This window comes from Taudactylus pleione, unplaced genomic scaffold (genome assembly GCF_031769625.1).
Source record: "Taudactylus pleione unplaced genomic scaffold, aTauple2 ptg000214l, whole genome shotgun sequence".
Classification (NCBI taxonomy): domain Eukaryota; kingdom Metazoa; phylum Chordata; class Amphibia; order Anura; family Myobatrachidae; genus Taudactylus; species Taudactylus pleione.
The window spans coordinates 15,693,103-15,835,992 of record NW_028284616.1 but is presented as its reverse complement, the minus strand read 5'-3'; the positions used below and the strand labels follow the sequence as shown (position 1 = coordinate 15,835,992).

General features: G+C 46.5%; 1 protein-coding gene across 2 annotated transcripts; it reads left to right on the top strand.

The window, feature by feature from the left end:
- Positions 1 to 48,180: 48,180 nt before the first annotated feature.
- Positions 48,181 to 137,008, top strand: NWD1 (NACHT and WD repeat domain containing 1). 2 transcript variants are annotated; one of them, XR_015879279.1, is made up of 22 exons: positions 48,196 to 48,259; positions 51,756 to 51,841; positions 52,019 to 52,135; positions 68,973 to 69,327; positions 70,528 to 70,877; positions 73,843 to 74,163; positions 74,251 to 74,849; positions 78,728 to 78,931; positions 83,988 to 84,147; positions 84,933 to 85,050; positions 90,903 to 91,067; positions 91,901 to 92,098; positions 92,932 to 93,054; positions 94,822 to 95,015; positions 104,107 to 104,385; positions 112,417 to 112,507; positions 114,711 to 114,865; positions 115,741 to 116,017; positions 117,550 to 118,100; positions 119,924 to 120,029; positions 128,619 to 129,130; positions 136,941 to 137,008. XR_015879279.1 is itself a non-coding variant. In XM_088478566.1 (21 exons), exons 2-21 carry the CDS (start codon positions 51,758 to 51,760, stop codon positions 128,915 to 128,917), a joined length of 4,746 nt encoding a protein of 1,581 aa, XP_088334692.1. In that variant the 5' UTR covers positions 48,181 to 48,259; positions 51,756 to 51,757; the 3' UTR covers positions 128,918 to 129,561. The 2 variants fall into 2 exon arrangements, 1 of the variants encoding a protein (XP_088334692.1); XM_088478566.1 differs by lacking the exon at positions 136,941 to 137,008 and having other exon boundaries at positions 48,181 to 48,259; positions 128,619 to 129,561.
- Positions 137,009 to 142,890: the final 5,882 nt, after the last annotated feature.

Sequence of the window (142,890 nt, the reverse complement as noted above, 5' to 3'; positions counted from 1 at the left end):
ACCCATCCCCAACACCTCCCACCTGCTTCTCCTCCCCAGGCTTCTCCTGGTTAAGAAAACTCCTATGTCGGCAGGTTTGGCTTACAATCTGTATTCCCTATCACATGGGCTCACAGTTTATAACAATACAGGTTGAGTCTCCCATATCCAAATATTCCGAAATGCAGATTTTTTTTTTGCATGACTGAGATAGTAAAAACTTTGTTTTTTGATGGATCAATGTACACAAACTTTGTATAAAGCACAACATTGTTAAAAATATTGTATAAAATTACCTTTAGGCTGTGTGTATACGGTGTATATGAAACATAAATTTCATGTATGTACACAAACTTTGTTTGAGCCTTAAAATTATTGAACATATTGTATAAAATGACCTGCAGGCTGTGTGTATAAGGTGTATATAAATCATAAATGCTTTCTGTGTATAGATTTGGGTCCAACTCCCAAGATATTTCATTATGGTGTGCAATTATTCCAAAATACGGAATATTCCGATATCCAAAATACCCCTGGTCCCAAGCATTTTGGATATGTGAGACAGCCTGTACCAAATAGTTATTGACAAGATAAACACAAAACACACAGGTGCAGTAGTCAGCCATGGACGTGTCACTTCTCATACATACTATTATTCCTACTGGGATACAATCTGTCACTTTCCTCATTGTCCTACACTGTGTCTTACAATTTGCATACTGTATCCAGTCTCATGGTCTCTCTATATACCTTTTATAAGCCAGGGATATCATGGTCTTAACTTGGGCGCGTATTCAATTTGAGGCGAAAAGAACGGATCCGCGATACTTTTTCGCCGATGACGTCATTTTTGCCTGTTTGGCTTTTACCCCGTATTCAATTTGAAAGACTTTCTGCCTAGGCGGAAAGGCAATGCAATGTAAGAGGCGGAAAAGTTTTGTCTATGAATGGGAGGCGGAAAAAAGTGCAGAATTGGGGTTTTGGGGTGCAACTTTGCGGGAACCCCCGTGCAGTCTTCAGACAGTCCCCCAAAGGTAATATGTGCCAACATTTAAAAAAAAAAAACACTTGACACCCCAAAATAAAATCACTTTCATTTTGGGGGTGAAAAATAAAAATGTTGGGGGACAAAGTTAAAAACTAGCGAAATTGACTCTGGGGGGGTCCCCAAGTGTTTTTTTGATTGCAGGGGCTTGCGGCAGGTGGTTTTTTCACGATTTTTTCAACTTCACTTTAGCAACTTATAAATATGCTAACCCCCATTTTCAAGTTCCCCCAATTTGATGGGATAACTTAATTTCTGGAAAAAATATTACTGAATACTCTTCTGCATCACATATAGAAAAACACAATTTAGCAGCTATTGAGTCCGTTTAAAAACACCAAATACCTTCAGCAAGCCAAATCGGGGGGTACCATAGGGAACCCCTATGTCATTGCATCTTTTGCGGGGTGTCAGGCTGATTTCCCCAAATCTGACAGTACTTTCCGCCTGTTTAAGTTTCACTGGGTCCCGTTTTCGCGTACTTTCAAATTGAATACGGGGTAAAGCAGGCACGTGCGCGATACTTTTCCGCCTACAAAACAGGCGAAGTACGCGGAAAGTCCGGGCCGCGAAAAAGTATTGCGGCTTGTCTCAACTTGAATACAGTTCTTAGCTGGATGTAATATTACTAGTACAACTGATAAATTGCTACTAGTGATGAGCTAAGCTATTGCAAATTAGGTCCTTAAGAGTTTTGTTTCAATAAAAAAAAAATTGCCATAAAATACTGAAAAATTACTTTTTCAGGTGATAATTACACAGAAGCAGGGGCGGGGGCAGGAGGCCAGGTGCCCCCCAGGCCGCACCATCACCTAGAGTCCTGGGCTGCCTTCTCTGCAGTAAGCGCCCTGGTGGTCAAGTGGTTGATATAGCCGTGATCCACCTGTCGGATCTTACTACATCTTTCTGTTACTGCAGAGTGACAGAAGCCATGTAGACTATAAGTTAGTAACAGAACAGGCTGTGATACTGGCGGCCGTATTACAGGGGAGACTAATTGTGTGTAGCTGTGGCTGTGCTCCGTGAGTCACAGATGACAGCCTGAGACACAACAAGCAGGGCCAGGAGTGTGACCATATTAGTGACATGGCTGTACTGCAGCTAGCGGCTGTGTCACCCAGGACCCTCCTCAGACTTCAGGTGCCCCCACACCCAGATAACATAATAAATATATAATAAATGGGAGCGTCATTCTTAATAGAAGGCTCCCATAATTATTAATATTAAAATATATTCAACTGACTCATATGAATATATAACCCTATATGTAGGAGACTCCCATATAGGCAGGCGGGCCCGGCAAAAGAAATCTTGGGGCCCAGAACACTCATGTTTTTGGGGCCCCCCCATCCCTTAATAGCAAAAAATGCTCATTTCATTATTTCCATTTCAGGATGGGGATAACAAGAGACAGTGAATGAAGAAATGATTTACTTAAATAAAGCTTTTTTTCTATATGTAATTTTATTAAGATATTTTAAATCCAAATATTTAAATATTGAAGTTTTAGTCAGAGTTTGGGGTACGTAAATCATGAAGGTGGACTACACATAGTGTCTGGTTTTTAATCTACTATAACAAGTTTAAGGCATAAAAACACTGTATAAACATTTCCTAAATTTTATTTCAAAATAGACATTTTAAACAATGACCATAAAATGTATGATTATTATTATTACCAGTTATTTATATAGCACATACATATTCCGCAGCACTTTACAGAGAATAGTTGACCATTCACATCAGTCCCTGCCCCAGTGGAGCTTACAGTCTATGGCCCTCATTCAGAGCCGCACGTTAACAACAGTACGCTCGTTGCGTTCCGATGTTGACTAACCGCGCATGCGTCGGTGTTACACTGCGCATGTGCGTACGGCAGATTGCGAGTTTTTTTTCTCTCGTTCCTAAAATAGCGTACAGGAAGTGACATGTCAAATGTGATTGACAGAACAGGGCGTTTTTGGGTGTTGACGGGGGTGGAGATGAAAAAACGCAGGCGTGGCGAGGCGTTTTTGGGGCGTACATACATTAGCAGATGCGAACGTCAAATGTGTTCGGACCGTCTCATACGTCACTGGAACATCCGCTTTCCCTTCAAAATGCTCGCACAGCTTAGGGTCAGGATTACTCGACCACATTGGCGATGGCCTTCTCCTCCGTCCCTGGACTCAAGGATGGTGCTGCGATTAATCGCGGCTGGTCAGTAAAGTAATTAGTGTTGGATTGAAAACCGGCTTGGTATGTGTTTGGAAAGCAGTTTATTGGGATAGCACAAAAGCGTACGCAGGTGGAAATCAGAGCTGCTAATGTCATGATTACACAATCAATTAGCGTACATTTTTGGTGTTTTATTTTGGCCACAATTTGTTGGTTATGGCCTATTGTAACAATAATGTCATCATGTTTTAATTAGCTCCCCTTTTTTTTGGTTTACTGTGGAATTTGCATCGCTATGTGATTTTTTAAACGTTCCTTAAAGAGGCCTTTTTTTTTTTTTAAGAGGGTCAGTTTTTGCCTTTAGGGCCAGGATTAAATGTAACCCATTTGTACAATAATGTCACAATACAATGTCAGTTTTTTGTTTTAAATTTATTGTTTAAACACAAACAAATTGGCCTAATATTTTGTTGCCTTTTTTTTGTGGCAAAGATATGTGTTAAAAAAAAAAAAAAAGCCTTAACTGGTAACATAAACGTAAATACCAAATTTAAAAATATTTCACAAGAAAGGAGAGGGAAGTTTTGACCAGAAAGGAATATGAGCCAAGCACAGAAGGAGTGTGGGAAAAGTCGCCATTGCTGTCACCGTTTTCTCGCCCGTTTGGCTGGGTGAGGGTGGGCGCCAGACCGGGTCCGGGATGCCATCGGGCTGGCCTGTCCAGAGGCAGATGTTGTGGCCTCTGGACTAGGCACAGGGCTAGGCACATTTGGAGGATTGGCTGATGTTGTGCCAGAGGTGGAGGATCCGGATGTTCCGGCAGGAAGGGAGGTCGGCTCCACCATGTGCTGGCGAACGAGCTGCTCCAGGGCATCGGTAATGCGGATGTTGGCCCTGGTATTTTCCGCCAGGGCCTGAGCAATGGTCACGTTGGCCGCAGCATTTTGCTCCAGGGCCTCAGCCACCCGTATCAGACTGGCGTGCATCCTCTGCAGAATCTCCGTATGGAAATCCGATTTAAAATTGAGTTCTGTGAGGAGGCCCACTGCCTGCGAGGGGGCACGCCCTGGACTGGCTTCTGCAGGGTCCTCAGCCGGATGTACTGGTTCCTCCCCTGCAGAGCCAGCAGAAATTCTGCGACCAAGGCTCCCCTCTGGAGCAGACTCATCCGCCTCTGTCTCTGTTAGGAAAAATGCAAAAAGACTCACATTAGAATCTACATATTGGCACAATAGCATTTCATAGTTGGTGACATCACAAGACTTACCTTGGCCAACATGAGGAGCCGCAAAGTCTGGCATGTCCGTATCCATGTTGGACACGCCAAACACCTCCACAGCCTGCACACACCCCTGTGCCAGCTCTTCTAAGTCTGTCAACTCCAATGACACAGGGGTGGGACCCCCACCTGTCCCCCTTGCATGCCTAGCCCTGTCGGCAAGTTTTTGCTTGAGACGATATTTGAAGTCTGCCCATCTGTGGAATGAAATTGGAACCATTATCCTTTTTTTTACAATGGGGTTTGTTTATAGGATGGGAAAGTGTTTACTTACCGCCGTTTGACATCCCGGGCTAGACGGACATAATCACCCACCCTATTGACAGCAACGGCGACCTCCTCCCACATTCTCCACTTCTGGCTTTGGCTCATATTCCTGGCTGCCTGGGGCAGGATGTCAACGCACTTCTGGATCAAAACCTCCATCTCCTTGCTTGTGAAATGTGGCTGCCTTTTTTTTTTGGCAGCTTTGGCGGGTTGACTGGGGCCAGCAGTCTCTTCCATGTCATCCTCCTCACCTATTTGGGTAAATATGCAGATTTAGCCACTTCACAACTTGCACAATATTATGTTTTAAAAGAATCATTGAGACAAAATGCATGAAGGCCTTACCGCCGGATTTTTGGCCATTGTTTCCCTGGTCTGAAGCCATGTCTCTGCTTCCAGAATGCAATCAACCAGAAATTAAATGTGATTTCGTGACGTATTTATACATGCGTCCTTAGTTTGCGGCCGCATCATTGATTGTGCGTCCCTATGATTCATCCTTAATTTGTGCGGGAAAATAAACACTATTTATGGCTTGGTGTGTGTGGAGTCGAGGTTGCGTTGTTGGATTGTTGGCGGTTAAGTTGGTTGGATTTGGTTGTTTGCGGTTGGAGGATTTGGCGGTGTTTGTATTTTTTTTGTTTTGCTACAGTTGTTTTGGTTTTCCGTTCGCATTTTTTTGGTTTATTTTTTGCTATCGTTTCCTGATTTGGTAAGTTTTGTGCAGTCTAATTTGTGGCCAATTGGTGTCTACTTCTGGTTTTTTGTTTTATATATTTTTTTTAACACTAATTTCATCTATTTTAGTTTGTTTTGGCTTTCGGACCCAAAGACCTTTTTGTTGGAAATCTTATATATTCGATTTTGGTAAGTCCATTATTTTTCTTGCATTTGCGAACTAATTAACGCATTTTTGACTGTTGGTGTAGTGACTTGCATTTGCGAACTAATTAACGCATTTTTGACTGTTAGTGTAGTGACTTGCATTTGCGAACTAATTAACGCATTTTTGACTGTTGGTGTAGTGACTTGCATTTGCGAACTAATTAACGCATTTTTCGAGGCTTATTCATCATGTAAACCAGTTTTGCTTTTCCCTTTTCCATTTTTGGGGTCCATTTGACCCCTATTTGACGTACGGTGTGCAATGTCGTTTTCATCAATGGCCAAATGTGTGTTTCGCCTATTTTATGTGTTGGCTTGCACCAATTTGACAAACATAAAATCACCCTCTAAATTTTTGATGTCTCATTTTTGGCTTTTTTACAGTTTATACGTATCATGACAATACCCCGGCATGTAAGCAGCTATGGATGGTATCATAAAGCTAAGTTGTTTTATGTTACTTTTGGGGTGGCTCAAAAGCCTTACATTGTAAACTTTGAATTTCAGGTAGATCTGGGGCGAATTGTTCTGGCCCTGCTCCCGGAAGACGACCAACCTCAAACTCGTCCCAGGCGTAGGCATCGTAGGCATGCAAGGCCCCAGATATTTCGAACACGTGTCACCCTTTTTGGAATGCCCGATGATGAGGTTTTAAGACGCTACCGTCTACCTCCCAAAATCATCATAGACACTCTCTCATTAATAGAAAGTGATCTTGAGCGGCAAATTGACAGTCCAACAGCAATACCACCACTGACGCAATTTATGGCGGTGTTACATTTCTGTGCCTCAGGATCATTTCAAACAACGGTGGGAATAGTGGCGGGCATCTCCCAATCCTCCTTTTCCCGGATCCTGAGGGCAGTGATGGAGGCACTTTTCAAGCACCTCCATCATTTTATTAAAATGCCTTTGGATATGGGTGCCCTTAGTGTGGCCAAGGCCAATTTTTACCAAATAGCTGGCTTCCCACACATCATAGGGGTTGTGGATGGTACTCACATACCACTTCAGCCTCCAGCACGGCTGGAGGCAATATTTAGAAACAGGAAACACTATCACTCCCTGAATGTAATGGTGGTATGTGATGCCTCCCTCCAGATCCTGTCCCTGAATGCTAAATTACCAGGAAGTGCTCATGACTCCTTCGTCATCCGGCAATCAGGGATATGGCAGAAATTAACCAACCTACAAGCTGGTGATGCGTGGCTTCTGGGTAAGTGGAGACCTTTAGTACATAACAATGTTAAGCTTGATACACAGTGTTCCTGATGTTGTCTATTTTTTTTCACAGGAGACAGTGGATACCCTTGCATGTCCTGGCTGCTCACTCCTTATTTGGCTCCCACACCAGGGCCACAAAGTGCGTATAATTCCGCACTTACAGCCACCAGGCAAGTGGTGGAGCGCTGTATCGGCCTTTTAAAAGGCCGATTCAGATGCCTCCACCGCTCTGGTGGCGAGCTCATGTATGTGCCGGATATGGTGTCTAAAATTGTGGTCCTGTGTGGGATATTTCACAACATTGCCATAAGGAGTGGTGTCCCAATGCAGCCAGAGGATGCCTTACCTGAGGATGGCCCCCCCGAGGTTGGTCGGAGGTCAGTATGTGGGGGGGCCATACGCGATGATGTGGTGGCCAGATTTTTTAGGTAAGTTGTAACAAAACTACAGTGTTTATACCTAATGTGTTTGTGTTTGTTTGCGAACATCTAATTTTGTGTTTTTTTTCTCACCATCTTCTGTTTGTTCACATAATCTTTGGCACTCCAACGCTCACTACTTCCTGCTACCCTTACCAAACCTGGATCTGGTCCTTTTGGGCATATATTCTGGAACCCATATTGCAACGCCATGTTTGTGGAATCATGTTGGCATGGTCCTTCGTCAACCAGTTCTTGATTTTTTGTTTTTATTTAATTATTTCTTGGTATGTGTTGTATTTGAATTTATCACTGTGTTCTTTTTTTGGGAGTGACCACTTTGTTTTCTCTGTTATGTTGTGAATAAATGTTTGGAGAGTGAAATGGTCTTCCTTTTTTGGGACGTTAACAGCAAGTGTAACCAGGTTAACACAAGTTACATTTGACTAAGGGGTAATCCAGTACTGACGCCAGTTGAGCTAAACTGAAATATGTTTTCAGCTTCCCAACCCACACCAAAAGGAAGCCTGGCCCAACCTTGGGATTTGTAAGATTGGCCTAAGCAGCTTGCGCACCAACTAGGAACCTGTAAAATGTAGAAATATGTAATTGACACTACACCCAAAAACGGAAATGACATTGTTACTGTTATGTGTTTCTTGTGTCTGTTTGACATACAAAGACAAAACACAATCTAACTTTTAAAAAAGGGAAATCCTTGCAGGAACAGTCTACTTATGTCATGCTAAACTATCTTGGTTTTGGATTTAAAAAATGAGCCAGAACGTATATTTGTCAGAATAAATTTATTTTGAAACGTTAACAAAAAAAAAAAAACTACTGGCGAAGGAGGCCAGACAGCCGGTCGAGGGCCACCAGAATGCCAATTACATGTTGGCGCATCTGGCCAACACAATCCGCCACCTCTTGCCGACGCCTCTGTTCCTCTGTGGGTGAGAAAAGTGTGTGGGTTAATACAACAATAGGGAATCCACATTAAAAAAACAAAAACACAACGAAATCACTCCTAAACCTAAAAAAAAAAAAAAAAAGGGGGTGCTGCCAAAAATACAAGGCCTATGTACAAATTCCCACAGGTGTGATATGTGTATGTTGAAATCACCAGGAAGAGGTAAAGGCAAACTGCAAAATCACCAAAAGTCAAGCCACAAAAACACGAAGAAAGGCACGACACATGATTACATACAAACAGTTTGTGCTTTAAAAAAATAAAAAATAAAAACATACCGGGAGCCAAAACGGGAGCTCCGGAAATGCCTCCATGATCCTCCTCGGAGGATCCGTCATTCCCCAAAGAATGGGGAGGAGTTATGATGGACTCCGGGGAGGGGGTAATTGGAAGAGGGGTGGGTGGAGGAGAGGGGGAAGTGGGACGGAGGGGAAGGAGGCCCGACATTTCCGGGAGAGGGTCTGGGAAGGATGGGGAGGAGTGAGGAATAGGGGAAATATTTGGGGTGGAGTGTTGGCTGGGGGTTGGGGATAGTGGCCGGGAACGCCGTCTGGACGGACGGTGACGGCGGAGTCTTGGCTGTCCCCCTAAAATATGTCAAAGAAATTGCGGTTAGTTTATGGACAAATCCGGGGACCAAAACTAAAAAAAAAAAACAACCCAAAAAATAAGCCAAATAGGAGGAGAATGAAAAAAACAGAAATAGAGGGAAAACATGCACACGCAGATATGAGTACAAATAATAAATAGGACAGACAGGAAAACATGCACACGCAGATATGAGTACAAATAATAAATAGGACAGACAGGAAAACATGCACACGCAGATATGAGTACAAATAATAAATAGGACAGACAGGAAAACATGCACACGCAGATATGAGTACAAATAATAAATAGGACAGACAGGAAAACATGCACACGCAGATATGAGTACAAATAATAAATAGGACAGACAGGAAAACATGCACACGCAGATATGAGTACAAATAATAAATAGGACAGACAGGAAAACATGCACACGCAGATATGAGTACAAATAATAAATAGGACAGACAGGAAAACATGCACACGCAGTTTGCCCCACAAACACAAACATTAAAACCACAATACATAACACTTACTTTCCAGGATCTGCATGCGAAAGCATGCCAGCAAGCGGGGCGTTCGCCGTTGCAGGTCGGACCACCTGCGCTCCAGCTGCCCGATGTTGCGGCGTGAGCCGAAGGACCGCAGGCGGGACCGTGCCTCCGCATACGTGGAGCGCTTCTGCCGGTTGGTGATGGGTTGAGGTTGGCTGGTGATCCGGCGATCCATGACCTCCGTAAGCACCAGCAGCTCGCGCCTGGTGAATGCGGAGGCTCTCATGATGGCAATGGTGTTTTTCTTAAAAATCATTTTTGATAAAGTGTGTAAAAATTTTCTGATTGGCTAATGTATTTTGGAAATTAACAGGAGCAATTTTATTGGTTAGTGTATGAGTCATGTGTTCGACAGGGCCAGAAATCTCTGGAGAGTTATGATAGGCTTGATGCAGTGACATGCGTAAGCAAATTTAAATAAAGAAATGAACCCAGGGAAATATGCGGGGATCCACAGCAATAGTACAATTGTTTAATTGTGGTTCACATGTTTTTTGAACAATAAAAGCGAATGTTTCATCCGTACGTATTCTGCGGGTAAACACAAACACGGACAAGAGTAAAATTTCTTGCATTGTGTTGAAAAAAACAAACAATTAAGCTAATTGATACATTGATTGGCATGATACGATTGATGGAGGTAGGCAGAATAAAGGAGCAGGTAATCGACATCTGACAAGGCCACTTCCTGTTTATACTTGTGCGTGCGTTCCTTTCAAGCCATTTCGGGGATGTACGCTCGCTATTTCGTACGCTCGTTAGTTAGAGGAGGGGTCGTCAGAGTTTAGGGAGGAATTTTAGATGCGAACGAAAATACGAGCGAGCCATTGAATTTAAATATTTTTGTACGTACGCCTAACGTACGTGCGCCCGCTTGCGAGTGGGTCTGAATGAGGGCCTATATTCCCTATCACATGCTCACACACATACACACTAGGGTCAATTTTTTTTTTATGTTTGGAGCCATTTAACCTACCAGTATATTTTTGGAGTGTGGGAGGAAACTGGAGTACCCGAAGGAAACCCACACAAGCAGAGGGAGAATATACAAACTCCACACAGTTAGGGCCGTGGTGGGAATCGAACCCACGACCTCCTTGCTGTGAGGCAGTAATGCTAACCATTACACCATCTGTGCTTCCCCCAAATATGATATATAGTATGTATAGTATGATATAGGATTTCATACTTGTGATGAGCAGTGTTGTTCTCAGTGGCATAACAATGGTCCCCGCAGACATTGCAGTGGCTTGGGGGTGCTGGAGGTCAAATTAGGGGCCGGTCGCAGGGGCAGGGTGTTGATATGAGAGTCGCACTGGCAGCCAGCATCCCGCAGCAACCATTGAGACCATAGACACAGCGCCGCCATTTTCTAATGTGGCACCGGTCAAAAACCTATCAGAGCTCGCGGACCAGCAGCCAATTAGCAGCTCCGATTTGCTCGCATCTGGCACCAGAATGACAGCGGTGTTGTGTATCTAGTCTCAAGGGTTGCTGCCAGTGCGACTCTAAATCAAACCTGACACTTTCTGTGATCCACTGTTACATGAGGACACAGCATTACTCTGCGTGACCATCGGCCATTTCAGGAACCCTCCGGTTACACAGTATGATCGGTGTTTTCACGCAGCAGAAGCCAGTGGTTTAAACACACCCAGATAATGGGGCTGACCACTCCCCCCTCTGTTCTCTTAGAGGCTGCCTGACACTTCGCCTGCTCTGCTCCCAATCAGGTTGCGGTGCCCGGACACTGAGGGCCTGATTGAGATCCGCATGCAAATGACATCGCAGCTGCCATATCTCACGGATCACAACTGCGAAAATGTGCTAATGTCTCCAAAACTTACCCCAGCATATGGATGCCCACTGCTACCTTCTCATACCCATCCGACAACGTGCAACAGCGCGTGACCATCGGTAACATCGATGCAGATCTGGCAGCCACGCAGCTTCTCAGTATGTCTAGGCTGCTGCAGACACAGCGGGTCTCCAGACACACAGAGGGCTCTCCTGCTGTGAGCAAGAACGCAGTGGCTAATTTATGTACGCCCAGAAAACAGTTATTAAATGGACCTAACATGCCTACATTTCTCTAGCCACCCCTGTTACCTCCCACAATCGCTGATAACCTGTCTCTCACTTTCCATATGAATCCTCTGTGTGAGAGAGGAATCGCAATATGGTCGCTGCACATGCACAGTGCGGCTTACACACTTGGGTAATGGCTAGCAATCGCTCAATCTACAGTATATGAACATCGACATTTGCATGCAAATTAGAATCAGGATGACAGTGAAGTCGTAGAAGGAGACCCACACAATACATAACTACATGTGCGCAGATCTGCAGACATCTGAGTTGTACATAAACCATTGGGTAAATCAGCCCCATGAGATAATTATTATGTATTTATTGGTCACACAGCTGAAACAGCATGGCGCTCACAGCCACCTCTATTGTGGTGTTTTATTCTGGTAGTATTTCAGGCTGATTCCAAACCCACTGCTGGATAAATGTGATGGCTAGTCTCTATAGGGTGTATAATAAACCCACTGCTGGATAAATGTGATGGCTAGTCTCTATGGGGTGTATAAAACCCACTGCTGGATAAATGTGATGGCTAGTCTCTATGGGCTGTATAAAACCCACTGCTGAATAAATGTGGTGTCTAGTCTCTATGAGGTGTATAAACCCACTGATGGATAAATGTGGTGGCTAGTCTCTATGGGGTGTATAAAACCACTCCTGGATAAATGTGGTGGCTAGTCTCTAAGGGGTATATAAACCCACTGCTGGATAAATGTGGTGGCTAGTGTCTATGGGGTGTATAAACCCACTGCTGGATAAATCTGGTGGCTAGTCTCTATGGGGTGTATAAAACCCACTGCTGGATAAATGTGGTGGCTAGTCTCTATAAGGTGTATAAACCCACTGCTGGATAAATGTGGTGGCTAGTCTCTATGGGCTGTATAAAACCCACTGCTGAATAAATGTGGTGTCTAGTCTCTATGAGGTGTATAAACCCATTGCTGGATAAATGTGATGGCTAGTCTCTATGGGGTGTATAAATCCAATGCTGGATAAATTGATGGCTAGTCTCAATGGGGTGTATAAACCCAATGCTGGATAAATGTGATGGCTAGTCTCTATGGGGTGTATAAACCCACTGCTGGATAAATCTGATGGATAGTCTCTATGGGGTGTATAAAACCCACTGCTGGATAAATGTGGCTAATCTCTACGGGGTGTATAAAACCCACTGCTGGATCAATGTGATGGCTAGTCTCTATGGTGTATATAAACCCACTGCTGGATAAATATGGTGGCTACTCTCTATGGGGTGTATAAACCCAAGCTGGATAAATGTGGTGGCTGGTCTCTATGGTATGTATAAACCCACTGCTGGATAAATGTGGTGGCTAGTCTATGGGGTGTATAAACCCACTGCTGGATAAATATGGTGGCTACTCTCTATGGGATGTATAAACTCACTGCTGGATAAATGTGGTGGCTAGTCTCTATGGGGTGTATAAACCCACTGCTGGATAAATGTGGTGGCTAGTCTCTATGGGGTGTATAAAACCCACTGCTGCATAAATGTGGTGGCTTGTCTCTATGGGGTGTATAAAACCACTGCTGGATAAATGTGGTGGCTAGTCTCTATGGGGTATATAAACCCACTGCTGGATAAATGTGGTGGCTAGTCTCTATGGGGTGTATAAACCCACTGCTGGATAAATATGATGGCTACTCTCTATGGAGTGTATAAACCCACTGCTGGATAAATGTGATGGCTAGTCTCTATGGGGTGTATAAACCCACTGCTGGATAAATGTGGTGGCTAGTCTTTATGGGGTGTATAAACCCACTGCTGGATAAATGTGATGGCTAGTCTCTATGGGGTGTATAAACCCACTGCTGTATAAATGTGGTGGCTAGTCTCTATGGGGTGTATAAAACCCACTGCTGGATAAATGTGGTGGCTAGTCTTTATGGGGTGTATAAACCCACTGCTGGATAAATGTGATGGCTAGTCTCTATGGGGTGTATAAATCCACTGCTGGATAAATGTGGTGGCTAGTCTCTATGGGGTGTATAAACCCAATGCTGGATAAATGTGGTGGCTAGTCTCTATGGGGTGTATAAACCCACTGCTGGATAAATGTGATGGCTAGTCTCTATGGGGTGTATAAAACCCACTGCTGGATAAATGTGATGGATAGTCTCTATGGAGTGTATAAAACCACCGCTGGATAAATGTAGTGGCTAGTCTCTATGGGGTGTATAAAACCCACTGCTGGATAAATTTGGTGGCTACACTCTATGGGGTGTATCAACCCACTGCTGGATAAATATGGTGGCTAGTCTCTATGGGGTGTATAAAACCCACTGCTGGATAATTATGGTGGCTAGTCTCTATGGGGTGTATAAACCCACTGCTGGATAAATGTGGTGGCTAGTGTCTATGGGGTGTTTAAAACCCACTGCTGGATAAATGTGATGGCTAGTCTCTATGAGGTGTATAAACACACTGCTGGATAAATGTGGTGGCTAGTCTCTATGGGGTGTATAAAACCCACTGCTGGATAAATGTGGTGGCTAGTCTCTATGGGGTGTATAAAACCCACTGCTGGATAAATGTGGTGGCTAGTCTCTATGAGGTGTATAAACACACTGCTGGATAAATGTGATGGCTAGTCTCTATGGGGTGTATAAACCCACTGCTGGATAAATGTGATGGCTAGTCTCTATGGGGTGTATAAAACCACTGCTGGATAAATGTGATGGCTAGTCTCTATGGGGTGTATAAACCCACTGTTGGATAAATGTGGTGGCTAGTCTCTATGGGGTGTATAAACCCAATGCTGGATAAATGTGGTGGCTAGTCTCTATGGGGTGTATAAACCCACTGCTGGATAAATGTGGTGGCTAGTCTCTATGGGGTGTATAAAACCCACTGCTGGATAAATGTGATGGATAGTCTCTATGGAGTGTATAAAACCACCGCTGGATAAATGTAGTGGCTAGTCTCTATGGGGTGTATAAAACCCACTGCTGGATAAATTTGGTGGCTACACTCTATGGGGTTTATCAACCCACTGCTGGATAAATATGGTTGCTAGTCTCTATGGGGTGTATAAAACCCACTGCTGGATAAATTTGGTGGCTTCACTCTATGGGGTGTATCAACCCACTGCTGGATAAATATGGTGGCTAGTCTCTATGGGGTGTATAAACCCACTGCTGGATAAATGTGGTGGCTAGTCTCTATGGGGTGTATAAACCCACTGCTGGATAAATGTGGTGGCTAGTGTCTATGGGGTGTTTAAAACCCACTGCTGGATAAATGTGATGGCTAGTCTCTATGAGGTGTATAAACACACTGCTGGATAAATGTGGTGGCTAGTCTCTATGGGGTGTATAAACCCACTGCTGGATAAATGTGATGGCTAGTCTCTATGGGGTGTATAAACCCACTGCTGGATAAATGTGATGGCTAGTCTCTATGGGGTGTATAAACCCACTGCTGGATAAATGTGGTGGCTAGTCTCTATGGGGTGTATAAACCCAATGCTGGATAAATGTGGTGGCTAGTCTCTATGGGGTGTATAAATCCACTGCTGGATAAATGTGGTGGTCTAGTGTCTATGGGGTGTATAAACCCACTGCTGGATAAATGTGATGGATAGTCTCTATGGAGTGTATAAAACCACCGCTGGATAAATGTAGTGGCTAGTCTCTATGGGGTGTATAAAACCCACTGCTGGATAAATTTGGTGGCTACACTCTATGGGGTGTATCAACCCACTGCTGGATAAATATGGTGGCTAGTCTCTATGGGGTGTATAAAACCCACTGCTGGATAAATTTGGTGGCTACACTCTATGGGGTGTATCAACCCACTGCTGGATAAATATGGTGGCTAGTCTCTATGGGGTGTATAAACCCACTGCTGGATAAATGTGGTGGCTAGTCTCTATGGGGTGTATAAACCCACTGCTGGATAAATGTGGTGGCTAGTGTCTATGGGGTGTTTAAAACCCACTGCTGGATAAATGTGATGGCTAGTCTCTATGAGGTGTATAAACACACTGCTGGATAAATGTGGTGGCTAGTCTCTATGGGGTGTATAAACCCACTGCTGGATAAATGTGATGGCTAGTCTCTATGGGGTGTGTAAACCCAATGCTGGATAAATGTGATGGCTAGTCTCTATGGGGTGTATAAAACCCACTGCTGGATAAATGTGGTGGCTAGTCTCTATGGGGTGTATAAAACCCACTGCTGGATAAATGTGGTGGCTAGTCTCTATGAGGTGTATAAACACACTGCTGGATAAATGTGATGGCTAGTCTCTATGGGGTGTATAAACCCACTGCTGGATAAATGTGATGGCTAGTCTCTATGGGGTGTATAAAACCACTGCTGGATAAATTTGGTGGCTAATCTCTATGGGGTGTATAAACCCACTGCTGGATAAATGTGATGGCTAGTCTCTATGGTGTGTCCAGCTGCCTCTCTGCTATCTACTGTTAGATGTCCCAACAATGGTCCTGATTCAGAGGTGCAGGTAATGTCACAGCCGTATGCAAGTGACTAATGTTTCCAGTCTACATTCATTTTTGGCCATACAGTACTTACCTACACTCCTGGAAGTCACGCGAGCCCCCCGCACCCCCAGAAGTGTAGGCAGATCTCCTGCATCCTTCCCACTTCCTAGTGAAGCGGGCAGGATGGGAAGATTTAAAGTGGAATTTGTGGGTCCATAAGGAGGGGGCGGGGCTAAATGGTATGATTTGCGTTATTTATCCTCACCCCCTCAACGTGGATCCGCAAAGCGCAAACTTTTCCGACTAAGGGGCAGGGCCTAATTATGTCACCAGTCCGGGCCTTACCCCTGAGCCAGCCTTCTGCTCCTGGAAAGGATGTATGCAAAGTCGATAAGTGTGTTTTTGGCACTATTCGTAATGCATACAAGTAATCTAAGAGCATATAAATCTTCCTCATTTATACTCATTTGATGGGCTGCAATAAAATGTAACTTAATTAAACATGTTATATTCAATTTACTAGTGGTAATAGAAATGTCTTTTGCAGGTATGCCATACCTCTCAACATTGTTCTAAAGCAGGGGTGGGGAACCTTTTTTCTGCCGAGGGCCATTTTGATATATAAAACATTGGGCCTGATTCAGAGCCGGACGCAATTAGCGCTCGCTCGTCCTGAAAATAGGGGTGGCTATTCAAATGAACCGTTCGCTGTTTGCGGTCTGTTCACGCCTCTAGGTCTGCACGAGCGAACAGAACTTGTGGACGTTTTTTGGGAAACTACGCCCCCTGGCCGCTCGCATCCTACGTCATGTCCGCTATTTATTAATCGAGTACATCGAACAGGGTATGAGCTGCTCGCTATTCTTGTGGATGGTTTTTGCTACCACAATTTTGCGAGCAGTTCTGGCTTAAAAAAATCCCAGTGACCTGGTCAATGACGCTGCTGTTTTAAATATGCACACCCATAAAACGCCCGTTTTGACCTTTAAGCACGCCTGCGATCGGATCTCCACTCCCCGTTTTCAAGCACCTTCCCCTGTTACCACCCACATACGCCTCATCCTGTCACTCAAATTAGCAGGCATTCGCTATTTTGCGAGCACATGAATTTCGGCCACACTGACTGGTTCGCGCATGCGTATAACGATCCGTACGCATGCACAGTTGGGCAAACATCGCTCGGAGCGAACGAGCTGCCGCTTACGAGTGGCTCTGAATCAGGCCCATTATTCGCAGGCCTGGTGCAGGTTTATAAAAGGTAGATTAATAACTTCCTGCGATCCAAATACTAAAAAATGCAGCTGGTATAAATCTGGTGACCTACACACGTCACCCGGTATACAATATGGAAAACAAAGGAAAATGCCAGCGCTCCCTTTAGGAGATATATATCCGGGAGCTGTAAGGGCAGCGGTGTGACAGTCTGAAGCGGCACTGCTACATAGAGTTTGGCTGCAGGGCGCTATTCTAAGAACCCTGCTAGCCAGATGGGACTAGCAGAAAGAAGCTCAGAGGGCCAAACCAAATGAATCTGGGGGCCTTATACGGCCCCCAGGGCTGAGGTTCCCCATCCCTGTTCTAAAGCCTATCACAAAAAAAGAAGAAAGTGGGGTGTTGTGTGTGGAGGCACAATGAGAATCCCTGATTGTAATAATTATTTGGTAATATTATTTTAAATAAAAAATGAATACATCTTTATTGGTATTCCTTAAAATATATTGTTCAGGACATTTAGGGCAAAATGTTTGTTAAAATTATAGAATTCCTATGTGCAAAAAGATATGAAAAGTGTAGTAAAAAGAAAGTTCCATATACCGCTGATCTGTTATATGTATTATTATTCTCTTCAAATGTGTCAATTTGTTAATGCTCCCAACATTTCAAATAATAGTGATTTAGTTACAAGTATATCTATCTTATTATTACTGTATCATGAATATCCTGTCACTAAACCCAGATGAATCCCAGGTGGCCACCTAACCTGTGCACTGCTTAATATAGTGAATAAGTCAGTGTTGTTCAAGCCTGATGCAGTTTCAATATATAAATGTTACCAAATACACAGTAGCTTTCAGTAGATTTGTATCAGTGTCTCAACCTGATGTATTGTAGATTACACAAATATCCACACGTATTCTCCAATATGATTATTCAATAATGGGATTATTCCTGCACGTTAGATAAAACCTGTATTTTGGTAATTACAGCTGTGACTTTGTCTATAGCTGTGTCAGAAATTGTTATAATAACTTGTAACAAATGCAATATATCTTGCTACATCACAGGTTACACTTTGGCTGTAATCTTATACATTAGATAACTTTCCATGCTGTTATCTTATGCACCGCTCTCCCCTCTAATAACATTGTCTGCGCCAGCATGGAGAGCCGTGTTATCAGTCATTGTATTAGTGCTGCTGTGCGTGGCTTCACGTATAAGCTAAACCACTATTACTTTCATTATAATTGTCGGTGCATTGTAATGTACATAGTCCTGTTAAGTCCGTTATAGTTTTAGACACATTGAGGCGGGTAGTATGATCGTGATCAGCGGTACTATTGGAAACGCCAATGTGCGTTTCGCCTGCAGCTTTTTTAAGGCTATCCATCTATTGTTCTAAAGCCCCGTGGGAACAGATGTGTATGGCTACATGCAATAGGAGCCATGCCCCTCCACTGCATCACATTTCTCCGCACTCACTTCTCCCTTACTTACTCCCCCCAACTGTAGTAACACATTTGTCCTTTGCACCTGCAGTAACAATTCAAAGGCCAGAACCTCTGTAGTAATAAATCTCCCCCAGCCCCAGCACCCCTACATTTTATCTTTGCAGTAACACATTGTCCCTACCTCTCACCCCTTCTTGGTAACCTATTCTCCTCACCTCCACCTCTTTATTAACTCATTACCCTCAATCAGCTCTGCAGTTGCACATACCTGTTAAAAATGATGTGTGTGCAGGTGGTGATATTACAGAGTTATATAGGCACACACCAGTGGATGGCTCAGACTATGAACAGCCCAGTTACTTAACCAGTGGTGATGGTTTATTTGGCTATAGCAGGAACAGCTGTACTCACTGTGGTATACACACTGGTGATAGAGTAAAGCTTGAGCAATGCGGCGTTTCATACAGCTCACCACTCGTATGCTGCTTTAAGGTAGCAGTGCAGGATGCTGGAACAGCATAATAGCAGGTAATAACCAGGTCTCTTGTTAGGAGCTAAGTAGGAGACATCTCTCTCCCACCATGTCATTCTACACATTGGCAAGATGGTATGCGCAGCATGAAGTCTGGCAGCCATCTTGGTACAGGTAATGAAGCCTCCCTGGAGGGACAGTAAGATAGAGTCTGTCGAGTGGCGCACTCCACCTTCAACAATAACCCCTTCATCTTTTTAGTAACATATTTCCCTTCATCAGCTGTGCAGTAACACATTCTCCTCCATTCTCCATGAGTTAAACTGCCGGTAAGCTCGCAATGCCACTTTCATTACAAGGTGCATATTATACAGAAGCCTTCACAGATCAATGAGACCCGGGAAGGCTTCTGTGTGAAAAAAACCCTGAAAAGTGTAAAAAAAAAAGACGTGGGGTCCCCCCTGAAAGCACAACCAGCACCAGTCCTTTCTGACCAAGTCCTTGTAAAATACAGGGGAAAAAATGTAGGGTTCCCCCGTATTTTCATCAACCAGCACCAGGCTCAGTGAGCCAGTCCTGGTTGTGAAAGTATTGGGGACAAAATGAGTAGGGGATCCCACATATTATCCACAACTGGCACCAGACTCTTTCTAGCGGGGGGGGGAGTAGGGGTCCCCCATATTATCCACAACTAGCATCGGACTATTTCTATCAAGGTCTCCCGGCCAAAGTATTCATCACCCCATGCTAGTCAGCCTAGGCCGAGGATCCCTGGGGAGGTAGGGACCGGCCAAATGGGATCCCCCTTTCCAGGGTACCCCAGGCCCAGGATGACAACCCAGAGCTATTACCTACACCCCTGGTGATAAATAAATGCTTTGATAAATAGTTTGACTATTGTCTTTAACATGGGGACTACAAATCCCAAGGCTGCCCCGTTTGCTTATACTTGTAGAACCACAAGCACCAGCACAGCCAGGCATTATAGGTCCACTGTTACTTGTAGTCCTTCTATTAAATAAATAGTCCAAAATAACCCACAAGACACACACGCGGTGTTAGTATTCACTTTATTAAGCGTGGATTATAGATTTTAATTCCATGTATGGATTTGTTATTTTCACTAAACTTTATTACTATTACACCCAAAAGTATAATATATATATATATATATATATATTATATATATATATATATATCAGTGGCAAATGCAGGATTTCTAGAGGGGGGTTTACCTTGGGTATAGGTGTGACGTCAGTCGCTGGGCACCATAGAGTTAAGCTTTTCAGCCTCCCAGGATGCACTAGGGTCCCCCTCCTACACCCCGCCCCCGAGCCAAGGCACCTCAGTTTAGTTTGGTGCCCGGCCGGCGTCGGGTGCACCTGTCGGAGTGGGGGCTAGAAGAGCCCCTGAAGCTTTCTTCAGTGCAGCTGTGGCTGCACATCTGGATGTACAGCATGGACAGTCAGTCCTGACGTCCATGCTGTCTTCCCTACACCCCCGCCGGTACCAGAACGCCGGTACCGATCCGGGGATGCTGGTGAGCATCTGGGGTCACAGCTAGCGGTGACCCCAGATGTTCCGGACCATGGCCGGATCCAAGGGGGACAAAGGTAAGCAGCGGGGTCCCGCGGTGGGTCCCCGCTGGTCACATGGTCCTAAGTCCCCAGGCAGGGGGCTCCCTGGGGACTGGCTGCAGCGTGGAGCCAGGCGACCAACCTGCACTTTCCACTACCCCCTGGGACAGCGGACCGCAGCAGAGCGGTAGCGCTGCGGCGTCCCAGGGGTTAAATGCATGCCAGGGGAGCGCGCCTTCCCTGTCTCACAGCCGGCACCTCCCCCGCTGCACACAGCCCTCTCTGCATGCTGCCGACTGGTCCTGTGGCAGCGCTCCTCCCCCAGGCCAGCCTCCTCTCTGCTTCTCGGCGGCCATCTTCTCCAGAACGCATGGTGAACGCTGCTGGAAGCGCTGGACGGAAGCATCGTGGTCTGGGTCCCCCCGCATACCTCTCCTCCGCTGTGGCTCAGGTCTGTGTATGCAGCGCTGTGTCCTACCAGGCCCTCTGTCTGTGTAGTTGAGTGATCAGCGCTGTTAGTGCAGGAATTGTTATTTCTCTGCATTGTATGTGACTGTGCTAGCGCTGCCTGTAACTTTTCTTCTCTAAACTGTCAGCTTTATTACTGTCCCTGTTCTTTCTGCTAAAGCCCTTGCGGTGCGGTGCTGCAGGGTGGTCTCTCGCCTATTTAATACTTAATTGGTGAGAGAGGTCACATACGTGGTGCCATCATGTCTGAAAGTGATTTTCCCCTCCGGCTACAGTGTACCACGTGCAAAGTACCGTTAGCGGAGGGGGAGGGTAGCGCGGAGGGCCTTTGCCGGCAGTGTTTGTCCATGGCGCGGCCTATTACGGTTACAGCACCGGTACAGGAGCCGCCCTGGGCTTGTTTCGCTCAGGCGTTAACAGCTTTAGTGGGTCAGTTAGCTCCGCAGCCCGCGTTTACTCCGATGGGTTTGTCCCAGCAGTCTGTGGTGTCGTCACCCATGCAGGGGTTCCCACGACAATTGGTGGTACCCCACAGTCTCCCTATTTCCCCGCTCCCGGTTTCTCAGGAGCCAGCGTGGGTTAACTCCCTGACGAGTTCTGTACAGCACTTGTCAGATGTGTTGCAAGGGGAGTCTGTGATGCGGCCTCATAAAAGGCCGGTGGCGTCTCTGTCCGCTCCTTATGAGGATGACGAAGGGACGTCTGATGATGGGGAGATTCTGGATCCTTACGATCAGGAACCTCTCCATACTAAGGACGCTGATGCTAAGTCCAAAGTATATATTCCTGGACTTATTCGGGCGGTCCGCACAGCCTTGGTGATTGAGGACGAAGTTCCCCCAGCGGGGGCGATGTGAAGGGCGATGCCACAGTCTTTCCTCTTTCGGGTCAGTTGGTGGACCATTTAGAGGAGGCGTGGAAACAACCTGGCAAAAGATACCAGCCGCAGAGACGCCTGGCGGTGGCTTATCCGTTCGCGGATAATTATTTTGCTAAGTGGGAATCCCCTCCACAGGTGGATTCTCACGTGACCCGTCTTGTCCGTAGTGCCACATTGCCGATGCCATCCATGTCCTCCCTTAAGGATGCTACGGACCGCAAGGTAGAAATCTGCCTGAAGTCCGCTTATTCTCTTGCAGGGGGGGCAGCACGGCCGGCTATGGCCATTTGCTGGGTTGCCAGAGCGATGGAGCGCTGGGCAGATTCATTAGAGGCTTCTTTTGAATCCGACTGTCCGGCCGAACAGGCGGAGTTGATTGGCAATCTCCGTGATTCGGCCACCTACATCAACGAGGCGGCTCTAGACATTAGTACTCTGGTGTCTAGAATTTCTTCAGCAGCGGTAGCTGCTCGTCGCACCTTGTGGCTGCAATCCTGGAAGGCGGACGCAGATTCCAAGAAAGGTCTGGAAGCGTTGCCGTTTACCGGAGAAGTTCTCTTCGGTCCGGATCTGGATAAGATTGTGGCCACGCTGGCGGCAGCCAAATCTGCTTGTCTCCCGTCGGCCGCTGCTCCTTCTGGTTCTGGACCATCGTCCTTTCGGTCATCTAGGGCCCAGGGCAGGCCCAAACCACAGTCGTTTCCTCGACAGGCTGGCCCTAAGAAATCGGTCAAGCCCCGGAAGCAGGCATGGAGTACCAGACGTCCGGCCCCCAAGCCAGATGACAAGCCTGCGGCCTGACGGTCCGGGCCTCCCTTTGGGGGATCCCAGGGTGGGAGGCCGCCTGCTACAGTTCGCCCAGTGTTGGTCGACCACTACGACAGACACTTGGGTTCGGGAGGTGGTTTCCCACGGATACGCCCTCTCCTTCCGGCACAGACCCCCGGCTCGATTCTTCACCACGGGTCTACCATCAGACCAGAACAAGGCTACGGAGCTGCGGAAGGTATTGCACACTATGCTCCAGGCTGGAGTTATAGTGCCTGTTCCATTCTCCCAGAGGGGCCAGGGTTTCTATTCAAATCTATTTTTGGTACAGAAACCCAATGGGTCATATCGTCCGATTCTCAACCTCAAAGCACTCAACAAGTCTTTGCGGGTCCTGAAGTTTCGGATGGAGACCCTACGGTCCATCATTCTAGCGCTGGAACCTGGGGACTACATGGTGTCATTGGACATACAGGACGCTTACCTGCATGTCCCTATTCTTTTGCGCCATCAACAGTTCCTCAGGTTTGCAATCCGCAGCGACCACTTCCAGTTTCGGGCGTTACCTTTTGGCCTGGCAACAGCACCACGTGTTTTCACCAAGGTGATGGCGGTCATGGCGGCTTCTCTGCGGCTGCAGGGAGTCCGCATGTTGCCGTATTTGGACGACCTGTTATTGGTGGCAGGATCTCCAGAGCTCCTGTTACGCCACTTGGACCTGACCATTGCACTGCTGCAACGGCACGGCTGGCTAATCAACTGGCAGAAGTCCACTCTAATCCCGTCTCGGAGGATTCTGCATCTTGGAGCCTTATTGGACTCGGGACAGCAAAGGATCTTCGTGACGGAGGACAAGATCTCTGCTTTACAGTCAAGGGTGCGCAGTTGTCTGCACAGCCGCCGGGTGTCCTTACACTCGGCGATGAGGTTACTGGGCTCCATGGTGTCGGTGTTCGACATGGTGGAATACGCCCAGTTTCACTCCAGACCTCTGCAGCACCTGATCCTGTCCAAGTGGAACGGGCTGCCTCAGTCTCTGAAGTCCCGGACGATTGTGCTCACCCCGGAGGTTCGCCTGTCCCTTGCGTGGTGGTTACAGACGACCCACCTCAACAAGGGACGTCCGTTCTGGGTTCCAAATTGGGTCCTGTTGACAACGGACGCCAGTCTTCGGGGCTGGGGAGCAGTTTCGGGTCCACAGTTGTTCCAGGGCAGGTGGACGCCGACAGAAGCGGAGCTTCCAATAAATATCTTGGAACTCCGTGCGGTCTTCAATGCTCTCCAGCAGGCACAGCGGTTTCTCCAGGGTCGCCCGGTGCAGGTCCAGTCGGACAACGCTACCACCGTGGCCTACATAAACAGGCAAGGAGGAACTCGCAGTCGGGCGGCTCTCGTAGAGGTCTCTCGGATCCTGGTTTGGGCGGAGCGCAATCTTCCGGCCATATCAGCGGTCTTCATCCCGGGAGTGCTAAATTGGGAGGCGGACTTTCTAAGTCGCCAGGACGTTCATCCGGGGGTATGGTCCCTGCACCCGGACATTTTTCAACTACTGGTGGACAGGTGGGGTCTTCCAGAAATCGACCTCATGGTGTCCCGGCACAACAACAAGTTGCTGGTGTACGGGTCTCGCACAAGAGACGAAGGGGCGTCTCTGGTGGATGCTCTGTCCGTCCGGTGGACGTTCCGGTTTGCATACCTGTTCCCTCCGGTCTCCCTTCTTCCACGGGTAATCCGGAAATTCAAACAGGAAGGAGGGACGCTCCTGTTGATAGCTCCCGCGTGGCCCAGACGGCACTGGTTCTCAGACCTTCAGGGTCTGTCCGTGGACAGTCCTCTGCAGTTGCCGCTACGACCGGACCTTCTGTCTCAGGGTCCTTGCCTTCACCCGGACCTGACTCGGCTGTCTTTGACGGCGTGGCTGTTGAGACGGCCATGCTGAGGTCCCGGGGGTTTTCCAGCTCTGTGGTGCGTACCATGTTACGAGCTCGGAAACCGTCTTCCGCGAGGATATACCATCGCGTGTGGCATACGTTCTTCCAGTGGTGTCGACCGAGAGGTTATGCACCGCGGGAGTTTCGTCTGTCTCGGATTCTCGCCTTCCTGCAAGCGGGACTAGATCATGGGCTTCGCCTTGCTTCTTTGAAGGTACAGGTTTCGGCCCTATCTGTCTGGTTTCACCGTAGGATTGCTACAATCCTGGATGTGCGCACCTTTATGCAGGGTGTTCTCCGCATTCAGCCGCCCTTTGTTCCACCTGTGGCGCCTTGGGATTTGGCTGTGGTCCTGAGGGCTCTCCAAGGACCGCCGTTTGAACCACTGGGCTCAGTGGATCTTAAATGGCTAACAGCTAAGACTGTTTTCCTTCTGGCCATTGCTTCGGCCAGACGTGTTTCTGAGTTAGGGGCTCTTTCTTGTAGACCCCCTTTCTTGGTTTTTCATGAGAACAGGGCAGTGCTCCGCACTCGGCCCGAGTTTCTTCCCAAAGTTGTTTCCCAGTTTCATGTTAACGAGGAAATCGTTGTTCCGGCCTTTAACTCACCGGGTCTTTCCGTGGGTGAGGCCTCTTTGGATGTTGTGCGGGCCTTAAGGACTTATGTGGACCGCACTTCTTCGTTTAGGAAGTCGGACGCTTTGTTTGTCCTCTATGGCTTCCGTAAAAAGGGTTGGCCTGCTTCAAAGCAAACTTTGGCAGCCTGGATCCGTATGGCTATTTCTGAAGCTTATCTTCATGAAGGCCTACCGGTCCCTCCTTCTCTGAAGGCTCATTCCACTAGGTCTGTGGGTCCTTCGTGGGTAGCTCGACGTGGTGCCTCGGCAGTTCAGATCTGCAAGGCTGCTACGTGGTCCTCTGTCCATACCTTCGTGAGGTATTACAGGTTTGACACCTTCGCCTCTCAGGATGCTTCCTTCGGGCGGCGGATTCTCCTTTCTGCACAGGAGCGTCCCCACCCTTAAAGGATACTGCTTTGGGACATCCCCAAGGTATCCTGTGGATACCCTATGGACCCTGAAGTAGAAAATATGAGATATGGTAAGAACTTACCCTTGTTATCTCTATTTCTACGAAGTCCATAGGGTTCCACAGGACTCCCGCCCTGTCGCCCCTGTGCTGCAGATGGGCTTTGCTCTGGTCACCGGTTTTCCGTCTCCCTCTGGTGAGAATGTGATTCTTGTATGTGTCCAGATCTTTTTTCTCTCTCTTCCTTCTCCTCCTCCGGCCTATGGCTTGATAACTAACTGAGGTGCCTTGGCTCGGGGGCGGGGTATAGGAGGGGGACCCTAGTGCATCCTGGGAGGCTGAAAAGCTTAACTCTATGGTGCCCAGCGACTGACGTCACACCTATACCCAAGGTATCCTGTGGAACCCTATGGACTTCGTAGAAATAGAGATAACAAGGGTAAGTTCTTACCATATCTTATATTATTTCTATTGTGGTCATGGTGTGTGCTGGAGAGGGGGTTTCCAGGCAGACGGAAACCCCCCCCCTGCGTTTGCCTATGTATGTATATATATATATTTCTACTTCAGGGTCCATAGGGTATCCACAGGATACCTTGGGGTTTACCTTGGGGTATAGGTGTGACGTCAGTCGCAGGGCACCAAAGAGTTAAGCTTTCAGCCTCCCAGGATGCACTAGGTCCCCCTCCTATACCCCGCCCCCAGGCCAAGGCACCTCAGTTTAGTTTGGTGCCCGGCCGGAGTCGGGTGCACCTGTTGGAGTGGGGGCTAGAAGAGCCCCTGAAGCTTATTCTTCATGCAGCTGTGGCTGCACAACTGGATGAACAGCATGGACAGTCAGTCCTGACGTCCATGCTGTCTTCCCTACACCCCGCCGGTACCAGAACGCCGGTACTGATCCGGGGATGCTGGTGGGCGTCTGGGGTCACAGCTAGCGGTGACCCCAGATGCTCCGGACCATGGCCGGATTCAAGGGGGACAGAGGTAAGCAGCGGGGTCCCGCGGTGGGTCCCCGCTGATCACATGGTCCTAAGTCCCCAGGCAGGGGGCTCCCTGGGGACTGGCTGCAGCGTGGAGCCAGGCGACCAACCTGCGCTTCCACTACCCCCTGGGACAGCGGACCGCAGCAGAGCGGTAGCACTGCGGCGTCCCAGGGGTTAAATGCATGCCAGGGGAGCGCGCCTTCCCTGTCTCACAGCCGGCGCCTCCCCCGCTGCACACAGCCCTCTCTGCACTGTGCTGACTGGTCCTGTGTCAGCGCTCCTCCCCCAGGCCAGCTTCTCTCTGCTCCTCGGCGGCCATCTTCTCTGCAACGCATGGTGAACGCTGCTGGAAGTCTGGAAGGAAGCATCGTGGTCTGGGTCCCCCCGCATACCTCTCCTCCGCTGTGGCTCAGGTCTGTGTATGCAGCGCTGTGTCCTACCAGGCCCTGTGTCTGTGTAGTTGAGTGATCAGCGCTGTTAGTGCAGGAATTGTTATTTCTCTGCATTGTATGTGACTGTGCTAGCGCTGCCTGTAACTATTCTTCACTAAACTGTCAGCTTTATTACTGTCCCTGTTCTTTCTGCTAAAGCCCTTGCGGTGCGGTGCTGCAGGGTGGTCTCTCGCCTATTTAATACTTAATTGGTGAGAGAGGTCACATACGTGGTGCCATCATGTCTGAAAGTGATTTTCCCCTCCGGCTACAGTGTACCACGTGCAAAGTACCGTTAGCGGAGGGGGAGGGTAGCGCGGAGGGCCTTTGCCGGCAGTGTTGTCCATGGCGCGGCCTATTACGGTTACAGCACCGGTACAGGAGCCGCCCTGGGCTTGTTTCGCTCAGGCGTTAACAGCTTTAGTGGGCCAGTTAGCTCCGCAGCCCGCGTTTACTCCGATGGGTTTGTCCCAGCAGTCTGTGGTGTCGTCACCCATGCAGGGGTTCCCACGACAATTGGTGGTACCCCACAGTCTCCCTATTTCCCCGCTCCCGGGTTCTCAGGAGCCAGCGTGGGTTAACTCCCTGACGAGTTCTTTACAGCACTTGTCGGATGTATTGCAAGGGGAGTCTGTGATGCGGCCTCATAAAAGGCCGGTGGCGTCTCTGTCCGCTCCTTATGAGGATGACGAAGGGACGTCTGATGATGGGGAGATTCTGGATCCTTACGATCAGGAACCTTTCCATACTAAGGACGCTGATGCTAAGTCCAAAGTATATATTCCTGGACTTATTCGGGCGGTCCGCACAGCCTTGGTGATTGAGGACGAAGTTCCCCCAGCGGCTAAATCTAAGTATGCCTTTTTCAAAGATGTGAAGGGCGATGCCACAGTCTTTCCTCTTTCGGGTCAGTTGGTGGACCATTTAGAGGAGGCGTGGAAACAACCTGGCAAAAGATACCAGCCGCAGAGACGCCTGGCGGTGGCTTATCCGTTCGCGGATAATTATTTTGCTAAGTGTGAATCCCCTCCACAGGTGGATTCTCACGTGACCCGTCTTGTCCGTAGTGCCACATTGCCGATGCCATCCATGTCCTCCCTTAAGGATGCTACGGACCGCAAGGTAGAAATCTGCCTGAAGTCCGCTTATTCCCTTGCAGGGGGGGCAGCACGGCCGGCTATGGCCATTTGCTGGGTTGCCAGAGCGATGGAGCGCTGGGCGGATTCATTAGAGGCTTCTTTTGAATCCGACTGTCCGGCCGAACAAGCGGAGTTGATTGGCAATCTCCGTGATTCGGCCACCTACATCAACGAGGCGGCTCTAGACATTAGTACTCTGGTGTCTAGAATTTCTTCAGCAGCGGTAGCTGCTCGTCGCACCTTGTGGCTGCGATCCTGGAAGGCGGACGCAGATCCAAGAAAGGTCTGGAAGCGTTGCCGTTTACCGGAGAAGTTCTCTTCGGTCCGGATCTGGATAAGATTGTGGCCACGCTGGCGGCAGCCAAATCTGCTTGTCTCCCGTCGGCCGCTGCTCCTTCTGGTTCTGGACCATCGTCCTTTCGGTCATCTAGGGCCCAGGGCAGGCCCAAACCACAGTCGTTTCCTCGACAGGCTGGCCCTAAGAAATCGGGCAAGCCCCGGAAACAGGCATGGAGTACCAGACGTCCGGCCCCCAAGCCAGATGACAAGCCTGCGGCCTGACGGTCCGGGTCTCCCCTTGGGGGATCCCAGGGTGGGAGGCCGCCTGCTGCAGTTCTCCCGGTGTTGGTCGTTCACTACGACAGACACTTGGGTTCTGGAGGTGGTCTCTCACGGGTACGCCCTCTCCTTCCGGCACAGACCCCCGGCTCGATTCTTCACCACGGGTCTACCATCAGACCGGAACAAGGCTACGGAGCTGCGGAAGGTATTGCACACTATGCTCCAGGCTGGAGTTATAGTGCCTGTTCCATTCTCCCAGAGGGGCCAGGGTTTCTATTCAAATCTATTTTTGGTACAGAAACCCAATGGGTCATATCGTCCGATTCTCAACCTCAAAGCACTCAACAAGTCTTTGCGGGTCCCGAAGTTTCGGATGGAGACCCTACGGTCCATCATTCTGGCGCTGGAACCTGGGGACTACATGGTGTCATTGGACATACAGGACGCTATGGCGGTCATGGCGGCTTCTCTGCGGCTGCAAGGAGTCCGCATGTTGCCGTACTTGGACGACCTGTTATTGGTGGCAGGATCTCCAGAGCTCCTGTTACACCACTTGGACCTGACCATTGCACTGCTGCAACGGCACGGCTGGCTAATTAACTGGCAGAAGTCCACTCTAATCCCGTCTCGGAGGATTCTGCATCTTGGAGCCTTATTGGACTCGGGACAGCAAAGGATCTTCGTGACGGAGGACAAGATCTCTGCTTTACAGTCAAGGGTGCGCAGTTGTCTGCACAGCCGCCGGGTGTCCTTACACTCGGCGATGAGGTTACTGGGCTCCATGGTGTCGGTGTTCGACATGGTGGAATACGCCCAGTTTCACTCTAGACCTCTGCAGCACCTGATCCTGTCCAAGTGGAACGGGCTGCCTCAGTCTCTGAAGTTCCAGACGATTGTGCTCACCCCGGAGGTTCGCCTGTCCCTTGCGTGGTGGTTAAAGATGACCCACCTCAACAAGGGACGTCCGTTCTGGGTTCCAAATTGGGTCCTGTTGACAACGGACGCCAGTCTTCGGGGCTGGGGAGCAGTTTCGGGTCCACACTTGTTCCAGGGCAGGTGGACACCGACAGAAGCGGAGCTTCCAATAAATATCTTGGAACTCCGTGCGGTCTTCAATGCTCTCCTGCAGGCACAGCGGTTTCTCCAGGGTCACCCGGTGCAGGTCCAGTCGGACAATGCTACCACCGTGGCCTACATAAACAGGCAAGGAGGAACTCGCAGTCGGGCGGCTCTCGTAGAGGTCTCTCGGATCCTGGTTTGGGCGGAGCGCAATCTTCCGGCCATATCAGCGGTCTTCATCCCGGGAGTGCTAAATTGGGAGGCGGACTTTCTAAGTCGCCAGGACGTTCATCCAGGGGAATGGTCCCTGCACCCGGACGTTTTTCAACTACTGGTGGACAGGTGGGGTCTTCCAGAAATCGACCTCATGGCGTCCCGGCACAACAACAAGTTGCCGGTGTACGGGTCTCGCACAAGAGACGAAGGGGCGTCTCTGGTGGATGCTCTGTCCGTCCGGTGGACGTTCAGGTTCGCATACCTGTTCCCTCCGGTCTCCCTTCTTCCACGGGTAATCCGGAAATTCAAACAGGAAGGAGGGACGCTCCTGTTGATAGCTCCCGCGTGGCCCAGACGGCACTGGTTCTCAGACCTTCAGGGTCTGTCCGTGGACAGTCCTCTGCGGTTGCCGCTACGACCGGACCTTCTGTCTCAGGGTCCTTGTCTTCACCCGGACCTGACTCGGCTGTCTTTGGCGGCGTGGCTGTTGAGACGGCCATGCTGAGGTCCTGGGGGTTTGCCAGCTCTATGCTGTGTACCATGTTACGAGCTCGGAAACCGTCTTCCGCGAGGATATACCATCGCGTGTGGCATACGTTCTTCCAGTGGTGTCGACCGAGAGGTTATGCACCGCGGGAGTTTCGTCTGTCTCGGATTCTCGCCTTCCTGCAAGCGGGACTAGATCATGGGCTTCGCCTTGCTTCTTTGAAGGTACAGGTTTCGGCCCTATCTGTCTGGTTTCACCGTAGGATTGCTACAATCCCGGATGTGCGCACCTTTATGCAAGGTGTTCTCCGTATTCAGCCGCCCTTTGTTCCACCTGTGGCGCCTTGGGATTTGGCTGTGGTCCTGAGGACTCTCCAAGGACCGCCGTTTGAACCACTGGGCTCAGTGGATATTAAATGGCTAACAGCTAAGACTGTTTTCCTTCTGGCCGTTGCTTCAGCCAGACGTGTTTCTGAGTTAGGGGCTCTTTCTTGTAGACCCCCTTTCTTGGTTTTTTTCATGGGAACAGGGCAGTGCTCCGCACTCGGCCCGAGTTTCTCCCCAAAGTTGTTTCCCAGTTTCAGGTTAACGAGGAAATAGTTGTTCCGGCCTTTAACTCACCGGGTCTTTCCGTGGGTGAGGCCTCTTTGGATGTTGTGCGGGCCTTAAGGACTTATGTGGACCGCACTTCTTTGTTTAGGAAGTCGGACGCTTTGTTGTCCTCTATGGCTTCTGTAAAAAGGGTTGGCCTGCTTCAAAGCAAACTTTGGCAGCCTGGATCCGTATGGCTATTTCTGAAGCTTATCTTCATGAAGGCCTACCGGTCCCTCCTTCTCTGAAGGCTCATTCCACTAGGTCTGTGGGTCCTTCGTGGGCAGCTTGACGTGGTGCCTCGGCAGTTCAGATCTGCAAGGCTGCTACGTGGTCTTCTGTCCATACCTTCGTGAGGTATTACAGGTTTGACACCTTCGCCTCTCAGGATGCTTCCTTCGGGCGGCGGATTCTCCTTTCTGCACAGGAGCGTCCCCACCCTTAAAGGATACTGCTTTGGGACATCCCCAAGGTATCCTGTGGATACCCTATGGACCCTGAAGTAGAAAATATGAGATATGGTAAGAACTTACCCTTGTTATCTCTATTTCTACGAAGTCCATAGGGTTCCACAGGACTCCCGCCCTGTCGCACCTGTGCTGCAGATGGGCTTTGCTCTGGTCACCGGTTTTCCGTCTCCCTCTGGTGAGAATGTGATTCTTGTATGTGTCCAGATCTTTGTTCTCTCTCTTCCTTCTCCTCCTCCGGCCTATGGCTTGGTAACTAACTGAGGTGCCTTGGCCTGGGGGCGGGGTATAGGAGGGGGACCTAGTGCATCCTGGGAGGCTGAAAGCTTAACTCTTTGGTGCCCTGCGACTGACGTCACACCTATACCCCAAGGTAAACCCCAAGGTATCCTGTGGAACCCTATGGACTTCGTAGAAATAGAGATAACAAGGGTAAGTTCTTACCATATCTCATATTATATATATATATATATATATATATATATATGGGATGCGCTTAAGGAAGTTACACACACACATATTTTGTTTTCAGAGATTAGACGGCTTGTAGTACCTCTAAACTTCCTGAACAGCATTAATTGCTCCCTAAGATTATATGAGTGCAGCCTAAACGCGTTATATTATCAATTGTTTTGTCCTGTTTTATCTTGTGATACTGTTTACATTTTATTTAAAATAATTTTTTGTTTGTTTTTCAGCAATTATTGGCCCTCATTCAGAGCCGTACGCTCTGAGCAGAGCGCACGCTCTGAATGAGGGCCGCCCTCCATAATTATGGAGCGTCCTCCTGGACGCTCGTATAGCTGTGGGTCACCACCCACAGCCTATACGAGCGTGCAGTTTGATGGCCGCGATGGTCTTGACCATCCCGACCATCGCCACTGCGAGCCGGAGCCTGCGGTTGAGTTTTTCAACCGCAAGGCCCGGAGTGATTTTGGCTCTATCAGAGCTCCCGCCGTCGTGCGCATGCGCAGTGCACAACATCGACCCACTTGCGAGCGGACAGCCTCTTGCGAGTGGGTCTGAATCAGGCCCATTATGTGCACTAAAGACAAACGTAATGTAATTAGTTTATCCAGTACAGTAGTTGTATTTTTTTATTCTATTAATTCATAAAAATTTACTAGTTATTTACATTTACACCTGGTCAGTCTCTTTTGGTAATTCCTCCTTTATAATATAGTTCACAGTGTGGGTAAATGGTTCATCATTATACGGATTAAAGCTGAGAAAATTATTGGCAAACGCAGGATTTCTAGAGGGGGGTTTCCAATGCTTGATTTTAGAGGGAGTGTGGCCAGTCCATGAATATTACATACTTAGCACTAATCCAGCTGTAATATGCATCATACAAAGAGTATTGTGCATCATAATTCCAGCATATACAGGACCAGTGATAACAGTAAGACAATAAATGCGTCAGTAGGGCCATCCTGCCTGAGCTGAATGTTTTTATTTCAGATGTTGGGCAGCACAGACGGTGTAGGGCAGCACAGACGGTGTAATGGTTAGCGTTACAGCCTCACAGCACTGAGGTCGTGGGTTCAATTCCCACTACGGCCCTAACTGTGTGGAGTTTGTATATTCTCCCTGTGCTTGCGTGGGTTTCCTCCGGGAACTCCGGTTTCCTCCCACACTCCAAAAATATACTGGTAGGTTAATTGGTTCCCTACAAAATTGACCATAGTGTGTATGTGTGTGAGCATGTGGTAGGGAACATAGATTGTAAGCTCCACTGGGGCAGGGACGGATGTGAATGGCCAAAATATTCTCTGTAAAGCGCTGCGGAATATGTGTGCGCTATATAAATAACTGGTAATAAAGTAATAAAGATGTGGGCTCCATTCCAGAGTATTGAAGCAATTCCGGGAGTCTGGGAGAGTAGCAGAAGAACTTAGCACTACCCTGGACATATACTGTATGTACATATTGGTCTTGTCATGCACTGGATAGTGCTGGATATTGTGTTAATAATTAACCTTATTGATGGACTATAGCAGTGCACCCCTTACAGTGCATGTTTTCCAGATCTCCTAGTTGGTGCACAGGTGTATTTATTATAGGCTGACACATGTTTAAAGCATACATGCCAACATTCAGCTCCCTCCTTTTGGGAGTGAGCTGAATGCCAGCATACAGCGGGGGGCGTGGCCGGGCTATGACACCGGTTTCGGGGGGGGGCAGGGCGTGACCGCACGAACACGTCATCACGGCCCCACCCCCTCTTCACAATGCCGAAAATAAAGGCATTGTGAAGCGGGGGGCGGAGCCACGATGACGCGTAGTTCAGGGGGCAGGCTGAAGCTGAGAGGGTCGGGATATTCGGGAGGCTCCCGACCAAATCGGGAGGGTAGGCAAGCCTGGTTTAAAGATCCACAGGTGGTGCTATTGATTTTATTTGTGATACTGAGAAGTACATGCAGCACTAGTAAAATTCTATTACTATATCTATCGAGGGCATGGTGCCGGTTGGGAAGGGAGTTTTCCAAGCAACCGGAACCCCCCCATCCCCTGCTTTTGCCTATGGGTTAGACACTGTATAGCTCTCATTTTAGGGGAGAGTAAGGGACAGTCTAGTAACAGTACTGTGTCACAGATACATTTTATCAGGTTATACTTATAACCAAGATTGTTGCTATACACTCCTCCAGCGCCGGAGATATTCATCTTTTTTCCTGCTATTCTATGAGGTTGGATGGGAATCCCTTTTCTCTACTTGGGCTGCAGGAGTAAGGGTATGTTATTGGGTGCTGCCCAGACATCCTCCTTTATCTAAATGCATACAGTAACGTTTGAAAGAAATAGGTACAGTATTGCGTGTACAGAACAGCCAGTTTTGATGTGTATTTTGGCCATTAGTAAACTGCACAGTTTAATTAAAACCACAGATCAGAGCATGTCAAACTGCACCGTAGTAAATCTCCCTTTTGAGTTTTTAATCTAACTCCATAGAAAGCTGAATATACACAGAATACAGTAGCCACGAGGTGGGAGTGTTGCTAACAGCTTGCGTTGCTGTGTTGTTCCTAGGACAAGTTGGACCTGTGACATGCAGCCATTCTCTGGCAGGCATACTCAGGCTGTTGTTTGCTCCGTGCTCCAGAAGTTAACATCTGCTGTGCGTGCCCAATCATGCGCAGAAAGCAACAATCGGCCGATTGCGTGCATATTAGCAACTGCAATTCTTGCTGAATCAGGCCCACTATCTGTCATTTTATATTAGAATATTGGTATATTCACATAAATTTTCTCCATTCATCTGCCTTCTGTTTCTGAGAGTCTGTTAAGAACTAGAAATAATTTGGTTTCACAGCACATTAATTATGAGCAGGGGTTGACTTTTTGCCTGCTTAGATCATATATAGCTGTACGCCACCCTCCACTTTTCATAACAGCTCATAACAATATTTTCTGCAAGGTTTTGCAGGACTGCAGCCCAGATGTAAATGTACATGGTGGAAAAAGAAAAACGTCACTTCAAAGTCGTACCTACTACTCACCTTCGTCATGAATTAAATCATGGGATACAGGGGACATTGGAGTTATTTCTTATTTTGCAGAAGTATATACAGTAATTTCAGCTCTGCTTGGTGTATAAAAGAGGAAAGTTGTAGAGGAAAGGGCCTTAGGAAGAAGTAGAGCGGGCAAATCATATATCACGATTCCCATGCAGGGCCATAACTAGGGGTGGATGAGTAGTCCCTGGGGGTGGCACCATATCTGCCCCATGGCACCTGTTTGGCTTGCAGTTTGCCTGGATCTGCAGCCAGTCCTTTGGATGCTGTGGGCATGTATCCTGTAGAGCTGGCTGAAGTACCCTCAGGATGCTCCAATCAGTGCTCTACTAGATAGTGCTGCAGCTCCGCCCCCTCAGCATTACATAATGACATCACCTGTTGGGGTGGCTGGGCTGGACCAGGGCCGCACAGTGGGCCTGATTCAGACCCGCTCGCAAGCGCTATGCGCTCGCAAGCGGGTCGATGGTGGCCCAGTGCGCACGCGCAAACCGGAGCGAGCGCAAAAGCATTCGCTCCGGCACTCACGTCCAAAAGGGGCAGCTGTCGATGTTGATTGACAGCTGCCCCGTTTGGAAGGCGGGGCGGGGGGGTGGCTGAGCAAATGGAGGCGTTCCTGCAGGAATGCCTCCGTTTCTGGGCGGCCCTACTGACATCACTAGTGATGTCAGTAGGTGGACTTCCTGCTCTAATAGTGCAGGAAGTCCACTGGGGCTTGCGGCAACGAGACCCTACCGCAAGGGTCTCGTCGCAAGCCCGATGGTCGCGTTGGTCTTAACCATCGCGACCATCATCATGGCCGCTCGCATAAGCTGTGGGTGGTAACCCACAGCTATGCGAGCGGCCAAGAGGCCGCAACAAAAAAAAAAAAAAACACGCCCTGATTCGCTTTTTGCGAGCGGCTCTGAATCAGGCCCAGAGCGCTGCTCCAGCACTGTTCCCACACTTGCAAGCTGATGAAAGATCATAAGTACTTATTTTATTATGTTATTTTAATGTAGTTTTGTGGGTATGAATGGTTAACTTTATTGGCGATGCAATATGTAATAATATTGAAATTAATTATTGTTATTTTCATATAACAAATAAATATGTTATTTGTCTAAATTAAGTGTTAACATATTCTTATAACTGCCGTATTGGGTGTGAAATAGTAACAAAATTCTGAATTAATCATTTTTAATATGTCCATATTTTAGGTTTTATTTTCTATATTCTTATATTTGTGCAAAATAAGTGGTTCCTTCATATTAAATATTTAAAAGCCGCATCTAAGCACATTTAAAAATCAAGTCCTTATCATATACCCAATAACACTGAAAGGCCCCGGTAATGGCACTTTCTCTACCCTTCGATCTTACATACCTTCTAGAAAATAAAATCTAGTTTTAGGCTACAGGCAAAATTAGAGATTAGCATGAGTACATTTATCCCGTATTTCACTAGCCCTCATATGCACAGTTTCTCCCTAACTTCTGCATACCCCATAGATGCCAACATCTCATACTTACCTACTTTTGAAAAAACGTTTCAGGGAGATAGTGAAAGCAGCACCTATGAGCGTGCGGTAAAGTGGACTATACTGCTACATCTGAGAGGTGTGCCAAAAAATTGCCTTACATCCAAATGAGAACAAGCCCAAAAGCAGATAAATAAGATCTATTTGTTGATGAAAACAAACTAATACTTTTCAGAAAATGTCTGTAGCCATAGGGATCATTGGGCCTGATTCAGAGCCGGACGCTCTTTCAGAGCGCTCACTCTGAATCAGGGCGGCATTTTTTTTTTTTTTAACTGGCCGCTCGCTAAGCTGTGGATGACCACCCACAGCTTTTGCAAGCGGCCAGGTGATGGTCGCGACCATCGGGCTTGCAACGAGACCCTTGTGGCAGGGTCTTGTCCATCGCAAGCCCCAGTGAGCTTCCGGCTCTAATAGAGCCGAGAGCTCTCTACTGAGGCCGCCCCCAAACGGCAGGTGTTCCTTCAGGAACGCCTCCGTTTGGGCAGCCACCCCCCCTGCCCGCCTCCAAATGGGGCGAGCTGTCAATCACAATCGACAGCCGCCCCATTTTGGTGCAAGACCCGTAGCGACGGAGCGACCGTCGCTGGCTGGGTCTCGCTCACGCTGGAGCCAGCTCCGGCGTTTGAACACGCAGTGGGGGACCATCGACCCGCTTGCGAGCGCGTCTCAATCAGGGCTATTGTGCCTTATAACCAATGCAGGGAAATTATACTAATGATTCCAATTGAATGTATATATCTCTGTTTTTTTAATATAACAACTTCATAATGGGGGTAAGGTACAATCAGGGAGATTGTCGGGCTCTTCAGGGAGACAGGGTGATTGATACTATTTCAGGGAGTTTCCCTGACAATGAGGGAGAGTTGGCAAGTATGCAACATCTTGATGTGTAGATCAATGTGCTTTCTATATAAACAGGGCCGGATTAAGTCTTGTGGGGGCCCCAGGGCAACTAAATTGTGGGGGCCCCTTCCAGCCACACGGAGCTTCACCCCCTCCCCCTAAGGCTTCTACCCTCCCACCCCCAAAGCCTCCGCCGCTGACTTACCTTAGAGCCGGCATGCGGGCGTGACCTCCTCCCGGCAAAACTGCTCGGGAGACGCTCTGCACTGTATGCAGCGGCACTGACTGTGCAGCTGTATACATTAATAGCGAATCGCGGCAATGAGCCTCAATCCGGGAACAGGTGTCACTAGACACCTGTTCTCGGCAGGGTCACACTGCCCTGTGTGGGGGCCCCTCCGGGTGTGGGGACCCCTCCGGGTGTGGGGGCCCAGGGACGATCGCCCCTGTCACCCCCCCTTAATCCGGCCCTGTATATAAACTATGCATTTGTGACACAATAGGCACAGGACATCACAAAATGTAATTTCCACTAAGAGCTTGTGACCTTTTTTATGTTCCTATGACATATTTCTCCAACATTCCAGGCCTAGTGTCTCCCATGTGCGCTGTTACTGACTACAGGTGCTCACTGTTGTTATTTCCCTGTTACAGTATGTCCCCAGCTCTCCCTGTGCTAATTGTATATGGCATTGGGCCTGTAGTGTTCTCCAACTCCACAAACATAACAAAGAATCAGTTGCACAGAGGCCTCAGGAGGATGTTCTGCACATATTACTGAGGCGTTGCTTCTGCAGATCCTCATGCTGTGACCAGGCTCTGACGTAACTGTGTGTGGAGAGTAAAATCCTATTCACAGTGAGTTCATGGTTCACATGTCTTGAAGGCATCAATATATATTCTTGACGATCTTGAAGTTTGGGACAGTTGCACTTGTCAGATACTCAAATATATTCACGGTGCATAAGGGGAAACTTGTTCTTATATACGTGCTTCACCTGTATGTCATAGCGCATCTCCTGTCCCATTATCCTCCTCCCCCAAATCTTTCCACGGATCACTGCACAGAGAGGGATGAGCAAAAATGATTTTATTATCTTATAAATGATTTTATTGTAACTAAAATGCATTTTGCATGGAGTTAGAAAGTAATCTGCTTAAATGTACTTTACCTCTTACAATACATGCTACCTGTACAGCACACTGATGTTATTGTGAGTTTCAGGATGCATGTATATATATTATTCAATATTCATATATATTACATGTATAAATACTGCATAAGCTATGGATATTGTTACAACATTAGCTTTAGTTCTGTTAGTGAATACTGTGGTCCCCATTTAAGGGAGTAATTTAATTATCCAAGATGTGTGATTGAGATGATATAATATGTGAAGAGATTTTGTGCCTGCTATGTGCCACTGTTATGGGCCATACTTACCTACTCTCCCAAACATGGGAGGAGGCTCTAGAATTTTCAGGGAGTCCCCCGCACCCCTGGAAGATTATCCGGATCTGCCGCATCTAGCCCTCTTCCTAGTGAAGTGGACAGGGTGGGGAGATAATTGCCGGGAATCGCGGCTCCGTATGGAGGAAGTGGGGCTAAATGATGTGAAACCGTCACATGGGAACCCGGTCCTGCCCCTAAAAGTGTCTGCTCTCCCGCGGAGCACATAAGAAAAGTCAGTAAGTATGGTTATGGGCACTGCCATGCCGTACCGATCATCCAAGATTTGGATAACTTCTTTCAATACAGTTAGATGAATCTAAATCCTAATTTGCATGTGATTTTAGTGTTTTAGTGCCTCCTGCCTAGTTACAGGGCTGGTTCTAGAGTTTGCGGAGTTCAGGGTGAGAGTTTCCTTTGCTGCCCTGCACTCAAGGGAGTGACCATGGGTGACCAAAAAAAGCATATAGAAAATAGTAATTGTTCTGCACGGGTGGAAGCGCCATTTACCAGGGTGGGAGCCATTTGCCTAAGACTTACCTTGTGAAGGCAGACATGTCCCTCCTCCTTGCTCCTCTGTCTTCTCTGTCCAGCGGCCGCTTCCAGAATGCCATACGCGACGACAGTGTCATTCTGGGAGACTGGGACTCCCAGTGGTATGGCGTTATGGCCATTTGTAAAAATGGTGGTGCCACGGTCGCCATAACTTATAAATGGAGGCAGGCGGGTGCCGTCAGATTAGACGGCTCCAAGGGAGTCATTCAGACTCGGTCATTAGCGCCGATGCGCTCGGACCGGGTCGATGGCCCCCCCGCAGAGCATGCGAATGACGGCGCCGTCGTGCGCATGCGTGAGACCCGCTACGACCGACAGCGCCGGTCGTAGCGGGTCTCGATCCAAAGGGGGCGAGCTGTCGATGTTGATTGACAGCTCGCCCCGTTTGGAAGGCTCTGTGCGACCGGCTCTGAATGAGGTCCTGACTGTGGCCGCGCCATCAGGTCACAGCACCCCGGGCGATAATTCTGCTTGCCCGCCCCTAGAACCGCCACTGGATATTTGTAATATGCCAAATAGGGTTAATTTATTGCCAGTTATTTATATAGCACACACATATTCCGCAGTAGAGCTTACAATATATGTTTCCTATCACATGCACACTCACATACACACTAGGGTTAATTTTGTTGGGAGCCAGTTAACCAGTATATTTGTGGATTGTGGGAGGCAACCGGAGTGCCTGGAGGAAACCCAGGCAAGCACAGGGAGAATATACAAGCACACAGAGAGTTATATGTGCAGAATGATAAACTGTGACATAGAAATGTATGTCTCTGATGTTCATAAATGTGCTTCTGAGTGCGGCCTATATATTAAGCCTAGCTTCACATAAGGTAAACTATTGGCCTGATTCACTACCGATTGCAACTGCGATTTTGCACGCAATCAGCCGATTGTTGCGTTCTGAGCATGCTTATGCATCACGGTGCGCATACGCGAGCCGGGGCAGTGACTAAGTAGACACATCGCAGAGTGAATGACAGGAACTGCTGTTTGTGGGAGGTGACGGGGGGTGTTCGGGGAAACACAGACGTGCCAGTCCATTTGAACGCCGTTGCATGGGCATGCATAAATTATCCACTGTGATGGCCTATGCAGCCTGAGGACTCATAGCGTGTGATGAAGTTAGCAATTTCTGAGTAAGGTCAGAGCTTGTGCAACTGTGCGTGAGGCTGCGATGGTACTGGATTGTACCGATGGTTCTGCAGCCTTGCTAAACATTACGTATGTATGTATGGTAAAGTGGGCGTCCTTATGTTATGCTGCGATGGCATAGTGACCGCAATGGATTAGCATACTATCGTAGTTGAATTGCTTGCGTAATCACTATTGCAATCGCAGTTACGATCAGTAGTGAATCAGGTCCTATATCCGAAGATTATTTCCTTTTATATAAAATACTACTGTGGGAAATCAAACTGTTTGATGGCTATTGACATTTTTCTCTCCAGAAATAATGGGCCAATTTAGTTTTGAGACTTGGGTCTATTTTTAATATTCAACCATTTTTTCAGTTTTATGGATTCCATTTTTTAATCCCTATTGTATCCTGAATAGACGTATCCGCTCCCATTTTTCTGTTTCCATCATACACCTCCACCGTCCGTCTACCCCAATTTCTCATTTCCCCAGCACAATACTTTGTCCCCGCCTATATCCCACACTGTCTCTTATATCAGCCCCTTACAGGGGTGTATCTATAATGGGTGCAGGGTGTGCGGGGCACACGGGCCCTTGGGTCCAGGGTGGCCCCGCACCGCACACCCTGCACCCATTGTATTACTTACCTCTCCGGAGTCCCACGTCGGCGAGGGGGTTTAGCGCTGTAAAAACGACTGGAAAATGGCAGCCGCGGCCATTTTCCTGTCGTTTGCGCATGCGCAGTACAGACTCTGGGCGCACTCTAGTGCTCAGAGCCTATAACTCTGGTGCTGTCCGTGCACAGCTCAGTGCGCTTCCTGACGCCGGACAGAGAGGAGGGGGCCTGTGTCGGAGATTGCACATGGGCCCCCTCCTCTCTAGAAACGTCCCTGGCCCATATACTCTTTAAATCTCACACAATACAGATTGTTTCTTTTTGATAATCTCTGCCCAGGCTGCAGTTCTTTTTTACCCTCCAGAGATGACTTTCCAGTATAGTCTTAAATCAAGAACTTTTAGGACTAATTTGAGCATTTTCAAAAAGTTTTTGTGATGGACACTTTGAATTTAATGCAAAAAGTCGGATATGAATCTCTAGGTTTAATACAAAAGTCCAAGAAAACTGCTCTCTACTTAAAGTATGTGCAAAAATAAGATAAAAATGTTTGAAGTATTTAATCCAATTCTTCAGTTTCACCGTATTCCCAGTCCAAATAAAATAAGATCAATATAAATTATTATTTCCATTTGTATATATAGAACTAAAAATTGATTGGACCAAACAAAGAAATCCCAATAGCCCCTGAGAGCATTTGCCAAACTTGGAAGTTGGAACCACTGAAGTCCCTAAATAGCAGAGGGATTTTGAAGGAACAAATTAGTTCCTTTATTTTTGTACAATCAGTCCCCACTACCAGCACCCACTAATTATAACACAGAGCCTAAAGCTGGCCGTACACCAGACCAACTTACCTCCAATGTATGGTATGGGAGCAAATGACAATCAGCAATTTTCTCCCAAACACCACGAAAAAGGTCGTTCAGGCAAGTTGGTTAAATCTGTTTGATTTAAACAACTTGTCTTAATGATAGCTTTCATCCGTTTTCCAGTGTTTGGGAGCAAATGGCTGATTGTCATTTACTCCCATCAGAGCCGAATTTAGACCACATGGGGCCCTAGGCAATATACCGGTTTGCCCAACCCCCCCCCCAAAAAATAAAAAAATAAAAATAAATATATATATATATATATATATATATATATATATGTAAGCTCTCACAAGCAGGGCCCTCTTCCCTCATGTGCTTTTCCTTCATTTACTTATACTATCATATATGCCATACCCCCTTGGTCTCTGCTGCCCTGATGCAGAACATTTATAAAGTTTGTCCTTGTCCTGCTAAGTCTTATGTCGTACTGTGAGTCACGGCTTTCTTGTATTGCTTATTTGTTTATATACTGTCGAACCCTGGTGTTTAAGGGCTTCTGTAGTTTGTACACGGACCGGGGGGCCAAGGGCAGCGGGTGATAGGAAATGGGAAGGCAATACATAAGTCCTCTTCATATGTCTCTTCCAGGTGTTGGCGAGACCTACCCCAAGGCACAGAGTCTAGTCCACCTGATGATCTTCACCATTGACCCCTCCAATCAGGATGTGGGTTTCACTGCACCAGGTGAACAGGTCGCGGCCCCTGGGATAGGTACCTGGAGAAAACATGGAGATAGACATGGGAGGATTATACAGGCACTGATAATGTTGGAAGAATAGTTATAATAGATCCCGAAACCAGTGAGTGGAGAAAGGTACTTTGGAAATCGATGTGCTAGTAGTGAGGATAACCAGTACTTCATATGAGATGCTGAATAGCGATGGTAGGTTGTACTTGATATGAGATGTAGATTAGCGATGGTAAACTTCACTTGATGTGAGACGCTGAGTAGCGGTAATAACCGGCACTTGATATGACACGTGAAGTAGGGGTTGAATACCAGCACTTGATAAATTTATATGATAAGTAGTATTCCATATATCCTGTTATTCTATACCATAATATACTATTATGTTCAAATTTACACACTTGCTCATTGTATGCTATATTTTTTTCCATATTTAATCCTTATTAATTGCTGTATATTCTGTTTTTGTTCTGTATGTATGTTAAAAAATTTCAATAAAAAATTATTGAATTAAAAAAAAATTACCAGCACTTGATGTGAGATGCTGAGTAGCAGTAATAACCAGCCCTTGATATGACATGCGGAGTAGCAGTGTATACCAGCACTTGATGTGTGATGCTGAGTAGCAGTAATAACCAGCCCTTGATATGACATGCGGAGTAGCAGTGTATACCAGCACTTGATGTGTGATGCTGAGTAACGATGATGACAGCATACACGAGAGAGTACACAGGAAAAGGTACACTGCACACCCGGGAGATCGAACAACGATATCGTTATCGTTGTCGATCGTTCCTTGTGTACACACCTTAAGTCACTGATCATATGTAATGTATTGAAGCAGTTTTATTTTTTTACTCTAATCTTCTGTGGTAATATCTCCTTTTCAGTGGCATTGATTAAAATTGTATTCGGTCACAACTATTTTAAATGACTGCTGTTTGCAACATCTTGGAATCATTACAGAACTCTCTAAAGAAACCTGTCTGCCAGTTTGGCAAATCTCCCTATGGGCTTCTGGGAGAAATTTTTACAGCAATCCTTTTAGTGATTATATATACAAATGTAAATTTAAACTGGGAATATGGTGGAACTGGAGAATTTTCTCAAGTACTCCAATTATTTTACTCTTATTTTTATGCATACTGCTAGCCAGACCTCAAACGTTTTTTTTGGACCTACATATTAAAGGGTCAATACTATTCCGTGCAGTGATCTTGCCAGTGCGAGTCATCACGACAGTGGCCGCACTTTACAGCAGCCCGGATTCGCCAAACATTGCGCGTAGCCCCATAGGGCAGCGAGCAAAGTTTGGCAAATTTAGGGTCGAGTCGGGCTGCAAAGGGTGCAATGTGCCGTTGCAACGACGTTAAAATGCCGTCAACGGACCGGCACATCACACCCTTCGCACGGAATAGGATTGACCCCTAAACCTCCTGGTTTATATTTTACTCTTTGCACCAACTTCAAAAAACGCATTCATAAGTACTCATTTAAATGCTCTAAGGGGGTCATTCAGACCCGCTCGTGAGCGTCAGTACGCTCGCAAGCGGGTCGATGTTCCCCACTGCGCATGCGCACGACGGAGGGAGCTCCGTCGTGCGCATGCGCGAGACCCGGGGAGCGACGGGCTTTCCATCGCTCCGGGTCTCGCACCAAAGGGGCGTGCTGTCGATGTTGATTGACAGCACGCCCCCTTTGGTGGGCGTGCCGGGGGCGTGCCTGCCAGATGGAGGCGTTCCCATGGGAACGCCGACCGTCTGAAGCCGGCCCCACTGACATCACTAGTGATGTCAGTGGGAGTGATTTTGGCTCTGATAGAGCCAAAATCACTCCAGGGCTTGCGGCAGGGAGACCCTACCGCAGGGTCTCCGTCGCAAGTCCGATGGTCAAGACCATCGTGACCATCTTTTTGGCCGCTCGCATATGCTGTGGGTGGTCACCCACAGTTATACGAGCGGCCGGGATGCCGCTCCATTTTCATGGAGGAGGGCCCTGATTCAGAGCGAGAGCTCTGGTCAGAGCGTTCAGCTCTGAATCAGGCCCTAAGTGGCCTTAAAATTTATTGTCTTAAAATTCAGACTCTTGGGGAAAAAAATACACCCTGAGGAAAGATTATGACAATGAACTATGGGCTTCATTCAGACCCGCTCGCAAGCGGGTCGATGGTTGTGCATTGGGCACGCACGGCTTGCGCAATGCGCGTGCTCAAGCCCCGTAGCGAGTGAGAACTTCACTCGCTTCGGGGCTCGCTACAAACGGGGCGGCTGTCGATGTTGATCGACAGCTCACCACGTTTTGTAGGCGGGGCGGGGGGGTAGCTGGACAAACTGAGGCGTTCCTGAAGGAAAACCTGCAGTTTGTGGGCGGCCCTACTGACATCACTCGTGATGTCAGTAGTGAGCTTCCTGCTCTATTAGAGCAGGAAGCTCACAGGCTTGCGGAAGACGAGACCCTACCACAAGAATCTCGTTGCAAGCGCGATGGTCGCGACCATCGCGACCATCACCTGGCCGCTCGCAAAAGCTGTGGCACGAGGCCGACTTTAAAAAAAAAAAAGTGGCCGCCCTCATTCAGAGTGAGTGCTCACTTTTTGCGAGCGGCTCAGAATGAGGTCCTATGACTTATTATTCAGAGATTTGAAAAGGATATGATGCATCTCTATTATTTAACATAGGGAAGGAGAGTGACAAAATAGATGGTCATTATTAAAAATGCCAGAAAAAAGTTAATTCTCAATATGCACTTAGCTTTGTTTCTGGACTCATTCGGGAACCATAGAAAAATGGTGTCCATAATACAGAAAAATTGATGATTGGCCCATTATTTGAACTTCTGTTAATGAAAATGCCACATCTCATATATAAAATGTTTGTTTGTTTTATATCTGTTTGTTTGCCTGTCTGGTTATACATTCGGACACCCCTGCACCGTTTGGGATGAAACAAGCGAGAAGTGGTCCAGTTGGCCAGGTTTTAGGGGGGTTGAGGTCCCAGTCGGACCTCCCGTTGGTGTACACTTTGACCTGGGGAGCCTGTTCTGGGCCTTACACTGGATGGATTTGGACGAAAACTTCACAGAGTGGTAACATTGGATTCCAGAAGACATACTAGGGGGGTCGAGGTCTCATGGATTCTGTGTGGGGCTGGAGGAATCCAACCACACAGAGTAGAAAAACTAAGTTTGACCACACCTAGAGGCTGTCTTGTGGACAGAGCCCAGGTGTCGGCTGATGAGAAGGTAGACCAGTCAGGCTGCCAGTGGAGACAGTCTAAGTGGGACTGTGGCAGCCAGAGTTTGGCAGCGCTGTGACATATATATTTATATATATATATATTATATATATATATATATAATCCTTTAATCACTGTAATTATTATTGTATTCTTTCTTTTTGAAGACACCCCTTAGTAATTATATACATAAATTAATGGGGAGTTTCTGAGTTTGTGGACAGTGAGTAAGTGTAACAAGCTGTTGCTTTGGTAATAAGATAACTGTATTCACAGAGTGGCCCAGACCATAACTGGTCCAACCTGCCCCTCTCACAAAGAACGGGAGCTTTGAGCTATGTGTGCAAAGCCATGTGAACAGAGATCAACAGGTTCCCCGGCTCCCAGAAGACTCATTTATATTGTCCCTGGGAGAAAACATTTGTTGTTATAGAGATAGGATATTGTCACACACATTACATGTCTCTCATACTGACTGTACTCACCTGTACACAACAACAGTCCACATTTTTATGGCAACTGTACCTTCAACATGCCAAACTTACGACTGTAAGAAAAGTAATTTTTTTTGCATGTATTGTTTTTTACATTGAAATCCATTTATCCCTGGGAAAGCATATACATTGCAGATGGGCAGCTGAGTATGAAGATGAAGTGTGGTTTTTGAAATATTTAAATACGTTGTTTTCTTACACTGAACTGTTTCTAAGAAGAAAACAGATCTCTCAGGTAACTAAGTGATGATGTAAACCATTTCTACGTGTGTGCAGTTATTATTTAGTCTAACTATGACTCTGTTGCTAAATGGGTTTCTAAGAACAGACTGCTAACAATAACTGAGACGTATAGCCCTTCGACTGCAACGTAGCTGTAGTCATTCTTCTTATACTGTGCATGATGCAAAGATTTCATGCTGTAGGATGATATATTTAATGGAGCATAAAGGCAGGATATTAGGCATTTAGGGTTACATTCTGGTTGTAGTGGGTGGCCACACAGAGCATTTTGATGTTTACACATCCTCTGGGGTGGCAGTGATTTCCTATAGAAATGCATTGGCTGAGTGTTCATTGGCTGATAGAGGCGAGCCTCCGCCTCTCTCAGCCAATGAACGGTTCCCTCCATTGACTTCAATAGTGGGAACCGCTACCACTACTTCTACCACTGCCTGTACCCCTCTGATGGTGGCCCTGGGTATGTGCATCTTGGAAGCGGTATGTAATACCGCTGGCCGCATGGCCAGCAGTTCGATTCCCGGCAGCGTCAGGCAGACAGATGAAGAGATCCCGGCAGCGGCAGCCCGACAGTGCTGGAAATCCCGATTGTCCCCAGGTAAGTATGAACTAACCTACCCCCCTAACCCTTACCCTCCCTTATTGGTGCCTAACCCTAACCTCCCCCCCAAGGGCCTAACCCTAACCCCCCTCTAAGTGCCTAAACCTAACCCCCCCTTCCCCGGTGCCTAAACCTAAGTCCCCCGGTGGGGGTGCCTAACCCTAACTTCCCCCCGGGGGTGCCTAACCCTAACCTCCCCTTCCCCTAGCCTAATCCTAACCCTCCCAGGGGGGTGCCTAACCCTAAGTCCCCCCCCTGGGAGCCCTAAACCTAACCCTCCCCCCCCTCGCGGCTGTCCGCTCACGGTGCCCGGCATCCCTTCGATCGGGATGCCGGGCGCCAGTCTCCCAGCGTCGGTGAAATGAGCGGCGTCTACATCTAGACGCGGGACATTTCACCCTCGCCGGGATATGACAGTCGGGAAGCCGGCTGTCGGTATAATGTCAGCCGGCTTCCCGATTGCATCCCTGCATTTTACACTACACTTCTTGACTCTAGAACACTGCGTAGATTGAGTTTTATGCAGTGCACTTGTGTTTAGCTAGATAAAATATACTTAATTTATTCTATAAAAGCCCACCTGAAAGGCATGAATGGTTAGAAAAAATGGTCATACATGCTGGGAAAAGGTACTTCTTTTTGCCAGTGCATTGGTTAGTCATTGTGAGAAAACTACCAATATCATGATAACAAAGTATCTATATTTCTATTCATATAAACATGTTCTATGCAGCAAAATGGACCCAGGGACCATAAAGGACATACTCCAAGGAAAATCTGTAATTCTTCCCACCGAGCGATCCAACATTGTGCGTCTATTCATAAGCTCCACTTTTTCAGGTAAGAGCAATTGAGATCAAGTAAATGAGATGCACTGATCACAATCTACTGGGAGTTATGGTCGTTATACATTAACAATCATCTGCAGTGCTGTCCTATACCAGTTTGCAGTCTTAGATATTCACCCATTCTAAGGCTTAGGGCCTGATTCAGAGAGGAACACAATGACGATTACATATGCAGATCGAGCGATTGTTTGCCATCATGCATGTTTATAAGCCGCACTGCGTGTGCGCAGCGTTTGCAGTACGATTATGGATGCACATATAAATCCATTGCAAAGTGAGTGACAGGAGGATGCCGTTTGGAGATGGTAATGGAGGTGAACAGCAAAATGCAGGTGTGTCTTTGCGTTTAAACGCTGTTACATGGGCGTGCATAACTTAGCCCTTGTAATCTCCTACGTAGCATGAGAGCCCTCTGCGTGAGAGGAGTGCTGCCAAGTCTGCGGCTGGTCAGACCTACTGCAAGGGCAAGATGGCCGCTCGATCTGCATCAATGTTACCGATATTTATGCACATATGCGTCGTCGCATGCAGGTAAGAAGGCAGCAGTGGGCGTATTTATGCTTAGGTGATCTTTGCAGACAGTACCATATTTTCGCAGCTGAGTTGTGGACGAAAACGCAGCTGTGATCGCATTAGTGTCCATCTCTGAATCAGGCCCTTAGTGCACATGGGCACCACTAACCACATATGTACAGAGCGGCTGTTCTTATTGTTATTAGTTATGGAAAACTGACTTTCTCACCATCTCTCTATCAGTGAATCTCTGTTAAGGCCCACATAACGACATAATGGGTACACCATACTTGCCTACCTTTTTTTCTCTCTTCCTGTAAGAAACCCGTATAACAGAAGCAGGAGGGTGGCGTTAGGGGGGCGTGGCCTGATGATTCATGTCATTAAGTCCCGCCCCTCACTGTAAATTGACGCGATTGGCTTAAATTTAAATAGGGTGTGGGCCAAATTACGCAATTCATGAAGAATTGCGTCATTAAGCCCCGTCCTCTGCACGGAGACCCCCCGATCGCCGCGGAAGTTCTCCCCATTCTGCCCACTGCACTAGGAAGTGGGCAAGAATGCGGGAGAAATGCCTACTCTACCGGGAGTGCGGGGGGTTACCTGGAAAATCGGGAGCCTCCCGTGACTTCCGGGAGAGTAGGCATGTATGGGGTACACACTAGACAATTTTCATGATCTGTCATTCTGATCTGTCGGATTCGGGAAAATCATAAAAAAAAATCGTGTAGTGTTTACCCAGCATTACACATCTAGACATGCTAGTGCCTACTTTAGTAAGATAACATTGATGCCACTTCCTATGCTATTCACCAGGCCTCCTGTATCTACACAAGATAAACCTAAGAAAAGTAACTGGGAAATATGTCTGTCATTAGCTCACATCTTCGGGAGCATGCTACACTTACATTAACACACCCCTACTGTTCATAACATATGCTTGCCCACCCACTTTCCGCCATTCCAGGGGTGAGAACTGCAGATATATGGAAGTGTTTTGGCACACATGCACAGTATGGAAATGCTTATATTTAGTTGTTAAACTTTTACACACACCAAACTGTAAAAAAAAAGTCCATTTCTTTAAAAAAAAAAGTTGTACCTTTCTTTTAAATTAGATAATAATATCACTATTTATGTGTACCATTATTAATGTAACAGTAATAGACACATACAGTCAGGTCCATAAATATTGGGACATTGACAGAATTTTCATATTTTGTCCTCTATTCACCACCACAATGGCTTTGAAATGAGACAAACAAGATGTGCTTTAACTGCAGACTTTCAGATTTAATATGAGGGCAATTACATCCAAGTGAGGTGAACGGTGTAGGAATTACAACGGTTTCTATATGTGCCTCCCACTTTTTAAGGGGCCAAAAGTAATGGGACAAACTAAACAATCCTAAATCTAACTTTCACTTTTTAATACTTTGTTGAAAATCCTTTGCAGGCAATTACAGCCTGAAGTCTGGAATGCATAGACATCACCAGACGCTGGGTTTCATCCCTGGTGATGCTCTGCCAGGCCTCTACTGCAAATGTCTCCAGTTCCTGCTTGTTCTTGGGGCATTTTCCCTTCAGTTTTGTCTTCATCAAGTGAAATGCATGCTCAATCGGATTCAGGTCAGGGGATTGACATGGCCATTGCATAACATTCCACTTTTTAGCCTTAAAAAACTCTTTGGTTGCTTTTGCAGTATGCTTCGGGTCATTGTCCATCTGCACTGTGAAGCACTGTCCAATGAGTTTGACTGAATATGAGCATATAATATTGCCCGAAACACTTCAGAATTCATTCTGCTGATTTTGTCAGCAGTCACATCATCAATAAATACAAGGGAACCAGTTCCATTGGCAGCCATACATGCCCATGCCATGACACTACCACCACCATGCTTCACTGATGAGGTGGTATGTTTTGGATCATGAGCAGTTCCTTTCCTTCTCTTCTCTTCCCATCACTCTGGTACAAGTTGATCTTTGTCTCATCTGTCAATAGGATGTTGTTCCAGAACTGTAATGGCTTTTTTAGATGTTGTTTGGCAAACTCTAATCTGGTCTTCCTGTTTTTGTGGCTCACCAATGGTTTGCATCTTGTGGTGAACCCTCTATATTCACTCTTGTGAAGTCTTCTCTTGATTGTTGACTTTGGCACATATACATCTACCTCCTGGAGAGTGTTCTTGATTTGGCCAACTGTTGTGAAGGGGTTTTTCTTCACCAGGGAAATAATTCTTTTGTCATCCACCACAGTTGTTTTCCGTGGTCTTCTGGGTCTTTTGGTGTTGCTGAGCTCTCCGGTGCGTTCTTTCTTTTTAAGAATGTTCCAAACAGTTGATTTGGCCACACCTAATGTTTTTGCAATCTCTTTGATGGGTTTGTTTTCATTTTTCAGCCTAATGATGGCTTGCTTCACTTATAGTGACAGCTCTTTGGATCTCATATTGAGAGTCGACAGCAACTGATTCCAAATGCAAATGTCACACCTAGAATCAACTCCAGACCTTTTACCTGCTTAATTGATAATGAAATAACGAGGGAATAGCCCACACCTGTCCATGAAATAGCTTTTGAGTTGATAGTCCCTTTACTTTTGGCCCCTTAAAAAGTGGGAGGCACATATTGAAACTGTTGTAATTCCTACACCGTTCACCCGATTTGGATGTAATTACCCTCAAATTAAATCTGAAAGTCTGCAGTTAAAGCACATATTGTTTGTTTCATTTCAAAACCATTGTGGTGGTGAATAGAGGCCAAAATCTGAAAATTCTGTCAATGTCCCAATATTTATGGACCTGACTGTATATTCCTGTTAGTTAATTGCTTTTATTGGAATGAGTGTAAATTAAGCAGATTTCCTTTCTCTTCATAAATAACACAAATGGCTCTCTACTGCTAATTGTCGGTAAATTTTTTATCTCTGACATATGTCCTTATTGTAGTGATTTATCAATGTATATTCCTTTCAGATATGGCAGAGGAACGCAATGCATTGATGGAATTGGCCTACCCCGAGGTGCAAGCCTTCTGCCAGAAACATGGGCTGACATTTGAGGTAAAAGATTCAGCAATGTTTTTCTACACTGACTCATGGCCTGTTGCCGACAGCAGCTTGAAAAGCAGTTAATTAAAATACTCTATTTGTACAAGGCATACATGTAACACTGACTAATCTTTACCTTTCTGTGCTTCTAATGTCAATGGATGTTCTGTACAATGTGCCTTCCCATAGGTGGTGGACATGCGTTGGGGAGTCCGAGATTATGCTTCAGTGGATCATATAACTACAGATCTTTGCCTGAAAGAGATTGAAATCTGTCAGAGAACCTCTATTGGACCCTATTTTATTGTAAGTATTTTCCAGTTCTCTCTATTGCAGTCATTTTATTATATTTGTGTGTGTTTGTGTTTATGCATGTGTTTGTTTGTTTATGTGCCTGCATGTCTGACTGACTTTAGAAATATGAGATCTTTTTTTAAAAAAGACACATTTTTTGACAAAGAGCTGGTTTAGATTACATTACTACTGTACCTCCATCTTTCATAGATAGTTAACTTAACTTTAAATGAAATGAAAACATTAAAAAGAACTGATGAAAATAGAAAGATAATATATTCTGAAAGATCACATAACTCTTCCTGACTTTCCCATTTTAATACATAAGCTGTACACCTGCATTAAAGATCTATTTCACTATCAAGCCTTGGATTTGTAGGGGAGCTGTGCTTGATATAGATCATGTCCACACAATACATTTATCAGGAATGACTTTCATGAGCTCCCTATGGCAAATTATAGATGGTGTTAGAGTAACATAAATACAATGGACACTGTTATTACTATTTTTTTAATGTCTTATGGAATAGATGAAAAGTAGTGATGTTGGACAAGCATGTGAAACCTGGGGTTCAAATCCCAGATTCTGATTTTTGGGTTTCCTTATTGTCAGATATGTAAGTTATAAAATTGATATGAAACTCATGGCCCCATTTGTCAACAAGAGCTAACTAGAAATGAGCATTATTTGTCAGGATCTTGCTACAAATGACATATGTATAGATTGTTTTATGACTGTGATTCTCCCCACCTGTAAAGCGCTATAGGGTATGCTGGTGTGGTATAAATAAATGTTAAGAAACAATTGTTAATAAAAATCATAAGATAGCATGAAAGTACAACCACACAACCTTATGTCCCTGGTGGAAAGCTCCACCACCCCTTAGTGTGTGTGTACCTTAGCCTAGCACACCCTTCCGTCAGAGACCAGGAACCACTTTGTGACTTAACAAAAAAAATTGTTAACCTGCCCACAATCTAGTCTAGTATCAATACGTATAGAAGACACATTAAAATGTTCAAGACTGTAGTGAACAAAATTGTGCAATTACCTGCCCTTTCACATTACTGATGAAAGATAACAAACCTCTCTTGGGTATCTTTAACTTCATAACACAAACTTCAGCAAAACCTCCTCTGGGGATATTTCAAAAGCAATTGTATAAACAAATCTAATGTGTGGTTAGTCAGATATGTTTGGCAGCCGTGCTGGTGTATATAGGAATATGTGCAATAGGAGGCAAACTACAGTTAAGTCTGTCACCTTTAGAATTAGAGCGCACACATGGTCTAATTCAGAGGTGGACACTGCTGCGTCCGCTCTAGTGTCTGTTGCCAGAGTTGCGTTTGCAAAATATGCAAATTCTAGATTCATCCTTCTTCTTGTATACTAGCATGCGTTTTATTGTACAAGGCCCGAGACATCCGCCTTCTGCATCTGTCTACGCTGTAACACTGCCAGTGGTTCTAGGCAATTCACCATCAGCGCAATAACCTTATCCTCCCTTCTCTCCCTCCATTGTTTATCTCAACCTGCCCTGACCAAGCTGTTTGCCTATACAATGACTCCCTTATTCTGCACTTGACTGTTGCTCCCTTATTCTGTCACTACTCACCTTTGCAGGTCCATACCTCAACCTTTGCATTCCAAATGCACCATATACCTCCAAAAGTGTTCTTGTCAGCAGAGGAATTTGCCCTCCAGTGCAGATTTATTCCATTTCAAATGTATGCTCTCAACCTACAGTGCTGCCCTTTACCTCCAACTCCTGTCGCCTCTTCGCCATTTCAACTCCCTCCTCTGCCCCCATCCTCGTCTCCTCTCCTCACTTTCTGCCCTTGACTTTGCCACCCACTTTACATAAAAATGTAATCTATATGTCAGGACATCAAATCCCACCAGGCCCTCAGCACCCCACCCCCTTTTTTCCACCTTGCCTCTCCCCATCCTCACCCTCCTTTTTACTGGGGAGTTGCAGAATCTGGAGATTAAATTGTGGCCCTAATTCAGCTGCCTACCTCTTTCACTTCCCCCTTGACCATATCCCCTCCCTCCTGTGCTCCCTCTCTCCTGCTGCCTGTTCCCATCTTACCCATCCGTGTCTCTCCCTTTCATCTGGAAATTTCCCAACTGCATTCAACCATGCCCTTGTCTCCCCATTCTTAAAGACCTACCCTTGATCCTGACACTCTCTCTAGCTACTGCCACATCTCTCTTCTCCCCTTGCCTCCAAATTCTTTGTGCATATATTCTACAACCGCCTCACCATCTTTCTTTCCTCCCACTCCCTGCTTGACCCATTTGAGTATGGCCTTCGTCCTCTTCACTCCACAGAAACTGTCCTCTCTAAAGTCACCATTGACCTCCTTGCTGCCAAATCCACTGTTCTTTGCTCACTCTCCTTGACTTCTCTGCAGCTTTTGACACTGTGGACCACCCTCTCCTCCTGCAAATCCATGGCTGATGTCCTACCTTTCTGACCGTTCCTTCTCCTCTCATGACTCTCCTACCCCCCACTTCCTCTACCAGTAAGTGTCCCCCAAGGTTCTGTTTTTGGAACTCTCCTAGTCTCCCTCCATACTTCCTCTTTGGATGAGATCATCAGCTCTTTTGGCCTCCAATATCATGACTATGCTGATGACACTCAGAGCTACCTCCCCTCCCCTGACCTTTCCTCCTCTATCCACACTCATATCTCCAACTGCCTCTCTGCAATCTCTTCCTGGAAGTCCCAGTGCTTTGTTAAACTTAACATGTCTAAAACGGAGCTGACAATCTTCCCACCCTCCTGAATATCTTCACCTCCCTCAATTTCTTTATCTATTAACAACACACCATCTCCTCTAGGAGTTATCCTTGACTCTCTTTCAAACCACACACCCAATACCTCTCACAGTCCTGCGGTTTCCAACTGAAAAGTATCTACAGAATCAGAAACTTTCTCACCTTGGAGGCAATTAAGACCATCATCCACTCACTGGTAATCTCCAGGCTGGACTACTGTAACCTCCTCTTATATGGCCTGCCTGACTTCCATCTCGTTCCACTACAATCTGTCCTCAGTGCTACTTCCCGGCTCATCTTCCTCTCCAAATGCACTAAATTTGCATCCACTCTCCTACAAGTCCTACATTGGCTCCCCTTCCAATACAAAAAGAAACCAAGTCAAACTTCTCACACTCGCTTACAAGCCTTCACCTAATCCTCTCCTATTTACATCTCTAGCCTTATATATCTTGATACACATGAATGCCACCTCTTCTCCCAACTGATTACTTCTTCCCACTCTACCCTCCAAGATATTGCCCGTGCTGCTCCTTACCTATGAATCTGTATTCCCCTCCCTATTAGGCTCTCCATCAACGGGCTCTCAAGACCCAGTACTTTCTACTTCAGGGTCCATAGGGTATCCACAGGATACCTTGGGTATAGGTGTGACGTCAGTCGCAGGGCACCAAAGAGTTAAGCTTTCAGCCTCCCAGGATGCACTAGGTCCCCCTCCTATACCCCGCCCCCGGGCCAAGGCACCTCAGTTTAGTTTGGTGCCCGGCCGGAGTCGGGTGCACCTGTTGGAGTGGGGGCTAGAAGAGCCCCTGAAGCTTATTCTTCATGCAGCTGTGGCTGCACATCTGGATGAACAGCATGGACAGTCAGTCCTGACGTCCATGCTGTCTTCCCTACACCCCGCCGGTACCAGAACGCCGGTACTGATCCGGGGATGCTGGTGGGCGTCTGGGGTCACAGCTAGCGGTGACCCCAGATGCTCCGGACCATGGCCGGATTCAAGGGGGACAGAGGTAAGCAGCGGGGTCCCGCGGTGGGTCCCCGCTGATCACATGGTCCTAAGTCCCCAGGCAGGGGGCTCCCTGGGGACTGGCTGCAGCGTGGAGCCAGGCGACCAACCTGCGCTTCCACTACCCCCTGGGACAGCGGACCGCAGCAGAGCGGTAGCGCTGCGGCGTCCCAGGGGTTAAATGCATGCCAGGGGAGCGCGCCTTCCCTGTCTCACAGCCGGCGCCTCCCCCGCTGCACACAGCCCTCTCTGCATGCTGCCGACTGGTCCTGTGGCAGCGCTCCTCCCCCAGGCCAGCCTCCTCTCTGCTCCTCGGCGGCCATCTTCTCCAGAACGCATGGTGAACGCTGCTGGAAGCGCTGGACGGAAGCATCGTGGTCTGGGTCCCCCCGCATACCTCTCCTCCGCTGTGGTCAGGTCTGTGTATGCAGCGCTGTGTCCTACCAGGCCCTGTGTCTGTGTAGTTGAGTGATCAGCGCTGTTAGTGCAGGAATTGTTATTTTTCTGCATTGTATGTGACTGTGCTAGCGCTGCTGCCTGTAATCTTTTCTTCTCTAAACTGTCAGCTTTATTACTGTCCCTGTTCTTTCTGCTAAAGCCCTTGCGGTGCGGTGCTGCAGGGTGGTCTCTCGCCTATTTAATACTTAATTGGTGAGAGAGGTCACATACGTGGTGCCATCATGTCTGAAAGTGATTTTCCCCTCCGGCTACAGTGTACCACGTGCAAAGTACTGTTAGCGGAGGGGGAGGGTAGCGCGGAGGGCCTTTGCCGGCAGTGTTTGTCCATGGCGCGGCCTATTACGGTTACAGCACCGGTACAGGAGCCGCCCTGGGCTTGTTTCGCTCAGGCGTTAACAGCTTTAGTGGGCCAGTTAGCTCCGCAGCCCGCGTTTACTCCGATGGGTTTGTCCCAGCAGTCTGTGGTGTCGTCACCCATGCAGGGGTTCCCACGACAATTGGTGGTACCCCACAGTCTCCCTATTTCCCCGCTCCCGGGTTCTCAGGAGCCAGCGTGGGTTAACTCCCTGACGAGTTCTGTACAGCACTTGTCGGATGTGTTGCAAGGGGAGTCTGTGATGCGGTCTCATAAAAGGCCGGTGGCGTCTCTGTCCGCTCCTTATGAGGATGACGAAGGGACGTCTGATGATGGGGAGATTCTAGATCCTTACGATCAGGAACCTCTCCATACTAAGGACGCTGATGCTAAGTCCAAAGTATATATTCCTGGACTTATTCGGGCGGTCCGCACAGCCTTGGTGATTGAGGACGAAGTTCCCCCAGCGGCTAAATCTAAGTATGCCTTTTTCAAAGATGTGAAGGGCGATGCCACAGTCTTTCCTCTTTCGGGTCAGTTGGTGGACCATTTAGAGGAGGCGTGGAAACAACCTGGCAAAAGATACCAGCCGCAGAGACGCCTGGCGGTGGCTTATCCGTTCGCGGATAATTATTTTGCGAAGTGGGAATCCCCTCCACAGGTGGATTCTCACGTGACCCGTCTTGTCCGTAGTGCCACATTGCCGATGCCATCCATGTCCTCCCTTAAGGATGCTACGGACCGCAAGGTAGAAATCTGCCTGAAGTCCGCTTATTCCCTTGCTGGGGGGGCAGCACGGCCGGCTATGGCCATTTGCTGGGTTGCCAGAGCGATGGAGCGCTGGGCGGATTCATTAGAGGCTTCTTTTGAATCCGACTGTCCGGCCGATCAGGCGGAGTTGATTGGCAATCTCCGTGATTCGGCCACCTACATCAACGAGGCGGCTCTAGACATTAGTACTCTGGTGTCTAGAATTTCTTCAGCAGCGGTAGCTGCTCGTCGCACCTTGTGGCTGCGATCCTGGAAGGCGGACGCAGATTCCAAGAAAGGTCTGGAAGCGTTGCCGTTTACCGGAGAAGTTCTCTTCGGTCCGGATCTGGATAAGATTGTGGCCACGCTGGCGGCAGCCAAATCTGCCTGTCTCCCGTCGGCCGCTGCTCCTTCTGGTTCGGGACCATCGTCCTTTCGGTCATCTAGGGCCCAGGGCAGGCCCAAACCACAGTCGTTTCCTCGACAGGCTGGCCCTAAGAAATCGGTCAAGCCCCGGAAGCAGGCATGGAGTACCAGACGTCCGGCCCCCAAGCCAGATGGCAAGCCTGCGGCCTGACGGTCCGGGCCTCCCTTTGGGGGATCCCAGGGTGGGAGGCCGCCTGCTACAGTTCGCCCAGTGTTGGTCGACCACTACGACAGACACTTGGGTTCTGGAGGTGGTTTCCCACGGATACGCCCTCTCCTTCCGGCACAGACCCCCGGCTCGCTTCTTCACCACGGGTCTCCCATCAGACCGGAACAAGGCTACGGAGCTGCGGAAGGTATTGCACACTATGCTCCAGGCTGGAGTTATAGTGGCGGTTCCATTCTCCCAGAGGGGCCAGGGTTTCTATTCAAATCTATTTTTGGTACAGAAACCCAATGGGTCATATCGTCCGATTCTCAACCTCAAAGCACTCAACAAGTCTTTGCGGGTCCCGAAGTTTCGGATGGAGACCCTACGGTCCATCATTCTGGCGCTGGAACCTGGGGACTACTTGGTGTCATTGGACATACAGGACGCTTACCTGCATGTCCCTATTCTTTGGCGCCATCAACAGTTCCTCAGGTTTGCAATCAGCAGCGACCACTTCCAGTTTCGGGCGTTACCTTTTGGCCTGGCAACAGCACCACGTGTTTTCACCAAGGTGATGGCGGTCATGGCGGCTTCTCTGCGGCTGCAGGGAGTCCGCATGTTGCCGTATTTGGACGACCTGTTATTGGTGGCAGGATCTCCAGAGCTCCTGTTACGCCACTTGGACCTGACCATTGCACTGCTGCAACGGCACGGCTGGCTAATCAACTGGCAGAAGTCCACTCTAATCCCGTCTCGGAGGATTCTGCATCTTGGAGCCTTATTGGACTCGGGACAGCAAAGGATCTTCGTGACGGAGGACAAGATCTCTGCTTTACAGTCAAGGGTGCGCAGTTGTCTGCACAGCCGCCGGGTGTCCTTACACTCGGCGATGAGGTTACTGGGCTCCATGGTGTCGGTGTTCGACATGGTGGAATACGCCCAGTTTCACTCCAGACCTCTGCAGCACCTGATCCTGTCCAAGTGGAACGGGCTGACTCAGTCTCTGAAGTCCCAGACGATTGTGCTCACCCAGGAGGTTCGCCTGTCCCTTACGTGGTGGTTACAGACGACCCACCTCAACAAGGGACGTCCGTTCTGGGTTCCAAATTGGGTCCTGTTGACAACGGACGCCAGTCTTCGGGGCTGGGGAGCAGTTTCGGGTCCACACTTGTTCCAGGGCAGGTGGACGCCGACAGAAGCGGAGCTTCCAATAAATATCTTGGAACTCCGTGCGGTCTTCAATGCTCTCCAGCAGGCACAGCGGTTTCTCCAGGGTCGCCCGGTGCAGGTCCAGTCGGACAACGCTACCACCGTGGCCTACATAAACAGGCAAGGAGGAACTCGCAGTCGGGCGGCTCTCGTAGAGGTCTCTCGGATCCTGGTTTGGGCGGAGCGCAATCTTCCGGCCATATCAGCGGTCTTCATCCCGGGAGTGCTCAATTGGGAGGCGGACTTTCTAAGTCGCCAGGACGTTCATCCGGGGGAATGGTCCCTGCACCCGGACGTTTTTCAACTACTGGTGGACAGGTGGGGTCTTCCAGAAATCGACCTCATAGCGTCCCGGCACAACAACAAGTTGCCGGTGTACGGGTCTCGCACAAGAGACGAAGGGGCGTCTCTGGTGGATGCTCTGTCCGTCCGGTGGACGTTCCGGTTCGCATACCTGTTCCCTCCGGTCTCCCTTCTTCCACGGGTAATCCGGAAATTCAAACAGGAAGGAGGGACGCTCCTGTTGATAGCTCCCGCGTGGCCCAGACGGCACTGGTTCTCAGACCTTCAGGGTCTGTCCGTGGACATTCCTCTGCGGTTGCCGCTACGACCGGACCTTCTGTCTCAGGGTCCTTGCCTTCACCCGGACCTGACTCGGCTGTCTTTGACGGCGTGGCTGTTGAGACGGCCATGCTGAGGTCCCGGGGGTTTTCCAGCTCTGTGGTGCGTACCATGTTACGAGCTCGGAAACCGTCTTCCGCGAGGATATACCATCGCGTGTGGCATACGTTCTTCCAGTGGTGTCGACCGAGAGGTTATGCACCGCGGGAGTTTCGTCTGTCTCGGATTCTCGCCTTCCTGCAAGCGGGACTAGATCATGGGCTTCGCCTTGCTTCTTTGAAGGTACAGGTTTCGGCCCTATCTGTCTGGTTTCACCGTAGGATTGCTACAATCCCGGATGTGCGCACCTTTATGCAGGGTGTTCTCCGCATTCAGCCGCCCTTTGTTCCACCTGTGGCGCCTTGGGATTTGGCTGTGGTCCTGAGGGCTCTCCAAGGACCGCCGTTTGAACCACTGGGCTCAGTGGATCTTAAATGGCTAACAGCTAAGACTGTTTTCCTTCTGGCCATTGCTTCGGCCAGACGTGTTTCTGAGTTAGGGGCTCTTTCTTGTAGACCCCCTTTCTTGGTTTTTTATGGGAACAGGGCAGTGCTCCGCACTCGGCCCGAGTTTCTTCCCAAAGTTATTTCCCAGTTTCATATTAACGAGGAAATAGTTGTTCCGGCCTTTAACTCACCGGGTCTTTCCGTGGGTGAGGCCTCTTTGGATGTTGTGCGGGCCTTAAGGACTTATGTTGACCGCACTTCTTCGTTTAGGAAGTCGGACGCTTTGTTTGTCCTCTTTGGCTTCCGTAAAAAGGGTTGGCCTGCTTCAAAGCAAACTTTGGCAGCCTGGATCCGTATGGCTATTTCTGAAGCTTATCTTCATGAAGGCCTACCGGTCCCTCCTTCTCTGAAGGCTCATTCCACTAGGTCTGTGGGTCCTTCGTGGGCAGCTCGACGTGGTGCCTCGGCAGTTCAGATCTGCAAGGCTGCTACGTGGTCTTCTGTCCATACCTTCGTGAGGTATTACAGGTTTGACACCTTCGCCTCTCAGGATGCTTCCTTCGGGCGGCGGATTCTCCTTTCTGCACAGGAGCGTCCCCACCCTTAAAGGATACTGCTTTGGGACATCCCCAAGGTATCCTGTGGATACCCTATGGACCCTGAAGTAGAAAATATGAGATATGGTAAGAACTTACCCTTGTTATCTCTATTTCTACGAAGTCCATAGGGTTCCACAGGACTCCCGCCCTGTCGCACCTGTGCTGCAGATGGGCTTTGCTCTGGTCACCGGTTTTCCGTCTCCCTCTGGTGAGAATGTGATTCTTGTATGTGTCCAGATCTTTGTTCTCTCTCTTCCTTCTCCTCCTCCGGCCTATGGCTTGGTAACTAACTGAGGTGCCTTGGCCCGGGGGCGGGGTATAGGAGGGGGACCTAGTGCATCCTGGGAGGCTGAAAGCTTAACTCTTTGGTGCCCTGCGACTGACGTCACACCTATACCCAAGGTATCCTGTGGAACCCTATGGACTTCGTAGAAATAGAGATAACAAGGGTAAGTTCTTACCATATCTCATATTTTATCAAAGCCATCCAGCTCTCATCCTAACCCACTGCTCTATGCTTTTGCTCACTGTCTCTCTCCACTGTTACCCCGGAATCGGTATTTAATGCCGGCGGCTGAATAGCCTCCGGATAAAATACAGACAGCAGAACAGTGACGGACCTAATTCCCGACTGCGGCTGGTAAGTATCCTAACCCTCCCCTCTCCCCCCCCACCTAACCATAACCCTCCCGTAGTGGTGCCTAACCCTATCCTCCACCCTAGTGCCTAACGCTAACCTCCCCCCATTAGTGCCTAAACCTAACCCCCGCTCCCCGCACCCTAAACCTAACCCTCCCGGGGGGTGCCTAACCCCCCCTAGTGGTGCCTAACCCTAATCCCCCCTTTCCCTACCCTAACCCTCCCAGGGGGGGTGCTTAAACCTAAGTCCCCCCGGGGGTCCCTATACCTAACCCTCCCCCCACCCGCGCGGCTAGATGCTAAGACACCCGGCTTACCTTCGTTCGGTATGCCGGGTGTCGGGATTTTGTAGTGGGGCTAATGATAGGCATCGGGATTTTGACACCTATCTTTAGTTCCCTGTCGGCCTATCATTGTCAGGATATCGGCGGGCAGTATAGCACCTGCCGGTATCCTGACTGTATCCCGTTACCCCTGTCTGTCTACCCCTCCGCTTTAGATTGGAAGCTCTCACAAACAGGGCCCTCTTCCAACGTTTTTTTCTTTCCCTCACTTTTTTTTTTTTTGCATTCACTTCAGGCCACCCTCCAATCAACGCCCAGGAACACCCATCTTTTGACACTCAATTTCTGATACTGTCCAAGTCAATCTCAGTAGCACATTTATACATAACTCAGGGTAATATAAGCGCCTTCTGGGTTTTCTGAATCTTTCATGTATGGGCAGTAGCGAATAATCACAACTACGTAAACATTGCCATTGCGTGTAGTTTGCATATGACTCAGAATCAGACCTCCGGTGTAATCTGGACTCCTGATATTCCAATCAGAGATTCTGTTGCTAATCATACACATGGAATGCCTGACAAGGAAATGTCCTTAATAAGTGTTATGAAAGAAAAAGGAAAGTGTCACATATACCAGCACACTTATCTGGCTAGTTAAATTCTCCAACTAACAGGTAAATTACTATGGAGCTGATTCAGACTCACTCGCTAGGATGTGATCGCTCGTAGCTGGCCGATAGTTGCAATCTGCGCATGCGTATGCATCACGATGCGCGTGTGTGAACCAGTGCAAGCGCTCGGGAAGCAATCGCTTGCTGCGCATAGACAGCCCAGCAGAGTGAGTGACAGAAGAAGCCGTTTGTGGGTGGTAACAGGGGCAGTCCACTAGAAACGGGGGAGTGGAGGTGCGAACGCAGGCATGCCTATGTGTTTCAATGCCGTTTCAGAGGCGTGCATAATTAAAAGGCAGCATCATAGTACACTTCACTTGGTTGTATTTCACATTGAAGTGATCGCAGTGCTTGCGGCAGAGTATAGTCAACCTCAAGCGATTGCTTCCGATGGTGCTCAATGTACCAATGTTTTCATGCACTTCCAGGAGATGACGTGCACAAGTGGGCGTCTTAGGAATTGCTGGTGGGCGTTTTCATACACAAAGTGACCGCACGCCAAGACATAGTGGGCATGCTAATGCCTTGCCGTGCGATCGCCTGCCTTGCTGGGCGTGTGCTGGATTTGCATATGCAGGGTGCGAGCGAACATATCTAGCGAGCGGGTATGAATGAGCTCCTATATTTATAATAACTGTCATTACATACAAGTATGTAAGGGGAAGGGTAAAGTCATCTATATATAGATCAGTGATTATATGTGCTCAAACAATAAAAAAATTGTATACATAAGAAAGCTATGAATAGGTAGGACACAAAATCGAAGCAACTATGTGGCTTAAAACAAAATAGAGATAATCATTAGTTTTATAATTAAATGTAAAAAAAAAAAAAATTAACATGTATTTATTAAATATCTGTAGTTTAAATTATTTAATTTACACATTACTTTAAAAAATAAAGTTTACATTGAAGTGCCAAAAGTCATGGGATAGATGCCTAGTATCGCGTAGGACGCCCTCTAGCCCGGCGAAGTGTAGCAACTCAACGTGGCATCGATTCCACAAGTGGACAGAAGACCTTTGGAGAGATGTTGATGCATACCTTCTGAATAGCTTCCCACAGCTCCCTGATATTTGTAGGTGTAGGGTCTTGGGTGCGAATGGACCTCTCCACCACATCCCATAAATGCTCGATTGGATTCATGTCGGGTGAACGTTGTGGCCACACCATTCATCGGAGCTCTCCAGAATGCTCCTGTTATGGCTCAGTGGTAGCCAAGAGGAAAGTCCTGCTCAGCCTTGAGGCCTGGAATTCCTTGGCTGGATGCGGCTGGGTGGTTGCCTGAAGGGCTGGAAGAGCTGGCTCCAAATGTAGCTTAAAAGCCAATTGGTTGTGGTGCAGCCTTTGGGGCCAGTAGCAGCCCCTGGGCTGGATGGGCGTGTGGGCCAATAAGTGGTGATGCATGTAGCAGCCTTCGGGCTGGACGAGGCCAGTGGCCCTATTAGATAAGATGAGGCCTTTGGGCTGGTAGCAGCCTCTGGGCTGGATGAGGCCTGTGGCCTATTAGATGACATTCATTCATTTGGGCCGGTAGCAGCCTTTGGGCTGGATGAGGCCTGTGGGCCTATAAGTTGAGATGCGGCCTTTAGGCCGGTGGCAGCCTCTGGGCTGAATGGTTTCCGATGGAATGTGCATACTGACTAGACAAGATTTACCTGTGTCGCCTGGTTGACACTGGTGGTGGTGCACAGGGCGACGCACTCTGGACGCTGAGTTGCTACCAGCGCCACTGGGTTGACACTGGCGTTGGTGCGCCGGATGATGCACTTTGGACGCTGAGTAGCTACCAGTGCCACCGGGTTGACACTGGCGTCGATGCGCTGGATTGTGCAGTAGGGACGCATGGATGCAACCAGTGTCGCTGGGTTGACACAAGCCGCCTGACGCTGACGTGCACCTGGGATGGTAGTGCACTTTTAACTACTGAGATGACACACACGGCTGTGGCTAGGGTGCACACCGTGCTGCCTTGATGATACAAGCAGCACGCGGCAGATGAAATGCAAAGCGTGCCGCTTGGATGGAGCAAACGGCAGAGAAATAACACAGCAGACTGGACTCTGGAACTCGACTGTAGAACAGGAGACTGACATAACCGGAAGCACGAGTAACTCTATCACTGGCATGGAGTGCAGGGCTGGCTGGAATTTAACAGAGACACAGCCCAATCAGAGCAAGTCTCCCTTGATGACAGACGTTGGCTTTGCACATACAGGAGAATCAATGCCTGCACCTTATACTGCACACAGCAGGTAGTAATTAGTGCAGAACCACAACAGCAATCAAGACTGGAACTGCAAACAATATGCTGCTACCACAGATCCTAACAGGAGGTAGCAGCATCCCGACATAACTGGAACCGTGACTCATCGGACCATGCCACATGTTGCCAGTCCTCCAGAGTACATTTAACAACATCACAAGCCCAGATGAGGTGTCATAGTGTAAACAGGGGTACTCTGTTGGGTCTTCTGCTTACATATTCCAAGGAAGCTGAAGAACGCTGCACTGACCTGCTGGATATGTATCTAGTACCTCCTGCATTGAATGTGGATGTGATATGAGCCAGTGTTGCTTATGCTGTTACCATGGACAATTCTGGCCAGACGCCGCTGGTCACGATCATAGTCACGATCATTAAGCACCCATGGTCACTGCACTGTCTATGGTGGGTGGTAATGCTGTTCATTAGGTATTGCCGGTAAACACTTGACACCATAGATTGAGGAATGTTAAATGTCCACATATTTTCGGAAGTGCCATGTCCCATCCGCGGGCACCTATTATCATGCCCCATTCAAACTCTGATAATTCACGGCACCGTATAATGAGCAGCCTAGCTGGTGTTCAAACTGACTTACAAGATGTCAGATTATAACTGATGCAGGTTTGGGCATTTCCAAGACATCACAGTATGGTGACGCCATCTACCATTGTCTTAACATACTGCAATCCAATGACTTTTGGCACTTCAGTGTATTTAATATAGGATAAAGAAAACCTAAATTGAGTTTTAATTTTAAACAGTGCATTGTACATGGATACTGTTTTACTTAATTAAAGTATAGGATGAGAACTCACCAGCTCTGAGCTGGTTCAGAATTCAAGTGCTTTTGTTTAGGTGTAATGGTCAAGCACAGCAATACTAAGGCAAACTACTGCACCTCTGCAATTGTGGACATCTTGTTCCCAGTGGGAGTCTAGTCCCATTTGCACAAGGTGCATGGTGGGTCCAAGCTTTATAGACTACAGAGTGGTTGTTTTGCATTTTATAAATGACCTCCATAATCTCCCTCTTGTCACATCCTACCATGTTTACTGTACCACCGCATGCCTGGTCTTCCCAAATTAATATTTTGTTTCTGTAAACATTTATTAGCTTGAATTGAAATTAAATTGTAAATCTAAAAATACAGAAAGCAAATGATATATTACACTGACTAACTTAAGGGAAGTTATTCACATATAACTGTTAGTAGCAAGAAGAAAAAAAAAGGAAAAATTAGAAAAATGTCAGTGACACCAATTGTGTTTAAGATGCAGTGGAAACTAACATTTAAAAATGCAGGCGGGAGTTTATAATCTTAGTTGAATCGTGAAATAAGATTATAACATAATTATATACGGATATATGTTGTTCTAGAAAAGTCTAATGTATTGATTACTTGTATGTAAGTCATTTGTTATGCCACTGATTTATACTGATTGATGTGACAAAATTGGTGTATGGTGTTCTTTGCTTCCACAAATAAAGTTTTACAAAAAAAAAAAAAAAATGCAGTCGGGACTCTGTGAAAGAAATTAAATAGAGCATTCAACATCTAAAAGCAGCTACTGAAACCAAATGCCTTTTGACTTATAGGGCTCTATTTATTAACATTATTTTTACTAAAATAAAGTGAAAAAGGGTGTTTTCACACCCTTTTCACATTATTTTAGTTTCACCTGTAGTTATTACAGGGCAATTGGAGTAGAATTAGTAAAATTCTACTCCAAGCCCTAAGTATCACTTATTTTTAGTAAAGCAGATCGCATTTCCCATAATTGTAATGGGAAATGTGATCCGACCAGAGTTACTAAAAATAAATTGTAAAAAAATACCGGGGGAAGCCCTGTGATAATAACGCCACCTGGAGGTGGCGTTATCCAGGGTCTCCCCCAGTTACCGGGCTCCCACTCTGCTCTAACGGGGAGAGCAGAGGCGGGAGCCGGTACCAGTAATCAGCTATGTGGTCTAAACAGACCGTAAGCTGATTGCTGTAAAAAAAAAAAAATTTAAACATTTTTTTTTTACTTACCTGAATCCAGGGACCGGTGATCGGGCCTCCGGTGATGGCTCCTCTCCGGTCAGCTGGTCTCCCATAGTGCACTGCGGCTCGGTCATCAGGTGATCGGGTCCCAGTGCAGTATGGGAGATCACCTGATCGGGAAGCCCGGAGAAGATCACCGGAGGCCAGGAGGATGCAGGTAAGTGTAATGAAGGGAGGGGGGGGGTCGCGAGGGTCCGCGATCGCGGGGGGTGGGGCTTAGCGTCGGTGGGGGTTAGCAGCGACGGTGGGTCGGCGCATGCGCGGGCTCTTAGTCGCGGTACTTTTTCCGAAAATACCGCGACTAGAGTGCGGATGGGATCCGCAGGGACAGAGCTTTATCACAAGCTCTGTCCCTGCAATGGATTTATAGTAAATCCCAGTGATATTGCCTCGGTAATATCACACTACAATCTGCATTCAATATGCGGATTGTAGTAAATAGAGCCCATAGACTTAAGCGCAAATCTGTGTGGGTTTATTAAAAATTATATTTTCCATCCCTACATCTGTTAATATGATTTTACTAGTGTTTAAAATATTATAGTAAAAGCATGATATTTGGATAAAGGGACAAAAATCTAAACATATCCTCAGAGCTGAATTCTGAGATGAGAATCAACAAAGTAGCCTATCTTTTATTGCCAGATTTCCCGTACATTTACAGGAGGAACACTACTATTTTAAATGGATTGGACAATCTGTCTTTTAGGGGTAAATTTACTAAGGGTCGATTTGACTTTCGTTTTGAAGTTTGATTTAGCTCACCTAAAACCGACTCAAATCAAAAGTTCAAATCCCTCATTTACTAATAATTTATTTAAGAAGCATTTCTCAAATCGAATTCGATTTGGTTTGGTTTTGAACGGTGATTTGCTGTTCGATTTGTACGGTGTGTGTGTGTTTAATTCAACATTTCATTACAGGTGAACTACAGGTACCAGTGGGCCCTTAATGCCCCGCATGCTGGTACTTGTGGTTCTCCAAGTACCAGCATGCGGGGGAGGCTTGCTGGGACCTGCTGTTCTACTGTAAAGACAATGTTTTTATTCTTCTATTTTTACACTACATTTACACAATCAACCTGCCGCCCAGGGGTGGCGGGGATAGCCACGGGCTATCAGCCTAGGCTAGGGGTGCCCTGGAGAGGGAGACCCCTTTATTGGGGGACCCCAACTCCCCATGGATCCCTGGCCTGGGCTGACTAGCGGTCAGGGCTGATGCTGCGGATGGGGAGCCCGGTTATAGGGCTCCCCTGGCTGTGGCATCAGTCCCTTGCTAGAAAGGGTCCAGTGCTGGTTTTGGGAATTACAGGGAGACCCTACGCAATTTTTTCCCTGTAATTCCAGAACCAGGACTGGTTCCCAGAGCCCAGTGCTGGTTGTATTAAGTACAATGGAACCCTACGTATTTTTTTCCGTGTACTTAAACAACCAGAACTGGCTTTGCAAAGTCCAGGGCTGGTTCTGTTTTTGGGGGGGGGGGGGGTACCTCATGTAATTTTTTTTCTACATTTAACTCTTTATTTGATTTTTACAGTCAGATACATGCAGGCATCTCACTGATGTCTGCATGTATCTGTGTCAATCCGACCTGCTCATGTTCAAATTGAAAGCATGAAGCAAGTCTATTCATTTGGGGATTTGAAGTTCGATTTTGTGTTCGATTTCAAATCGAATGATAGTAAATAAGGGATTTGTGTGTTGGTCTATGTAAAAGTACCAATGTTTTCTCGATGTTCGATTTGAGGTCGATTTTACTAAAATTTGATTTGAAATTCGATTTTACATTCGATTTGGCCTTTAGTAAATACCCAAATGCAAAATCGAATGCAAATGGAATACCAAATCACTCAATATGCAAAATCGAACCTTAGTAAATTTACTCCTTAGTGTGCCCACTGTGCTAATCTCACATGTAACCCTGATTAATACCAACTGAATGGACTTTGAGAGTTTGTTTTGTGCCCACTACTACAGTATGTATCTCTCTATCTCTCTCTCTCTATCTATCTATCATCTGTCTATCATCTATCTTTCTATCTATCTACCTACAGTATCTATCTATCATGGTTGTTCTTTTTCCTCCCAAAAGGGTTTAATTGGTAACCGCTATGGCTTTCGACCCATTCCTCGAGTTATTGATGAAGAAGAATTTAACATCCTTTACAAGAAGATACTCAAGGATGACGCCGAAGCACAGCTTGTGGCACACTGGTTTTGGAAAGACATGAATGCTGTTCCTCCTTGTTATGTATTTCAACCAATCACAGTTCATCTGCCTTACTTTTCTGATACTAACCCATCCCATGCAGAGCTTCAGGCAAAGGAGGTCAAGGAGTGGAGAGAAATAGAGAGACGACTGTCTTGGGCACTGCGCTTAGCTGCACAAGATGCACATAGAGAAGGATTAATTACACTGAAGCAAAAACACAAATATTATAAATCAGGTTTGTTTTTACATATCTATAGTATTCATGTATTATTAAGTTTTGTTTTATATCTCCTATCACAGTATTCACAATACCGTAACAACAGTACTACACTGTTTATTTGCATAATCTGTTTAGGCTTGTGAACCTTTGACTGAGTACCTCCCTTAGCACATTGGTTGATTTGGTCCATTAGAAACAGTAGTCACATATGGTGAGTAGCTGTCTGTAAAGATATACATAATTGTTAGCAAAGACATATTTACAGTCATTAAGCCCATTGCACACATTCAGCTAATTTATGAATTTAGAAGCCTCTAAATTAATTTGTGCATGTATCTACTATTTGTCATTTGTACTGGTCTCAGTTGCTGAGAGCTTTGAGCAGTTGAACTGATCCATAAAGTAACCTGTGTGTAAGAGGTTACATCAGGGCATGGAGCTTGCTAAAACATGCATGGAATGTACTTATCTAGTAGCTAAAGAGCACTGCATGTGAAACCTGGTAATGGAAAATTCTTTCTAACTGCTCACATTTTCAGTTCACATTGCAACATTGCATGCCTGTATGGGATACGTTCTGATTCTGGCGATCAAAGATGTCCTGTACTCTAGTATCATTACACTTCTTTGAAATGTTGAGAAACACTTTATGAAAATGAGGTCTGAATATCTTCCTGATGTCCTATTGGTGGTAAATTAGGCAAAAATTAGTCTTCTGCATACTGTAACTATTCTCTGGTGATAATGGGCCTGCATACTGTAACTATTCTCTATTAATTGGTGATAATGGGCCTGCAAAACGGCTAATCCCAATGAAGAATCGTTGGACATAGGAGAAGCTACAAAGGAAGAGATCCCAAGCTTTATATACAATTCCCATTTTGAAGATACACAGGATTCCTTCTTCTGCTTGAGGCACCTTTTTGTACTAATTTTTGTTAAGTGGAAGAGTATAATCAATATTACTTGTGCCAATTTTTTTTTTATTTATAACAACCTTGTGAGGTTTGCCCTCAGATTAATATATTAGAGCATAGACATTCCTAGCTGTCTATTGGCACTCACTTGAGGTGAAGAACAACCTAATTTGTTGCTGAACTATACTGCTAAACAAGATCTATTTTTATTTATGATACCTGACAATATTTTGTTGATTTGTAGCTCAGTTAGTCCAAAGTGTGGTTCCTATTTACTGTTCTTCATGCTATGTTTCAGTGACAGAATGGGAGATTGACTGTGGACTCTCGGAATGTGGTACCACTGAGGCAGGCTCTACTATTTTCTTCAGAGAAGTGAAAGATATGAATTTCTGTGGAGATAAGTCACTTATCGATGTTAGAGAAGATGGAAGCCCAGATACAGAAGCTCGAGAACTTTTAGGAGATCTAAAATCCTGGATTCTACAGGAGCACCCAGAGAAAGTAAAGACGCATACTGTTGAGATAAGTAACCAGACGTCTAAGACAACTTACCTGCAGGAGCTCTGTGACCAAGTCATTGCTGTGGTTAATCACCAGATACTAAGTTGTTTATCCAGAAATGAAATGGACCTACCAGATTCACAGGTAATAATGGAAAACTGGAAGTGCAATGCACTGAATACTGTAATATTTATCATTTAAATGAGGACAATGAAGCAACTGGCTTTGGTAAAGAAAGAAAAATGAAAAAACAAGGCTGATTTTTATCTATTTTCAAAGGCAAGTTGTAAATAAACCTATTAGAAGGGGTGACAGTGATGGACTTGGTACTATTTAGAGTTAAATTCAATTTTGTATAGTGAACTTATTTGAAAAATGCAGACTAATAAATTGTGCTCTTACTCCTTTTTTCAGCTGCAGGTATCTTAAGCATCTTGATAAGGATGACTTCCATCTTACATGTGTATAAAAAATTTAAGAAAGTAAATGAAAAAAGTCCGGCATAAGTTGTTCCTCGAATATGAGCCCCTTTGGTCATAGCCTGGGCTGGTGGGGGGGACAAAACAGACTATGGCAGGCTGTTCATCCACATAGTAGGACTGGGCTGGATTCTCTAGGGGTATTGAACCCACAGGGAAAAAAACTGCTTCCACCAAGGAAATACAAGCCCCGTACTGGACTTCCTCCCAAAACTCCTGGAGGGTGCGTGTTGGAGTAATAATGTAAAAATAGTATTTTAGAAAGTGGCACTAATGGTGACAGCAGACTCTTGCAGCCATTATTTACTTTTGTCTTTGGCCCTACTAGAACTACACAACCAAAATATCTATGGCTGTCCCAGCATATTGGCACCTGTAAAATTATAGAACCAGGGCTGTATATGCCACCCTTCCACCATGCCCAGTCTACCCCTGATCTGTTTTCATAAAGGAGATAAAAATACTAGGAAATGGGTTTGTAGCAATAGCCCATCCACACCATTAAATATTTCTTGTATAAAATAGGAGAGATGTAGTCATGGCTAAACAACATTGTAACAGATAAAGTACTCTGGCTCCCTGGCATTCACCTACGTGTACTAAATTAAGTGAATAAATTAATAGACCTCTGTTCATTAAAGTTATGGACTTCTACATAACTGGGTCTGTGGCACAAGACTGATGGAAAGTAGATGTCGTACCAATTGTTAAAAGGGAATTAAATACTTACCTTGAAATTATAGACCCTGGATTCTGACTTCCGTCTTGGGTAAATTATTTGAGGCGATCCTGAGAGATGCAATTATAAAATGTATTGTAGTAAATAATTTCCTAACACATTGTCAGTATGGTTTTATGAGGGACCAATCATGGCACAAATATGATTAATTGTATGAGCTATATGTCAAACTGGATATTGGTAGATTGGTGTGCTATTATTGGATTTTGCAAATGCACTCGATATTGTTCCACATACTAGTCTGGTACATAAGATGAGAACTCAGTAGTATGTCCATGGTAGAGAACTGGTTGAAGTACAGAAGACAAGCCTACCTTTTGTCTTGCATATATGTCCAACATTAAGACTGGGCTAAAGTTATTACTAGTGTACCACAGGGATCAGCATTTGATTTTTTTATTACTGACCTTGCAGATTCTTAGAATGTGTCAGCATTTTCTGACTGCACTAAGCTATGTAGGGTTATTAACACAGAGGATGACAAAGACTTAAACAATATAGCAAACTGTGTTGTTAAAAAGGTAGTTGTAAATGAATGTAGATAAATATGCCATTTTGCACCTAGGCCGTGGTCTTACCTTTACTATGTACCCATTAAATGGTATGAAAATGTGTAAAGGGGGGCATCCACTACACGATTTTAGCAGGCGATTGATTGATAACGACGTCGTTATCGTTCAGTCGTTTAAAAATAATTTATAAATCGTGCAGTGTTTGGTCGTTAACGATCAACGATGCGCGCTCCCGCTGGTCGTTTGATCGTCTCGTCAGTCGACTGAACATGCAGGTCACTTTCACTTGATCTATTGAAGATCGTTTGCAAATCGTTTGCAAATCGTTCAGACTGAAAAATAAAATTTCAAGGGAAAAAAATCAAGGGAAAATCGTTTAGAGATTGGACAGGGAGTAGATAGTCTAGTGAATGTGCCCCTTAACACTGACATAGAAAAGGACTTAGTATTACTAGTTGGCAGAAAACAGAGTAGCAACAGTGTCAGGCAACCACTGCACAGACAAAAAAAATTGGGGATGGATCAACACAATTAGTATATATTAAAGATTGATTTCAACCTATGTAAAAATCTAAAGTGTACTTTTAGCAGATTTGGAAAAAGTGTATGAGGAAATATCAAAATAAATAAAAAATTAATTATTTTAAAAATAATTTTCTTTTAAAAATGTATTTAAAATATCTAAATGTATAAATTACTCTGAAATGCTGTTTAAGGTTATCCATAAAACTTATTTTACTCCTGAAAGATTACACAAAATCTGTCCCACTTCCTCTAACCTTTGCCGGAGAAATTGTGTTATAGTGGGCTCTTTGATACATACTTTAATACATACATATGGTTGCTGCAGAGTTATTGCTCCTCCTCCCAGAGATAGCCCTTCTGCATCAATGCCCACCTTCCATCTCATCCCATACTAAATACGTTATTGGCCACATTGTAATAGCCACAAGAGCGGCAATAGCCCAACATTGGAAGAGACCTGATCAGACTTCAAATCGTCTTTAATATCCAACGTAGCTATAATATGGAAACACTGAGTTTTAAATATTTCACAAAATCCTCTTCCCCGTTTCTAAAATGCAGCCTTTTGTATGATTACCATATTACTCATTCTACCACATCTTGTAGTTCTTTACTTCCTTTAGTCAGAATAATCTGTTGGTGTTTTAGAATCAAGACATTTCTCATTTTGTGCCCTTCATTAATGTTTTCCTTTTTTCTTTCTTTTCTTCTCTCCAATTGTTCATCCGTCTCACATTTATTATATGAAAATATCTTAGTTTGTATGTTTTGCATAATTTGTACAGTTTTTTTCTCCCAAAAAATGTATTAAGTAAAAAAAAAAAAATACTAATAATTTTCTCATTGGCTTTCAGAAAAAACATACTTGGTTAGCAGGGTTGATGCAGGAGGTAACTCATCACCAGGGCCTGTCTCGTGAAAAGTCGGAAGTATTTTGTGGACGTCAGGAGATGCTACAAAGTATCTTAGGACAAATTAAAGAGAGGGGTGACCATGTGCGACCTCCTCTTGTCATCTATGGAGTGTCTGGGTCTGGAAAAACTGCATTGATGTGTAAGGCTTTTGAGATGCTTAGACAGTCCAGCAATGGGCATCATGTGTTGGTACAGCGACTTCTAGGAACATCACCTCAAAGCTCAGAAATCCATGATGTTCTCAAGAGTATTTGCTATCAGGTGAGTATGCTAAAATATTTTTCCTGTCTTTATATATTTTTTGGAGACTGCTGTGGTCTTATGACATCTCCTTGTTTTTCTACTAAGGTATGCTTAGGTTTTGATCTGCCACCACCTACTGCCCAGGTCACTAATATTTACAATGAGACAGTAAGATTTTTTCATCAAATTATCACAACAGTATCTCACAGAAAGACAGAGACTTTGGTGCTGTTCCTGGATTCACTAGATCAACTCTCCCCATCAGAAGGTGCCCATCACCTTCACTGGTTGCCAAAAGAGTGTCCTACCAATGTACACATCGTGTTGTCCACATTGCCTGAAGAGGGAGGCATACTGAACACTTTACGAGAGAACATCATAGATGTAACTTCTTATTTGGAAGTTCAACCACTCACCACTGAACAAGGTGGCCAGGTGATTGAAATGCTTATGACTTCAGCTGGGCGCAAATTAACACCTGCTCAACATAAAATTGTCTTGGACAGTTTCAGAAAATGTGGACAACCACTGCTCCTTAAACTGGCATTCGATGAGGCCAAGAGATGGTTATCTTACACGCCCTCCTCAGAGCTTCATATTGCAACCAGTACAAAGGAAGCTGTGCTACATTTGTACCAGCGGCTGGAAAAGCTTCATGGCAAACTATTGGTGTCTCACGCATTGGGTTATATTGTGGCATCCAGGTTGGTTACTGCACATTACAATTCACGTGAGTCATTGTCTGAATGGATGGGGTTCAAAAACCTTCTTTCAAATGCTAAAAAGTAATCATTTAAGTCATATTCTGTCCCTTTTATCTTTATTTCCGTAAGGCGGCAAATGTACAAATTCTTGTATTTTTCTTCGATTTTAAACTCCAACAAAGTAAATTAGAACCAATAGAGTTGGAAATATGTACTGAAACACAGCAGGAAGGGAGAGAAGGGTTAAAGTACTATACTGTAAATTAAAAGAACAAAAAACACTAAAAGTACACGGTTTCTTTGAGTGCCTTCACCCTGGCCATATCTGCTGTTAATGCACTTTTAACCTCTAACTACTGCTACAAATGGCATTAATAATAGAAAGAATATTTTTTTTATAAGCTTGTTCCCACCCACCTGTGATAAATAGATCCCTTGTGAACGCAATCAACTTTTAAGAAAGATTGTATTAATAGTGATTAATGATCACTAAAACATTTATACTGCAGTAAACGCAATGCACTAAAACACTTGTCAGTTTTCATGTGTTACGCATTTTTCCAGCGATTATGTGTGAACGAGTCTTCACTCTAGTATGTTTGTATATCTTAAGGCCCTGATTCAGAGCCGGATGCTCTGACAGAGCTCTCGCTCTGAATCAGGGCCGTCCTTATCTTTTTTAAGAGTGGCCTCCTGGCCGCTCGCATAGCTGTGGGTGACCACCCACAGCTATAGCGAGCGGCCAAAATGATGGTCGCGATGGTCAAGACCATCGCGACCATCGGGCTTGCGACGAGACCCTTGCGGTAGGGTTTCTTTGCCGCAAGCCCTGGAGTGCTTTTGGCTCTATCAGAGCCAAAAGCACTCCCACTGACATCACTAGTGATGTCAGTGGGGCCGGCCCCAGACGGTAGGCGTTCCCATAGGAACGCCTCCGTCTTGGCAGCCACGCCCCCGGCACGCCCACCAAAGGGGGCGTGTTGTCAATCACCATCGACAGCACGCCCCCTTTGGTGCGAGACCCATAACGACGGCTTGGCCGTCGTTATTCGGGTCTCGCGCATGTGCACGACGGAGCCGCCTCTGTCGTGCGCATGCGCACTTTGGCAACATCGACCCGCTTGCGAGCACTCGCGAGCGGGTCTGAATCAGGCCCTAAGTTCATAACATATTTAGAAACGTCAATATCACTCTTTATTACAGCATGATGGTTTTCAAAGTTAAATTAGTGTGGGGTTTACACTTTAATGACAAATTGTTCATCTATCTAACAGTTTGGTAAGGTTATGCACAAACGACTTTTTGCATACTCACTTACCAATCAGCTGAATGCTATGTCTGGCCAAAAGAACCAACTGTGATGTAATTATCACTGGTTCCTGTGGCCAGCATTTTGGTCGGTCGGTTGTGTGTACACACAAGCATATGTGAAATATATACCTTTCAGATATATTGCACCTGCTGTGCAGCGCAGCCAATGCAATATATCTATAAATAGGTCAATCACAGATATATCATATATACAAAGGGCCATCAACAGAAATCTTGAGGCACACTCATGTTTTTGGGGCCCCCTATCCCCTCCCAGTAGGTATATGCAGGTTGGCATTTGGCTCATCCCCTGTGTCTCTCCAGCCTCATCCGCAACTGTGTCTCTCAGCCTTATCCTCGCCTGTGTTGCACCAGCCTCAACCCTCATCTCTCCAACCTCTTCCTCACCTGTGTCACTCCAGTACCATCCCTGTCTCCAGCCTCATCCCCCTGTGCCTCTACAACTGCAGCCATCCACTCATGTCTCCTGTATCTCTTAGCATTGTTATACCCCCACCCACGTCTCTCAGCTTCATCTGCGTCTTTCATATTGATTTCCAAGCCCCCGTGTCTCTCATCTTTATTCCCGGGACCCTGTGTCTCTCAGCTTCATTTTCCCCAGCCCCGTGTCTTTCAGCTTCCCAGCCCCTGTGTCTCTCAGCTTCATTTTCCCTAGCCCCGTGTCTTTCAGCTTCATTTTCTGCAGCTGTGTCTCTCATGTTTTCCCTAGCCCTTGTGTTTCTAAGCTTGATTTACCGCAGCCCCTGTCTCTCAAATTTATTTCCCCCAGTCCCCCTCTTCCCCAGCCCTTGTCTGTCACACCCCCCTCTTCCCCAGCCCCTGTGTCTGTCACACCCCCCTCTGCCTGTGTCTGTCACACATATTCCTCTTCCCCTGTGTCTGTCACCCCCCCCTCTTCCTCTGCCTGTGTCTGTCACACATATCCCTCTTCCCCAGCCCCTGTGTCTGTCAACCCCCCTCTTCCTCTGCCTGTGTCTGTCACACATATTCCTCTTCCCCTGTGTCTGTCACCCCCCCCTCTTCCTCTGTCTGTGTCTGTCACAAATATACCTCTTCCCCAGCCCCTGTGTCTGTCACCCCCCCTCTTCCTCTGCCTGTGTCTGTCACACATATCCCTCTTCCCCTGTGTCTGTCACCCCCCTCTTCCCCAGCCCCTGTGTCTGTCACCCCCCCTCTTCCTCTGCCTGTGTCTGTCACACATATCCCTCTTCCCCTGTGTCTGTCACCCCTCCTCTTCCCCAGCCCCTGTGTCTGTCACCCCCCCCCTCTTCCGCTGCCTGTGTCTGTCACACATATCTCTCTTCCCCTGTGTCTGTCACCCCCGCTTTTCCCCAGCCCCTGTGTCTGTCACACATATCCCTCTTCCCCTGTGTCTGTCACGCCCCACCTCTCCCCCAGCGTTTGATAGAAACACCCCCTGTGTCTGTCACCCCACCCCTTCATTCATCTGCATCTCCTCACTACCTGCCCCGTGATACTCTAGCCCAGCCTGGCCCTGGATAACACTTGCCTGCTGCGCTGCCTGTTTTACTTCTCTTCCCTGGTGGCTCAGACCTGGCCGGCGGCTTCCCCCTGATTAAGCGGAGCTATGCCATGATGTCACACACACAGTGCCGGCTGCTATACTCTTGACTGTGCCGCGCTAGTGGATAGATGTAGCCCTGACTGCCTGCGCCAGCCCCAGTGGAACTAGCTGGGTGCCCTGCTTACTACTGTTGCCTCTGCCACCTGCTGTGTAAGCAGTTTACACAGCAGGTGGCAGAGGCAAGGGGGACACATGAACTGGGCTCCCGATATTCCTGAGGGGTCCCCTTTGTAACCCCCTGTCGCCAGGCATGTATGTACACACAGCCAGATGGACTGAACAATATATCGTCCATCAGCTGAACAAATGATATATCATCTAGTGTGTACCCAGCATAAAGATGGTAACTCTATGCTGCCATGCACGCAACTACTGTGGTATTACCATTGTTAATAAATATGACTTTCAAAAAGCAATTCCAATACATTGCAGTGTAAAGTGATTTACAGGAAGTCAAGCATAAATACATGTACATGGGAAGACTCAATTACCAGCCCCTGCAATGTAGCACTGATGGAACTGGATCAACAGTAGATACTGTACTATATTAGCTACTACTAGACCATTTTTAGATTCATTGTTGCAGAGTGAAAACCAGAAAATGAATATGGTGATTGAGTTGGAATAAAACTCTGTTTTTGAAAAGAACTCCCTAAAATTCCATTTATTTTACCTCCATATAAACAAAATGCTGATAGCATTTACACTTCTACCCACTTACATCCTAATATATAACATAATTATTCAAACTTTATACCATGCAATAACTTCTGTTAGTCCTCCCTCAGTGTTACAGAGCTTATGACTCCCTTTTATATTCCATTGAAACATTCTGCTACTGATCCTTGCAGCTACTATAAGAGATGTATGTATGAAATATAACAGCTTTCCTATATGTTTAATACTAATTATTACTCCTCCTGTAAGTGACAACTTACTTATATTCTTATTTGAATGTTAGGAGCGGCCTGTCAGAAGCAGAGTTAAAGGATATCCTCTCTATAGATGATGATGTTCTTTCAGACATTTATCAGTATTGGGCTCCTCCAAGCAAAGATGTGATACGTATTCCCTCCTTATCATGGATTCACCTCCGCCATGACTTGGAGGGATATTTAGTGGAGAGGCAAGCAGATGGGAGAACAGTGCTAGGACTATACCACAGGTATGACAGTAAACTCCAATTTAGGCATGTATAAAGCTAAAAAACCTGAAATATACATATAGTGCCTATTCATGATATGGCTTTATTTAAATGATGAAAATAATTTATGAGAACTTGTATATAAAGACACATAGATTAAATAGCTTTGTTTTCTTATTTGAGACAGGATGTACTAGCATTGCATCGTGGAAGCGATACATCTAGCCACTTATCTGGTACATACCGGCGTTGCTTACCCTGGTATGTACCTAGAAATACGATTGAAATCTTAATTGACAGCTCTCCCGATACGAGCTGTCCTTTGCAATAGTAGGACTTTGGTGTTTAAGACCCAGGAGTCCTTCTGCGCTTGCACAGAATCACATGCACAGAGCAAGGGACACTGGGAGGGATCCGATTGGATCCCTCTCAGAAGGAAATTCAAAAAGAAGCGCATAGGCTTCTATTGGGCAATGCCATCTAAAGAAAGAGTTACCCACCGGGTCCAAGCTCCGGAATGTACCGCATTCCGGAGTTTAGTACATATAGGAATGCGGCAAAAACTTAATTTTCGGAGTTTTAGCTGCATTTTCAGCTTTAGTACATCCCGCCCTTGAACTAAACATGCTTTTTGTAATTAATGTAACTGCTTATTTATTAATTAACCTAGCTAGACATCTGCATAGCATAGTCCTATCCTAACTCCTAACTTAAAAGATGCATGCTGAGAGCATGTCATACCATTACACAAGAAATGACCACAAAGCTTAATACAGTTATACTACATACTCTTTATTTCCTGATGATATAAAGCTCATAGACAAACTCTGCACCTGTAAGTAGCTTCTTACAATAACACCTTTTACAACCCTTTCCACACCCTCAAAGAACCATTGAGAGTGCTGTCTGTTTTATATCTCATGGTGCACCTCAACATCATGGATATGTACTAATTTGCAATTACATAAAGTCCTTGTGCCTGAAAATGAGTCTGTTTTTAATTGTTCCTTACATCCGACATGTATTTTGTGTGCAGAAAGTGGGGTGATAATAATGGTTAATCTACTTCCCATGTATTGCACATTGTAGCACTTCCCTGCTTCTTCCCGGTGTAAGGTGGCATAAACAGGTATAGAGCAAAGAACTTCCATGTGCCACTGCTTCCTTTATATTTACTTTAGTATATAAACCCTTAGGCTTTTCTCAAGGAGCTGGTCCTAGGTATATGCGTTATAGGCAAATGCCTAGGGGCATCTGGAATGCCTAGGGACATCCCAAGCCTAGGGCCAGCAGCGGATTGTGGTAACAGGATGGTGGCGGGCCCCTACCGCGATTGGAGCTCAGCTGCAGCAGCTCCTTCCATTGGCGTTTGCGTATTGTGAGTCACACCTCATGGCTCTGCCCTTAGCATGCTTTATTCCACACACCAAGGAGTCGGGAAAGGCATGGGCGGCCGCGGTTGCCTGTACTTACTATCCCTGTGTCCTGCGAAGAGTCTTAAGTAAGTCAGCTGTACTGTGAGTGATGGGTGCTGACTGTGCTGTGAGGGGTGCTGTGCTGGGTGAGTGGTGATGAGTGCTGTGATTTGTGCTGTGCTGAGAGAGGGGTGCTTGGCTGCTGGGAGAGGGGTGCTAGTTAGGGGCGCTTTGCTGGGAGAGGGGTGCTGTTCTGGTGGGCGAGTGGTGTTGTGCTTCTGGGAGAGGGGTATTTGCTGGGGGAGAGGTCCTGGGTGATGGGTGCTGTGCTGGATGAGGAGTGCTGTGCTGCTTGCTGGGAGAGGGGTGCTAGGTGAGGGGTACTGTACTGCTAGGAGAGGGGTTCTTGGTGAGGGGTGCTGTGCTGGGAGAGGGGTGATGTGTGCTGTTCTGGGATCTGTGCTGTGCTGGTGGGTGAGAGGTGGTGTGCTGCCAGGAGAGGGTGCTGGATGAGGGCTGCTGTGCTGCTGGGAGAGGGGTGCTAGGTGAGGGGTACTGTACTGCTAGGAGAGGGGTTCTGGGTGAGGGGTGCTGAGCTGGGAAAGAGATTCTGCACTGGGAGAGGGGTGATGTTTGCTGTGCTGGGATCTGTGCTGTGCTGGTGGGTGAGAGGTGGTGTGCTGCCAGGAGAGGGGTGCTGTGAGAGGGTTGTTGTGCTGCTAGGAGAGGGGTGCTTGGTGAGGGGTGCTGTGATGGGTGAGGGGTGCAATGCAGTGAGAGAAGAGGGGAGAGCCTGGAGTGCTGTGCTGTGAAGTGAGAATGTGCCGTATAGAATGCCTTCTGAGGTGGGGGTATAAGGGTCTTTCCCCTAAAACCTGTCCCTTTTTTCTTTAGTTATAGCAGGGAGTTGTGAGTTGAGAGCCTGGGTGCTGTACTGTGATGGGCTAGGGGTGCTGTGCTGAAAGTGGCGCTGTTCTTTGAGGAGGGCAGTGAAGGGAGTAGTATATATAGTGCTGTTAGGTGGGCAGTGAAGGGGGCAAAATGTATTGCTATGAGGGCGGCAGTAGGTGGTGCTGTAAGGAGGGTTAGTGAGTGATGTGAAGTGAGCAATAACTGGGTCAGTGAGTGTGCTGTTTATATGTATATATACTGTATATGTGTGTAAAGAGCACCACCAGTCAGAATCTTGCCTAGGGCATCAAATTGGTCAGGGCCAGCTCTGCTTTATCCTATGCCCAAAACGAAATGTATAAGGCATCCATTTACGGGGGCAACTCATTTGTTTCATAGGGGACCTAAACTAATGAGTGACTGACGGAGCAATTCAATTATGGCTTCGTTCAGGTGCACATAGATGCGGTTAAATGCATTTTTGCTCGCAGCCTCCTGGGGTGGCGAGCAGAAATGTGCGATGTCAGCTGTTTGGGCACCCAACTGGGGACTTTAGATGGGGTTAGCGGCTATATGTGACTATACCCTGTGCTTGTGGGTGCACATACAAGGCATGGGTGCACAAACGGAGCAACATTTGAATTGCTCCACTGGGTGTCCAAAAAACGATTTAATCGCCCCCCTATATGTCTAAAAGTCAATTGGTGTTATACCTTTGATCTCTCTCCAAGCAAGTTTGGACAACATACAGCCCTAGGGCCACATAAGTTCCTTGAACCATTGCCTGCAGCCCCAAACACCTTCCTGCTTTGTTTAGATTTGTTGACAGATAGGTGTCTCTTACATTGATCAAATATATTGATTTAATTTATTTCTGAAATTAAAGGTAATTTGCTGCCCTTGAAGTGTATTAGGTTGTCTATCACTGAGATAGATTGTGAGAAGTGCAGTGAAAGGGTCTGTCAGAAAACTTTCCTATCCACTGAAATTACTGGGAATGTTTCCAATACACTCTATGGGGTAAATTCAATTGGCCACGGTGTTTGCCATTCAGGTAAATCTCCATGTTTAACTTCGAAGCCAGGGCCAGATTAAGCCTTCTGGAGGCCCAGGGTCCTTAAGACAGGACTGCCCTCCACCTCCTTGCCTGCTGTGTGTGTGCCTCCTTCCCCCGCACCTCCATGAGGCAGCAGTGCAAGTCCTTCCTGCACTCCTGCAGCGGAGGCAGATTCCAGAGCCTCCGCCCAGGCAGCGCAGGGGCAGAGTCTGCTTGTCCTATCCTCAGCCATCAGCAGCAGCTCTCCCAGCATCTGTGAGTAAAATTCTGCTTTAAGTGCACCCTCTGGGATTTAACGCGTGGGGTAGCGAACTTTGGTCGGATAGCTTATGGGGTAATTGAATCTGCCCCTATAGGTTATAGCTACGCACAAATTGTATTTAAATATCTCAGTCCAAAGCAATAGAGAAGACTAGCGCTTGCACAAACCACATAATAGACCCAGGATGCAAAACATGTAACCTTATCCATGCTGCTGTCAGTAGAAATTAGTGTCCTCTATTATTGTCCTTCTGACATTGCAGCAAGTGTAAAATTGTTACAGAGACACTGGTATAATTCAGAATGGGGAAAAAATTTGAAGATACTTCAGGAATTTGAAAATGATTATAGAAAAAGCTTTACAGATAATATGATTTATGAAAAGATGTTACCAAATCTGAAGAGGTAATTTACAAAGAGGCATCCAAATCTGAAAAATTATGTTAGCGACACTCAGCGATATTGTAATAAGGAACCCACTTTTAATAAAACTTCAACCATTCCATTCAATGATCAATTTAGTACTTAAATTAATTTTAGACATTCAAAATAAAGAAAACATAAATACTACTAAAATACTATCACAATAATGTAGCTTCAAAACTGGGGCGTATCTACAATGGGTACACCCTGCACCCGGCGGCCGTTTTCCCTGTACTGCGCTTGCGCAAACGACGGGAAAATCGACACCGCGGCCATTTTCCAGTCGTTTTACAGTGCCAGAACCCCGCGCCGACATGGGACTCCGGAGAGGTAAGTAATATTATGGGTGCAGTGTGTGCGGTGCGGGGCCCCCCTGTACCCAGGGGCCCGTGTTCCCCGCACACCCTGCACCCATTGTTGATACGCCCCTTAGTGAGACCTTCGCACACGCGCATTGCGATGCATACGCATGTGCAGAACAATTGGCCGACAGCGTGCGTAATCGCAGTTGTGATTGGTAATGAATCAGACACGTTATACAAAGGTGCAGCAGTATATAGTGCTAGAAATTTGGTGAGTTTTGATCAGGGGTGTGTGAAAAAGGTAGACAGGGGAGGCAGTGCCTCACCTGCCAAACAGTTTTTCTCCAGAGTTTTGACTATAAAAATGATTACAAATAATACAAAGAAGATATTTAGAATATTTTCTTTACATTTTTATTATAATTTTTATAGTCAAAACTCTGGAGTATACCTATGTATGCCTCACCTGACTGCACATCACTGACCTTCTGTCGTAAACCTGCCGCATATGCCAGTCTCGCAGTGCTGGATGCTTCTTGAGATGCGCCAACTCAGATAACACAAGTAATAGCTTCTTTTTTTTAACTGCATTTTATACCTGTGTTTTTACGAAAATGCTCCAATATCTTTACCACTGTGCCGTTTGGTTGTAAATGAATCCATTTGTATGTGCTCACCTAGGCATATGCTCTCAACCACTTTCACTTTGGTCTTTACTCTGGCTGCAGGCAGTTCATTGAAGTGGCACAAGACACTTACCTAAGTGGTGCAGAAAAGAAGACGAGACATCACACGTTGTCTGATTATTTTATGGGTACCTGGAGTTTGGGCGCTAAACGTCCTATACAGCTACCACTCATTAAGGTGTCCCTGAGCGCTGACAGGAAGGTACACAGCCTGAGTTTTCATCTCAGTAGTCTATTACTTTTAACTGTACTATAAAACAGTAGATGATTATGTTAAATATTTCTAGCTCATTATATTTGTGCAAATGTGTCTATGCATTTTCAAAGTTTCCCCAGGCACTTGATGCAGCCAGGTACAGGATTGGGGTAGAAGAGAGAACTATGCGTGATGGGTAGAGTAGAAACATATCTTCTAACTTCCTAATAGTCAGGATAAACGTGCCAATTGGCAGCAAGATGGCGCAGTCCCATCAGTCGTGAAGTATGGTTTTCCATCTCCTGACTTTGACCCCTGTATTTACACTGTCTTTTTATTCCCCTTTCCAATATCTTGTAAAGCAAAATGTGATAAAGAAGGAAAATACTTGGGAAAATAGAAAAATGTGGTTGTTTCTTGACATAATTTTTTTGGGGGAATGAGCTTTTTATTGTCATTTTATACAAAATATTGTTACTAATATGATCACAACAAATTGTGGCAAATATTCTTATGGTATTTATACTTATATTTTTACATGCACGCTCCATTTGCACCTTCAGTAAACACAACCATCTTCCCTTTTGTTTCATGTATATCTCTCAGCTGTCCTGATGTAGACAGGACAGTCCCAATTTGAGTGAACTGTCCCACCATCATGACATTAATTATGTGTGTGTTCCTTTATTGTTATTAGTGTATGTACCGTCTTCCCGATTGTACAGCTCTGCAGAAACATAACTATTCTGTGAGCAGCATTTCACACTATTCTGCATTCAAACTCTTCATAGGTAGCTCCACAGCCATTGTGGTTTTCAGAAGAAATGCCCAATCTGAGAAAAATGAGTGAGCTGCCTTACCATCTTCTTAATGCAGGTTGTCTTGATGAACTCCAGAGGATAATTTTAGGTATGCCTAATTCTCATCATAGGTGTGTCTGGCTTTTTCTCATCTATATCATTTAAATTTTGAATAATTTTTAGTATATATAATTTCTGATTTTAAATTGAAACACCTTTATCATTGAAGGATTTGTAAAGTTAAATGTTTGAAAGAAGTGGAGAAGTTAAGAGTCTTGGAATGGAGATGATAACAAGTGACTGGATGTGTGCAGGGACACCGAGAGCTGAATGGGGCCCGTGTACTTGGAGACGTGTCCAAATCAGAATGACGTGGCCACACCGCCTCCCAAAAAATAAAAAAATACTATGCAAAGTGGAGCCGTGCGCCGCAAAAGGGGGACATTTGTCCCTCTTAGCAGCTGAGGCCGGAGTTCCTACCAGGCCCCTCCTGCAAGCCTGGGCCTGGGTAATCAGTAAATGCCTTTCAGGAGATCGATGCAGTACAGTAACATTGCAGCTCCATAAAATTCTATGGGGACTACAGTGCCACAAGTCTGCTGCAGATATCTCCAATACCTGCTGGGGGCCTTTTTGGAACAATATGTATTGTGGTAAACCTCAGAAAATGTCAGTTTTAGGAGGTTTTACTGCATTGTTATACTTGATAGATCCCGCCCTAAATGAATTATCACTATAATATATTTATATATACAGTATATACAAATAGATATATAAGCTGAAGTATCCTGCGTTGCGTGGGTTTAAATCTTCAAGTTATTAAGTTTTACTATGTGATGTCATCCAAATCCATCCAGTGGAATGCCCAGAAAAGGCTCACTGGGTCAAAGTTCTGCCCGGCGCACTCCGCCATGAGGTCCGACCAGGACCTCAACCAATTCATTAGGCATCCCAGACCAATTTCCACCCCTCTGTGAAGTTTTCATCCAAATCCATCTCTCCCATCATGCAGAGCGGGCCGACCCGGGAGTACGCCGGACGGAGGAGCATGCCGGAGCGGGGATAAAGGTAAGTGGGGTTTTTTTTTTTTTTCCGTGTGTGTGTGTGTGTCTGGCGGGGGGACGGATGGATTACTGCTGGGGTACTACTAGGGGCACTGATGGGGGTACTACTTGGGGCACTGTTGGGTGGGGGCAGGGGGGGGGCGTAAGGCTGAAGAAATGCCTAGGGTGCCAAAAAACATTGCACCGGCCCTGTTGATAGGAAATAGATAAAACAGTGGTGTGAAAGTGGCAACTTTTGAATTATTTGGATTTGTAGCAGCTACTGTGTAGCTATTACCATTTTAGAAATAAGTATCTCCAAAACTAATAATATTAATCATAGTAAAAGCTTATACCTTGAGCATTTATGACACATCATAAGACACACAGTGGTTGTTATAATATTAGTAACAGGCTATACTGTACCTTATACATTGGTAAGAGGTTGCATTTTGGAACATAGGTGACACATCATAAGGTAAATGGTAAGCGGTAATTCTATTGTCAACACTGTTTATTAATATTGTGTGTCATTTATGATTATAGTAGCTACTGGGGGCTGTATTCAATTTGAGGCGAAAAGTCCACTTCGGCGAAAAAGTATCGTGGGTGACATCATTTCGCCAGGTGGAAACTTTTCGCCTTATTCAATTTCAAAGACTTTTCGCCTAGGCGGAAAGTCAATGCAATGGACCCAGCGGAAAAGTTTTGCCTATGAATAGCAGGCAGAAAAATGTGCAGAATTGGAGTTTTGGGGTGAAACGCTGCGGGATCCCCCGTGCAGCCTTAAGACAGTCCCCCAAAGGTGTACTGCGTCAAAATGAAAAAAAAACCACTTAAGAACCCCCCAAAAAAGTACTTTCGTTTTGGGGGCGAAAAAACCAAAGTTGGGGGACAAAGTTAAAAACTAGCGAAATAGACTCCACGGGGGTCCCCAAGTATGCCCCAGGTGTTTTTTTTTATTGCAGGTGCTTGCGGAAGGTGAATTTTTCACGAGTTTTAAAACTTCACTTTAGCAACTTTTAAATATGCTACCCCCCATTTTCAGGTAACTCAAAATTTGCTGGGACTAGTTATTTTCCCCCCAAAAAACTGCTAAATGCTATTCTTCACCACTTATGCAATACGCTAATTAGAACCTATTGAGAACATTTAAGTACAAATAGGCCTGCTGAAGGTATTTGGGGGTATCCATAGTGATCCCCCATGTGAGTGCATTTTTTGGGGGGGTGTCAGGCTGATTTCCCCAAAACTGACAGGACATTTTGCCTGTTTCAATTTTGCCGGCTGCCGTTTTCGCGTCCTTTGAAATTTAATACGATGAAAAGCACGCGAAAAAGTGTTTTCTCCAAAAACACGTGATGTATGCAGAAAGGCCTCACAGGCGAAAAGTCCAGGACTTTTCGCCTCAATTTGAATACGGGCCTGAGTAGCAAAAGATGAAACTTCTGTGTAATGTCCTATGGACAATAATACAGGAGCACAATAATGTGAGTAATTAGCTAACATGAATTCTAACGTGCCTGATTTAATACTAACTAATGCTTCCTGCATGCAGCTCTAAGCACTCCATGTGTAAGGAGCTGCTTACTGTGTAATGTCGAACAGGATTTGAGACTCTGACCTTTACGGGATAAAAATGTTAAGGAATACATTCAACCTGTGTGCTAGTTTGTTTATTTTTGTACTTGTGTTTTAGCATACATTTACAACTAGGGAAGCCAATCCCGCCTTATTTTTTCAAAATCCAAGATTCGGGGTTGAAAAACTTTCTGTCACACGTTCACTTCACTCACCCTCCTCCAGTCCAGAATGGCAGGCTTCAGCAAGTTTTGCAGAGTGCCGGGACAGCCCAGGGCTCAGTCACTGGCAGGCAACAGCAGGCACCGACTCCTGTCCCTCCCGAGTCCCGACCGTGGTCCTCTCACAGCGGCCAGTCACTCACCTTCAGTCCTCTTCCTCTGACCGCAGGCGGCGCTCATACAGAGAGGGTCAGCATTTAGCAGTCAGCCTCCACTTATACAATAGCCAATAGCCATCCGCCCACAGCAGATTCCACATTGCGGGCTGGCGCAGTTCTATAAGGGGCTGGCTGGCATGAGGCTGCACAGCGTGACCCCATGACCTCACACACAGCCGCACGGCCTTTGGAAGCCCAGGAGCCCCGTCTGTGCCGAAGGAACTAGTGCTCAGCATTGCCAGGGTTGAATTAAGATGCGCAGCCTGCCGCAGCTTAATTCCAAAAATCCCAGGATTGGAGGCACCAATCCTGGGATTCAAATTCTGGTGTATTTTTATGCTGAATCGCAGGATCCTGCCAATCCTGATTCCGGGATTGGCTTCCCTATTTACAACCTTAATAAAAGTTAAGTTTAAAAATGTCCCAGGCATGCTGCCCTCAAGAGTGCCCTTCCCATAGAGCCTTTTCCTTTCCTCTTTACTTAATAATGTTATAGCTGACTTTGCAGGAGCATCACCACCACCATTATTTTAGAATTCATTTTGACATCATCATGAGAGTTGCTCATTAGATGGTTGTTAGTATTACAACACTTCAGCGGTTCCCAATCTGTGCGCTACGGCTCCCTGAGGTGCCGCAGCGCTGTCATTGGGGTGCCGCAGCCGATAGCTGATCAAGGCTGCCCAGAAGCTGCCTGATTTCTTTTACTTTTTCCACTGTGGAAGAGGATCGGGTTGGTGAGGTGAGAAGAAGTGAGCGGAGCGGGGGGATTGCAGCGTGCGGGTGTGTGTGAGAGCTGTCAGTAGTAAGCAACGGGTAAAGAGGCTGCCTGTTGCTGATTGGGGTCTTGGCTGATCCGAAGAGCTGAATGGCGCTGGCAGTCGTCGCAACTAAAGGTAATTAACGGGGGAGCTGCAATGAGTGATAGCTATACTATAGTTAGGGGGCCGCATAGGGAATTATAGAGGTAAGGGTTGGGTTGGTGAGTGGAGCCAGGTAGGGGGGCACACATAGTGCTGAGTGCCACAGTGTTCTCTAGGAAGGGGCCGCATAGAGAACTATAGGGGGGATGGGAGGGCTGCAATGAGAGACATGAAGGAGGGGGCTGCAATGGAAGACTGGAGCCACAAGGAGGGGGCTGCAAAGGGAGGTTGGAGACACATGGAGGGGGCTGCAATGGGAGACACATGGAGGGGGCTACAAAGGGAGACTGGAGACACATGGAGGGGGCTTCAAAGGGAGAGACATGGAGGGGCAAATGGAGAGACACGGAGGGGGAAAATGGAGAGACATGGAGGGTGCAAAGGGAGAGACATGGAGGGGCAAAGGGAGAGACATGAAGGGGGCAAAGGGAAAGACATAGATGGAGGTTGCAAAGGGAGAGACATGAAGCGATCAAAAGAGAGACATGGGGGGGCAAAGAGAGAGACATGGGGAGGGAGAGACATGGAGGGGGCAAAGGGAGAAATATGGAGGGGGCAAAGGAAGAGACATGTAGGCAGCAAAGGGAAAGACATGGAGGGTGTAAATGGAGAGACATAGATGGAGGGTGCAAATGGAAAGACATGTAGGGGTCAAAGGGAGAGAGACGGAGGATGCAATTAAAGAGATGGAGGGGGCAATGGGCAAGAATAATGCAGTTTTTCTCTTTTTTAAATACAGTACTTATTACATTATTTTGACCCAACTACTTAAAAAACAGGACTGTTCGATAATTATTTTGGATCAGGGGTGCCTTGAAAAATTTATGGAAACCCTAAGGGTGCCTTGAAAGTTTTGGAACTACTACAATACTCAGATACATATTACCAGTGCAGTAAACAAATACCCCCTTTTTCTACTGTCCTGATAGGAACTTATACAGACAAAAATAATTGAAAAGAAAACTAATTGGCGCAATAACTGCCGCACAACAAAACTCTAAAGGATTCCTTATAAACCCTTAACCAATTGACAATAAAAAAAGAGTTCTGAATAGGCGCTGTTAATAGTTCAAACAAGAGGTAGATGGAGTAATGGTCTCTTACTTTCTCATTAAAAAAAAAAAATTTCTTTCAGAGTCCATAAATTAATATTTCTTCTTTATATCCTTTGTCCTTCAATGTACCTTTTTCTTTCCTCAAAGGGAACAAGAAAATATATATAGTGTAACTCCGTAGACAATATCAATTAAAAAACAAGCTTTAATTACACTCACATGGTTAAGAAATAAACAAACATATAGCATCGCCAAGTTGATACAATATAGGGATTCACATGGATACTGGTACCAGAAGATGGAAACAAATGCAAAGATGGGGGTTCCGGACACCCGACCCAATCCTTGGATAGTCCTTTTACTCTTTAAGTCCACAGATCCACGTCCCTTCCACTCTCACACCAAGCTTAACGCGTTTCGGATAACGATCCTTCCTCAGAAGCATAAGGAACTTATACAGGTCATAAAACTGAGTTACAGTACTGATATGGCTGGAAAGAGAAGATCTGTTAAATACAGTATATACTCTACACATTATTACCTGACTCATAAATCCAATTGTTTTGTTGAATTGTTAAAAAATCAATACATCTGTGGGTAACAACAATACATCCATTACAATCATACATATGGCAAATTGGTCAGTAATCTAATAACGTTTTGTGCAAAATTCTTATCCTAAAGTGAATTGATTGAAGAGTGTTTTATGTATGAATACAGTCTAACAATCCTGCAATCATCTTATCTAATACATGCACAGAAATTACCTTTCTGCTCTGCTAGATTCAACCTGTAATATAGCCTATAGGTAACGCAATTTCTCCTTTCTTATATATATGGTCAGATAAATGAAATGCTTGGATTTAAATGCAGGTAAATAATTTTTACTCTTGGGATTCTGACCATTTCTGTATCAATATACGGTAATCTGTAGCGAATGAATGTCTGATTATCACTGTATACAAAATTAACACCTGCAGGCAATATGCAGTGGATATCTAGCAAAATTGTCTCCTGTGGAATCAACAGTGTGATCAAAGACTTTGATATGTGTGTGAAACATCTTATTAATGACCAGGCTAAACTTGTACGTGACACCCTGCGGCTCTTCCAACCCACCATTCATTTCATTGAGGGTCGCATTGGTGAGTTCTAATCTGCATGTACTGTATGCCTTATTTTCTTGACTATCTTGCACTCAGTATTGTGGCTCACTACAGATAAACGATGATGATCTTTCTTGCCTTAATTGTACCTTATATAAAAAAAAACAAAGCACACACCAAAGGACAAAATGACATTTGTCTTTTAATGCCACTCAGTTCCCTTTAAAGTCAATTCTGGCAACAACCTTTAATTGCAATAAGAAATTATATTATGTATTCTTTTAGCTTTGTGACGACTTTCTAAAATGAAATAAACACCCTAACCTAGCAAGGTGACATACAAATGAAAAATAAGAGATTACATAGTTTTGTATATGTAGAAACATGAATTTCTAGAAAAAAAATATAGACAAACGTAAGTGCCCCTTGATTTTGGGAGCTTACTTTGGTTAAAGTAATGGAACAATTCTACCAAAATATATTATTACTATTTTTATATTAATAGTAGTGTTTTAATATTATTCATGATTAAACACAGGTGTCTGTGTAAAATTTTGACTAAAATGTCTAATTTTCCTGTGTTTTCGGTGGAAAGTTGTCCCTACTATATATGTTGCCACTTCAGATGTATGTAATCTCTATAGATGTCCTCCTTCATTCTCAAAGTTTACCTTGCGTTGCAAAACAATAAGACAGACTAATGTGTGAATGCAATAGAGGGGCGCTACTGAAGCTGTTCATACATTCTGCAATACAGTATTTCAAGCGATATTGGACAGTTTGCCTGATATTGCAGTGTGTATGGACAACTAAATGCATTAACTTTGAAGGCTTTTTTACCCCAATAAATGTTTGCTGCTGTCTCAATACAGATCCCTGCATTATATACATAGAGCTTTTGGCAAGGCTGCATTTCCTTAAATTCACCTGTCCATCTCTTATCGGTGAGCTCTGCCAGCAATGTATCACTTGGTTTGATCAATATCCACATCCAACCTTCATTCCTATGAGTGGATTTTTCCAGCCACCTGGTGGGCCTCTGAAGACCACCCTTACAGGATTCAAAAAAGGTACATAATGATATGTTGTGGCAAGGGCTAGATGGCAGGTATCCCCTCTACAATGGGCAGTGGGTTTTTACTCTCCATGAAAGCCCAAAAAATGTCACTGTAGACCTGTTATTCCCAGATAAAACTACACTTTTGCTTTTAAATGATCAAATAAGACTTGTTGATTACATTTTAAGTTACTGAGTACGCCTACTTTGTGATATGGTTCTACTATATACAGCAGAGTTACCATATAATTTAATAGTTTGCTCTTTGGTAACTTCATTGATCAAAACACGTTACGTAGGTCCCAAAAAGAACAACAACTGGAGATAGTTGAGTCCAACATTACAGAAATATCCTTGTGTTTATATTTTCATAGAGATCTATATCAATGTTATCCTTTGTCTACTAACAGACAATGCTAAATTATGGAGACTGTACTATCATCAAACTGCTTATTTTTAAAAAACTATTGTTTGGTGGGATCTCCAAGGGCACAAACTCATGGACCTAGAGAACGTAACAGAAGATGCAATAATATCATGTATTGTAATCATATGATAAAAATAAATTTTCAGAATAACATTCATGAAGACTAATCCACTGGATGTCCCAGTTATCAAAGTTTGTAAATAGCCATTGACACTGATTGGATACCAAATATTCCATGTATTTCTATTATATATCTATACATATTAACCACTAATATTAACTGGGATATGATATGTTTAAAAAATATACATAATTATATTTCTTTATTGATTCATTTGATTAATATGATATGGAGTACACCTTGGACCAGAGGCTGAGAATTAATGCTTAATGTTTTAATTTACTCTTCATCTACTTAGGTATCACTGTAATGGAGGTCTGCCTGGAAAAAGATCTTCTTGTGGTGGGATCTGAGGATGGGACCATGATAGTGTGGAACATCAAGGATATTGTGCTTATCCACACTTTAAATGGCCATTCTGGTGGGTGTCTATTGTCTAAATACGGAGAAAAAAAATATAGAATGAATATTGAAAACAACCACCAATTAAAGAGTATTCTGTACTTTCAATAATTTCAAATGGCCAAATATGAGCTTTGTGTGTATTGAAGGGAAGAGCATAGATCTCTGGAGAATTATTGTGCCTCTAAACATACACACACACTAAAGCAATAACACGTCTAGTACTACATAGAAATATTTATATTCATAAAAGTCTTGAGCCTGGTAGTCACTTTTTGGAGTCCGTTCTGTACCATTATAGATGTCAGACCCAAAAACAGGAAATTAGGAAGGATAGAGGGATACCCAGGTTTTTGTATCTAAAAGATGGATAGTAGGGATAATTGGAATAAATATCTAATATTTCTATCTAACAAAATTCTAAACCACACAGGGTATATTACATTTGAAGATTATTGATAAATATGGATCAAAATCCTAACACATAACTACGGTAATAAATATTTTTCTTTTAAACTCTTAAATTAGTTGCTGTATATTTATTTTGTCTAATGTGCCCATGACAACATGCTCTTACATTGTCAATTTTGTGGAGTGCCTTTTGGAAGCATTTGGGGTCCTGGTAAGTTATCTCTCCATTGAAAAATACATGAATGTGTGACCCTGTATAGAGACTCTCATTGTTTACCATTACTACCACTCTTAGCAGATGTGCAGTGCAGGATTACACTTACATATAATGAATTTGTTCTAACAATCTCACAACTAGCATAAGATTCTAAACCTTACAAATCTAATTGCCGGCCAAGCAGTGGAGATTTATATTAGCATTGAATATATAAATATTCTTTTTGCTTTGTACATTGATAATAAGATAAATGTTTTATTCAAGGAGAACAGTTGCATAAAAATTGAAACAAGGTTCTAACTAGTTACTCTTATTAAACATCATACTATATACATACACTATGTAGACAAAAGTGAGTGGACACACCCGGGCATGCAAAATGCGTACCATGCATGCCATTGCACACGAGTTCCAAATGGCTACTAATGTGGTGGTTACACAAGAACACTTTGTAGGGAGGCCCATGCACTTGCAGTTCTACAGAAACAAACATTTTTATCAGGATGACAATGCCACCTGTCATGTTTCCAGGGCGACGCTGGACAGGTATACAGAAAATTTGGTAACCCGGATGGACTGGCTAGCTCAGAGTCCAGATCTTAACCCCATTGAGAACCTCCGGAACGAATTAGAGCGATGGGTGCATTCTAAGCAAACTTCACCTTCTTCTTTGTCACAGTTGGTCACTTTACTTAAGGCAGAATGGCAAAACATACAGTACTGCCTGCTGTCGTCCAGGAACTTGTGAGCAGTTTGCTAAGAAGGGTGTCTGCAGTAATCACTGCATGGTGTGGACCTACAAAGTACTGACGTCAATAAAATCTCGTTGATCTATTTGCTGTAGTGTCCAATCACTTTTATCTACATAGTGTACCTATACATGGAGGACTTAATTTGTTATTAATTATACAAGCCACTAACACCAGTAAAACTAAGCTTAATGTTAGGACATTGCTTAAATAGCGCATACAGGGCAGCTTTAGAGGTCGCGTTTTCAGAGTGGTACTCAAACCACCTGAACCACTTCATTAATGAGGATGTGCTTGCAATTGTGACTCCCGGGAGCATCAGTGTTTGTTTATTTGTGTAGATTTCTAATAATATAACACCAGCAATTAATATGGGTAATACCTACTCAGATTTTGTGCTTTCTTGCAGCTGGAATACGATGTGTAAAGATTTTTGGTGTAGGAACCCGGGCGGTCTCTAGTTCTCTGGACCATACCTTGCTCTTGTGGAATCTGGTAACAGGCAAAGCATATTTGTGTATTGAAGATCCTTCGAATTATGAAAATACTTATCTGTATGTAGATGAGAAGATTGGGATCATTTATTCAGCAACTGGATCTCAGGTGTGACCACTGTTTTATACTGATAATCAGACCACATAAGACTATGCTACTAAAGCATAGGATATGTGATCATTATATGTAATGTTAAAAAGTAATAAAAAAAGATTATCAGATCCACAAATCTGATAACTGCTTAATCTTCATACTTTTATTTCACCGAAATCTCTTGCAAAAGGTTCATTAGTGCTGCAGACTGCAGTTCCCATTATTGACCCCGTTGGTTTATGACATCTTTAGATACCTATGGAGGCATTCTTACAGGAGAGGGATCTTACGATCTCGCTGCCTCCATCCGGGTCAGGAGGAGTCTTTAGAAAATCAGAAATGCTATAGGCTATGTGCGAGGCTTTAATATTTAGTAAACTTCTCTTGGGTATATTCTAACATAATTCTAAAGGAGAACATTTATTCTAAAAATTATATATATTCTGTTTTACACTTAACATGTTATCATCCTAACGACAGACAGGGCTCTGCGTAGTCCAGAAACGTTGATGAAGGTTTTCTGGTTATAAAGCAACTTTTACAAAATCCTGGGTTGGAGTGCACTAGCGTGTACTACCATATGGATGTATACAGTATATACATAAATATATATATATATATACTGTATAAATGTCCTCTCCTTCAACTCCTTGTTAGGTTCCCTTTACCCTACAGAGTCAAGTTTACCGCCCCCACCTCTCCTTCCCCACACACACATCTCTGACCCCATCCACACTCCCTCTCGTCCTGCATACTAGCCTTCTCACATGGCACCCTCCTTTTCTTCTTCAGGGTCCATAGGCTCCACAGGGAGACCTTGGGGTATAGCTGGATCTAGATCCCGGGCTCCACGCAGTTAAGAGCTTTGCTCCCAGGATGCACTGGAACCATCCTCCTCTATACCCCGCCCCTGAGCCAGAGGCACCTCAGTTCTAGTTGGTGCCCGGCCAGAGTCGGGTCACTGTTTTGCGCAGAGGGGCTGATTAGCAGCCCCAAAGCTGATTTTATTTTATGAGTTATTAGTTTTTCCTTTTGATTCTTCAGAGCGGGAAGTGGCAGACTGTCCATAGGACGTCTACACTGCAGCTCCGTCACCCTGGCGGCCCCGCGACGCCAGTACAGATCTGGGGATCTCGGCGGGACCCTGGGGTCTGTGCTAGCCGGGCCCCGTGGGACTCCCAGGACTGCTGCCAGACATACCGGAACAGGCAATAGCGGTTCACCGCTTGCGGTGATCCGCATAATAGCAGTCCATGCCTCCGGTCTCTGGGGACAAACAAGAGGTGCTGGCTGTGGCGGCAGCCCCCCCATACCCTGAACGTCCAATAGACCACCAGGGAGTTGAAGTTGGTGCGGGAGCCAGCGTTCCATTGGTTAATTGCCGGCCAGAGGAGGCAGCCTTCCCTGTTTAGCAGCTCCTCCCCTCAGCTTAGCACGCCTTTCCGCTTAGGTCTGGCTTTACTGAGTTGCTCTCCTCCTACGGCCACTACCCCCCTCTGAGGTCTCCGGTGGCCATTTTATCTTGGTGTATCGCAGATCTCTCCGAGCAGCGTGCAAACCAGTCCCCCTGTATACCTCTCCCCTGAGGTTAGAGTATACAGCACTATAAGTCTTCCCAGACACTGAATCTGGGTGGATGATTGTAGTGCCAAGTTGCAGTAGGTGATTGGTTGATTTTAGTGCCAAGTTGTAGTAGGTGATTTCTATCTGCATTGTATGTGACTTATGCTAGCGCTGACTGTCCGTGTCTTTTTTCCGATTCTGACAGTCTATAGCTATCCCTTTCCTTTTCTACAGCCCTAACAGGTGTATGTAGGGAGGTTTTTTGGAATCGGTATGAATTATCGCTGGACCCCTGGCCGGCGGTTCAAATCCCGACAGCGGCTGGCCGACAGAGGAGGAAATCCCGATCGTCCCTAGGTAAGTATAAACTAACCTATTTTTCCCCCCTAACCCTTTAGGGTGCCTAACCCTAACCTCCCCCCTGTGCCTAACCTTAATCCTCCCTCTAAGTGCCTAAACCTAACCCCCCCTTCCTCGCCGCCTAAACCTAAGTCCCCCGGGAGGGTGCCTAACCCTAACCCTCCGTCCCCCTAGCCTAATGCTAACCTTCCTGGGGGGTGCCTAACCCTAAGTCCCCCCTGGGAGCCCTAAACCTAACCCTCCTACCCCCCCCCCTGCACGGCTGTCTGCTGCGGCGCCCGGCATCTGCTCGATCGAGATGCCGGGCGCCGGTCTCCAAACATTGGTAAAATTACAGATTTAGATGCCTGTCATTCGTCCCTCGTCGGGATTAAATTGTCTGGAAGCCGGCGGCATTCCATCCGCCGGCTTCCTAAACGTATACCGGTTTATTTGATCTCACATATATAGACTCAAGTATTTTTGAGGTCTGTCACATACGGTTGTGTGCTACATGGTGCCATATTGTGGACCAGTGATTTGCATACATTGTGTTTAGTATTGCGCTTCCTGATCTCTATATACATATATATATATATATATATATATATTATATTGTTGGACATGTCTGACGAGGAGGTTGAGTGCACGGCTGCACCCACTGTGCTCTCCTGCCAAGGGCTGTGCTGCAGGGGTAGGAAAGGAGGATTTACTGTATCTCAGGATGGGTTATGTGTGAGGTGCTATCGGTTGCCTGGCCCCTCAAACCCCCCAATAATGGGACAGGATTCCCCTTGGACGTTTTTTTCTCAGGTACTGGCCCCCATTGCGGATCGCCTGATGGTCCCAGCTGTATTGCCCCATATAGGGTTACCCCAACCAGCCATCCTTCCCTCTCAGGGTATCCCGCAGTCGTCTCAGTCTACTCCTGTGCCACAGACTGTCACTCCCTACCAAGGGTTACCACTCTGTATGCAATCCCCCCTGGTACCACAACAGTCTATCATTCCCTTCCAGGGACTTACGCAAGCTGTACATCCTGGATGGATGTTTTCTCTAGTTCAGTTCAGAGTTTGGCAGCTTTGTCTACAGCCTTTCAGACCATGTTGCGGAATGAAATACCTCAGAAGGCATCTAAACATCTCTGTATTGTCATCCCGGTCTACGCAGCTATCGGACACAGACGTATCATCAGATGATGGGGTAGTGGCTGAGGGGTTGGATTCTGATTCCCCTGCACAGGAGGTGGAGCCTAAATCAAATATTAATATTCCAGCCTTGGTAAGGGCGGTCCGATCCATATTTGATATTGAGGATGATGTTCCTGCCCCTAAATCCAAATACCCTCAGTTTAAACAGGCAAAGGTGACTTCGGCAGTTTTCCCTCTCGCAGACCAGCTGGTAGACCACATGGCGGACGCCTGGTGGTTGCCTGGTAAGCGGTATCAACCGCAGAATGTTTGGCCTCATGTAATCCGTTCCCTGAGGGTCATTGCAAGAAGTAGGAATCACCGCATGTGGTAGATTCTCATGTTACTTGCCTGATTAAAAGTGCTACGCTGCTTATGCCTGTCATTTCTTCCCTGAAGAAATCTACAGACAGGAAGGTGGAGACATGCCAGAAATCGATTTACTCTCTTTCAGGAGCTGTGGCCCGTCCGTCCATGGCTATCTCATGGGATTTCCAAGGCAATTGAAAGCTGGGCAAATGTTCTGGAGGACACCTTCCCTGAGGAGGCTCCTGAGGCTCAAAGGTCTTTAGTGGGCCACTTGAAGGATACAGCTGCTTATATTGGTGAGGCTGCTTTGGATACCCATCTACTGACCTCCAGAGTCTCGCCGCAGCCATGTCTGCTCACCGCTTCCTGTGGTTACGCTCCTGGAGGGTGGATGCTGATTCCAAAAAGGGCCTAGAGGCCTTGCCCTTCAATGGGGAGATATTATTTGTCCCAGACCTGGACAAAATTGTAGACCCACTGGCGAAATCTAAGTCAGCTTTTCTGCCATCGGCATCTGCGCCTTCAAAGGCTAGAACCTCTTCCTTTCGGTCCTTTCGTTCTCAAGGAAAGCCCAAAGGACAGTCTTTTGTTAGATAATCAGCAGCCATGTTGATCTAAGAAACAGGCCTGGAGTGCCAAACGTCCTACTTTCAAGCCAGGGGATAAACCCTCAGCCTGATGGGACAGGCTTCTCTCTGGGGGATCCCAGAATGGGAGGCTGACTTCTTCAGTTTGCCCAGCGCTGGTGCCTCACCTCCAAGGATGCTTGGGTATAGGAAGTGGTCTCTCAGGGGTACACCCTCTCATTCCGTCGAAGGCCTCCCGACCAGTTTTTCTGCACGAGCCCTCCTCTGGAAAAGTACAAGGCCTTGCATATCCAGGAACCCATAGAGTCCTTGCTGAAACCAGGGGTACTCAGATCTTCGGAGTCTCTCCATCGACACTCCGTTCCTGTTCCCTCAATGTCCGGACCTGTTGTCTCAGGGCCCTTGCCTTTACCCGGACCTGGGTCCTCTGTCTTTGATGGTGTGGCCCTTGAGACATCAATATTAAGGTCCAAGGTATTCTCTAGCTTGGTCATTAGCACGACGCTTCGACCACGTAAGCCTGCCTCAGCCAGGATCTACCACAGAGTGTGGCATACATATTTTCAGCGGTGTCGCACAAGGGGTTACGACCCTCAAGTGTTTCATATTTCCAGAGTATTAGCATTCCTTCAAACTGGTCGTGTTGAAACTGCATGTCTCTGCACTGTCTGTGTGGTTCCAATGAAGGATAACTCTGCTCCCGTATATCCACTCCTTTTTCCAGGGGGTTCTCCGGATTCAACCTCCCTTTGTCCCTCCGGTGGTTCCTTGGGATTTGGCGGTAGTTTTTCAGGCCCTCCTGGGCCCTCCATTTGACCCACTAGATTAGGTGGAAATTAAGTGGTTAACGGCTAAGACTCTATTTCTTCTGGCAATTGCATCTGTCAGGTGGGTGTCAGAAATGGGGGCGCTCTCCTGTCATCCTTCCTTTCTGATATTTCACCAGGATGGGACTGTGCTTCGCACTCGCCCTGAGTTTCTTCCTAAGGTGGTTTCTAATTTCCACATTAATCAGGAAATTATAGTACCGGCCTTTCAGCACCTGACCTCTTGGCGGGTGTGGCCTCCTTGGATATGGTCCGTGTTCTCAAAATTTATGTGGACCGGACCAGTTCCCTTCAGAAATCGGAAACCTTATTTGTGCTTTTTGGATTTCACAAGAAGGGATGGCCAGTCAACAAACAAACATTGGCTAGATTGCTTCGTATGACTATCTCAGAGGCTTACACACAAGCATACCTGCCTGTTCCGGCTTCTGTTAAAGCTCATTCTACTCGGTCTGTGGGCCCCTCATGGGCAGCTCGCCGTGGCGCCTCGGCTGTTCAGCTTTGTAAGGCCGCCACGTGGTCTTCTATCCAGACCTTTCTGAGGTTCTATGCATTTGACACCTTCGCCTCTCAGGATGCTTCCTTTGGGCGCCGGATTCTCCTCTCAGTGCAGGAGCATCCCCACCCTAAAAAAGGACTGCTTTGGGACATCTCCAAGGTCTCCCTGTGGAGCCTATGGACCTTGAAGAAGAAAATGAAAGTTATGGTAAGAACTTACCTTTGTTAACTCTCTTTCTTCGAAGTCCAAAGGGTCCACAGAGCACCCGCCCTGACTCACCTGACTTCATATGGGCTCTCGTACTGGTCACCTTCTCTGTGAGTGTGATTCTCAAGTGTTCCAGTCTTCCTTCTCTCTTTTTCCTCATCCGGCCTTTGGCTACTTACCAACTGAGGTGCCTCTGGCTCGGGGGCGGGGTATAGAGGATGGTTCCAGTGCATCCTGGGAGCAAAGCTTTTAACTGCACGGTGTCCGGGATCCAGATCCAGCTATACCCCAAGATCTCCCTGTGGACCCTATGGACTTCGAAGAAAGAGAGTTAACCAAGGTAAGTTCTTACCATAACTCTCATTATCTGGAACTCACTTCCCTTCAGTGGCGGGCTGGGCCGGGGGGCAGGGTGACATTTTCCCCCCCGGGCCGCTACAGTTTTAAAGTTAAGGGGCCGCCGGGTGGCTGCAGCTGAACGCTGCACCACATACCCTGCGGCCGGGAGACAGAGAGAAGATGCTCCCCGACCGCTCCATTTATGTTATTCACACAGTCAGAGCGGCCAGGAAGCATCTTCTCTCTGTCACCCGGCCGCATGTGTCACATACCTGTGATCATGATGCAGCCGCACTGTGTCCGTCAGTATTTGTCAGAATGTTGATTGGTGGATGGCTCTAGTCCCATCCACCAATCACAGTGGTGAGATGTCTTTCCACATTGATTGGTGGATGGCTGGAGCTATCCACCAATCAGAATTCAGAAGGCTGCAGGAGGACTACGCAGGTAAGAGTGGCTGGGCAGAGTCATTGTCTGCGGGCATAGTGTATGGTTAGAACCAGACTATACAGCGCAGATGGACCTGTGACGTCACAGCCACGTGACCCGGCCTGAAAGGGGGAGGGGCGGGGATGCTAACGGGGGACCAAAACTGGCCCCTCGCGGGCTCGCTGCGCTCGCCACGCTTCGGGCACGGTGGCTTGCTGCGCTCACCACAAATATTAATCCTCCCTCTATGCCCTAGTGGATGGTAACGCAGGAGCGGTCCAGCCTCCTGCAGCGGTCACGTGCTGGATACGTCACAGAGGTCCTTTCTCCAACTAGGAAATAGCAGCAACCCATAGTGTATGAGTCTCCCCCGGCTGTCGGTCACAGTGGGGGTTGGTGGGGATGGGGTGGTGGCTGAGGCACATTGTTTTTGAACTTATTTTATTCAACTACTGGCAGGAGCACTGCGCACTTCCTGCATGCATGTACCTCTCCAATCCAGTCCCAAGCATGTGGCCCCACTTTCTGCACAGCTCACCATGGTGCATGTCACTTACATGCAGCAGCTGCTCCCAGTGCCCCATGTGAGCACTGCTGGAATAACTCTGGCAGGCAAAATCTATCAGACGATGGCTCAGTGGCTGGGCTGTAATCGGGGACAATATATATATATATATATACATATATATATATATATATATATATATATATATATATATATAATTTTTTTAAATAAGTTTAAAAGAAACCGAACTAGGCACTGGAGTGGTTTTGCAATAATCCACTCAAGTACCACACCAGAATTCTGGCATATTTAATCTGGAGAAGGGGAAGGGGTCACCTCATAACTTAATGCCAGCCCCTGATCTCTTATCATCTACTCCTCCACCAGCCTGTGATGTCCCCTGCTTCTCCTCCCTCCTGTAAGAATAATGACTGAAGGAAAAAAGTATCTTCCTGACCCTTTTTATTTATCATTCTCCTCTTTGTGTTCCTGTTTAAATCAGCATTATGTGCTATGAGGTTGGGAGGAAATACAGATTTGTGGTATCATCTTTAATAAAAAGGAGTATGATTTTTAATGTGAAAGAAGAGACAGAAGTTGGGTCTGTTTTATTTAGTGAGAGTGCTTCAGATATGGGGTATTATTTTCAATAAGATAGGTGTGTGAGTGTATTGAATACGATTTTTAAAAAAGTAGGTTGGAGTCGGTAAAATCTGGGGTCTAATTTAAAAAAGGGGGAAGATCTGGCATCTGATTTTTATTGAGCAAGGGGGGCGGTCATATTGTGGATCTGATTGTAAGTCTAATTATTCTACATTGGTCACTGTATTCAACAGAGGACACTAGTATAGTTTTTTATTTATTACCAGTTATTTATATAGCGCACACATATTCCGCAGCGCTGTACAGAGAATAGTTAGCCATCTGTCCCTGCCCCAGTGGAGCTTACAATCTAAGGGCCTGATTCAGAGCCGCTCGTAAGGGGCAGTACGCTCGTTCTGAGCGATGTTCGCACTTCTGCGCATGCGTACGGTTTATAATACGCATGCGCGAACCAGTCAGTGCGTCCGAAAATCATTTGTTCGCTATATAGCGAGTGCCTGCTACTTTGAGTGACAGGATGAGGCGTATGTGGGTGGTAACAGGGGAAGGCGCTTGAAAACGGGGAGTGGAATTAAGAACGCAGGCGTGCTTAAAGGTCAAAACGGGCGTTTTATGGGTGTGCATAATTACAACAGCAGCATCATTGACCACGTCACTTGGTTATTTTATAGCCAGAACTGCTCGCAAGATTGTGGTAGGAAAAACCAACCACAAAAATAGCGAGCAGTTCATACGCTGGTCAATGTACTCGATTAATCTAATAAATAGCGGACATGACATAGGATGCGAGCGGCCAGGGGGCGTATTTTTCCAAAAAACGACCGCAAGTTTTGTTCGCTCGTTCAGACCTAGAGGCGTGAACAGACCGCAAAGAGCGAACGGTTCATTTGAATAGCCACCCCTATTTTCTGGACGAGCGAGCGCTAATTGCGTCCGGCACTGAATCAGGCCCTAAGTTCCCTACTACATGCTCACACACACTAGGGTTAATTTTTGATGGGAGTCAATTAACCTACCAGTATATTTTTGGAGTGTGGGAAGAAACCGGAGCACCCGGAGGAAAACCACGCAAGCACAGGGAGAATATACAAACTCTACACAGTTAGGGTCATAGTGGGAATCGAAACCATGACCTCACTGCTGTGAGGCAGTAACTCTAACCATTACACGTATGTGTTTTTGCTTTGTTAGATACGGCTGGTAGGTTATGTGTTTGTTTATAGCTCTTTGGCATAACAAGAAATTTCTATGATTATTTAAACCACACTCACGTTAGATATACCACGCCGACGAGAAGATTATTATGCTATTTTTTCCGTCGCAGTTATTTGGTAGACTATTGAGGGCCACATGCTAGTGTTTGCTCCCCAGGCCTAAAGTTGCCAGCCAGCCCCTGCTTCCCTTCAATATCTGACTGTTTACCAGCTTGCATAGTTTCATATGTGCCGTGAAAATCCATCTGTTCCTTAAAGCCTACCAGTTTGAAGACGGACACAGAATTTCCGCAGCTGTAATCAGTGCTGCGCATGCGCTGTCTTTGTGAATGTAACAGCGCATGCGCATCACTGATTACAGCTGCGGTAAGTTAGAGTAGAGAGGGAAAAGTATCTATTTTCTGAAAAGCTGTCATCGCAAAAATGTATTGTTGGTTTATGTGCAGTTGGCATGTTTATAAGGACAAACACTACATTTATTCCTTTTCCTTGTAGGTCTGTGGCTGGCATATAGAATCTGGAGCTCCAGTTCTGCATCTCTCGCCTGGAGTTCCTGAGTTTCCAGTGCAAGCTGCTGTATTTACCCCACAAAAGATCATAATGACAGTGACAGAAGGTGGCACAGTTCACTTTTGGGACAATGTAACAGCAGAACTGCGGTCGTCACGACAGCTACCGGGAATAGATGGAGAGGCAGCATCTCCTAACTGTAGCTGCGCCATTCCAAAATATGGAAAGATGGTGGTAGGATTCAAAAATGGCTTCTTAGCACAGGTATGAAGCAGCTACGTTATTTTTTTGTTTACTTCTTATCAGTGGCGACTCCAGGGGTGGGGCTGCAGCACAGTCCAAAATTCAAATAGGGGAGCCACACCAACTGCCAGTGAGTCCCAGCCATCTGTGTTTGACAGCGTGTGAAATGACAGTTGATTTGAATATTGGACTGAACTGCAGCCCCACCTCTGCAGCCTCCACTGCTTCTTATTTATTTTTGCAGATGTGTCCCCATACAATGTTGCTCAAGTCGTGCCAAATAGCGTTTCTGTCGGTGCGCCAGGCAGGGCCGGCTCTAGGGGTGTTCGACCAGTGCGGTCGCACAGGGGCGCCACCCATAGAGGGCGCACCCCTCCCCAACATCCCAATTTCAGCGGGACTGTACTGTCCCGCTGTTCCACCCGTGGGCCGAAGTGGCCCACTGGTGGTCAAATCGGGAGGTCGGTGACCGGACTCCATGCGGGCACGCCTCCAGATAATGTCATATAGGGGACGTGGCCTATGGCACCCATTTTCACGCGATGTAAGGACGCTATCTCAGTAGCCGGCACAGGGTGCTCCGGCCCCTGGAGCTGTCCCTGGCGCCAGGTCCCCCGTGCTGTGAGGATTTTTATTCAAAATGTGCATCCTATATGCACAAATAAAACACTGTAAGTGACAAAACTGTTTTGCTAGTGTACACAGGGCCTGATTCTGTAAGGATCGTAATTGCAAAGCTGCACTCAGGCAGCTTTGCAATTGCGATCCTTTGCAGATATGGTAATGCAGCAGGAGGCATCAAGCCCCCTGTGCATTACTTAACCGAGCTGCATTGTTCAACGCAGCATCAGTTAATCTGCATACTATGGGGTCCCGCAGCCGGCTGCCGCAGTTTAGAGGAAGAGGCCTGGAAATCACCATCACATGACGGAGATCCTGGCCTCTTCCCTCCCCCCCAACGGCGGCGTCACACCTCCGTTTCGGGTAACTGAGGCTGTCGCCGCCCTCTACCCGCCCTCAAACGGCAGCCGACTGTCAATCACTGACAGTCTGCTGCCAGTTTGCAAGCATACTCGCAGACCCATTCTGCACATCCGCAGAACGGGTTTGGCGCCTGCACAGATTCCCAAACATCGGGAATCTGCGTTCAGCAGTGCACGCTAAATTAGGCCCACAGACCACTATGATTTGCAGTATTTGTGCATCTGTGAGCGACTGAGTCTGAGAGGTCTATTTACTAAGCCTTGGATGGAGATAAAGTGAACAGAGATAAGGTATCAGCCAATCAGCTCTTAACTGCCATGTCACAGGCTGTGTTTGAAAAATGGCACGTAGGAGCTGGTTGACTGGCACCTTATCTCCGTCGACTTTATCTCCATCAAAGGCTTAGTAAACAGACCCCAGAATAAAGTGCTTAAACTGGTCCTAGAGAAGTGGTGTAGCTCACCACCCCCCCTCAGTGTTTTTTTACAATAAAGGAAAAGTGCGCGCGTTGGAAAAGGGGTGTGACCTCAAATGAAAGGGGGTGTGGTCACAAAGGGGGCATTGTCACAAAATGGGCGTGGTCACACAATAGTATTTCCAATTCAAATTACGCCACACAGTAGCACAATTTTGATTCACATTACACCTCCCTTATTCATGTATGACACACAGCAGTGTCCCTTTTACGCAATGCCCTCATTTATGCCCCTTATACACAATGCCCACAGTAGTAGTGCCCCTTACACAATGCCCACAGCAGTGGTGCCCCTTATGCAGTGCCCCCAGTAGTGGTAGTGTCCCTTATGCAGTTCCCACAGTGGAAGTGCCCCTTATGAAGTGCCCTCAGTAGTGGTGCCCCTTATACATTGTCCCCAGTAGTGCTAGTACCCCTTATGTAGTGCTAGTGCCCCTTATGCAGTGCCCACAGTGATAGTGCCCCTTATGCAGAGCCCACAGTAGTGGTAGTGCCCCTTATGCAGTGCCCCAGAAGTGGTGCCCCTTATGTAGTGCCCCCTATGCAGTGCCCCCATTAGTATTCCCCCTGTAATAGTGCCCCCAATAGTAGTGCCCCTCATGCTGTGTCCTCAGCAGTGGTGCCCCTTATGCAGTGCCCCCAGTAGTGGTAGTGCCCCTGCAGTGCCCAACGTGGTAGTGCCCCTTATGCAGAGCCCACAGTAGTGATACCCCTTATGCAGAGCCCCCCTTATGCAGTGCCCCCAGTAGTGTTAGTGCCCCTTATGCAGTGCCCCAGGAGTGGTGCCGCTTATGCAATGCCCCCATTAGTAATCCTCCTGTAATAGTGCCCCCAATAGTAGTGCCCCTAGTAGTAATGCCCCCTGTAGTAGTGCCTCCTTGGTAATGCCCCCAGTAGTAATGTCCCCTAAGTAATGCCCCCAGAAGTAGTGCCCCCCGAGTAATGCCCCAAGTAGTAGTGCCCCCTGAGTAATGCCCCCAGTAGTAGTGCCCTGAGTAATGCCCTCGGTAGTAGTGACCCCTGAATAGTGCCCCCTGAGTAATGCCCCCAATAGTAGAGCTCCCTGAGTAATGCCCCCAGTAGTAATGCCCCCCGAGTAATGCCCCCAATAGTAATGCCCCCAGTAGTAGTTCCCCACATAATGCCCCCAGAAGTAGTGCCCCCTGAGTAATGTCCCCTGAGTAGTGCTCACAGTAGTAATACCCCCAATAGTGAAGCCGCTAGCTTACAGCAAAAAAAAAAATCTAATACTCACCTTAAGCCCCGCTCCTGCGTCCGCTGCCGCCTGGCTGCTTCTCTCTGAACTATGGGAGAGACGTCATGACTGCTCTCCCATAGAGTATTGTGGGAGCCGGATGTTGGAGCACAGCAGTGAGCTCCAGCCTCCGGCACCGCTGCGGTCCCCCTGGCTGCTCCGCTGAACTGTGGGAGAGACGTCATGGGGCGGAGCCGTAAGCCAGAGCTCAGGAGTGAGCTCCAGCCTCCGGCTACTGGCGCAGCGGGGAAGAAGCCGAGCCCCCACTGGTAACAAAATCTCAGCGGGCGCTCGGCAAATGGGGCGTCCCTGCAGGGCCAGGATTGGGTGGGCCGGCGGAGGCGGAACTGGTTCCGTCTACAAATAGAAGTGAAAAGGGCAGGGCCGGCAACAGAAAACTTGGGGCCCGGTACACTAAAGGCTCTGGGCCCCTCCAACCTTAACAGACCCCCCACCCAACCTCAACTCCCACACCCACACATACCTCCACTGCATGTGCCAACGGCCCATTAAACCTTCTGCAATGCTCACAGAATCTGAGGCTATGCAGAGATAAAAATAAATTTGCACGGTGTCATGAGGAAAAGAGGCGGAGCAAGCGCTTTACACGCTTGACTTGAGTTATTACATCATATATATTAGAGATGTGCGGTTCGATTTTACTCGGATTTACCCGGATATGTTCGGTTCTCATAAACGGCATCATATTGGCTACCTGGCTCTCATGTGTTTTGGATAGCCAATAAGATAAATCAAAACTAGTCTGAAAAGCTCCGGGGCTTTGCAGACATGTGGTCACGCTGCTTGTCCCAGATTGGGGGGGGGGGGGAAACAGACACCTGTGGATGGAGAGGGGGGGTTGGTCGGAAACCTGTGGGGGGGGGCAGTGGGGCACTGAGACACTGGAGGATGCAGCCGGGACAGTGAGGGGGAGGCATGACATGGGGAGAAGAGGCAGCCAGTGAGAGGGGAGATGCAGGGAGCAAGTAACGGCAGGTGTAGGGAGATAGGAGACACTGGGGGATAGGAAGGAGGCAGAGGCTGCGGGTTGGGAGAGGGGAGACACAGGGCAGAGGCTGCCAGCCGGGAGGGGAGACACAGGGCAGAGGTAGCTGGCTGGGAGGGGAGATACAGGGCAGAGGCAGCCGACTGGGAGCGGAGACACCACTGATAAATGGGAAAAGTATAATTTTTCCGAAAAGCTGACTCTGCAAAAAGAGCTTTTCGGAAGTGATACTTCTGTTAGGGAGGCATTTTTTAAACTCGCAGCGAGTTTGAAACATAATTATCACTAGTGATAATTATGTAATGATGAATAGGCCCCATCATGGCTCAGGCAGCCATCGGTCTATATAGAGGTGGAGGAGCTTTAGTTAATCCACAGAACTGATGTTTACTGTGGGTATTTTGCACTTTGTGTTTCATATTTTGTATTCGCACACTGCAACACAGCCCCTGGGTGATGTTAGACAGACCCATATGAGGTGATAGACATGCCCCTGGGTGGTGATAGACATGCCCCTTTGGTGCACACCCTAATGAAATGTGCAGACAACGCCTATGATTTGTATGTAATGCCTCTATTACCAATTGTGGATCCCTACATAAAATGTTGGCATGCTAAACATAATGGTTACTGTGCAATCTACACCTTAGATCAGTGATTTTCAACCTTTTCAACTCCAGCTATGCGGTGTGCATGACCAATGAAAAAACATAAACATTGGCTTCCACATAAAAACATACACACATTAGCCTCCACAGGAATAAAACACACTACATTGGCCTCCTCAGGAAAAAAACACACTACATTGGCCTCTTCAGGAATAAAACACACTACATTGGCCTCCACAGGAATAAAACACACTACATTGGCCTCCTCAGGAATAAAACACACTACATTGGCCTCCTCAGGAAAAAAACACACTACATTGGCCTCTTCAGAAATAAAACACACTACATTGGCCTCCACAGGAATAAAACACACTACATTGGCCTCCTCAGGAAAAAAAACACACTACATTGGCCTCTTCAGGAATAAAACACACTACATTGGCCTCCTCAGGAATAAAACACACTACATTGGCCTCCTCAGGAATAAAACACACTACATTGGCCTCCACAGGAATAAAACACACTGCATTGGCCTCCTCAGGAATAAAACACACTACATTGGCCTCCACAGGAATAAAACACACTACATTGGCCTCCACAGGAATAAAACACACTACATTGGCCTCCTCAGGAATAAAACACACTACATTGGCCTCCTCAGGAATAAAAGACACTACAATACAAGTGCGCTGAGCTGACCACCGCGGTACACTTGACAACTGCTCGCGGCACACTAGTGTGCCACGGCACAGTGGTTGAAAAACGCTGCCTTAGATTATGAACCCTTCCCAAGACATACCTGACAATAGTGGCAGACTGCAATGTATTGGTATTAGGTCTGGGATAACCATTAAGCAAAATAAGCACATGCTTCGGGCATCAAGGGAAGGGGGGACCACTTACATTTTCCATTGCCAGATTTACCATGGACATATGGTGCAAAACTGCAAATGGTGCAGTTGAACCAGGTTCCACAAAAGGGGCTATATACAATAATAAAGATAATAATACAATAGTAATAATAGAGCTTAAATATACATAATCTTGGGAATACAACAAAATTAGAATCTGGTAACTGGTAAACTGCCACATGGTCCACCGAGGCTCACGTGATCGTTCTTGTCTTGGTCATGTTGGCTGTCCCATTCACTCATCCACTGAGAGTGAATACAGCGGCGCCCAGTACAGTGTTGCCAGATGGGGGGAGTACTCCAAATTTGGAGGTTTTTAAAGGCCTTGGTGAGAATTTTGGAGATACATTTTCTTTGGTGGGAGCAAAATATATATGAAGGCACCAAATCTTTTAAGTGCTAAGGGTGTCTAAATGTCTTAATCTGGCCCTGATTAGTGTAAATAAACATTGCAGAGTCTAAAGTCCGCAACTTGAAGGGAAGTGACATTTCGCTTTGCTTTCTGAGGTGAGAGGATATTTGGAGTCAATCTGAGTTCTCGCTCAGATTGTTAAAACTCAGAACTGTTGAATTCAATCTAACATGCACTGTTTATCTCTACTGTAAACATTACAAAATCTAGGTGCTTGGCATATAATGATACAATTGTGCAGTCACATATTATTGCTGACCACAGGTTGCAATCTTTGAAATCATTGAATTGGTGATTAGTTTGGCTACACACTTAAAAGACTGAATAGCTAAGACACTGTCATTCAGCTACACATGCTGGTTTTACTACTACTCCCTGGTTTGCCAGTTGCCTCCAACACATGCAATGGGAGGATCATTAGTTTACTTCTCTTCTATTTTGCCAGACTAAGGGCCTAATTCAGCAGTGCCCTGCTGAACGCAGATTCCCGATGCATATGTGCAGAACAGGTATGCGACCCCGCTCGCAGACTGGCAGCAGACTGTCAGTGACTGACAGTCTGCTGCCATTTGTGGGCAGGGAGGGGATGGCGATGCCCTTCGTTCCCCGAAACAGAGGCGCGACGCCACCGTTGGGGGGGGGGGGGGGGAGCCAGGATTCTTCCTGGCTTCTTCATCTCAACTGCAGTGGCCGGCTGCTTGACCCCTTGGGTCACCTTAGCCGGCCGATGTCACGCAAAGTATCTGATGCTGCGTTGGACAACACAGATCGGATACGTAATGCAGCAGGAGGCGTGATGCCTCCTGCTGCATTACCATGTCAGCACAGACGGAATTGCAAAGCGGCTTACGAGCAGCTTTGCAATTCCGTCTATAAGTCCAATCCGATCAGTGCCTGACTAACCAATAGGCTAATTAGGCAGCAGTCTAGGTCGCCAGAACTTTTGGGGGCGCCATTCAGGTGGCAGCTCGGGATTAAAATTAAGACCTTATTCATTCCATGTTGGCAGTGACTGCAGCAATCATTACAATAACTTCCTTAATCCCTAAACCCGGAAGTCAAATTCAAAAGTCAAAAAAGTGTGCAGGGCGCTGGGATATGCTAAAACTATTCCCAAGAAATAGATATTCCAGCATCTCCATGGAGGATATTGGATCTAGAAGGCTATATTTCTACTCTCAATTTGGGAGTAAAGACTTCACAACTCTCAGGACCTCATTCAGAATCAGTCGTTGCGGCCGCTCGGTCGTAAGGGAAAAGGGGTCGGATATGCAAATGAAGCGCTCGCAAGTTGCGTCGTTAAGATGGGATCGTTAGCTGGACGAGCGAGGGGAGGATGCGGCCGTAAGACTAAAAACACGCCCCTTCTCGTTCGCAATACACGTCATCGCCAGGCATATAAGGATTAATCGAGACCATCGGGAATCATCGGAGCTGGTCGTAGAGCTTAAGGTTGACCATACCCTCTCTTAAGCACTACGATCAAGTCAGTGTAAAAACCTCCCATGTCACATTTGCCATGACAGTACTTAGTTAATTATGCACTCCCATAAAATGCCGTTTGCATAGTCAGGCACGACTGCGTTCGGATCGCCACTCCCCCGTTCACAAGCACCTTCCCCTGTTACCACCCACAAATGCCTCAACCTGTCACTCAACTAACGACCTGGCCAAGTTGAAGAAGAGAAAAATTTCCGATCGCAACAGCTAGTTTGCGCACGCGCATTGTGAAACTTACGCATGCGCAGTTTTGCGAACATCGCTGGGTACGACCGAGCGGCCGCTTACGACCGACTCTGAATGAGGTCCTCAGTCTTTAATGTTCCAAAGTGAGACACACACAGATGGAGGCTGCTCCTGGAGGGAAATGCCAGGCCCAGCGGGGGCGTGGTGCGGCATGGGAAGTGTGGCTGGGGACATTACTCTGTATTAGGGATGGAGCGGTGGAGCAAGACCGCGTGATTGCGCCATCGTTGCCCTGCCCCCACTACATAATGCCAATATTACTGGCATTGTGATGCAGAGTGAATCGTGTCATGGCCGGCTGGAAGAATTGTGTGCTTTTCCGGGCGGCCGGTAGCACCACCCAATTTTAAGGAGCCGCACGGCTGTACCAGTAGAGAAGGCAAGTATGGATAGGGAAGACGGGAAGGTTAGAATACTGACCGACAAGTGTCGGTATTCTAACCCCGTGGGGATGCCGGTGTTGGGATTCTGACCACCGGGGTCCCGAGTGCCGGCATCCTGTACTCATATCCCAAATAATGTAGGAGATATGAAACCTTATAGACTGCTGTTTAAATCAAACGCCTACCATTTTTCAGACGATTTGCATAAACTTTAGTAAAATTGGAGATAGCGATATATCCTGAAAGTAAACAAACATATTCCTTTGTTCTAGATATCCTCAGGAGGAGGAGTTTCAACAGAAAAGATGTGCTGTGCCCTGATCTTTGTAATAGCGGCTGATGATGAGTCCTTGTTTGCTGCAGGTAAGCAGAAGGTCATCTGTTCATGCTCTTTGTATGGAGGTGCCATAAATTAGTACCTGGGCACAGGGCTGTAATCAGGGCTCTGCGGGCGGCACTGTCCATGCCCCACAGTCCCTGAAGCTGGCTAACAGGGTACCTGGAATTGCAGCCTGCAAACAGTGTCACTGCTGTATCGCCGCCGGAGCGTCCTTTGGACACTTCAGACATGCACCCTGCAGCCTTTACAGCACCTCGGAGCACCCTAAGGATGCTTCCCCATTGTTGCTGTTCTTTCCATCGATGCGGCCTCGTTCCCTCGTCATGACAGCATGTAATCGGGGGACGTGGCCATGGCAGGGTGCCGAAAGCCATTACAGTGCTGCCTGGGCGCACCTACCTTTCTCAAGATATACACATTATTATTATACACATTTTGTTTAGATGGTTGCACGGCTCATACAAGATTCATGCCCCTGTACAACACCCTGAAGAAAAGGTCAGCTGCGGCCTTGAAATGTCGGCTATGTATGTATGGGTTGGGTACGGGATGCTTGTGCTCAGAATCCCGATGCCGGCATCCCGACAAGGTTAGGATACCAATACCTGCTGGTAAGTATCCTAACCCTCTCTCCCCGCAGCCTACACCTAACCCTCCCCCTCACAGCCTTACTCTAACCTATCACCCCCAGCAGCCTAACCCTAACCCCTCTCAGCACACAATCCCCCTTCCCTCACAGGCCCCTCTTTCCTCATATCATTGACCCCTCTCAGCACGGACCCCACCTCATAATACAAAACCTCTCTTTCCCCACATCACTGACCCCTCTCAGCACAGACCCCCTATTTCCTCGCATCATTGACCCCACAGCACAGTACCCCCTCCCCTCACAACACAGACCCCCTCTTTCCTCACAGCACTGACACCTCTCAGCACAGACCCCCCCTCAGTGCAACCCCCCTCCCCTCACAGCACAAACCCCCTCTTTCCCTACATCACTGACCCCTCTAATCACAGACCCCCCCCTCCCCTCACATTACTGACCACCTTCCCCTCACTGATTCCTGTTTCCTCACATCACTGACCCCCCCCTCACAGCCCAGACCACTCTTCCCTCCCCTTCTCTCACCTCTCACAGCACAGCACATTTCTCCCTTCCACGCTAGCTCCATCAAACGTACCTGCTGGCCGGGGTCCAGGAACATTATTTGCACCGCGGACCTGTCCTGAATGGGTCGTCGCGCTCCGGCTCCCAGTAAGTATTTACTGCGACGTAACTTGATGATGTTTCGTCGCCCTCACGGAGCAGTGCTCCTGAATAGGGATGGGGATGTTCTCAGCCGGCCACATACCCTGTGGGCTGGCCCTGTCCTGAAACTCTGCTTCCTCCTCCCCCCACCTGGTAGGGGCAGGCTCTCGATGTGCTGCTGCTGCGTATCCTCTCGCCGGCCAGTGCCAGCTGAAAATGCAGGTTCTCTTCAGGATAAATCCGGCCCTGCGCTACTATATATATATTAGTAATGGTGCAGTGTGCGGAGCCTGGCTCTTTGAAGTGGGTCCCGGCTGCACTGCAGTAGTAAGCAGAAGCGCTGACAGCCAGCCAATCGCGGCTCACAGAGCACCAGCCAATAAGAAGCTACCAAGTGCCACAGTGTAAAAGGGGTCTGCCCAGCTCTGATGTGTTCCAAATCCCAGGTCAGACTCGGGACTTTGGTGTAAAAGTGATATTAGTTACCGTACTGATGTATGCTGTTCTTTGTTATGCCAGATGTTCATATCATTCAGTAGCTACAGGCTATACATCTTTGGGCGGAATTCAATTGATTTCGCGGCCCGCATCTCCCATCTAAAGCGACAGGAGATCGTGGGCCGCTATTCAAATGTGCCAGCGTTTCACGCTGATCGCTCCCAAAGTGGTCGGGTTTAGCCGCGTAAAACGGCTAACCCCGACCAAAGTGCTGTTGGCGCGATCGCGAAAAGTGATGTTTGGGCACCCAAACATGTCACTTTTCGCACATTTCAGCTCTCATCCCCCAGGGGCTGCGAGCTGAAATGTAGCGCTTGGCAGCTGATCGCGCCCGACAGGAGCAAGAATAGAATAGCTCCGTCGGGCGCGATAGGGGATGAAAAGAATTGAATTCCGCCCTTTGTGTTCTTTGATGACAGGGAAAACATTCTTGTTTAGGATGACCTTTTTCACCATCCATATCTAATTTTTTCATTCAGGATTTGGGAAACAAGTCCAGGTGTTTCGGGCTGATTCTAACACTTTAAGGACATTCTTAGGCTCGTGTCTAGAACATGAAGATCTTGTAAATGCTGCTGTGATTAACAGTGAGAAGAATATTATAATAACTGGATCACAAGATGAAACTATCCGGGTTAGTGAGACGTACTGTGCAATGTTACTATCTTTGGGCCTGATTCAGCACCCGCCCGTTGTGAAATTATGCAAATGAATGCAATCACACTGCCGCCGCAGCATGAGATACACACGCCCAGCACTACATAAAGCCGCCCTCTACACTTTATTTACATCTGCATTAGTTAGCAAGACAGCGAAAACATCGGTAACACCGACAATCATCGAACCCATACGCACAGCTGTGGTTGACCTGCCCATTTACGCACCAACTGCTAAATTTCCTGCACGCAATGAGTACTCAGGCTGCGTATGCAATCGTATGGGGCTTAATTATGCGCGCCCCTATAATGGCGTTCAAACTCACAGTCACCACCCCCAAATGGTCACTTCCTGTCAAACACTCTGCCATTCCTGTGCGTGCTCACTGCAATCGCATCTGATCGCAGTGGCTGGTTTGCGCAATGAGATGCATACGCATGCGCAGATTGCAAGCATCGGCCGGTGGGCGTGCGAACGCAGCATTGCAATCTGTGCTGAATCAGGCCCTTTATCCTCTTAGCAAGGAATTATAGAGAATACACTCAGGGGTATATTTACTAATGTGAGAGTTTTTAGAAATGGAGATGTTGCCCATAGCAATCGGCAAGATTCTACTTAACATTTAACTTTCACCTTCTAGAAGATACTAGCTAGAATCTGATTGGTTGCTATGGGCAACATCTCCACTTCTAAAAACTCTAACTTTAGTAAATATACCCCTTAGACTTTACATTGTACAACAGAGCTCATACCCCATATTATGAAATATATCATCTGTATAGCACACGTTGTGCCGTTTTCTAAAATTTAAAGTGACCATTAGGAAAGTAGATTATTATTTATAATTTGCAGGTCTGGAATTTGTCTAAGAGGGGTACTCTACTACATTCCTTTTATGGGATGGGAGTGCCAGTCACTGGCTTGGCCCTGATGGGAAGGACATTGGTCTCGTCTTCCAGTATAGCCTATTACCTCAAGTTATGGAATCTGGATTATGATGAAAAGCACAAGACACTACCTCCTTTCCAGGACTGTAGCGGGTGTGTTGCATTATCAAAAGCAGGAGATCGGGTTTATTTCCCTAAGATTGGTAACATACACAAGATTGTGGTCTGGGACACCGTGCATGGTAAATTATATAGTATTGCTTTCCTGAAGAAATAATAGGTTCATGATTTTTTTTCTCTCTTTTATGTGTATATTTATAATTATGTTTAATCTCCAAAATTCATTTTAAATTTAAACAAAGGCATATATGCAGATTTTCTGGTTCCAATGCATAATTTAAAATCAGATCTAAATAACCTTGTATAATTTAATTTCTAGATATACAGAGTTACTTTGCATCAGTGTAGCATATGGTATCCTTTCACATTGTATACTGCTATATAGTTGTAATGGGAGTGAAGAACATGGCTGCTGATAGCCATGCTGTGTGCAGTGATTTTATCAATGTATTAGGCATTGGATAATGGTCAGACATTAGGAGGTGGTCAAACATTGCATTAGGTGTTTTTGACAGAGATAAGCTAAGAAAGGACAAAGGGCATGATTCAGACCCGCTCGCGAGCGCACAGCACTCGCAAGTGGGTCGATGTTCCCCCAATGCGCCGCCACCGAGCGAGCGATGGCAGCTCCGTCGCTCCGGGGCTCACTACAAGACGGGGTGGCTGTCGATGTTGATTGACAGCTCACCCCGTTTTGCAGGCGGGTAGGGGGGGTGGCTGCACAAACGCAGGCGTTCCCTTGGGAATGCCTGCCGTTTGAGGACGGCCCTACTGACATCACTCGTGATGTTAGTAGTGGACTTCCTGCTCTATTAGAGCAGTAAGTCCACTCGGGCTTGCGGAAGCCGAGACCCTCCTGCAGGGTCTCGACGCAAGCCCATAGGTCGCGATAATCGCAACCATCACCAGTCCATTCGCACTAGCTGTGGGTGGTCACCCACAGCTTTGCGTGTGGCCTGGAGACCGAAAAAACAAAACAAAAAACGCCCTGATTCAGAGCGAGCGCTCCCAAACAGCGAGCGCCTCTGAATCAGGCCCACAGATCACTGTTACCAGACATATTTAATCCTGAGTCATTATTGTCTTACCTTCAGTTTACTAAGATACACACCATAAATAGTTGTTGAGATTTCCAACATTCATAATTGAGGCCACAATGCCCCCTACTTTCTATTAATATTTATGTATATTCCAAACATGACCTGTATACCTGTTAAAATGCTTATATAGGGGTTTTTCTCTTAGAGAGCAGCCTATATAAGCTGTAATTTGTCAGTTTAGAATCAGCCTATGCCATTCTCTCGATGTACGAGATTCCATCTCCAAGGTGTTGGAGGGGCTCCTGGGAATGAAACCATTTATGTCCTGAGTAGATGATCTGACAAGCAAGTTACGTGTTAATAATTTACTTTTTCCTTTACTTTGTAAGAAATGTCTTTTTAACTGATATTTGTTTGTGTGGTTTGATTAACGTCTTTGTATCCAAAAATCTTTTCTCGTTCCACCGAGAACAAGACTATATTATATGAACATACAGGTTGCATTATTACACTATATATAGGTCAATCTTTTTCCCTTTTGGCCATTATGCCATTGTCTGTATAGAATAAAGGACTATTTGGAGGGTCTGAATCTTCTTTACGTGTTTTTACAGGTCGCATGGCAGATATCTTGGAGGCTTCTTCTGAAGTAACTTGTCTTGAAGTTGCAAATTGCAAGAGAATTTTGTTCTGTGGGCTGACTTCTGGCACTATACTAGCATTTCCATTAGACCAGAGACAGGATGTTGCTTGTATTCCTCCTCCTGATCATAGTTCGGCTGTGATTTGCCTGTCACTGAGCAAACAGGAAGGCTACATGGCTGTGGCTTACTGTGACATTATTCTAGTGTATGAAATTACAAAGGGAGATCCACTCCCGATGCTTGATGGCCCCATGTTCTCAATAAGTCCAGAAGTCCCCAGTCATGTGAGTAGAGTAGCCATATTTGAAGACCAAAGGGTAATTTATGGGATGGTGGGAGGAGAGCTCTGTCTCTTTTCCCCTGAAAAAAATGAGAACCACCAATTGGATTCTCATGGAAGTAAAGTAACTTGCTTGGAAATAAGTACAAAGGAAACCTACGCACTTAGTGGCAGTGAGGACTCGGTCCAGCGTCTGTGGAACATGGAGACAGGTCACTGGGAATATGAGATGTGTTACGAGGTAAACAATATAATTTAGCAGGCAAAAAAGTAATTTTACTTCTACATGTGGAAACATATCCAAGCAGTTTAGTTAGTTTACGGGTAGTTTTTCAATATTGAAATAATGAATCTTGTTTCTGCAGAACAATGTGTTCAGAATCCACAATATATTTGCATAACTCACCCATATTTTTACAGTCATATAGTCATATGAAACGCATCCATTGTTCTTATTGTTGTGTAAGACAACATTATCTAACATTAAAAAAAGGAGCTTGGCAGCTAAAAGCATGAACAGGATGGGACCTCAGCAGTGACAATGAACTATCTAAGAGCCTGGTTCATTATACCATAATACTAAAAACAAAGTAAGGGATTGTTGTGCATGAAATCAACACAATTTCCGAAAAAATTCTACCTTACATTCTCTAATTTCAATGAAATTTGGTATAATAAATCCTGCATTGGGTGTAAAGAAAACCCCCAATCTTAGGCTGATAAGTACATTGGTTTTGAAGTTATATGCCTTTAAAACGGTAATTTTTTAAATGAAAAATTGTGTTTAAATTGCACTTGCAGCTCACCTAATTGAGCTAGAGAGATGGGCAAGGTCTCATTTTAAACCTCCTTTTATGGTCTTTCTTATTATATATAATACAGTGGTATGTTTCAATAAAAAATAAAAAATGTAACATTTTTAAAATCCAAATTTAAATTTTATCAAAAAGCCACATTTTTAAATGTTTGAAAAAACTTTCAAAAATTCTTCATACTGTTGTTAATAAATTCTCAAAGTTTTATTTTGGGATCATGATGTGATCACATGTTATAAGAGCTTTAATTTTTTAGTGATTCATGAAAATTGTATTTATTGAGGAACTACACATCTGAGAAAATCAACAAAATAATATTTTTCCAGGTCACTTCATTAGAAGAATGCACGTTCCTCTTCAGGTGTGTTTGGGGATGAGATTCTACAGACAGCACCTGCTCCCACTTTTGCGCATACGCACAAAATTAAGTGTAATGATACTTCATGTGGAAAGACACTCAGTTATGTTGAATAGGCCTTCCTCTTACATTTCCATGGAGGACTACAAGTGGTCCAGGGACAAGTGAGGTTTGGGTGGGCTTTAATTAGTGAAAAAAAAGAAGCCTCTTTCACCTGGCCAGACATAGAAGAGAAGGCACAGCCCATGGGGCTCTGCTGATCTGCTGGTCAGAGGAGCATGTAATGGGCTCCTGCAATCAGAGTCTCATGGGAATTATTTCCCATTAGTGCATTGCCCCAGTAACTGCTGGACCCCAATAACCCTCCAGCCACCTGCAGCCACTACCGGAACAGTCAAAACAGCCATGATGACTAAACAACTGCACTGCACCCTGCACTCTGATTAAGCGACCATTTATTATTGAAACATACTGCTGTGTTATATATCATATGAAAGCCCATAAAAAGAAGTTTACAATTAGTTCTTACCCAACTCTCTAGCTCAATTAGGTGAGCTGCAAAAGCAATTTAAAAAACTGTTAATAGCAATTTTTTCATTAATAAATGGCACCTTCAAAGGCATATAACTTCAAAACCAGTGTACTTGTCAGCCTAAGATTTTGAATTTATATTCACACCCAAGGCATTAATTAATATACCAAATTTCATTACAATCTGAAATGGTCAGGATGAAACCCTGTGTTGATTTGGTGTGGAATGACCCTAAGTTTAATTTCATAAAACACCCCCAAGGTTTTATTTCCCACTTTATTAAATGAAAAATAATATATTTGTGCTTGAACTATCATAGTCTAATGGTAAATACATTTGTATTCTTATTTTCCAAATAGGGCTTCTTCTTTAAAGGTGTGGACTGTGCCTGCTTCTCACCAGATGACTGCTACGTTTATACCGGATCTCGGGACAGAGCCATTAAAGTGTGGGATGTAGCTAATGGTGAGCTGCCATTCTGTGTGACTTCTGTACACTTTTGCTCTCCTTATAAATAATGTAAATGTGTATAGAGACTAGGGGCCTGATTTAGAGATGCTATCGCAATCACAGCTGCAATTCTGCGAAAAACGCAATTGAGAAAACATGCTGATGTTTCTACAGCTTGTCTGAGCATAGGGATGCCCACTGCTGCCTTCTCAGATTTGTCCGACGTGGCGTACCAGCGTAAACATCAGTAACATCGATGTAGATCGGACAGCCATGCAGCATATGCAGCAAGTCTGAACTATCTGAAACACAGCGTCTCTCCTGACACGCAGAGAGCTCTCCTGCAGTGGCTAATTTATGAACGCTCATGAAACAGCGCTTAAACGGTCAGGCGTGGCTAGGCGTTTGGAGCCTCTGCAGCTCCTTACAACTTTACAGAGGATCACTAGGGCACTCTCAGAAAACGGTCAGACGTGTGTGTTTTTGCAGCTACTCCCGTTACCTCCCCCAAACGCTGACTACCTGTCACTCACTTTGCCATTGACTCCTCTGTGTGAGTGTAGTCACAAAACAGTTGTTGCTTACACATATGCGCAATTGCAAACAATTGCCATAAATATCGGCATTGCATATATCTCTGTATCAGGCCTTCTATTTGTTACTATGCTACTACTGAACTTAGCCCTAATACAGTGCTGTGAGAAAATAACTGCTTTCTGCGTGATTTTCTGTATTATTCCATATATATCCAAGTAAGTGTGGTCCACTGGGTTGTACATAGCGGAGTTTCTGAGAGAAAATTGTACAAACGTTTAGTGCAAAAGGTAATTAATCATGTATTCATTATTAGGAATCAAAAGGTTATTGCTCCAGGATTGCACCCAATTAGAGTAATAGCTCTGTGCCAAGGACGGCCAACAAATAGACTTGATATAGGGAAGCCCTACACAATATAGATCCAAAATAAATCTGACCACCTTTAAACCTCGTAATCAGTGCAAAAAAATTCTGAAATAAGTTGCTAATGTTAGTCAGATACTCTGGAGATACGGTGAACCACTATTACCCCATTTACACCGACCTAAAAATCCCGGGTTGATGCTCATCACCCGGGATTTTTGTTGGTGTAAATGGATCCATCCGGGTCCAGGAACCTGGTGATCCAACTCAGGTATTTTGCAGGGTTGGCCACGGGTCATTCCCGTGCCACCCTGCACTGTAAACGGCGCAATCTGGGTCACGATGATCCAAATCGTGCTGCATGCCACCCGGTTGGCCGGCTTCATTGGGGCTGGGAGATGATGTAATCTCCAAGCGTCCTCTGCTACGTCAGAAGAGCCGGGTCACTGCAGACTCAGCTTCGGTGTGAACAGCGCCGACTAAAGAATATCCTAGGTCGGCGCCGCACTATGAAATGGGCAAGTTCCGGGTCTGATCCAGGTTTGGAACCCTGTTCCAACACCCCAGGTCAGACCCGGAACTTTGGTATAAAAGTGGTATTAGAGAAACATAAGTCTATGATACCATGGGGCAAATGTATACATTATTTTGTTTTAGGCCTTATAGCTTATTGCGGCAATAAGATATTAAGTAGCGAACACATTTATTAACAAACACATGCAGGGACAGGGGATCCGATAGGAGCAGGTCCATGAAATGTGTTAGAAGTGAATACAATCACTTCACTAATGAAGGAAGCAAAGCAAAAAATAGGAGCAACTTTGCTCATGGACAAATCATGTTGCAAAGCATTTACTTTTTGTCACACTGGAAATAGTGCAAGGACACCTCCTCCCAGATCTTAATCTGTCCAAAACTTTTACATTTTACCCCCCTTCAGTGCAACATGGTTTCATCAAACTGCAAACTGGATCATTTCTTGCTTTGCTCCCAACTGCTGTGTGGGCTTTGTGTTGCTGCAGACAGTTCCTCATGCGCATGTGTATAAGGAGGAGGAAATCTGCCCAAGTACCATGCATACAGGATAAGCAGAAATGAGAGGAGCAGAGTTGGGGTCAGGGGGCAGGCATGTGCACTGGAAGAAGCTACCTCCCCTGTGTGAAGGAATGGGTGTGGTCGTGCTGGCTTCTTCAACGTTCACCAGTGATGCAGCATCATTATCTGCACTAGTTGGTCTGGCGCCTTAAGGAAAATATAATAATAAAAAAAGAAAAATAATCCTGACCCACAGAATTAGCTCATGAGCCACGCAGAAATACCTTGGAAAGTTCTTAAACCAGAAGTTTATGCTTGAAAACCCACACATTTTCTGGATGTAAAGCAGGCCTGCAGAGAGACAGGTAAAAATACTCCATACTATTGTGGGAGACTGAACAATAACAATAGGAATGGCCTGAGAGGTGGACGAAGTAACAGTAGCAAATTTATGCTAATGATGCAGCCGATGGGCTTCCTACTGAAATTTCCTCTGGCTGAGGCTCTAATCCGACGATGTGTGCAAATAATCACACCATTTTTCAGACATCGGCTGCACCATCAGACATTAAAGTAACCCTGTGGATGTTTAGAATGTTGCATGGTACAGCGACATTGGTGTACTTTCCCTGACATCGACATGGCCTTTGCCTATAGCCACTCCCGCTAGTCACCACTCAGGAATGCCCATCTGATTTGCATGAATCTATATGCAATTCCAAACTGCGTCCCCCGGTGATAACCATTGGGAACACAAGTGGAGAATCAAAACATAAGCAACTTGTATCCACTGTTTTAATTCCGTCCCTTACTGAATCAGGCCCAAAGTGTCTAGGTACATTAATTGCTGCAAAAAAAGTAGTTATTAAGAGCATGAGGGCAACTACTTAAATAAGTACATCATTTTGTGTTATTTGTACACATTAATTTGTTCATTTTAGTTAATATTTATCTAATATTAGTTTTGTTTAAATATCTGATAACATTCACTTGAACATAAATATATCAGAAACTAGCTGAAGTGCCCGGGTCTAAATCTTCAAGTTATTAAGTTAAGCATCCTAGACCAATTGCCACCCCTCTGTGATGTTTTCGTCCAAATCCATCCTGGAAGGCTCAGAACAGGTCCCCGGGTCAAAGTTCTTCCCAGCGTACACCATCAGGAAGTCCAACCGGGACCCTAACACCCCCTAAAACCTGGCCAGGATCCAACTGGATCACCTCGCGTTGGTTTGATCCCAATCGGTGCAGGGGTGTCCGAATGCATAACCGGAGAGACAAACAAACAGACCAATGAATTTTATATATAAGATAATTAAGAAAATCTCAAAGGGCAAATACTGTTTTATAGCACTGTACAGGGCTGCCATCAGAAATTGTGGGGCCCGGGACTGTCAAAATATGCAGCCCCCTCTCCCCATGTTTCTGCAACTCCAACCCCACTGTGTCTCCCCAGCCATCACCTCTTCTGTCTCTCCACCCATTCTGTCTCTCTAGACAGCACCCATTCTGTCTCTCTAGACAGAATGGGTGCCACTTCTATCTCTCTAAACAGCACCCCTTCTGTCTCTCTAGACAGCACCCTTTCTGTCTCTCCAGAGAGCACCCCTTCAGTCTATCCAGCCAGCCCCTGCATCCAGCCCCATATAGCCCAGAAACACTTACCTTCTACTGTGTCTTCCGACTGCTCCTCTCCATGCTGCGGCTGGTTCCTTTGTTGGTGGTTCAGCGCGCGTCATGTCATGTCATCACGTGGGCCTTGTCTCAATAGGAAAAAAAACTTCATTGTACCAGGCAGCCACAATCCTCCACCACATTTCTCTCTCAGTGATCCCCCCTACATTCCCCTCTCTCTCAGCAATCCACCCACATTCTCCCGTCTCAGTGACTCCCCCATACATTCCCCTCTCTGTTTCAACAATCCCCTCCAGTATTTCCTCTTGTCTCAGTGATCCCCCCACATTCCCCTCTCTCTTCGATCCCCTCCACAATCCTCTCACTCTGGCCCTCATTCAGAGTCGGTCGTAAGTGGCCGCTCGGTCGTACGCCTAACGACCGCAAAACTGAAATAGGAAGCAATCGCACTGCTGGTCGCAACCAAGGTGACGCCCATACGTGAACAATGCACCTCCTCTAGCTAGAGAGTGATAGCAGCTAGCGATCGAGTCAATCGTTGTCAGTCGCTGTATGTTAATTTTCTTCTCCTCTAACCTGCTCGCAGAGTGACGTTTTACTACTTCCGGCCTTCTATGTCGGTCGTAGCAGGAAATTTATGTACGCCCCCAAAAACGCCCTGAAAATGGTGAGGAACATCTGCGTTTTCAGTCCACCACCCCCGTCAACACCCACAAACAGCCTTTCATGTCAATCAACTCTCGGAAGCCACTTCCTGCTCGTAAGCTGTACGATCGACAGCATTTTGGATCGCAAGGTCTCGTACACACATGCGCCCAACTAACCGTACGCATGCGTGGTTTGGAAACATCGGATGTGTACAACCGAGCGGCCGCTTACGACCAACTCTGAATGAGGTCCTCTGTCTCAGCGATCCCCTCGACATTCCCCTCTCTCTCAATGATCCCCTCCACATTCCTCCCTCTCTCTCTCTCTCTCTCTCTCTCTCTCTCAGTGATCCCCTCCACATTCCCCCTCTCTCTCTCTTAGCGATCCTCTCCATATACCCCCTCTCTCTCTCTCTCTCTCTCTCTCAGCAATCCCATCCACATTCCCCTTTCCCTCTCAGCGATCTCCTCCACGTTCCCCTCTCTCTCTGTGATCCCCTCCATATTCCTCTCTCTCTCTCAGCGATCCCCTCCACACATTCCCTTTTCCCTCTCAGCGATCCCCTCCATATACTCTCTCTCAGTAATCCCCTCCACATTCCCCTTTGCCTCTCAGCGATCCCCTCCACATTCCCCTCTCTTTCTCTCTCAGTGATCCCCTCCATATTCCCCTCTCTCTCTCAGCGATCCCCTCCACATTCCCCCTCTCTTTCCCTCAGCGATCCCTTCCACATTCCCCTTTCCCTCTCAGTGATCCTCTCCACATTCCCCTCTCTCTCTCAGCTATCCCCTCCACATTCCCCTCTCTCTCAGCAATCCCCCCATTCCCTTCTCTCTCTCTCTCTCTCTCTCTCTCTCTCTCTCTGTGATCCCCTCCACATTCCCCTCTCTTTCTAAATGATCCCCTCCACATTCCTCTCTCTCTGTGATCCCCTCCACATTCCCCACTCTCTCAGTGATCCTCTCCACATTCCCCTCTCTCTCAGCGATCCCCTCCACATTCCCCTCTCTCTCTCTCTCTCTCTCTCTCTCTGTGATCCCCTCTACATTCCCCTCTCTTTATAAATGATTCCCTCCACATTCCTCTCTCTCTCTCTGTGATCCCCTCCACATTCCCTACTCTCTCAGCGATCCTCTCTACATTCCCCTCTCTCTCTCTCTCTCTCTCTCTGTGATCCCCTCTACATTCCCCTCTCTTTATAAATGATTCCCTCCACATTCCTCTCTCTCTCTCTGTGATCCCCTCCACATTCCCTACTCTCTCAGCGATCCTCTCTACATTCCCCTCTCTCTCAGCGATCCTCTCCACATTCCCCTCTCTCTCAGCGATCCTCTCCACATTCCCCTGTCTCTCAGCGATCCCCCCCACATTTTCCTCTCTCAGAAATCCCTCCACATTCCACTCTGTGTGTGATCCCCCCTCAGTATGTCAGTGTACCCCCCCCACACACATTCCTGTCTCTCTGTGATCCTCACACACAGTCCCCTCTGCCTGCCAGTGACCTCCACACACACACACACTCCCCCCCCTCTCTCTCTCTCTCTCTCTCTCTCTCTCACCGATCACCTCCACATTCCCCTCTCTATCAATGATCTCCTCCACATTCCTCTCTCTCAGCGATCCCATCCACATTCCGCCCCCTCTCTCTCTCTCTCTCTTAGCGATCTCCTCCACATTCCCCTTTCTCTCAGCGATCCCCTCCACATTCCCCTCTCTCTCAATTATCTTATCTACATTCCCCTCTCTCTTTCTCGCAATGATCTTGACCATCGCGACCATCAACCTGGTCACCCACAGCTATGCGAGCGGCCAGGAGGCCGCTCCAAAAAAACCCAAAAAAACGCCCTGACTCAGAGCGAGCGCTCTTTCAGAGCGTCCATCTCTGAATCAGGCCCTGTGTGTGATTTGCCCTCTGTATTTCAGTGTACCCCCCGCGCACACACATTCCCCTGTCTCTCTGTGATCCTCACACACATTCCCCTCTGCCTGCCAGTGACCCTCACACACACACTCCCCTCTACCTGCCAGTGACTCCTCTCACACACACACTCCTCTCTCTCTCAGTGATCCCCTCCACATTCCCCTCTACCTCAATGATCCCCTCCACCTTCCCCTCTCTCAGCGATCCCCTCCACATTCCCCTCTCTAGCAAATGATCCCTTCCACATGCCCCCTCTCCGCAATCCTTTTCACATGCCCCTCTCTCTCAGCAATCCCCTCCACATGCCCCTCTCTCTCAGCAATACCCCTTTCTCAGCGATTCCCCCTACAATTTTCTCTCTCTCTGAGATCCCTCCACATTCCACTCTGTGTGTGATCCCCCCTCTATATGTCAGTGGACCCCCCCCACACACACATTCCTCTCTGTCTTTCTGTGATCCCCACATACATTCCCTTCTGTCTGCCAGTGACCCCCACACACACTCCCCTCTGCCTGTCAGTGACCCCCACACACTCCCCTCTGCCTGTCAGTGACCCCCATACACACTCCCCTCTGCCTGCCAGTGACCCCCCACACACACACACTCCCCTCTGCCTGTCAGTCACCTCCCCCACACACACCCCTCTGCCTATCAGTGACCCCCCATACACACACACTCCCTTCTGTCTGTCTCAGTGTGCCCTCCAGCACACGCTCCCCTCTGCCTGCCAGTGCGCCCCCCCCCCCACACACACACACACACACTTATTCCCTTCTGTTGTTCTGTGCTCCCATCCCCCATTTACCTCTGTCTCAGTGGCTTTGGAGTACTCACTGCTGCCTGTTGCAAGGGGGAAGTCCCAGGAGGAGTCCAAGTAGCAGAGTGTGCAGGGGAGGAAAGAGTGTGCTGATCACGTCTCAGGCATATGCCATTCTGGCTGCTCTGAGCTCATGGTAAGATGGCTGGTCCGGGGAAGGGGCCAGCCACCAGGAAGTATAGCTCTCTGCTCTCAGGGTAGATCTACAGAAGGGGAACTATCTGCAACCCTGACAGCTATCAGCTGCCCAGCGCTGCGGATCTACAGTCATGATCCGGTATGCACTGGGGCCCCTGTTGCATCACCAGTAAGTCCGTCCCTGGGTGGTCCCCTCTCTCTGTCCAGGCCCAGGACTCTAGACCTGGCAGCCCCACACCCACCTGGATTTTGCAAAGCCGTGCTGGGATCAAGTGGCTGATCCCAGCATCAGCACAGCTGCAGGGGCAGGCAAAGGACATGTGTCCCCAGCCGGACACATCCCTGGCCTGCACTGGGATGCTGTTTCTGCTCCCAGTGCCAGGTAAGCAGAAGCTGCTGGTATCTGGTGAAGGGACCGCCTTGTCCCTTTCACCAGCGCCAGCGGTAAAGTGGCGGCGATCAGGACTTGGCTCTGGGTGCAGGCATACTGTTAGCCCGCTACCCGGTTGCCTTGATACTACGGCGGGTGTTTGGCTCTGGTTCGCGGACCAGCAGCCAATAGGAGGCAGACGCGATGAGCCAATCACAGCCCTGCCCCCTTGTATTAAACGCCGCTGAGCGGGAAAAAGCAGTGCGGAGGGGGAGGATACAAGAAATCCCGAAGAAGACAGAAGTTTTCCGGTGGCCGCGGAAGAGGACAGAACACGCCGTGAGCAAGAAAGAAAACAGGAGACGCCGGCTGAAAGAAGAGGCAGCTGAGGACCGGAGAGGACTGCGGGAGTGGAAAGTGAAAGAGCTAACGAAGCTACCCCCCCACAGCCTCTTCCACCATAGCAGGTAGGCTCTCTGTGAGGCCTACTATTAACCCCTCCCTAGATCACCAGGGTTGTCAGGCACTAGGTCCGTTGGGTAAATCAGGCAATAGGCCTGTGTGCATCTTGGCGGGCACAAGGCCCGGGCTACATAGGGTGCATTAGGCCCAATATAAGGTATCTGCCCCCCAAAATAGGTGTGAGTGACCTGGGCGTTAGGCAGATGGGGTAGTGTTGCAAGGTTTTGGGTTGGGGCGATTTTAGAAAAATTTGTAGAGCCCTGGTATAACACATTCGTACTAAATGAACTACCAAGTTAGGAGGTTATTAAGGTAGGAAAAACTTGCACATTTTTGCACAAACAAAAGCGAGCAAGGTTTTCTTACTGGACAACCAGCATTACATAGTGCGGGAGGTTCCCTTGCAAACTCACCGATAAAAGAATGTCACCCCATTAGTTACATAGAAATTTCTCTTTCTTCTTCAGATTTTTTTTACTTTTTTCTGTTTACTAGAAGCTATTTTAAATACTGCAATATAAAAAAAAAATTTAATTGGGCATATGAATGATTTTTCAGTTCATATACAGTATGTAGTAAATGTATCCCCTAGGTATATTTGGTGGTTGTTGCATGAATAAAGTCCCTTGCATAAATTTGGCTAGATCTGTCTAACTATTTAATCTGTGGTTATGTAGGTTCACTGCTTGCCGTACAATATGTATATGCAACCGTCACTCGTATTGTCTCCACTCCTGATGGATTTATGGGCACCACAAGACTGGGATATGTGATCAGGGAGAAGTTTCAGTGTCCGCAAGTCATACGCCCTCAGTATAACCCTCTACAGAACATCAAAGCCAAGTGCACTGTCAAGTCTAAGAAAGCAAAAGACACCATCACAAAAACTCTCCGATCTGAGACGAAAGCAGGAAAAAAATGGTGGAAATGCAAGGAGCAAACATCCAAAACCTCACAAGTATGTCACATTGTGTGATTGACAAGGACCTATACCTCTTTCATAGAGGTGCAAGAGATGGACTAGAATACAACTTTGCCCTCTACTGGAACCACCCTGACGGCAGTTTGAAGCACTTATCTTAGAACAACGAATCGAGTAAATTTTTTACCTGGGGAGAGATATGTCCTTTAATAATGATGGCAAGAAAATGTTACAAGCCAAACAATGACAGAGGCTCAAAAGTATAGAGTACGTATCATAGTAATATGCCTTTTTTTATTGATAACTTTTATTTTTTACAATACCAACATATTGCACTTTTCAGAAGAATTTTTAGTCATTCAAATCATTCCATGGAGTCTATCTTACAGTCTAAATTATCTACCACACAGACATTAGGGTCAATTTCATCCAAAGCCAATAAACCTACCAGTATGTGTTTTTGGACTGTGACAGGAAATTGGAGTACCCGTAGAAAATGCACTTGAACACAGAGAGAACATACTAACTCCATTCATATAGGGCCCTGAACAGAATGGGACCCACTGACCAATGCTGTGAGTCAGCAATGCTAACCACTGAGCCACCACGTCATTCAACATATCTGCAATAGTTTTTTTAATTAATGAAATGTATAATTTAAGGAAAGAAAACTGTAAATCCCTAAAATATTGCTTATAATAAAACAAACAAATGAAATAAAAACTTTTGAAAATAATTAGAAGAGGGAAGGGGCAGCACAAAGGTTACTCAGCAATCTGGGTACAGCAGATTATCCCACAGAGGCAGTGCGGTACTTTATATGAGAAGTAGTTTGCCAATGTTGACAGAGGTGAGTGATTTATTTAGGGTTGGGTACGAGATGCCAGTACTCGGGATCCCGGTGGTTAGAATCCCAAGGCCGACATCCCTACAGGGCTAGAATACCGACACTTGTCGGTCAGTATCATAACCCTCTCTCTCTCCCTACACCTAACCCTCCCCCCCTAGTGCCTAAACCTAACCTCCCCCTCACAGCACCCTAAATCTAATGCTTCCCTCTTAGTGCCTAACCCCAACCCTCCCCCTAAGCGCAGTACATTTACTGTCGGGGTCCCGGTGGCTAGGATGCTGGCTCCGGGATTCTAATAGGTGTCGGAATTCTAAACGCTGGCATCCCGACTGTCGGTATTTTGACCGCATCCCTTTATTTACTCCTGCGCATGTGTGAAAATCCCTAGAAACTCCTACTGCACATGTGTTACATAGAGTGTACGCACAAAGGTGCTGTTGTGATTGCGATGCATGCTATCAGAGATGTCTTGGAAATGTGCTGGGCGGTGACAGGGAGGTGGCTAAACACACGCACAGAGATGGTCCCTCATATGGGCGTGTTATGGGAGTGTCGCTAAAGTGTTTGCTTACACAGCTACTCAACCGCTCACATTGGTGGTCATACTCAGATGGTAAATCTGCACTTACCATAGGGCTGGTGCAAGACCGATGGTGGTGTCTAAAGATGCACAAGCAGAGCCAGCCCTAACCAGTTTGATGCCCTAGGCAAGATATTAGGTGGTGCCCCCTAGCACCATCTCTAGTTCCGCCTCTGACCCAGCACCCCTCTCCCAGCACAGCACCAATTATCCAGCAGCACAGATCACAGCAGCAGCCAGCTCACCCATTGCAATCCTCATCCACAGAGCTGGAACTAGACATTTTGGTGCCCTGTGCCAGCAAGAGCATTGGCGACCCCAGCCCCCTGTTTGTCTCCCTGCAGACAGGCCTAGGCTACTGAACTCCACAAAGGTCCCTGGGAGGTGGAGCTACTGCAAGTGGGCATGCCTAGCAGCCCTCCTCCAGCTGCAATTTTTGTTGCTGCCCGCTGCACCCATTGTCCCTGCGCCCTGCTTCCGCTGCTGCCGGCTGTATGCGCTACCGCCCGATCAGAGCTGAGCTGAGAGCTTCGATCACTGTAAGACAGCAAGAGCAGAGGTGCCGTCTGCCTGTCCCGGTCCCACCATTGCCGGCTGTCAAGCTGAGCTGGACCTAGGCTTGGAATGCATACACCTGGACATTCCAAATGCCCTAGGCATTTGCCTAGTTTGTCTATGCCTAGGGCCGGCTCTGTGCACAAGGCTGTACAACAGCATCTACAGATGCACAATGTGGGCATCTCAGTCCTTGCACATTCATACACAGATCTACACCAGGAAAGCCGGACAGCCTGCATAAACTGAGGCTTACTCAGCTGGCCGACGCCGTCCACCATCGCAACCGATGCAATGTTTGTCCCAGTGCTGAGATCTCAAATGCAGCAGGGGGTGTCATATTTGCTGGAGTGCAGATTTACAATTCCGTCCTCTGCTGAATTAAGGGCCTGATTCAGAGCCGCTCGTAAGCGGCTGCTCGTTCGTTCTGACCGATGTTCGCACATCTGCGCATGCGTACGGATTGTAAAACGCATGCACGAACCAGTCAGTGCGACCGAAAATCGTTTGTTCGCTATATAGCGAATGCCTGCTATTTTGAGTGACAGAAGGAGGCGTATGTGGGTGGTAACAGGGGAAGGTGCTTGAAAACGGGGGTGTGGAATTAGATCGCAGGCGTGCTTAAAGGTCAAAACGGGCGTTTTAAGGGAGTGCATAATTAATACAGCAGCGTCATTGACCACGTCACTTGTTTTTTTTTTACCCCGAACTGATTGCAAAATAGCGGTTGAAAAAACCAGCCACAAGAATAGCGAGCAGTTCATACGCTGTTCGATGTGCTCGATTAATCTAATAAATAGCGGACATGACGTAGGATGCGAGCGGCCAGGGGGCGTATTTTTCAAAATTACAACCGCAAGTTTTGCTCGCTAGTTCAGACTTAGAGGCGTGAACAGACCGCAATTAGCGAACGGTTCATTTGAATAGCCACCCCTTGTTTTAGAACGAACGACCGCAAATAGCGAGCCGCTCTGAATCAGGCCCTAGGGCCTGATTCAGAGCCGCTCGTAAGCGGCCGCTCATTTGTTCTGACCGATGTTCGCACATCTGCGCATGCGTACGGATTGTAATACACATGCGCGAATCAGTGCGGCCGAAAATCGTTTGTTCGCTATATAGCGAATGCCTGCTATTTTGAGTGACAGAAGGAGGCGTATGTGGGTGGTAGCAGGGGAAGGTGCTTGAAAACGGGGGTGTGGAATTAGATCGCAGGCGTGCTTAAAGGTCAAAACGAGTGTTTTAAGGGAGTGCATAATTAATATAGCAGCGTCATTGACCAAGTCACTTGGTTTTTTTTTTACCCCGAACTGATCGCAAAATAGCGGTTGAAAAAACCAGCCACAAGAATAGCGAGCAGTTCATACGCTGTTCGATGTGCTCGATTAATCTAATAAATAGCGGACATGACGTAGGATGCGAGCGGCCAGGGGGCGTATTTTTCAAAATTACAACCGCAAGTTTTGCTCGCTCGTTCAGACTTAGAGGCGTTAACAGACCGCAATTAGCAAACGGTTCATTTGAATAGCCACCCCTTGTTTTAGAACGAACGACCGCAAATAGCGAGCGGCTCTGAATCAGGCCCTTAGACTCTTAGATTGGATGTATTGACTATGGGCCTGATTCAGAGACGGACAGTAATGCATGCGTAACTGCATTCTCTCAAGGACCGCAGTTGCTAAAATATGCTATTGCCTCCCAAAACACATCCGAGCATAGGGACGCCCACTGCTGCCTTCTCATATCCGTACGCCGGCGTTCATCAGCATAAACATCTGCGGCAGGACTGACCAGCCGCAGACTCGGCAGCTCTCCTGACACGCAGAGAGCTCTGTTCCTGCTAAAGAGATCGCAGTGCCTAATTTATGCACGCCCATGAAACAGCGATTAAACGGGCAGGCACACCTGCGTTTTTCTAGCCACCCCCCGCTACCACTCCCAAACGCTGACTACCTATCACTCACTTTGCGATTGGGTACTCTGTGCGTGCATAATTGCATTGCAATCACAGTGCATGTGCAGTACACCAGTACGGCATTCGCACATTAGCAAATAATCGCTCGATCTGTGTAAAAATTGCCATTGCGTCCCGTCTCTGAATCATCCCCTATGTTTTATCGATGAAAGTCATATTATTCATTTACTGGACTAGTCTATTTATTTGCTAGCATTGTGCATTCATTCACTGGTAATTTCTACACCTCTCCTGTTTTTGGTTGTAAAATTCTAACTTCCTTCAATCTTTAAACCAAAAATTTATTTTAAATGTATACATAGTAATAATGAAGGTACATGTCTCAAAATAGTTTTTATGTCGTATCTCCTACATACACCATCCCCTTTAATATGAGAATTCCCTTAACCGTTCTACGATTCGCCCTAGAAACCAGAGAGGAGAGGAAGATGACAGTTTCGGGGGTCAGACCCCTCTCTTGTCATGGCAAAATACTGTTTTTCTCAGGTCCACGGGTGGGGGAGGAGCTGAAATAAAACAATCTGCATAATTTTAGCCCGCGGGACCCCTCCATACGGACCGAGATCCCACGTATTATCTCCCCACCCTGCCCAATTTCACTAGGAAGTGGGCGGGATGCGGGAGATCTGTCTACTCTTCTGGGGGTCCCAGGGACTACCCAAAAAATGGGGTGCCTCCTGCCACATCCAGGAGAGACAGCAAATATGATTTTATTGAACATACTATACTTGCATCCTTATTCAAATGTATCTTACATAGTAAATGCAACTTAGGAGCTGTTTCTGAGTTGGAAGCAATAGAAAAAATACCAGTAACTTTGCACCTGGATAAACCATGTTGCAATGCAAGGGGTGCAAATACATTAACTTTTTTTGCATGCATGGTTAATACTGGCTACTTTTGCTTTTATTGAATGTGAATGTGATTTGATTTTATGAGAGAATCCCCTGCAGTGGGGGTGGCCCATGATGCAATTCACGCTGACTCACGTCATTTTGGCCCCGTCCCCTGCTTCACAATGACGGTAATCTTGGCATTGTGTAGCGGGGTGAGGCCAAAATGACGCGATCGCGTGGCCACGACCCGCTCCTCCCCAATGCTGGACACGCTCCCTTGCTTTGCCGATTTGGCTTCCCCCTCCCAGAAGGGGCAACCAGAATGTCGGCAACCCTGAACTGATGCAGGTCTCGGCATTGCCAAGGTGTCACAGTATTGTGATGCCACATGCTATTATCTTTACATACTGCTATCCCACAACTTTTGGCACTTCAGTACATATAGAAATGCAGAACAGTTAATTAGTAAAGTTTGGCAATCACAAGTAAAAATACATAACAAAGCAGAGCTTGGAAAATGTAGTCACAAATTGTGTGTTAGTTTGATGTCATCCATGAAACGAGCTCTGACAATCTGAAAGACAAGGAACATATTATAGCCAATTTTCTATTTTAATACATATGAAGCTTTTGCTGCCTCCAATATAATAATACTATGTTAGTGCAAAAATGTTAGTGCACAATGCCATGGATCCTTGCATGATTTCCTATTCTTTGAAACAGGGCAGTAGAGAGCAATGGGGGAGAGATGGCCAAATCCTGGGGGCATGGCTAGGGATGGCCATTGGTGGGCTGTCCATTGATGGTTCCATCAGTGATTACCATCAATGGCACAAAACAAGGGGTGTACTTATAATGAGTGCAGGTTGTGCGGTGGGGCCTGCAATACACACCTTGCACCCATATTATACTTACCTCTCCGGAGTCCCACGTCAGCACCAGTGTCATCACTGTAAAAATGCCTGGAAGAAGTACAGGGGATTAGCCGCACTTTGCCTACTGGACAGGATGGTCTAGGAGCGGACTATTACAAAATACTAACATCCCAGTATCCCCTCACTTAACCGCTCTTTACAATTTCATAATTTTGGGAGGGGAAGCACCCCCTGACTTTAAGATGGCACGTATTCTTATCCTCCCAAAACCGGGCAGAGATCCCACTTCAGTATCATCCTTTCGCCCCATCTCACTCCTTCAAGACTTAAATATTTTTTCTAAACTCATAGCTCAATGCTTAGAACCAATTCTGGCCAAATGAATTCACTCGACACAACTGGATTCATAAAAGGGCGACATTCTGTCCTCAAAATTAGAACGCTTGCGGCGGCAATGACACATACCTTTAAAGCTGATGAAAAACAGAATTTCTACTTCAGGGTCCACAGGGGGTCCACAGGGTTGACCTTGGGGTATAGCTGGATCTGGATCCACGGGCACCACGCAGTTAAAGCTTTGCTGCTCCCAGGATGCACTTGGGTCCGTCCTCCTCTATACCCCGCCCTCGAGCCACAGGCACCTCAGTTTTAGTTGGTGCCCGGCCGGAGTCGGGTCACCCTGCGCGGTGGGGCTGCATAAGCAGCCCCTAAGCTTTATTTTTAAAAGAAGATTTTATTCTTATTTTTACTATCTTCAGAGCGGCAGCAATGGACTGTCCATCTGGATTTCCACGCTGCCAATCCAACAGCCCCGCTGGCGCGACGCCAGTACTGATCTGGGGATCGCAGCGGGACCCCGGAGTCAGTACTAGCGTGGCTCCGGGACCTCCCAAGGACTGCTGCCGGATTCCACGGGGCCAGGTAAGCCGCGCGCAGCGGCTTACCTGGCCCCGTGGAACAAATGCAGTCTTTTAGCTGCCAGTCTCAGGGGACAGACCGGCGGCGCTAGTAGCGGCGGCGGGCTCCCCCACTCTGGTATACCCCGCGTGTCTGCTGGCCTCCAGGGTGTAAGTACCGGTGGGGAACCGGCTTCCCTGGGGGTTTAATACTAGCAGGGGAGGCAGCCTTCCCTGCTTTAGTGCTCCTCCCCTCAGCCCAGCGCGCCTTCTCTCATGTGTGCTGGCGTCACTGGGCTGTTATCTCCTGGCCACTCCTCAGTGCTCTCCGGCGGCCATCTTCCAGGCAGCATCGCAGAGCTCCCAGGCGGATACAGTGGACCAGTCCCCCTGCGTACCTCTCCCCCTGCAAAGGACAGTGTTCGCAGCGCTATAGCCCTCCCAGACACTGAATCTGGGAGGTTGATTGTAGCTGAAGGTGCAGTGAGTATAACCTCCTGCATGGTATGTGACTTTTGCTAGTACTTCCTGTCTGTGCTTATTTCTTCTTGCTGTTAGCTTATACCTATCCCTTTCCTTCTCCTACGGCCCGCAGGTGCGTGGGGGAGGGGCGTTCTTTCTGTGTACCTCACTTATATAGATCTATGTATTTGTGAGGTCCGTCACATACTGCGGTGGGCTACTCAGTACCAGATTGTGGGCTGTTTGTGTTGCATACTTGGGAGTGCGTAGGTGTTATATACGCCTTACCTCTTTTCGGTGATACATTTTTTATTGCAAAAGTTTTGTGTCATGTCGGATGAGGAGAATGAGCGCTCCGTGGCTCCTGTGTTGTTTTCCTGCCTATGCTGTTCGGCAGGGGTTGACGGGGCGGATTTGTCTCAGGACTGTCGAAGCTGAATAATTGAGTAAGACAAGTTCAGTTTAAAATTCAATCACAGCGACGCCATCTTGCGACTGGCCGCAAGACTCCATTTTAGAAATGCGATCGCAAGACGCCATTTTGCGAATGGCCGCCTAAGCGCCATTTTAGATAAACTCACATTTTAGTACATGTGGCGATAATACCATTAGCATCATGCCAAGGCATCTGTGACCATTATCATATGAAGCAAGTGGCCAGGTGACAACTGGCTTGGGTAGATAAGTTTCCTGCATAGTGTTTGTTCACTACGGGTGGTCTGGCTAGAATAAATAAGCAAGCTTCCTGCAGTGACACAGGAAAGGTGGGAGGGCCTGCTGACAGGAGATGTAGAACTATCTGGCCCAGCATGCTAAAATGTTAGAGACAAGGCACTTATCCTCACACACACATTAAATATGTCTTTATATCAAACCCCAAATACTCACACATTTCATATTCACACATAAGGTTCCATAAGCATCAAAATGTATGATTCAAGTTGGTTAAGTTAGTTTAAATGCTAAGAAATAAAGGTTTTTGATAACTAAGGTATTATACATGATAAGCAAGGTGTGTTTGGTCTCGTTCTGATGCATACGCTTTTTACAGCATCCCGGTGTTATCGGTGGAGAGATCGCATCATGCAAACTCAAGTTATGGATCGCAGAACTTACAAGAAACAAAATGTTTAGCTGATGAAATGTTACAGGAGGCGTTACCAGAAAGACTCCGGCTGTTAGAGGCAGGGAAAGTCTATTTGAAACAACCTGTTAAATGTGCCGTAACATATGCTTCTACTATGCTTCCAATGATATCAGCAGGAAATTTCCCCTTTGTCCTGTTTTAGTCTGGGGGGAATAAATACATGTGCCCATATACTGGTTTAGGAGTCCATGCTGAAGGTTGTATGTACTAGGGGTCTCTAGTCTGAGGTCTATCTCTGGGTCCGGAGGCGCAAGCGTATGTATACTGTACTTGGGTCTGTATTATTTCCTTTTTACGCCTAAATTATGTATGTATAGATTGCGTGTAACTGACTGTACTTTTACCTGAATAATACTTGTGCGTTGGAACCACAGATTCCACTCCTGTCTTTATTTGCAGTCATACTGCGTATGCAATTAGCGTTGTGTTTAGAGGTTTATAGGAAGGTTTTCAGAAGGTATAGGCAGGGGTATATAGAGGTTCATTTCTAATATTGTTAGTTGGGGGCTCGTGAAGAAGTCACTTACCTGCTCACACGGTACATACGGTCATCGATATTTCAGCAAAGGGTGGAGTGGCCACATGCAGGGTTTGCCTGCAACCGCTTTGTGCTGAAAGATCGCTATCCATCTCCGTGTGAACTAAGGAAGCTGACTAGAATCCAGGGACAAGAGAGGAAAAAGTTTGTTTTCCTCTGTTGATAGAACCTTGTGTTTACAGGGGTGCCGCAGTATTGCGTATGCGGCTAAAACGCATTTTTGCGTACGCAGTTAAAAAAGTAATTATACGGTTATGTGGTAGTCGCATAATTGTGTATGCGGCCGTTTGCACAATAGCGTATACGCACTTCCGGTTCTGCTGCCACGTGTTTGAACAAAGCCACTGAGGTTTACATTTTTTTTTCTATTACCAATATCTGGGTTAAACGTGTATTTTTCTGCGCAGGAAAAAGTGTGTAACAGTGAGTGTATTGTTGGTAGGGGTAATTTATTCCCTAAAGTTAAGGGTATCGTATGATCCTTAAGGGCTAGGTGCAAGGGTTAGCCTAGTCGCTCGGTAAGCAGCTTACCGTTCTAAACACAGTAGCAGGTGTACATGTTGTCTTTGTTGTATAGAGGTGCGTGAGAGTGGCCGACATATAAACTCTCATAGGTCTGGAAGTTACCTTACTAAAGCTTATCCGGGTGTGGAAGTGGCCTGCTTCAAATCTTATCCAGGTGTGGAAGTTGCCTTACTAAATCTTATCCAGGTGTGTGGGCGCCGCCGACTTAAATCGTCCACAGGTAAGTGAAAGTGTCTTGATTGTCTTTCACCAGCTTAAATTTTTATTGAAAAGCGTAGGAGTTGTCTCAGAATGGGAGCCACGCAAACAGTAGACATGTTACGGCCCGTCGTATCATGCATACCAAGTACGGTACTTATGCAATAAGGTATTGTGATATATGGTTTAATATGACGAGGAAGAGTGTTAGACCGTTTCCCAGAATTGGTAGTTTTGACAAAAATGTGTTAGATAATGTCCAGGATCACATCAGTATGGTGCGATCCCGAGAGAAAAAGATTAAGTATTTTGAATGTTTAAAACTATGGCAGCATGAAGGGGATGCTTGGCTTAAAAATGTGCAAACGAAGCAAACTAGCGTTGTGAACGCATTGCCAGAAAATACATCCATGACGCTGAATTGCAATACGGGCGAGCCGCAAATTGGCACGCACTTGCGGCAAGGTAGCGTCGTGGAGAGTATTGCCAGCAGTTCACGCTCACCTCCCCCACCTTATGTGGACGGAGGTGCAAGTACAGTTAACAAAAATACCAACAAAAATGTAACAAGTAATTTGTACCCCCTCTTAAGTAACCATAAAGAAAATGTTTATGACGTAGATAATGAGCCTATTGTAATGTCTGCCATTTCCCATGCTGTGCAAATGATAGATGCTGCATCACCACAATCACGGGTGGTGCCGCCATCTCCATCGGTAACAGCAAGGGAAGTGTTAATACACTCTGCACCCATTGAGGAAGTTGTTGATACCATACGTAGCAGCAGCAGATTAAACCCCCAGCCAGGTAATCAGGTCAGAGGTAGCAACGCTGCCGGTCTGCATCCCATTCGGACAATAACTGTTCCGAATGGAAATGCGGATGCAAACGGTGTAGTGCCCACTAGGGAAGTAGTAATGCATTGTCCATGGACAAGGGCAGAACTAAATTCCATCATAAATGATTTCCCTGATCCAAAAAAGGAATTAGCCAAATCTCAAAGATTTTTGAGAAATTTGGGTAGTTCTCATGAGCCCACTAATAAAGATTGGCGTGTAGTGTTAAGGGCCTGTCTACCACGCAATACCGATGTGACAAAATTTATCACGGATTGTGTATTGGATGGCGACGTTCCCTTAACAGACCAAGTAAACGAAGGTAACATTTCCCGCATTGTGACTCAATTGGGTATATATTTTCCAGTAGTAGTTAACTGGAACAAAATCTTCACAATCAAACAAAAGGAGAGTGAAACTGCAGAAGACTATTGCGATCGGGCTCTGCAGGCTATCACCCAGTACACTGGGATAGAAGATATTAAAGATAGCATTCACCACAGGGGAATGATAGTCACGATATTGATGGACGGTTTAAAAGAGAATTTAAATACTCGGGTTCAGACCTCACAGCCTGGCTGGAGGGGACTTACAATAGATAACCTCATAGAGTCTGCCATAGAACATGACAAAAACATCTAAAAAAAATAGGGAGACCCAGAGCGAAAAATTAATGGCTGTTAGTATACAAGCTCTGGAGGGAATGACGGTAAAACCACAGCCAACAGACACGCTTGCACTTGCACACACACTCATGTCAGAACAAGTTGCTCTCACTAACCCCACTCAACAACAAACACAACTCTATCCCACTGACCCAATGCAACCACAGGTCCCAGGATATCCACCTACTTCTTATCCCCCACAATATCCTTACCCATATCCACCACCTTTACCCTCTGCTCAAACTCCACAACAACACATGCTTTCACCTGAATCACGGACATGTTTTAATTGCAAACAAACAGGACACTTAAGTAGAAACTGCACAGTAAAAAGAGTATGGACCCCACACCAAGGGAAACCTGGATATCCCCATAAGGGATATGCACAGAGAACAGCAAATATTCAGCAAGCACCAGCTCCAATTGTAGCTGTAAATGCTTTATTGGAGAATGGTAGCCAACGCTAGGGGTCAGGTCATACCTGTAGTCTACAGATAGTCAGGTTAACGGGAAGTACTAGGGAAGAACCGGTCTTGATGGTTGATGTAGCTGGTACTGAATATCCTTTTCTTGTAGACACAGGGGCGACCAAGTCAGTGATGAAATCTCCCGTTAATTTACAGGTGACCAACGAGACAATACCAACAATGGGTGTGACAGGTAGAGTGGAACGTTATCCTTTAACAAAGTCCGCAGAGGTTAGTATTGGGCCGTTGCATTCCAGACATTCTTTTCTCCTGGCTGCCGCGGCTCCTACTAACCTGCTGGGCAGAGACTTGTTATGTAAAATGGGATGTGTCATATATTGCACCCCTGATGGTGTATATTTAGATATCCCAGAGAGAATGGTATACGAGGTGCGGGATATGTTAGACACTCCTCAAAGGATAATGTATCATTCTGCCGTTTTAAAAGAAAATCCATCACAAGTAGATGAAATGTTGTCCCAAATTCCAGATTCCCTTTGGACAAAAGATGGACAGGACACTGGATTAATGGCAAACGTAAGCCCGGTAATGGTAAACTTAAAAAGCGGTAGGCAAGCTCCAAAAATTCCCCAGTACCCACTAAAACAGGAAGTAGAACTAGGGGTATTTCCAATAATCGAGCGATTATTGCAACAGGGAATTTTAGTTCGTACAGCTAGTGTAGCCAACAGTCCCATCTTTCCAGTAAAGAAGAGTGGTGGGAGGGGTTATAGGCTGGTGCAAGACCTTAGAGGTGTTAATAAGGTAGTAGAGAGCCAATTCCCTGTAGTGCCGAATCCAGCTGTCATCCTGATGCAGATCCCACCAAATGCAACCCATTTCACTGTCATTGACCTCTGTTCTGCTTTCTTCTCTGTGCCTCTCCACCCTGACTGTCAGTACCTATTCGCATTCACATACAGAGGTGTGCAATATACATGGACACGATTTCCCCAAGGTTTCATAGACAGCCCCAGTATTTTCTCCCAGGCATTGCATGACTGTTTACAAGCTTTTCAACCTGCCAATGGATCAGTTCTAATTCAATATGTGGACGATTTATTGCTATGTTCTGACTCTTTTATGTCATGTGTGAATGATACTAAACTTTTGTTACTTCATCTCTCGCATACAGGACACAAAGTGGCTAAGGACAAGTTACAGCCGTGCCAGCCCAGAGTAAAATATTTGGGACACTGCCTAACCCAGGGGTTACGACATCTCACAAATGATGGAATCCAGGCCATACAAAACATGACACTGCCGCAGAATCAACAGCAAATTCATACCTTCTTGGGAATGTGTGGATATTGCCGAATGTGGATCCCAGGTTTTTCTATTTTGGCCTTGCCTTTACAGGAACTAGTCTCTTCCTCAAAGCCCAATCGCGTCACACACACTGAGGAATCAGAACAGGCTTTTCTTAATCTTAAGGATAGCCTGACAAAAGCTCCTGCATTGGGAATACCCGATTATGAAAAACCTTTTGATTTATATTGTACGGAAGCTGAAGGTTGTACTGCAGGTGTCCTTACACAAAAACATGGTGATGCCAGTAGGCCCGTAGCATACTACAGTGCCCAATTGGACATGGTAGCAAGATCACTCCCCACCTGTTTGAGAAGTGTAGCAGCTACCGCTTTATTGGTGAGTAAAAGTGAGGACGTAGTATTGGGCCATGATATGATTGTCTACACTCCCCATGCTGTATCTGCTCTGTTGAACTCAGCTCAAACCAGACACGTCTCCTCGGCTAGGCTAACCAAATGGGAACTAGCCCTAATTGCTCGTGCAAATATTACTGTTAAACGTTGCAGTACGCTGAATCCAGCAACATACCTACCATATGTACAACATGATGTACAAAGGGTGGAAGGAGAGGAGTTGCTGGTGGGAGGTGAGTTCAGCAGACATGATGACACTCACGATTGTATGACATATCTGAATCAGACCTTTACTGCTAGACCTGACATACATGACACACCTTTAGAGAATGTGGATGTGACTTTCTATACGGATGGGAGTTGTCATAGACAAACAGACACAGGTGAATTATGTACAGGTTATGCTGTTGTAAATGACACAGACATCATGGAAGCTAAACCTCTCGGTCCTCCTCACTCAGCCCAGGTGGCAGAGTTAGTAGCACTGACTAGAGCATGTGAACTGGCAGCAGGCAAATCTGCTAACATTTACACTGACTCGAGGTACGCGTTCGGGGTGGTGCACGATTTTGGGGCTCTGTGGCGTCTGAGAATTTTTATGACAGCAGCAGGCACACCAGTTGCACACTCCCGACACATAAAACACCTCTTAGAAGCAATCCAACTGCCCAAGGCAGTGGCAGTAATTAAATGCAAAGCCCACACATGTGAGGATGACCCGGTGTCACTGGGCAACAACAGAGCTGATGAAGCTGCAAAATGGGCAGCAGGGTTAAAAATGTCTTCCCCGATTGAAACAATTATGTCATTCCAAACCATTGATATGCTGAAATTAATTGAGATGCAAAATTTGTGTTCAATTCAGGAAAAATCCATATGGAAGTCCAAGGTGTGTGGGCAAGAGTCCTCTGGGCTCTGGAGGGATGGACATGGTAAGCCAGTAGCCCCCAAGGCATATTAC

Bases quoted from the DNA above. Each gene is read 5' to 3' on its own strand.
- NWD1 (XM_088478566.1), top strand. From the start codon at position 51,758: ATGGCAGAGGAACGCAATGCATTGATGGAATTGGCCTACCCCGAGGTG. The intron at 93,055-94,821 runs GTGGGTGTCTAT...GCTTTCTTGCAG, and splicing joins CACTTTAAATGGCCATTCTG to CTGGAATACGATGTGTAAAG. The intron at 114,866-115,740 runs GTTAGTGAGACG...TATAATTTGCAG, and splicing joins CACAAGATGAAACTATCCGG to GTCTGGAATTTGTCTAAGAG.